The 125,279-nt window shown below is 38.4% G+C and overlaps 1 protein-coding gene across 1 annotated transcript; it reads left to right on the forward strand.

Moving 5' to 3' along the window:
- The first annotated feature begins 3,721 nt into the window (after positions 1 to 3,721).
- On the forward strand, positions 3,722 to 90,994 carry PNLIPRP3 (pancreatic lipase related protein 3). Its single transcript, XM_065919227.1, has 13 exons — positions 3,722 to 3,831; positions 59,582 to 59,758; positions 63,020 to 63,239; positions 68,474 to 68,593; positions 69,230 to 69,361; positions 70,913 to 71,021; positions 76,733 to 76,852; positions 76,936 to 77,058; positions 80,112 to 80,230; positions 84,254 to 84,386; positions 87,387 to 87,498; positions 90,406 to 90,573; positions 90,861 to 90,994. Exons 1-13 carry the CDS (start codon positions 3,722 to 3,724, stop codon positions 90,922 to 90,924), a joined length of 1,707 nt encoding a protein of 568 aa, XP_065775299.1. The 3' UTR covers positions 90,925 to 90,994.
- The last annotated feature ends 34,285 nt before the right edge of the window (positions 90,995 to 125,279 follow it).

Raw genomic sequence — 125,279 nt, forward strand, 5'->3', positions numbered from 1 at the left:
AATTTTCCCTATACTTAGTTATAACTAAAGCCTAACTAACCCAAAGTAACTGCTACAGCGCTGAGGTTCCTGACTTGCCACCATAGTTCTTTCCTGTAATGGAAGTTCTTTTAGAAGCAACTTACTAATTCTCAGCCCTCCACTGGGTATAATACTAGGATGTATAGATAGTTTGCTGCTTGTTTTTCCTGCTGATTAATGGAGCTATTTGGCTAGGGGAAGAACAGCAACAAAATTATAGGATGTAGAGCATAACCACTGGACTAGAATTTCCTTTCTTTATTCCCTGGCCTAATTATTGAAATGGGAGGAAAAAGCAGAGAAAGGGAAAAGCTTTAAGGCCTGTACAATCAGAAAGATTCCTAAACTACTCATTGTTTTATCAATGGTAGCATTTTCTTCTGTAAAAGAAACAAAAATTGAGAATTGTCTGCCTATCCTTTTTCTCTTAAAACTTGATAAATCATGATGAGATTCTTAAAAGTCCAAGGTAAGGGTGAAGTCATTGTATTGTAGTGAATTGGAATCTAGAAATGACTGTAAAACAGAGTCAATTGAGATTTGGGAATTTATTATAGAGTAGATATTATGCTGAGAAAAGTCTGTTGAGTCTTTTACCAGAAGGGCAGTCAGTAACTCAGCTGGCTAACTGCAGATGGACAGACAGCATTCACTGGACAGGCCCTATTCTAATCTCCGATGAGGACAAAGTCCCTTTCTATTTCATACCAATCAATCATACATAACTGTGTCACATTATTATGAATAAGTCATTTATTTGCAGTCCAGAAAACAGTAGCAGTTCAGTGACATGATTAGAAATAAATTTGATATGGTTTTAAATTCTGGCTGTAGAAGGCTAAGGTGTTCTGTCATTCAAATATTTATTTATAGTATAAAATTTGATACTTAAAGTTGTTAAGTATACTAAAAAATATTTTAATGTATCTGAAGCAGATATATTTTAATTCAACTTTTTATGTTTCTTCCTGTCTTCTCTCCTTTGTCATCCTGAAAAACTTAGATGAAGCAAATATACTTGCCTTTCAGAGTCTTGTTCAGAGCATTTTCTGTCAAGGGAATTTTTTCCAAGACATGAACTAAAATTGAAAAATATTTTTTGTCATTAGCCTGAAGCAGGGATTAGGTCTTGGAGTTTTGTGGCCCTTTTATCTTAAGACACCAGATTTTTTTTTTTTTTTAATGAAAGAATGGGAAGAATGAAGTTATCTTTGGAAATGTTGGAGGTAAGAATGTATAATTAGTTGCATTTATGCTTTCTAAACATTGTATTTTCAAATTTAAATAAACTTTTGCTTGGTCTAGTAATGATTAAATCATCCTACCAGAGAAGAACTTTTATTTTATTACTAACTTTGCTGACATTTGACAAAGGAATGATACTGAGACAGCATCAACTAATATATGAATGAAATAATACAGTAACTCTGTCTCTGAGGGAAAATTGGGGTATCATTGGTTCATTATAATGTACTAAGGGTCACATTCATTAAACATGAGGAAAATTTTGCAGGGTAATGCTGGTTGTAAAAGCATATTTACTTTGATTGGAAAGAAAGAAAGTATAAGGAGGAAAGCCATGACTATGGTAAAACACTGTCCTAACTGCTCCTCTGGAAAGTATCAAGAGCAAAGCTGACAGTACCGAATGCTTATTTAAACAGCTGCTTTTGATACATAGCGAATTCATCTTAAAAAGACCTTTGTGAAATTGACAGCAGCAGAATTCAGATGTCTGAGAAAGTAAAGAGTAAGTAGTTGTGGGAAATGAGGCCCATAGAGTGGGAGAAAAATGATTTTCTTTTTTTCTTGCAACCAGAAAAGCTGTACTGTTCTGTTAATTCTAAGTTAATTGTTGTCATACTGGTAATAAATTGTCATTCTAATTAGTTGGTAAATAAAATCTTGTTAAAATAAAATCCTCTTAATCTACGTTTAATAGATGCAAATACAATTACTAATGAATATTTCTGGGTAGGGCTTTGTGATTGCTGAAAGTGTTTGTAAATTCAAACCACCAAAGTACATGATGTTGATGGCTTTTGTAACATTTAGACAAAGAAACTCCTGGTTGGGAATGGGTGACATGAATGCAATCATAGCAATCAGTGTAATGTCAGCTCTAAAATATGGTGCCAATTAATATCTGTAAAATAAAGGTTATATTTATAAAAATATTTTTATCCAGTTAAAGCAAAGCTCTTTATTGAGATTCTAGTTGGAGGTCTAACATATATTGCAGTTTTTGCAGGAAAAGCTAAGATTTTGATTGATGTCTGATTCATGTGAGATTGGAGAAGGCAGTGGATCTCTTTATTTACTATTTAATTTCTTGGACTTCAACAATCTTAAAAATACTTTGTTTTTGAAAATGTGCTTATAATAAAATCTTAACATAACAGGTAAATATTAGAAGATAAGAGAAATTTGAGGATCATTTAAATCACTCTTTTGCTTCCAGAATACATTGACTAATCAGAATCAGTTAATGTGAATCTTTAATTAACCAAGAATATCCTTTAGACTCCGTGAGAAGTACAAAACAGACTCAAATCAAGTATTACTGAAAATTCACCTTCTGGGTATCTCTTGAAATTAATCCCTATTCATTGCACTTTTTTACATTTTCTGCAGATTTTTTCCAGTGCTACCCTGTAGTTATTGATAATTTAAGGTGATAACCTGAGAGATGGCATCTTCTTAAACTCATACATAATGAGTTGTATTCCTTTCTTCAGTACCTGTTAAGGCAGGAATATGGACTAATGGAGAACTTCCAGAAAGATCAGCATGTAAAAGAATCTCTTATTAACCTAAAATCAGCACTCTTCATATTTCTTTCTTTTTCCCTTTCTGTTGTTCCTTCCGTCCATTCTTTCATCCATTCATCCTGGTTCCTAGCTACCTTTTAGGACTCAGGTCATAGCCTCTCCTTGCACATTCTTCTCCAGCCACGCTGCCATTCTTGCTGTTCTTTCTGCTCCGCAAAGAGGCCTGACTTACTCTGGCCTTAGGTTCATTTCGAAGCTGTGTTCCCTCTGCCGAGGATGCTCCTCCTCCTGGTCTTTGTACGGCCATCTGTTCTGTAGTCCAGATGTCAGCTGAAATGTCACCTCCTGGGAGAAACCTTCCTTTAAATAGTCAGTCTAAAGTAGTCACATGATCACATCACACCGTCTAGTTTAATTCTCTTCATACTGTTGTGATTTCTGAAATCGTCCTTGTCTGTTTCTGTTTATAAAACCACAAATTCATGAGCAGGGTGAGGGGTATTATGTGTCTTAGGCACCACTTTTTTCTCAGAGCCTAGAGCAGTGTCAGCATATGAAGTGTTCAATAAAGGTGTATTGAAGTATGGCTTGAATAAACTTGTTCATTAAAACCATATTTATTAATTGAGGATTTCTTGGTTATCCAGTTTTTAAACTGGGTTCATTTATTGTTTATTATCTTTCTTAGTTGAATTACCATATCCAAAATGGCACCCCACTCCAGTACTCTTGCCTAGAAAATTCCATGGATGGAGGAGCCTGGTGGGCTACAGTCCATGTGGTCGCAGAGTCGGACACGACTGAGTGACTTCACTTTCTTTCTTTCTAGTTTTCTTACTCTTTCTGAGCCTCTGTTTACTCAGTTGAAAGCGGTAGTAATAATGTTTCCTAATTTCAGAATCCATCTATGTGGAACAACCAATAAAAGCATGGAAGAGAAAGTGGAAGAAAGTAATGATCCCTATGCCATGGTGAGAAATGTTTGTGAGTCTCTCCGCGGTCACTTACAGCCTTCTATTATCAAGCTGTTGATTGGCAGGTAATGATTATGAATGCTTACTTTCTATCAGCTGCTAGAATAGGAAGTGAAAATTGTAAGTTGCTTGCAAGCTACAAATGTGCGTTAAAGCAGCTTAAAAGCATTATTTCTCCACGATAATAGAAAATTTTCAAATGTCTTTGCTTCCAACTATGATTTATTTGGTCTTTCTGGCCTGAAATGCAAAATTTAAACAATTCTGTTTTTAATTCAGCATCCCATTTAGAAAAATGTATGAGTGCCACCTGCTGGATTTCTCTGGTACAGCCTTGAATAAGATCCTGTCATGAAATTGGAGGAAGTTTGGGAATAACAAATGCTTGCAGAAAAGTGACGCTTCTTCCTTCCCTCCCTCCCTTCTTTCCTTGTCTTCTTTCTTCCTTCTTTCTGTCTCCATTTCTGTAGATATAAATTTTAAATTTCTGTCTATATACATTTTCCAGTTGTTCCATATATAATTTTTAATACAATGTATTTGATACTTATTTTCAAATTAGTTTCACATGTACCCTTGAGAAACTATAAAGTTTAAGGAACATAAAAGTGAAATTTCAGTTTTTACTTTTGCTAAACTGAGCCTTATTGGTTTAATCTCTTAAGGCTCTTTGCTAAGAGCCTTATTGGTTTAATCAGTACATTTTATTTTTGAATTTAAAAATATAAATAAAAGCCTTTCACCCTGAGACCACATGAAAAGTTGATGTTAAGTTGTTGATTATTTAAATAGCTTCCATGTGTGTTAATCTTGATTATTTAGTATTTTTTTTTAGTCTTCAAAGATTCATCATCAATTATTGGTCCATCAATAAAGTGAAGGTATTCTATTTAGGATCTTTGGTAATTGACCTGTCAATCAGCTTTTTCACCAGAGATGTGTTTCCTTTAAAGCTTTACTTTAAAATTCCTATCTCCTTGTTATTTAACATATATGGAATTCATGATCTCAGAATTTTTGTTGTTTCATGAGTTAAGTTCCCGGGGTCTAGGCTCTGCAGGATCCAGGGGGTACCCTCAGGATGAACGGCGTCAGCAAGAGAGAGAGAAGACATGTGAGACCAGCCTTGATAGGGCCAGGTCTGTGAGGGAGAGAGAGAGAACGAGAGAGAGTGAGAGAGAGAGAGAGAGAGAGAGAGTGACCAGACGGGGGGTGCAGCAGAGTCTGGCAGGGTCTGGCAAATCTTTATTTTTTACCGTAGCTTTTATACCCTAAGTTAGTACATTTCTGAGGGGAAGATAGTTTAACATTACATCAGCTTGTCCTTCACGAAACCAGGGTGTTTTCTGCATACTTCTTTGTTTATGAGGGTCTTGTACATTATCTTCTGGCCTTGGGGCCTATTAACATTTTATGCAAGTCAGGTGAATGTAAACCTATTTTCTGTTTCTGTGGTGATCTTAACAGAAAAGTCACAGTCTCACAGGGCAACAGCACAGCATGTCACAACACAGTAGAAGTATAACCTTGTTAACATAAAAGTCAGTTCTTCTGCAGAAGTTGGCAGTTGAGTTTATCTAAGAGGTTTACCCCACACAGACTCTGCGACTTAGCCCCTGCCTAGCACTCCTGGGTGACAATTAACAACCGTCTCATTGGTACCACACTAGGGCTAAGTTCTTATTTTTCTAGATCTATAACTATATTAACAATGGTTTTCATAACACAACCTTAGCACATTAAGAGCAAAAACACAGCAAGCAAACGTCAACCCAATAACCACCTATGGAAGAATTTTTCTTATGTTTTCTAATATTGCTTCTTCACTCCCCAAAGGGCTCTATGTCTATTAGGGCCTTTATATGATCAGGTTCTTTATGTTATTTAATGATTAGGGTATTATAAGCAATCATGAATATTAGTACCAAGGGCATAGACGCATTTGCCAAACAAACTAAAATACCAGCAAAGGAGTTTAAATTAAAACACTCCTTTCACCCTGGATAATCTCATAAAATACCACCACCCGGGAAACTTATTGATTAATGTTCTAAATTGATTCTTATTTGGAAAGAGATCGAGGAAGGCCTTCTGCCTGTGTCACAGAAATTAGGGAGTAGTCTATTGAAGCAAGCATCAGAAAGACAAATATCATCTTTAAGGTGAGCATCGGGGGCAGCTTTTCGGAATCCCTGGAAACCTGATCCGCCTTGCGTGTCAGACTTTCTCCCTCATGACCTTGTCATGGGTGGGATCTCGTGTGCTGGCTCCTGGCATTAAGTGATTGAGTATCTCCTAGTGCAGTGCTGTTAATGAAGGGAAATTGGGCGAAATATCTATTGATTCCAACAATATCTCAATAATTGAATATTTGACAATACTTCATGTGTCAAATCCATCAGCAAATTCTGTTTGTACCTTCAAAATAGAGGCAGAGTCTGGAACGTCTCCTCTCCATAGCAGGACTACTGCCGTGGTGCAGGCTTCCTGGTACTTCCTGTCTTTTCTTTTCTGCGTTGTCTCTCAACACTTATCTGATATATTTTACTTTTTTATGAGCTCTGTCATATTCACTGCCTGTCATTTAGACTAGTATGTAGGCAATTTTTGTTTCTTGTTTGCTGCTGTCTCCCAAGTGCATTAAACAGTGCCTGACACATAGTATGTACTCATATATCTTATTTTGTAAACAAACGGATTTGCTTTATTTTCTTCTTTCTCAAAGTATTTTTAAAAAGTGTATTAGTAAGGATATATTCTTGGTGCTTTTGTCAACTCTAAATTAAGATGTCCAAATAAGTATAACCTTCTTATTATTCACATACACTCAGTACAACCAATTCCCATCTATCATTCATGGTAGCACCTTGATAGTCCCTAGTAGGGGAGCATTTTTAAAGGAATGGAGGAAGCATCTTGAAAGAACATCTGATGACAGACTGATGTAGTTAAAAAAGTAATGTGTACATACAGACCAGTGGAAGTTCTTCTCAGGAAAGGATGTTTTGGTTAACTCCATCCTGCAAGGGAGAAGGCATGGCAACCCACTCCAGTACTCTTGCCTGGAAAATCCCATGGACAGAGGAGCCTGGTAGGCTGCGGTCCATAGGGTGGCAGAGTCGGACATGACTGAGTGACTTCACTTTCACTTTTCACTTTCATGCATTGGAGAAGGAAATGGCAACCCACTCCAGTGTTCTTGCCTGGAGAATCCTGGGGACAAGGAGCCTGGTAGGCGACTTAGCAGCAGCATTCTGCAAGTGTGGAAAGAAGCAGACTTGGCCAAACCGAGTGAGTATTATGCAGTGACAATGTTGTGTTAAACAGGCTACATGTGATTGTTTAATTCAGTTCTATTTTCTGTTTTCATAAAACTTCATTAATTAGGTTTAACTGGAAATATAATTGGGCTTCCCCGAGAGCTCAGTTGGTAAAGAATCTGCCTGCAATGCAAGAGACTTCCTGGGTCAGGAACATCCCCTGGAGAAGGGATAGGTTACCCACTCCAGTATGGAGTATGTAATTATTTAAATGTATTTAAATGTAAATTATTTACATTTAAATGTATGGAAATGTAATTATTTAAAATAGCGAGAAATAGAGTCAGTTTTTGTTAACAAAAAAGTGATGATTTCATTTTTACTTTGCACGCTTAGTTTAATGAGAGTCTGTTAGCTTGCTTCAGAGAGTAAGACTAACAATGAGTTTACATATATTGACTGGTCAATCCTATTAGTTTCCTGTTGACCCTATACGTTACCACAGGTTTAGTGGCTTAAAACAGCAACTGTTGTCTTACAGTTCTACAGATTAGATGTGAGTCTAAATGAACTAAATGAAAAGTGTTGTCAGGGCTGCACTTTGGCAGGAAGCTCAGCTGATCAGCAGACTTAATTCCATTTGCAACCTGAGTTCCTCTTTGCCCTGTAACTGAACACATTCATAGGTTTTGGAGATTAGGGTGTGGACATCTTTGGAGGGGGCATTAATGCACAGACCAATAAAATATTTGTCTTTTCCAGATGGGTTAAGCTGTCTTCTAAATTGGGCAACACATTTTGTGTTAGTTTTCCTAACAAGTCCTTTTAAATTGAGTGAACAACTCAGTATTAGTTAATGACATTTTACTTTGTATGACTCTGTGACATATCTCTTGGCCTGACATAACATAAAAACGTGTAGCTGAGTAGTTTTTTTCCCCTTCCCAGGAAACAGGATCCTGTGGTCCTGTAACAAAGACATTTCTTTCATAGGCAGTTGTAAGCACGTTTTTTCCCTACTTTTCCATCTCTTCCTCCTCCTAATTGTTAACATCTCTGCTTTTCCTTTCAGAGCTTCTGCCAAACAAGCTTTAAAAATATTTTTTCTTTTATTTTTCACCTCTCCTCCTGTTGCCCACACTTTTTTATCTGTCTACTGGATGGCTTCCACTCTAGGGCAGTAAGTGAAGCTGTGTTCCTTTTTTTTTTAGATTTTAAAACTTGATTACTCTCTAGCTGAATCTCCCTTTTCTGATAAATTCTTCATTTAGAAGTCTCCCTAGAGAACATAAAACTTCAGAATGACCTGTATAAACTAAAGCAAAAATATACACCCTGAGAATATCCTTTGGGAAAACCACCTTGTTGGTTCAAATGCTTAGAATCTGTTTTTGTCTTAAAAAAAAACAGAAGATAATGCAAAGTAATGTTAACAAGCTCTGTGCCTCTCTGAAGGCTTTTCTGTCCTGCTGACTCTTTTGGCAGAAACCCATCTCATAACATACCATTTATATTTACAATAATCATAAATGAACTAGTTCTTGTGCATTACTCATGAGCTATTAAATTATAAGCCTTCAATTTAATGATATTTTGCTCTACTGAGTGCTGTATGGGTCGCACACCTACACAGATTAAGATGTGGTTCACATCTGTAAAAAACTTGAATTCAAATGTGCTGTGTTACATTACAAAATCAGCTTGGTTTATTACAAAAACAAAATTTATTTTATGTTCAAAATAAATGTTTTTGTTTGCTTTTAACTCATGTTATATCAAAATGGTTATGTTGGGGCTTTAGAATAAGATAAACCTACAGTTCTATTCTGGCTCGGCCCTTCATGTGTGGCCTGGTTTCTTACCTCTTCTAGATATCAGTTTCCTAATTGGTGTTAAAAGATTAAAATACATAATGCCCATCTTAGCAGATTGTGTAAAGATTTGATGAGACAGAGTATATAAAGGAACCACCATAATTCTGACATTGGATATTTGTTCAATGAATTATAATTTTAATTGTTGTTGGGCAGAAGATAATATGAAAAAGATAAGAATATCTTAGCATGGTATTAATGATTTTACTGTTGCTCTTTATATGCAAAGATAAACTATCTGGTTCATATTTTTTGGTTGCTGGCTTTGAGTCACCAGTATTTCATATATGTAGCTTGTATTACCAGAGAAGGCAATGGCACCCCATTTCAGTACTCTTGCCTGGAAAGTCCCGTGGATGGAGGAGCCTGGCAGGCTTCAGTCCATGGGGTCACTGAGAGTCGGACATGACTGAGCAACTTCACTTTCACTTTTCACTTTCATGCAATGGAGAAGGAAATGGCAACCCACTCCAGTGTTCTTGCCTGGAGAACCCCAGGGACGGGGGAGTCTGGTGGGCTGCCGTCTATGGGGTCGCACAGAGTTGGACACAACTGAAGTGACTTAGCGGCAGCAGCAACAGCAGATTGTATTACAGACCTATGGCACACTGGCTTTGGGAGAGTTACAGTCTAAACCTGTGAAACAGATTTTTCTCTATACAAACATAGTTGATTACTTTTGCCAAGTCTGAAACAAATAAAACTGACCAGCCTAATGTAACTTTTGAGGATGGTTCAATTTGCTTTGACTACATCCTATTTGTTTTATATTCTGAGATATAATCAGAGTCTGGGAACATGGTTCCCATGTTCACTGTGAAGCTAGCAGACTGAACACAACCTTTACCTCTGTTACTCTCCCAAACTCAACTGATATGATAGTAAAATGGTTTTCTTTTTAAGTCCTAATGGATAAAGAGAAAATGATGTAGAGAGTTGATAGCAATATGATTTTGGAAGTTGGGAAACAGATGGATGAATGGGAAATGACTCAGAAAATTTGATCAAGTAGAGCCCAAACTGGCAAAAAGATGAAACCACCTTGACTTGCCCCAAAAGAATCCTCAGAACACTTGGGAATTGGCAGTACTGTGTACTTCTGGAAATGTAAGTGAAAGTGGGATTGAAAAAGGGATTGACTGAATATATGCTTAAGAAACACTGAGAAGTTCAATCCTATTTCCCATCCCAATTAGGGAACATCCCTTCCCAAACTCTGGCAAATATTTAAACCTTATTTTCTGGAGACTGTAAAACAGAGGATCTCTGGACAGAGCACTCTAGGCACTGTTGAGGACACTATAGTTATTGGAAACAGAGGGATTTTTAAACTTTACATTTTGAAGATTGTAATCCCAGTACTTTAACTCAGGTCTTGTTTTGGGCAATCCAGGCCAGCCAGTGTTCTCAAAGTGTGTTCCTAGGACCTGCAGCGTTAGTATTATCTAGCAACTTGTTAGAAATGCAAATTCTAGGTCCCTATCCCAGACCTGTGAATCAGAATCTCTCCAGGCGGGGCCCAGTGATTTGACGAACCCTCACAGCTGATTCTGTGGGCTTCCGAGGCGGCGCAGTGGTAAAGGATGTGCCATGCTATGCTTAGTCACTCGGTCGTGTCCGACTCTATGTGACCCCATGGACTGCAGCCCGCCAGGCTCCTCTGTCCATGGGGATTCTCCAGGCAAGAATACTGGAGTGGGTTGCCATTTCCTCCTCCAGGGGATCTTCCCATCCCAGGGATCGAACCTGCATCTCCTGAATCTCCTGCCTTGGCAGGTGGATTCTTAACCATTGGGCTTCCCTGGTGGCTCAGATGGTAAAGAATCCACCTGCATAGTGGGAGATCTGGGTTCGATTCCCTGGATCTGGGAAGATCCTGGGAAGATCCTCTGGAGGAGGGCAGGGCAACCCACTCCAGTATTCTTGCCTGGAGAATCCCCATGGACAGAGGAGCCTGGCAGGCTGCAGCCCATGGGATCACAGAGAGCTGAGGTGACGAGCACACACAAGCACTAGCTGATTCTGATGCACACTCACATTAGAACCATACTGCTCTAAGCAAAAGATTGGAACATTTTAATCTGAGGAATTTTACAAGCTCAAAAGGAAAGACTTAAGGAAAGAAATTTTTCAATGAAGCAGTTCAGCCAGATAATCCCAGAGTTAAACTCACGGTTGACAAGTACCACCTATGCATCTAGAGCTTCAGTTACCCTTTTACAGTTTCAGTCTTGAATAGAGACAGTCCGTATTCACACAACATGCCTTTCACATAAAGAGGACCTGTCGAAACAATTAGAGAAGAAAGCAGATTGCATTGATACCCTCAGAGAGATGAGAAGATATCTGCCATTATAGGATACAAATAAATGAAATTTAAAATGTGTTAGCAGAAATTTTCAAAAAGTAATGAAAGAGTTAAAAGACCTAAAAAAGTTGAGGAAATCTTTCAGAAAGTACTCCAAAAAGACAAGAAAAATGGGAAATATTAGAGAAGTTCACTTTGCTCAACATCTGAACAACAGAAGTTTAGAAGGGGCAGAATAAAACAGAAGAGAACATTTTCAAGAATTAAAGGATATGAGTTTTTAAATCGAAAGACTCTTAAAGGCCTAGTTGAATCAATGCAAAACCTGGCTCCGAGTGACATCATTACAAAATTTCAGAATATAAAGTGAAAAATGAGTCATCTCTTAGGGATCAGGAGTCAGAATGCTTTGGATCTCTCAACAGCAATACTTGAAGAACAGTCCAACAATTGATTTAACAATTCGCAAGGGAGGTGATGAGAATTTCACAGATGGGGGAAGGTAAATTCCAGAATCATAACTGTGTACCACCCTGGAGAGCAGTCAATCCAGATGACAGCAGCCTCCAGAGTCATGTTTCCCAGAAGAGTAAATTGCTGAAATACCTGATATGTTGGAACTATTCAGAGAAATTTTAGATAATTGAGATAGAATTTTTGGTATAAATCGGTGATAACTACGTAGAAAACAAGGCAAATTAAAAAGGCATAGAAATACCAGTAACCCCAGAGAAAACAAATAGTTGTGCAAGGAAAGAAAAGTAATACTAATCATAATACTAGACAGCTCAGCTGTGAATATTTTCATAACCATATGAGTGTAAACACTGAATATTGATCTAACAAAGTATAACATAATGTTGGAAGCATAGAAGTGGTGTGAAATGTGGTTTTGATGGTGGCAGGTGTTCTGTGGGAAAGAAGACTGAATTCATATTCATCTTCCATAGTGGGAAACAGTCAATAATGTCAAAACTGAAAAAATAAGTAGCAGCATGAGCATGTCATGAGTGACATGAAGGCACATCCAAAATTAAACAGACAAAAGATCTGAATTCATTGTTTGTGAGTAGTGGTAATAGGATTAAAAGGGGAGCAGGGAAGGAGGTATTGATAGTCTCCATTAATACAAATAATCTGTGTAGAACTATATCTTGGAAAGTTTATGACCACAACTCTAGACATGACATGCGATGCAGATCTTTATTTTAATATAAATAAATCATAAATCCAATTGTGTGCTGATAAATTAGCCCTTGGGTGGGAGTTGGTTTGGGGAGATCTGACTTCTAATGTGTTGTAAAGACTTCTGCCATGGGTGATTTCGAGCTAACAATAGTTTTAACAGCTGGCTTGCAAAGTTCTTAAAATTTTAACAATCATCCCTTGCGAGGCAGTGTAAATCAACTTACAAAGACTTCAATAAATCTACATGTGTTTTCTGAGTAAGAAAATCCTCTCTGACCTGCATAAAAAGCTGTGTTGCTATGCAAAACATCATTCTATATTTTTCTTTGCTGTTTTTTTTTCTTTAAATTTTAATCAACTTTTGAAATGTAATTCACATACAATAAAACGCACAGATTTTAGGTGAACAGTTTGATGAATTTTGACAAAGGTTAACCCCTGTGTAACCACCACCAAAACTGAGGGATAAAACAATTTCATCACTCCTGAGAGTTTCCTATGTCTCCTGGCAGTCAGCTCTTACTCCCACCCCTCAGGTAACCACTGCTTTTCGTGTTTTTTAAAATATTTATTTATTTATTTGGCTGCACTGGGTCTTAGCTGTGGTATGTGGATCTAGTTCCCTCACCAGGGATTGAACCCAGACCTCCTGCATTGGGAGTGTGGAGTCGTAGCCACTGGACCACCAAGGAAGTCCCCGTAACCACTGTTTTGATTGCTCTTAATTTTTTTTTACTATAGATTAGTTTTTTCTGTACTTGAACTTTGTGTAATGAATTATACAACGTAATGGCAACCCACTCCAGTATTCTTGCTTGGAAAATCCCATGGACGGAGGAGCCTGGTAGGCTGCAGTCCATGGGGTCGCTGAGAGTCGGACACGACTGAGCGACTTCACTTTCACTTTTTGCTTTCATGCATTGGAGAAGGAAATGGCAACCCACTCCAGTGTTCTTGCCTGGAGAATCCCAGAGACGGGGGAGCCTGGTGGGCTGCTGTCTCTGGGGTCACACAGAGTCGGACACGACTGAAGTGACTTAGCAGCAGCAGTATGCACTTAAATCTGGCTTCATACAGTGTCTATTAGATTCACCTGTGTTGTTGCATATACCAACATTTCAGTCATTCAGTTTACCAAGTATTTCATTATATGTATACACCTCAGTGTTTATGATTTTATGCTGGATACTGTGGGTGATAACACTGTGATGAATTTTAATTATGACATCCTCCTTTAAAGAGTGTTTCACTTTTATCCCAGCATTTATTAGCTTACTCAGAAAGTCTTTTGATCCTGTTAGTCTTGTTTTTATTGTTTGGGCAGCTCTGTTATCATTAGGAACATAGTTTTAGGGTGGGGCCCTTACTCTAGGGTGTGCCTCTATACTGTGTGACTTTCCTGATGTCTTAACCCCACCCCTACTTCTTACCCTGCACCCCCTACTCACTTGGTTGGGTAACAGCCTCCTCTTTAGTACCTTGCCCCCCAAATTAGAGGCCACTTCAGCCGCCTGGAACTTGGGTGGGTCTGTGCCTTCTCCCTCAGGAAGACTGCCTATCTCACCTGTCTTGATAGAGGCTTACCTTTCTGTGCCACAGAAGCAAAATTGCCCCAGGCTTACCACCACTTGTCATTCCTATCCCAAAGACTGTGATTCTGATCTCCCTGTTCCCGGTGCCTAAAAAAGTTGTCTCATATATTTTGTCCCATTTTCTCCTTGTTTTCAGTGGGATTGCAAGTCCAGGGAGAGTCTCTTGGACTGCAAGGAGATCAAACCAGTCAGTCCTAAAGGAAATCAACCCTGAATATTCATTGGAAGGACTGATGCTAAAGCTGAAGCTCCAATAGTTTGGCCACCTGATGCAAAGAGCCGACTCACTAGAAAATACCCTGATGCTGGGAAAGATTGAAGGCAAAAGGAGGAGGGGACGGCAGAGGTTGAGATGGTTAGATAGCATCACTGACTTAATAGATGTAAATTTGAGCAAACTCTGGGAGACAGTGAAGGACAGTGGAGACTGGCACGCTGTAGTCCATAGGGTTCCAAAGAGTTGAACATGAGTTAGCGACTGAACAGTAACAATAATTCTGTCATGACTAGGAGCAGAGATATATAGAGGAATTTGACTTCTTAAGTTATAACTTGGATAAAACTAAAAACTGAGCAAACACAACTGACTTCTTTTCATTCCCTGTTTTGAGAAGAATCTTCTGGAGCTTCTGAGCTCGTAGTGGGAGAGATGGTGCCTCATCCATTGTTTCCACTGTTCATATTCCAAGGCGGAACACAAAACCCGGCACTGTCAACTGTCACTGCCCATTACATAAGTAAATAATGAACAAATCACTCAGTGACTAAGTGAGCTATGCATGCTATGCTAAAAACCTTGAAAAATATTAGAACACAATATATTTGTCCTTTCATCTCCTCTCCCCCACTCCATAGGATAAATGAAGATAAGAGGCTGGTTAGTTTAGCTGGAGGCTAGGTGTAACTGATGATAGGTGGTGAGGGAGCTAGTCTGAGGATCATTTACTTGTTAGAATAGGAATGAAGATGGAAGGTTTTTCTTTTTCTTTTTTTTTAAGTTTTTGTTACTACAACAGTTGCCAACTATGGCCCTGAAATTCTTGTTTGTATTTGGCCTCTGTAGCAACACCTCAGAATTTGTCTCTTATCAAGGAATGATGAGTATGTCAAATGAATCTTCTTGGAGGAGGATGTCACCAGTGTAATTTCATACCTGTGCTCCCGGAGGAAGGTGGATGTGGTTAAGACCTTGTGCTGTGGCAAAACTACAGAGGCACCCCACAGGTAGCCTGGAAAAGTCACGATGTCCCTTTGGAGGTAAAGGCAAACCACAGCTGAGATTCTGTATAAGTAGGCACTGAATAGAACATGTTAGCCAAATCTATAAGAGCAAAATACTTATAACTGTTGATAGGAGTCAGTAATAATATTGAGTATTGATATGGTGTCCTAATGGATAGGACACCAGTGTTAAATGTTATTGGCTCTGAAGTGGTGTTAGTGGTAAAGAACCAGCCTGCCAGTGCAGGAGACAAGAGGCACAGGGTCGACTCTTGGGTTGAGACGATCCCCTGGAGGAAGGCATGGCAGTGCACCCCAGTATTCTTGCCTGGAGAATTCCACAGACAGAGGAGACTGGCAGGCTATAGTCCATAGGGTTGCAAAGAGTCAGACACGACTGAAGTGATTTAACATGCTCACGCACGTCAAGTATTATAGTAATCCACCTTGCAATGCCCTTTTATTTTTTTCAAAGTTTAATACCAAGTGAATTTGGTCTATTAAATGGAGAAGTTGTGAGAATGGTCACCCCTTCATTAATTAGGTTATATGTAATACATTTTTGTCCTTGAAGGCTTTGTTTTAATTTGCATTGGGCCTTATTAACTATTTTAACTAGGAGTCCATAAGGTCTCACTTATCAAGCTACTTTATAAGTGAAAACTTCAGTTTTCATTTGTTATTCACTGTGTTGGAGCATTTATATCCAATATGGGATATTTTAGGGCAGTAGGTACTATGACTATGGGAAATTTAGGCAAGGCTACAGTTGAAGTGAGACATATCTATTTTTTTAATTTTACATTTAGATACCTTTTACAAGCATATTGTTTAAATTTAGTGGGATCTTCAGGTGTAACTAAAATTTAAGTGCTAGTATTGATTAAGCCTGTGAGCCTCTGTCAGTGCATTTTAGCAACTGCTAAAGTTAATAATTTATGAGTTTGAGCAAGCTCCGGGAGTTGGTGATGGACAGGGAAGTCTGGCGTACTTAGTACATGGGGTCACAAAGAGTCGGACACTCCTGAGCAACTGTACTGAAAGTTAATTTAGAACCAGGGTTTGAGTTACAAAAGCCAGTTGATGGCCCTTTTCATATATTGGTTATATAAATTCTGTAGTATATAAATTCTGGAGTTCCAATTTTAAAAAAGAGATGGGTGTGCTATAAATAAGATTGTCAAAGATAGACTGTGTTTGAATTATGTTAAGAAACAGAAATGAAGGTTTTGTGTGTATGGAAAAGTTGCAACATTGAAATTACACAAGATGAGCTCAGAAGATATGATTTCAATACGTGTGTAATTTGATAATGCAGAAGAAATAGTGAAATCATGCCCTCATGAATTGGCAGTGCTCTAGTCATAATGCATGTTGTTTGAATATGACACAGTTATGCAAATCTTTCAGTTATAAATTAGGAATTGTTCCCTGGTGCTTGTCAAGAAGAAGTGACATCATAATGGTTGGTGTAAGGGCTGATCCTAATAGCTTAATATAGATATATTGAATAAGTTCTGTAACCTTGCCTTGAATCTTTCTGTTCAGAGCATGAACAAAATGCATAGCCTTCTTTGAACAAAACTGAACAAATCATTTCTTTGTAGCATACCATGATTCTTATGTATGACAGTTTGAGGGATGAAGAAAGAACCTTAAGACAGATGCTTTAAGAGCATCAAAAATCTTGCATCTGTGGGGTGCTGAGAACAGAAACGTAAGTTGTCCAAAACTTAACTTTCTTTTTTGCTTATGCTGTTTATTTCTTTGACCTACAGTCTTGTCTCAAGTTTTCTGCCCAATAACCTGGTATACTTTTTAATAGGTATTTATTGAGCACTGAATAAGCTGGGACACTTTGCTTACAAAAGATCAGATATTCAACTCAAACTAGCTTAAAAAAACAAAACAGGAGTGTGTTGTCTGAGGAGATGGATAAAATGGCCTGGGGAAAGTCAGCAGACTTAGAAGGCCTATGACAGTCTCTGGAAGAACTATCAAAATTTAAGAGTCAAAGAGAGGAGGAGGAGTCAGCAAAGAACAACAGGAATTGCCCTAAGAGATAGGAGCGAAAAACAGGGGAGTTTGAGAGGCAAACATTGAGGAAGACTTTCAAGAATAGAGCTTTCAGGAAGAAAGAAAGGGGCAACTATTTCAACTTCTGTCAAGAAAAGTAAGGATTAGAACTTGTCCATACCATCCATCGCCTAACTCTTTTCATTCTTTCATTCATCTGTCAAATGTTTATTAAACATCAACAGTTGTGTCAGACTCAGTGCTGGGTACAAAGAACACAAGACTAGTAAAAATTTGTTGTTGTTCAGTCACTCAGTTGTGTCTGACTCTTTGTGACCCCATGGACTGTAACACACCAGGCTTCCCTGTCCTTCACTATCTTCTGGAGTTTGCTCAAACTCCTGTCCCTTGAGTCGATTTTGCCATCTGACCATCTCATCCTCTGCCACTCCCTTCTCCTCCTGCCCTCAATCTTTCCCAGCATCAGGGTCTTCTCCAGGAAGTCAGCTCTTCTCATCAGGTGGCCAAAGAATTGGAGCTTCAACTTCAGCATCAGTCCTTCCAATGAATATTCAGGGTTGATTTCCTTTAGGATTGGTAAAAACTTTTAGGAAGTGGTTAATAGATACTTGTTGAATAAATGAATAATTGAACTGTTTTTGTTAAAAATTCAGATGAGGCTACTTGAAGATAGGATAAAACATGTAAAGATACACATCATTGTATGACTACTATTCACCCAAGTTTCTGCCTCTCCCAGTGGCTGAACAGTTTCAGTGACAGAAAACTGTTTGGGCTTAATTAATCTGGGCCAAAGAAAGGTGTTGTTGGTAGACAGAAGACTTACTAGGAGAGTATACAGGAGCAGTTAGTGTCTCTCTCTTAAAAGATCTGTTTGCAAGTGTAGTCAGCTCTCAGATCTCACACTCTCTTAATTCCTCATGGGAGCCCTACCACTTTTTCATCTAGGTTCACATAGAACCTGTGATTCTTTTAAAAAAATTTCCTATCTTATCTAATAGCACCTGCAGAATTCTTTGTATCATTGAATCAAACCAAGTAAGATAGTTAACCAGCTTCTTTTCCTGTGACAGAAGGTGCACAACGAATACAGTGAATACCATCAACATTCTTCATTTCTTGTCTGGGCTACATTATTTCTCATCCCAGGAGCATGAGACAGCGAATACAAGGCCAACCAACATACATTACACCTGTGTTTCGTTGTCTAAGGACATTTTGTTCTCAAGGATGAGTCTTAAGAATTTAAATTATTTTCTGATGCTTGTCATGAAAGATGATATAAATGTCTTAGTGTGAGTTGGATTGAATTAATTAAAATTCAATTTCCTGGAGATTTAAATTTAGCTGAATTTGTTACTGAATTTAAATTTAGCTGGTTTGTTAGCAGAATATGGCAATAAGAAAGCAGTGTTCTCCATGAGTGGTGGGGGAGAGGAGTCTCACCCAAGTCAGAAGTGTATAGAAAATGAAGCATTAGCTTCCTGAAGGACTTCAGAGTAGTACAGACTCATTGTGTTAGCCATTGCCAGGATAGGATTAATAATAACAGTTCATGCATTGAATGCTTATTGTACACTGGGTATTATGCCAGAATCTTTATAAACATCTATCTAATTCTAGTAGTTTGAAGTATCAATAACAGAAAGAAATGACTGCAAGGAGATATGATAAACTTCCTGAAGTGATGAAATTATTTCATTCCTCCGTTTGGGTGATGGTTACATGGGTGTTTACCTTTATAAGAAGTCATCAGACCGCTCCCTTAAAATCTATGCATTTTGTTGTATGTGAATTATGTCTCAAAAATGACTTAACAAAAAACATCGAACACACAAATACATATGCACACGCAAAACTTGGAAAATATGTTTGCAACAAGTGATAAGTGAAGAGTTAACATGAATAATGTAGAGAGAACTTCAAAAAGTTCCAAAAAGATAGCATTAGAAAAATGGGCAAGGGATATCAATAATAAATAGAAAGAGATACAAAGGTTAATATTTATATGAAAAGTTGTTCATTTATAATTAAAGAAATGCAAATAAAAACAAGATGCAATATTTCCTGTAAACTGGAAAAAAGTTAAACAAAAAGGTTATGCCAGTATTGGTGAAATTAGAGGGAGAGGGCATGAATATTTTTGGAAAATCTTTATCATTCTTTAAATTTTATAATTTAGCAGGTACTACAGGGGACCAATATGAGTTGTGTGAATGCTTGTGAAGAAGAATAAAGCATTATTTATAGTTTTAAAAAATTTGGAATTGTCCTAAATATAGAATCAAAGGAATATTATGCAACTTTAAAAATTGAGGCATATCTGTATTATCTGTTTTGGAAGATATCTGTGATATATTGCTAAGTAAAAAAAAAAGCAGTTTAGAAGATATAGTACAATAACATCTTAAAACTTGTAATGAGGAACTTGCATGTGTGTGTTGATACTATAAATAAGAAAAAACAAAAAAATTCAAAAGTTGATCCTTTGATAGATTAATAAAATTGATATACTTCAACAAGTCTGATAAAGAGAGGAAACACAAATTACCAATGTCTGGAATGGCATTGGTTCAATGAACTATTTGGTACCATGAATGAATGAGCTGCTGTTATATACCACAATACAGGCGAGTTTCACAGGCATTGTATGAAGCCATATTCAAATCAGTACATACTGTATAATTGATTTATATAAAGTTTAAGTCTAGGCAAAACTAATAAAAAAAAATAATGATAATGATGAACACAGTGCTTACCTGAGGCAGAGGCAGGAGTGGGAGTAAGAAACATACAGAAAACTCAGCAGGTGGGATGTTTTGAGAGAACAGCATCGAAACATGTATATTATCTAGGGTGAAACAGATCACCAGCCCAGGTTGGATGCGTGAGACAAGTGCTCGGGGCTGGTGCACTGGGATGACCCAGAGGGATCGGGTGGAGAGGGAGGTGGGAGGGGGGATTGGGATGGGGAATACATGTAAATCCATGGCTGATTCATGTCAATGTATGGCAAAAACCACTACAATATTGTAAAGTAATTAGCCTCCAACTAATAAAAATAAATGGAAAAATAAATAAATAAAAGCATCTGATCTAGTGGGTCCCCACTGGAAAAAAAAAAAAAAAACAAAACACCTCAGCAACATGGAAGCAAACAACCCGATTAAAAATGAACCAAAAATGAACTTGACAGACACCTCACCAAAGAAGATATTCAGATAGCAAGTGGACATAAGAACGATGCTCCACATTGTAGGGGAGTTAATGTTCAGTGGGTACACTTTCAGTCTGGGTTCTGAAGAAGCTCTGGAGATGGATGGCAGTCATGGCTGCACCACAATATGAGTGTACTTAATGCCGTTGGACTGTACTTTAAAATGGTTAAAAGGATAGATTTTATGTTACCTATAATTCACCACAGTTTTGTAAAAAACTCATTGAAATGAGCACTTAAGATACATATATTTTATGGGATACTAACTGTACCTCAATTTAAAATGTTTTTAAAAAGGAGAAAATGCTGAATAAACAAAGCAAATGAAAACCAATGCCAAGGCTTTAATGCTCCCTGAGTAATTCAGCTACACAGAATATTCAGTTAAGTCTGAGAAATGCTTTAATGATTCTGTTATTATTTGGTTCCCTGGGGGAAACATCTTCCAGTGGGCCATTTCAGAGTTGGATTCCTCAGCACCCATGGCAGGAGACAACCCTGGTAATTCCACAGTTTTTTGCAAAGATCTACTTGTTAAGAAAAAAGAAAAAAAGGTGGAGAGCCTTAATGATTGCCTGTGAATTCTCAGTTTGCTTAGAGACAGCTGACACCGAGCAAGACACCATCTTTGTGTTTTCATTGGACAGACTTTGATTTTTAATATAGGACAAGTGATATTGGAGTGATGAGAAACCCAGGGAGTCTTAATGGTAATTTTCTTCAAAGTGACAATCCTTGTTATCTGCATCATCCATAAATTGCTGGAGGCAAACATGAGGACAGTTCAGATAATCCCTTAGTTCACAGACTTCCCAATATCAACATAGACAAACTGACTCACTTATTCTGACTCTGAATCAGAAATGGTCCGACCTAGTGATCTGTCATTTGCGAGTAACAATACAACCATGATTGTGTCACGAAAGTATTTTGTTGCTGGTGGCTAAGAGCCAAAGATAATTATCCTGTTTTTACTACCTTTGAGTTGCACTCCTTTGAAGGGTATTGTAGAAATTGGGGGAGTGTGGATTATACTGATTTATCTGTGTATCTCTGTCTCTCAGTTGTTTTTGTACTGTTGGTGGTGGTTTTATTTCCCCCTGCAAGTCTGCAATGCTTGGTTCTCTTGCCTCTTCTGGCCTCCTTTCTGTTTGGAGAATAAAATCACTGGACGCTTTCCTGGCTATTAGGGGACTTATTCCCGAACCTGGACCTTCTCTTCTGCATACCTCCTCTCTGCCCAGACTCTGACACCCAGCTGTGTGTGAGTAAGACTGGCATTCGCCTTGCTCTTCCTGTCAGGAAGTCCAGGTCCAGTTTATCCAGTCGCCCATTTCCTACTCCCACTCGGCTTAACTATTTACACTAAGACTCTTAGAATGGCTTCTCTCTGTCCACTAGTTCAAAACATATGCTGCCTCCTTGTAGCCCAGAAAGCGACTTGTGATCAACATAAATTATATAGACATAATTAGACATAATTCTAGAACTTCTTAGCTCTGAAGTCGGATCAAGGGCTTCCTTTATATGGTTCCATTTTGAAGATGACATTGTCCTTTAAGAAGAGTATTTGCTCCCTCAGCACCGTCTGATTTCCTAACGTGAAGCAGAGTGATTGCAGCTTGTGTTTGTAATGTTCTGGCACAAATTCAAGACTCAGCACCTGCTTGATATTCCAGAAAGCATCTCTATGCCAGTGAATTTAATATCAGGGAACAGCATTTTTCTAGTGAGCTATAAAACAATTCAGCAATAGTTCACATTTATTGAACAAAAATACAGTAAAAAAATGAGTAGCTTGAAAGCACTAAATATAGGTGCTTAAGTTCTTATTTGATGGATCACTGGTGGTCTGTCAACATGTTCCTGTAGTTCTATGTTTGGGACCTTTCTGAAGGGACTTGGTGTAGTCTACTAGGGTGGTCCCACTAGTCTGAGGCCCTCTCTTTTCATTAACTTAAGTGATGTTCAGCTTTTACGCCTTTAGAACACGAGATACATATTTTAGTTTTCAAATAAACTGGTGTAATATCTGAATCCAGGTGGATTATACAGGTTTCTTTTTATAAGCTCCCAGTTCCCTGGATTATGTTTTAGGAATTTGTGAATCCCTTCTTTCCCAGACACTTTAGTAAGCTGTCCCCCTGCCTGAGTGGCTATTGCCTTTCTTTGCACTCTTTTTAGCTCCACCAGACACTGCGCTTATCTGTGCAACAGACCATGTGGGGAAGTCGTCACTGTTGATTGACTTCCAAGACCTGCAGTCAACATTGCCGAGTCATGGCGATTTCAAGGGCTGTTACTAATATTTCCCTGCCTTGAGGTCTATGCCCTAGTGTAGACGCCCTGAGTAAAAGCTTTTTATAGTTGAGATCATATGAATATTCATATCCAGTCATGAAATTTATTATACTATTGCTAAAGTCTTCATCCTAATGGCAGGTTCATTGAAAGTGGCACTTCCTGAGAAAACATACATACTGTATCCTTAAATTTGTAAGTTAAGTTTTAGATACCACAGAGCCAAAAGCCATACTGGGCTTGTCTCCTGGTATTCTGATGCATGCACTTCTTGTGTTCTGCTGACTCTGTGGTCAGCAGCTTTCTCCTTGTGTAATATGGACAACATTAGTATTAGGATTAGTATTAAGATATTAGTATTAGGACAACATTAGTATTAGGATATGTTTCTTTAGTTATTGTGATGCTTGGTTATGTGGTCTCACCAGCTGGGGAATTTACTCAGGCTGAGTTCAGTCAGAAGGTATTTGAAGTGGATTTTTTTGTTAACTCCATGTTAGATTTTTGTCCTTTGTTATCTAAGAAATGCAAAAAAAAAAAAAAAAAAAACCAAACCCTGAAATGTTGAAAAAGATGTATGGACCTTTAACCTAAGCAACTTAGTTCTTGGTTCCATCTGTAAAGAGGTAACCCTAGTGTCTCAGACAGTAAAGAATCTGCCTGCAATGCGAGAGACCCAGGTTTGATCCCTCGGTCAAGACGATCCCATGGAGAAGGAAGTGGCAATCCACTCTAGTATTCTTGCTTGGGGAAATCCATGGACAGAGGAGCCTGGTGGGCTACAGTCCACGGGGTCATGGAATCAGAGACGACTGAGTAACAGCACAGCTTTTGAGAAATGCCTGATGTTAGGCTCTGATGATCAGTACTACTCCTATAAGAGAAGTGGTAGTGATGGAGAACCTTATTAAAATAAGTGAACAAGTTTCATAAACTGCTCAGAGACATCTGGGGTTTTTTTGTGTGCGAAGGATAGCCATCAAAGAAATCCTGGGACATACGCTGATCAACATCAAACTCATCAGTGTGTCCCAATGTGCTCATTTTAAAACAAAGGATCTACTTGAGTACCAGGTTGGAGACCAGGAATAATGAGAATTGAGTTGATTATACCTGTTTATGTCCAGTTTTCTTTTCAATAGTTTTCTTCTATGTCTCCATAAAATGGAAGATAAACCAGTTCTTCCAAGTAACTTGTTTATTGGGTAGAAAGCAATTCTAATCTTATTTTGTTCTAAAATATTGCCATATGCAACACAGGAATTCAAAAGGAACAAAAATTCTGACAGTTGATCAGAATGGTCCTTGACATGCAAAATGTTTGTTTAGTTTCTAATCTAGTGATATTTCTTTCATCCGTAGCCTGTAGTCAATCAGAAACCAATCCAAACTTTTAGGTCTTAAGAGATGAATGCAAATTTTTGAGTGATTTTCACTAATTATTTTCAATATTTAAAATCAATAATAGTGATTACTCTAATTCTTTGGGGCTCACCCTAAAGTCCTAGTTAATGAGATGTTGTCATTTATCTTCTAAAATGAGTTATGGCCATGACTACAAATAGACTGTCAACCATTGTTCTTTCACCCATTTATTAGTTTCTTCAACATTCGTACTAAACTCTTCCCAATTCTCTTGCACTGTGCAAGAGGCAAAATGATGAATAAAACAGGGCCCTGCCCTTGAAGAACTCACAGTGTAATGTGATAGTTAGACTTAGTTCCTGCCAATTAGGAGGTTACAACTGAGAGGTGACAAGAGTACATTATCTTTTTTTTTTTTGAAAATTGACTGGACATGTTTTAATTTCCTGCATTCCCCTATTGCCTTCTACCCACACCATCCCCTGAATTTAAAAAAAACAAAAACCAAAAAAACGAGAGTGAACTCTTCTTTGCTAAAAGTTCTTCATAATCAGCTATGGAAAATGATACTATGTTCTAGAGTAATAGAGTAGGGGGAAAATATTCCCCTTTAGGTCCACACTTGAATTTGTAGAGCCAGGGAGAGATAACCAGTGAGAGCTATTAATATTATTTAGAATTAAAGTAATCAAGTGTTTTCATCCTGTGTGTCTTAAATGATGGAATCACCTTTGCTTAGCATTAAGTATTTCATACTTGTATATTTCACGTGTGCCAAGTCGCTTCAGTTGTGTCTGACTCTGTGCAACCCCAAGGACTGCAGCCCACCAGGCTCCTCTGTCCATGGGATTCTCCAGGCAAGAATACCAAGTGGGTTGCCATGCCCTCCTCCAGGGGATCTTCCTGACCCAGGGATCCCGCCCATGTCTCTTACGTCTCCTTCATTGGCAGGTGGATTCTTTACCACTAGCGCCACCTGGCACGCTTGTGTATATATGTGAAAATGGACATAAATGTGAAAATGGACAGATTAACTGGATGACATGGTCTATAAATCCAAACTTTTCATTTGTGAGAGTTTACAGTTTGAAACATAATGCAAACATTTAAAACAATTAAAACAAAACATTTAAAACAATTAAATTATAACCACTTTTATGTATGACTCTTTGTTTAAAACAAAGATACACATCTCTGTAGATTTTTAGTTTTATGTAGATATAATAGCAAATGTCAAGACAGAAAAAGAAGAGCCCATAGGTGGTATGACACATTATCCTTTTTCAAAAAAGAAAAAGAAAAAAATCTTAGCAACAGTAGCTAAGCAACACATTTAAGATGATTTTGAGGAAAAGAGACCTGTTCATTGTCGTATGAAAGACTAAAAAATTTTATAATACTATTGCTAAAGATTGCTGTGTTATGTATTGATAATACATTGTATTATTCATTTTTTACTTACTTTAACCTAAAATGTAAGTTTATCCTCCAGGTTAATGAAAGAGAAAAAGATTTCACTAGAATTAGAAAAATATAGTATGAAAATTATCCCAGTCATAGTTGATTTTTTTTTTCAAGAAAGCCTTTGAACTAGTTTATTTTTAAGATGAGAGATTTCATTAAAATGATTACTCTTTTAAAAAATTAAACTTGATCCAAGCAGGCTGGATCACATCCTTTGTACACACTGATCATTGTGAACATGGCTGAAGTTTTTATTAATAATGTATTAAATTTTTGGATGAATTTTAAAAGCTTATGTATATATTCCACTATATATATGTGTATATATATATATGAAGTGAATATATTCTATATATTCAGTAATTAATGTGAAGCTTTAAAGAGAACATATGAGGTTGGTTCAACGGGTCATTCTCTCCGTTTTATATGTGAATAAAATGAGCATTTAAATGTGTTTCCTGAGACCAAGGACCTACTGAGAATGTCACTATTGGAACTGGGAAGGCTGGTCATCTCATATGGGGTAGATCCCTGTGTTCATCTGAATACCTTGACTGATTTTGATATGAAAGTTTGTGGATGAAGCTGTAAAGAGAAAAAATTAATCTGCACAACAGAAGGAAAAACACTTGGAGGTTCCTGGGCCTGATCAGGAACAAATGTTGTAAAGAGATTAGAGAAAAACAAAAAAGAGTCTAGAAAACTAGGTAGAAGCATGGCCTTCCTCAATTTCCTTAAATCTTTGATAGTTTTACTGATTTTCTAAGATACTTGATATGACTGTTTGATTTGGAAAATAAACTTTCTATAATGTTGATTTTCCTTGAGCATTCACCAATCCTTTCAATAATTAGTGATAAACTGCTATTGGCAAGCCCTGCTTCTGGTGCTATGGACACATTGAAAATCAGACTCACTGCTCACCCTTGTGAAAATTATCATCTGCTTCCAAGTCAGCAATCTAAAGCCTGCAGGCCAAATGTGGCTTACACAGTAAAAATGATTCTTAAAGTGGTTGAAAAAGAATCAAAAGAAGAATAATATTTTATGGCACGTGAAAATTATGTGAAATTCAAATTTCAGTGCCTTTATTATAACATGGCCACACTCATTTGTTTATGTATTGTCTGTGACTGATTTCATATTAAAATGCAGAGATGAGTTAGTTGTGACAGTCCATCTGGCCTAAAATGTCTAAAATGTTTACTATCTGGCCCTTAACAAAAGTTTTCCAAACTGGGCTTCCCTCATAGCTTAGTTGGTAAAGAATCTGCCTGTGATGCAGGAGACTCTGGTTTGATTCCCTAGGTCAGGAAGATCCTCTGGAGAAGAGATAGGCTACCTATTCCAGTATTCTTGGGCTTGCCTGGTGGCTCAGCTGGTAAAAATATTCGCTTGTAATGCAGGAGAGCTGGGTTTGATCCCTGGGTTGGGAAGATCCCCTGGAGAAGGGAAAGGCTACCCACTCCAGTATTCTGGCCTGGAGAATTCCTTGGGGTTGCAAAGAGTCAGACACAACTGAGCGACTTTCACTTTCACTTTTCTAAATCTAACATATAGTGGATGCTAAATAAGAGATTATGATTAAACATAGTAAATTACAGTAAGAGAATTCAGGATTATATCACCCATATAGCTTGTCAAACAACTCATACATAATTGGTAATATGAGTTATCTGTACTAGTTAGATAAAAAGTCAGGACTCTGCTTGTCATAGAAACCCATCCTAAACCAGCCTAAGCCAAAAAGAGAATAGATTGGCTTATGTAACCAGAAAGGCCAGAGAAAATCCTGGCTTCAGAAATGGCTGGATTCAGCAATTCAAATGATATTATCCAATTTGTCTCTTTTCTTCCAGTATTTTTTTTTTCTTGGCTTTGACATCTTCCTCCATGTTGGCATGACTTTAAGTAAACTCTTCCAACAAGGTGACAGAAATGACCACAAGCAATTCTACACTTCATTGTACTTTCTGGTAGTGAGCCCTAAGGAAAGAGAGTATCTCAATTGTCCAAATGAAAACCTGGGTTGGATTCTGACTGGGCTGGCTTGGGTCACACAGTTCAGTTCAGTCACTCAATTGTGTCTAACTCTTTGCGACCCCATGGACTGCAGCATGCCAGACTTCCCTGTCCATTACCAACTCTCAGAGCTTGCTCAAATTCATGTCCATCAAGTCAGTGATGCCATACAACCATCTCATACTCTGTCATCCCCTTCTCCTCTGCCTTCAATCTTTCCCAGCATCAGGGTCTTTTCCAATGAGTCAGTTCTTCAAATCAGGTGGCCACAGTATTGGAGTTTCAGCTTCAGCATCAGTCCTTCTAATGTATATTCAGGACTGATTTCCTTTAGGATTGACTGGTTTGATCTCCATGACGTCCAAGGGACTCTCAGGAGTCTTCTCCAACGTCATAGTTTAAAGGCATCAATTCTTCAGCACTCAGCTTTCTTTATATATAGTCCAACTCTCACATCCATACATGACTACTGGAAAAACCATAACTTTGACTAGATGGACCTTTGTTGGTGAAGTTAACGTCTCTGTTTTTTAATATGCTGTCTAAGTTGGTCATAGGTTTCCCTATAAGTGGCAAGTGACTTTTAATATCATGGCTGCAATCCCCATCTGCAGTGATTTTGGAGCCCCCCCAAATTAAATCTGTCATTGTTTCCCCATCTATTTGCCATGATGTTATGGGACCAGATGCCATGATCTTCATTTTTTGAATGTTGAGCTTTAAGCCAACTTTTTCACTCTCCTCTTTCACTTTCATCAAGAGGCTCTTTAGTTCTTCTTCACTTTCTGCCATAAGGGTGGTATCATCTGCATATCTGAGTTTATTGACATTTCTCCCAACAATCTTGATTCCAGCTTGTGTTTTCCCCAGTCCAGCATTTCTCATGATGTACTCTACATATAAGTTAAATAAGCAGGGTGACAATATACAGCCTTGATGTACTCCTTTTCCTATTTGGAACCAGTCTGTTGTTCCATGTCCAGTTCTAACTGTCGCTTCCTGACCTGCATACAGGTTTCTCAAGAGGCAGGTCAGGTGGTCTGGTATTCCCATCTCTTGAAGAATTTTCCACAGTTTATTGTGATCCACACAGTCAAAGGCTTTGGCATAGTCAATAAAGCAGAAATAGAATTCTCTTGCTTTTTTGATGCTCCAGTGGATGTTGGCAATTTGATGTCTGGTTCTTCTGCCTTTTCTGAATCCAGCTTGAACATCTGGAAGTTCACAGTTCACATACTGTTGAAGCCTGGCTTGGAATATTTTGAGCATTACTTTACTAGCATGTGAAATGAGTGCAATTGTGCAGTAATATGAACATTTTTGTTGGTGGTGGTTTAGTTGCTAAGTCATGTCCAGTTCTTTTGACCTCATAGACTGACTGGCTCCTCTGCCCATGGGATTTCCCAGGCAATAATACTGAAGTGGGTTGCCATTTTCTTCTCTAGGGGATATTACTAACCCAGGAATTGAACCTGGATCTCCTGCATTGTAGGCAGTTTCTTTACCAACTGAGCTACACCTCTTCCTAGGTCATTCTTTGGCATTGCCTTTCTTTGGGATTGGAATGAAAACTGACCTTTTCCAGTCCTGTGGCCAGTGCTGAGTTTTCCAAATTTGCTGGCATATTGAGTGCGGCACTTCCGCAGCATCATCTTTTAGGTTTTGAAATAGCTCAACTGGAATTCCATCACCTCCACTGACTTTGTTTGTAGTGATGTTTCCTAATGCCCACTTGACTTCGCATTCCAGGATGTCTGGCTCTAAGTGAGTGATCATGCCATTGTGGTTTTCTGCGTCATAAAGATCTTTTTTGTACAGTTCTTATGTGTATCCTTGCCACTTGGGTCACATGCCCATCCGTAAATCTCAGAACTGTGGCTACCCTGCAGCACATAACATCTTCTCTATGATGGTAAATACAGTACATCCACCTAGTAGGGACATTCCCACCAGTAGAAAGAGCTTGTTGGGATAACAAAAATAAGAGATTAACACTATAAACACATATCTGTAAAATTTTTTGCAAATGTTTGGAGTGTTGGAGAATATACAGCACTCCAATCATGGTAGTCAGTGTAGTCTCAAAAAAGTAAAATTTTATGAAAATATCTAACAGTTTAATAAAAAAGATTGAATACTGGGCTGTTTGAGCTTGCTGAACAATTTTGTCCAGCCTGTTGACTTGTAGTGCTTTGTCGTTGTTTTTCTTGTTGTTTAATTGAGCCAGTCATTTTCAGGTTCTCTTTTCACAAGTTGATTTTGGCAATACTAGACTTGCATTTCTGCTTGAAAATCATCAGTCACATCTTTTTATATAGAGCAGAAGCGGTTATTCCCTTAGATGGAACATTTGCTTTTTCCTTAGCCACAATCACTATGACTCCTTGTTGTATTTCTAACACTGGAGCTGATTTTAGTTGCCACTTGCACTTATTTCTCCTGGAAAAGAAACCTATACCCTATCTCCCAGGAAACAGTGAAGGACAGAGGAGCCTGGCATGCTATAATCCATGGGGTTGCAAAGAGTCTGACGTGACTCAGCAACTGAACAATAACAAAAATATCCTATCTCCACTGAATGTAGGAAAAGGATGCTTGATTCAGGCACAATGGAAGATAACATCTTTTTCTGATGAAGTGGACAATTTTATAAAATAATATATATTATGTGTTCTACATGGAGGCAAGCATTTATAAATTTAACTCTTACTGGAAATAATATTAACCAACAAACTGAAGTCATTTCTTAGCACTTCTAGAAAAGTTTTTTGAAATATGTTAAATATGTTTTTTGAAATATGTTAAATTGGCTATAGCGTATTCTATTCCATAAAAAGAGAATGGGTGATGAGAGCATGGATATAAAAGACATCTCATAGTCAGCTATATGAAATTGGTGATATTGACAAAAAATTTTGTGTCAGAAAATAAGGAGACTGTCTTCTTCAGGTAACTCTGTGAACCTCTCTGGATCTCCCTAACAGGGGAGAATCTTTTCGCCATTAACCTAGAAGTTTTATTGTCAGTGCTGTATAGTTGGAGAAGTCCTGAGAATACTGGAAGAATAAAACTGAAATCCAGAGGCAGGAGACTTAAGCCCAAAACGTAAGAACACCAGAAAGCTTCTGACTACATGGAACTTTAAGTAATAAGAGACCGTCCAAAAGCCTCCATACCTACACTGAAACCAACCACCACCCAAGAGCCAATAAGTTTTAGAGCAAGACATACCACGCAAATTCTTCAGCAACGCAGGAACATAGCCCTGAACGTCAACATACAGGCTGCCCAAGGTCACACCTAACACATAGACCCATCTCAAAACTCATTACTGGGCACTCTATTGCTCTCCAGAGAGAAGAATTCAAGTTCCACGCACCAGAACACCGAAGCAAGCTTCCCTAACCAAGAAACCTTGACAAGTCAATTGTCCAACCCCACCCAATGGGTAAAACCTCCACAATAAAAAGGAACCACAAACCTCCAGAATACAGAAATCTGACTCCAGACACAGCAATCTAAACAAGATGAAAAGGCAGAGAAATACCCAACAGGTAAAGGAACATGAAAAATGCCCACCAAGTCAAACAAAAGAGGAGGAGATAGGGAATCTACCTGAAAAAGAATTTAGAATAGTGATAATAAAAATGATCCAAAATCTTGAAAACAAAATGGAGTTACAGCTAAATAGCCTGGAGACAAAGATTGAAAAGATGCAAGAAATGTTTAATAAAGACCTAGAAGAAATAAAAAAGAGTCAATTAAAAATGAATAATGCAATGAAAGATCAAAAACACTCTGGAGGGAACCAAGAGTAGAATAATGCAGACAGAAGATAGGATAAGTGAGGTAGAAGATAAAATGGTAGAAATAAATGAAGCAGAGAGGAAAAAAGAATCAAAAGAAATGAGGACAACCTCAGGGACCTCTGGGAAAATGTGAAATGCCCCAACATTTGAATCATAGGAGTCCCGGAAGAAGAAGACAAAAAGAAAGGCCATGAGAAAATACTCGAGGAGATAATAGCTGAAAACTTCCCTAAAATGGGGAAGCCAAGAAAGTCACCCAAGTCCACGAAACCCAGAGAGTCCCAAACAGGATAAACCCAAGGCGAAACACCCCAAGACACATATTAATCAAATTAACAAAGATCAAACACAAAGAACAAATATTAAAAGCAGCAAGGGAGAAACAACAAATAACACACAAAGGGATTCCCATAAGGATAACAGCTGATCTATCAATAGAAACCCTCCAGGCCAGAAGGGAATGGCAGGACATACTGAAAGTAATGAAAGAGAATAACCTACAACCTAGATTACTGTACCCAGCAAGGATCTCATTTAGATATGAAGGAGAATTCAAAAGGTTTACAGACAAGCGAAAGCTGAGAGAATTCAGCACCACCAAACCAGCTCTTCAACAAATGCTAAAGGATCTTCTCTAGACAGGAAATGCAGAAAGGTTGTATAAACGTGAACCCCAAACAACAAAGTAAATGGTAACGGGACCACACCTATCAATAATTACCTTAAATGTAAATGGGTTGAATGCCCCAACCAAAAGACAAAGATTGGCTGAATGGATACAAAAACAAGACCCCTACATATGCTGTCTACAAGAGACCCATCTCAAAACAAGAGACACATACAGACTAAAAGTGAAGGGCTGGAAAAAAATATTTCATGCAAACAGAGACCAAAATAAAGCAGGAGTCGCAATACTCATATCAGATAAAATAGACTTTCAAATAAAGGATGTGAAAAGAGACAAAGGACACTACATAATGATCAAAGGATCAATCCAAGAAGAAGATATAACAATTATAAATATATATGCACCCAACATAGGAGCACCACAATATGTAGAGCAAACACTAACAAGTATGAAAGAGGAAATTAATAGTAACACAATAATAGTGGGAGACTTTAATACCCCACTCACAACTATGGATAGATCAACTAAACAGAAAATTAACAAGGAAACAAACCTTAAATGACCCAATGGACTAGCTAGACCTAATTGATATCTATAGGACATTTCACCCCAAAACAATCAACTTCACGTTTTTCTCAAGTGCACACGGAAACTTCTCCAGAATAGATCACATCCTGGGCCATAAATCAGGTCTTGGAAAATTCAAAAAAAATTGAAATCATTCCAGTCATCTTTTCTGACCACAGTGCAGTAAGATTAGATCTCAATTACAGGAAAAAAAATTGTTAAAAATTCAAATATATGGAGGCTAAATAACACGCTTCTGAATAACCAACAAATCATATAAGAAATCAAAAAAGAAATAAAAATATGTATAGAAATGAATGAAAATGAAAACACAACAACCCAAAACCTATGGGACACTGTAAAAGCAGTGCTAAGGGGAAGGTTCATAGCATTACAGGCTTACCTCAAGAAACAAGAAAAAAGCCAAATAAATAACCTAACTCTACACCTAAAGCAATTAGAGAAGGAAGAAATTAAGAATCCCAGGGCTAGCAGAAGGAAAGAAATCTTAAAAATTAGGGCAGAAATAAATGCAAAAGAAACTAAAGAGACCATAGCAAAAATCAACAAAGCTAAAAGCTGGTTTTTTGAAAAAATAAACAAAATTGACAAACCATTAGCAAGACTCATTAAGAAACAAAGAGAGAAGAAGCAAATTAACAAAATTAGAAATGAAAATGGAGAAATCACAACAGACAACACTGAAATACAAAGGATCATAAGAGACTACTACCAGCAGCTCTATGCCAATAAAATGGACAACTTGGATGAAATGGACAAATTCTTAGAAAAGTATGACTTTCCAAAACTGAACCAGGAAGAAATAGAAGATCTTAACAGACCCATCACAAGCAAGGAAATCGAAACTGTAATCAGAAATCTTCCAGCAAACAAAAGCCCAAACCAGATGGCTTCACAGCTGAATTCTACCAAAAATTTAGAGAAGAGCTAACACCTACCTTAATCAAACTCTTCCAGAAAATTGCAGAAGAAGGTAAACTTCCAAACTCATTCTATGAGGCCACCATCACCCTAATTCCAAAGCCAGACAAAGATGCCACAAAAAGAGAAAACTACAGGCCAATATCACTGATGAACATAGATGCAAAAATCCTTAACAAAATTCTAGCAAACAGAATCCAACAACATATTAAAAAAATCATACACCATGATCAACTGGGCTTCATCCCAGGAATGCAAGGATTCTTCAATATCTGCAAATCAATCAATGTAATACATCACATTAACAAATTGAAAGATAAAAACCATATGATTATCTCAATAGTTGCAGAGAAAGCCTTTGACAAAATTCAACACTCATTTATGATTAAAACTCTCCAGAAAGCAGGAATTGAAGGAACATACCTCAACATAATAAAAGCTATATATGACAAACCCACAGCAAGCATCACCCTCAATGGTGAAAAATTGAAAGCATTTCCCCTGAAATCAGGAACAAGACAAGGGTGCCCACTTTCACCACTGCTATTCAACATAGTGTTGGAAGTTTTGGCCACAGCAATCAGAGCAGAAAAAGACGTAAAAGGAATCCAGATAGGAAAAGAAGAAGTGAAACTCTCGCTGTTTGCAGATGACATGATCCTCTACATAGAAAACCCTAAAGACTCTTCCAGAAAATTACTAGAGCTAATCAATGAATATAGTAAAGTTGCAGAATATAAAATTAACACACAGAAATCCCTTGCATTCCTATATACTAACAATGAAAAAACAGAAAGAGAAATTAAGGAAATAATTCCATTCACCATTGCAACAAAAAGAATAAAATACTTAGGAGTATATCTACCTAAAGAAACAAAAGACCTATACATAGAAAACTATAAAACACTGATGAAAGAAATCAAAGAGGACACAAACAGATGGAGAAACATACCGTGTTCATGGATTGGAAGAATCAATATTGTCAAAATGGCTATTCTACCCAAAGCAATCTATAGATTCAATGCAATCCCTATCAAGCTACCAACGATATTTTTCACAGAACTAGAACAAATAATTTCACAATTTGTATGGAAATACAAAAAACCTCGAATAGTCAAAGTAATCTTGAGAAAGAAGAATGGAACTGGAGGAACCAACCTGCCTGACTTCAGACTCTACTACAAAGCCACAGTCATCAAGACAGTATGGTACTGGCACAAAGACAGAAATCTAGACCAATGGAACAGAATAGAAAGCCCAGAGATAAATCCACGAACCTATGGACACCTTATCTTCGACAAAGGAGGCAAGGATATACAATGGAAAAAAGACAACCTCTTTAACAAGTGGTGCTGGGCAAACTGGTCAACCACTTGTAAAAGAATGAAACTAGAACACTTTCTAACACCATACACAAAAATAAACTCAAAATGGATTAAAGATCTAAATGTAAGACCAGAAACTATAAAACTCCTAGAGGAGAACATAGGTAAAACACTCTCCGACATAAATCACAGCAAGATCCTCTATGACCCACCTCCCATAATATTGGAAATAAAAGCAAAAATAAACAAATGGGACCTAATGAAACTTAAAAGCTTTTGCACAACAAAGGAAACTCTAAGTAAGGTGAAAAGACAGCCCTCAGATTGGGAGAAAATAATAGCAAATGAAGCAACAGACAAAGGATTAATCTCAAAAATATACAAGCAACTCCTGAAGCTCAATTCCAGAAAAATAAATGACCCAATCAAAAAATGGGCCAAAGAACTAAACAGACATTTCTCCAAAGAAGACATACAGATGGCTAACAAACACATGTAAAGATGCTCCACATCACTCATTATCAGAGAAATGCAAATCAAAACCACAATGAGGTACCATTACACGCCAGTCAGGATGGCTGCTATCCCAAAGTCTACAAGCAATAAATGCTGGAGAGGGTGTGGAGAAAAGGGAACCCTCTTACACTGTTGGTGGGAATGCAGACTGGTACAGCCACTATGGAGAACAGTGTGGAGATTTCTTAAAAAACTGGAAATAGAACTGCCATATGACCCAGCAATCCCACTTCTGGGCATACACACTGAAGAAACCAGATCTGAAAGAGACACATGCACCCCAATGTTCATCGCAGCACTACTTATTATAGCCAGGACATGGAAGCAACCTAGATGCCCATCAGCAAACGAATGGATAAGGAAACTGTGCTACATATACACCATGGAATATTACTCAGCTGTTAAAAAGAATTCATTTGAGTCAGTTCTAATGAGATGGATGAAACTGGAGCCCATTATACGGAGTGAAGTAAGCCAGAAAAATAAAGAACATTACAGCATACTAACACATATATATGGAATTTAGAAAGATGGTAATGATAACCCTATATGCAAAACAGAAAAAGAGACACAGAAGTACAGAACAGACTTTTGAACTCTGTGGGAGAAGGTGAGGGTGGGATGTTTCGAAAGAACAGCATGTATATTATCTATAGTGAAACAGATCACCAGCCCAGGTGAGATGCATGAGACAAGTGCTCAGGCCTGGTGCACTGGGAAGGCCCAGAGGAATCAGGTGGAGAGGGAGGTGGGAGGGGGTATCGGGATGGGGAATACATGTAACTCCATGGCTGATTCATGTCAGTGTATGACAAAACCCACTGAAATGTTGTGAAGTAATAGCCTCCAACTAGTTAAAAAAAAAAAGAAAAAAGAAAATAAGGAGACTGACTAGAATTTAGCAAATGACTTCTCTTTGTCTGTAAAAAAATTTGAAAAATGTAATTGGTCAAGATGAATAAGTGTGATTAAACTTCTGAAATGTATATGGTTACTGTGAAAACTTAAACTCAAGAAGATAACATTTTCCAAAAGACATAGAATTTAAGTCTCCTGATTTCTATCATTTTTCAGGAATGGCTTTGTGCTAAAAAAGTTTTAATGCAATATACCTGAATGTACAAATAATTTAACAGTGTAAACTGGATAAAATCCCACAGCATGAAATCCAGGTACTCTAGGCCTTTTTTTTTAATGAATCAGATGTATGCTGTGGTGGCCTGTTGTAGCATATGGATTTATGTGACTGAGTGTTGAAAGATATTTTTAGACACTATTATGTGTGATTATACAGTGGAAGTGAGAAATAGATTTAAGGGACTAGATCTGATAGACAGAGTGCCTGATGAACTATGGATGGAGGTTCATGACATTCTACAGGAGACAGGGATCCAGACCATGTCCAAGAAAAAGTAATACAAAAAAGCAAAATGGCTGTCTGAGGAGGCCTTACAAATAGCTGTGAAAAGAAGAGAAGCAAAAAGCAAAGGAGAAAGGAAAGATATACCCATTTGAATGCAGAGTTCCAAAGAATAGCAAGGAGAGATAAGAAAGCCTTCCTCAGCCAACAATACAAAGAAATAGAGGAAAACAAAAGAATGGGAAAGACTAGAGATCTCTTCAAGAAAATTAAAGATACCAAGGGAAAATTTCATGCAAAGATGGATTCAATAAAGAACAGAAATGGTATGGACCTAACAGAAGCAGAAGATATTAAGAGGAGGTGGCAAGAATACACAGAAAAACTGTGCAAAAAAGATCTTGATGACCCAGATAATCATGATGGTGTGATCACTCACCTAGAGCCAGATATCCTGGAATGTGATGTCAAATGGGCCTTAGGAAGCATCACTATGAACAAAGCTAGTGGAGGTGATGGAATTCCAGTTGAGCCATTTCAAATCCTAAAAGATGATGCTGTGAAAGTGCTGCACTCAATATGTCGGCAAATTTGGAAAACTTAGCAGTGGCCACAGGACTGAAAAAGGTCAGTTTTCATTCCAATCCCAAAGAAAGGCAATGCCAAAGAATGCTCAAACTACCACACAATTGCACTCATCTCACACGCTAGTAAAGTAATGCTCAAAATTCTCCAAGCCAGGCTTCAGCAATATGTGAACCATGAACTTCCAGATGTTCAAGCTGCATTTAGAAAAGGCAGAGGAACCAGACATCAAATTGCCAACATCCACTGGAGCATCAAAAAAGCAAGAGAGTTCCAGAAAAAGATCTATTTCTGCTTTACTAAGCCAACATCTTTGATTGTATGGATCACAATAAACTGTGGAAAATTCTTCAAGACCACCTGACCTGCCTCTTGAGAAACCTGTATGCAGGTCAGGAAGCGACAGTTAGAACTGGACATGGAACAACAGACTGGTTCCGAATAGGAAAAGGAGTACATCAAGGCTGTATATTGTCACCCTGCTTATTTAACTTATATGCAGAGTACATCATGAGAAATGCTGGACTGGAGAAAACACAAGCTGGAATCAAGATTGTTGGGAGAAATATCAATAAACTCAGATATGCAGATGATACCACCCTTATGGCAGAAAGTGAAGAAGAACTAAAGAGCCTCTTGATGAAAGCGAAAGAGGAGAGTGAAAAAGTTGGCTTAAAGCTCAGCATTCAAAAAATGAAGATTATGGCATCTGGTCCCATCACTTCATGGCCAATAGAAGGGGAAACAGTGGAAACAGTGTCAGACTTTAATTTTGGGGGGCTCCAAAATCACTGCACATGGTGATTGCAGCCATGAAATTAAAAGATGCTTGCTCCTTGGAAGGAAAGTTATGACCAACCTAGATAGCATATTAAAAAACAGAGACATTACTTTGCCAGCAAAGGTCCATCTAGTCAAGGCTATGCTTTTTCCAGTGGTCATGTATGGATATGAGAGTTGGACTGTGAAGAAAGCTGAGCACCGAAGAAATGATGCTTTTGCACTGTGGTGTTGGAGAAGACTCTTGAGAGTCCCTTGGACTGCAAGGAGATTCAACCAGTCCATCCTAAAAGAGATCAGTCTTGGGTGTTCATTGGAAGGAGTGATGTTGAAGCTGAAACTCCAATACTTTGACCATCTCATGCTAAGAGTTGACTCGTTGGAAAACACCCTGATGCTGGGAGGGATTGGGGGCAGGAGGAGAAGGGAATGACAGAGGATGAGATGACTGGATGGCATCACCGACTTGATGGACATGAGTTTGGGTAAACTCCGGGAGTTGGTGATGGACAGGGAGACCTGGTGTGCTGTGATTCATGGGGTCGCGAAGAGTCGGACACGACTGAGCAACTGAACTGAACTGGATATGAAAAAAGAACTACAAATTGAAGTTGTTCACCTGCAAAACAATAAGTGACTGAAAATTAAATACAGTGATGTTAGAATGTCATAACTGAACACTAGACCAAGAATAACGTACGTATAAAGAGAGTCTGTACATAGTAGCACTGACGTTTGTAAATTCCATTTTGCATGTGAAATTGAGTAAATCATACTACTGCACCCAGTTGAAGGATTTGTGGTTTAGGTTTAGACGGTCTGATGGTGACATACTAGGTTCAATAACAATTGAAGAAACAACAAATAATGCAACAAGATCTAAGTAATGAAATACTTTTATTTTTTCAATGTTCTTTTTTATTTAAAATTTTATATGTTTCTAAAAATCCCATACATACCCATTTATACTGAATTCAGTCAATATAAAGGAAATTTGGTTGTTTCTCTGATACTTGACTTTTCTCACCTTTAATCTGCTTCACTTATTTCTGTGACTGACTGGCCCTTGTAGGCATTTGAATGAGTAAGCCCTGCCTTGACCTAAGCCTCTCTACAGTGTGTAATCATCCTTTAATGAAAGATTATATTAAAAAGAATGACCTGTATGGTGTTTACAAACAGAGATTCGGAAAGCAAGAATTTGTCAGAGTGTCTCCAGCACTGTCTAGGGGAAAAATATACCTGACCAGTGGCCTCAAGGATATTGTTACTGTGGAGATAGATGCACCAGTCTTTTTCTAGGTGGATAACAGTGGCCATAAATATCATCCAACTAGCTATTTGTGATCGGATGCTATGCTCACCAAGCAACAGGAGCATTATTGATCTGGCCTAAGGGAGAGACCATAATTATCAGACACCAGGATATCTTTTCTCCTTAAAGTGATTTTTTTCTCTTCCACATGAATAAATTTTCTTTTCAGTTTACAGAGCAGACTCTTGACAGTTTGGGTGGCTAAATCAGTCTCTAGAGCCTTAATACCCTTAGGTATAAGAATAGAGTAAGTATCTCGACCCACGAACAGTGGACCTGCTACTTATTTATAACTGAGTGTTCTAAAAATGGTTAGACCATGCCCACTACCATTCAACTAAATTTATAATATGTATGACTAGTTAGGAACAACAGTGAAGGCTCCCCTACCACAATAATTTAGAAATAAAAGTACTCTTCAAAAGCCCACGTAAAATAGATGAGCTTAGGCATTGGTGAAGACTTTTGGAGAAGTTTGGGAACTGTTTAAAATGCTTATCAAAGTTGCTAGTGAGAAGTTCCAGGAAAAGATACTTACATTAATGCTTTTTTTTTTCTGCTTTATTTTAATCTAATCAAGTGACTTTACATTTTGAAAAATGTACTTATGGATTTACTGTTACACAGAAGTCACGTTATAGAAGATTGTAGGCTGAGCCTGCAGGGCTCCCAGCCGCAGCCTGCAGCTGCCAGAACGTCACTAGATAAGGCACAGGCCAAGTGGGTAATGGCCCTGGTAGGCTTTTCCTCAACAAATTAATTACTATGGGTTTATGTTCTTCTCAGAGAGAATCGTCGTTCTCTGACATACACCCATTAATATGAGACAAAGTATTTTAATTATATAATCACACCACATAAGACTTTATAACTTGTACCAAGACTGTCAGTACTGGAGTCAGTCAAAGTTGAGTGACTGTGAAAAAAGATTCTGAACAATTAATCTTAAAGCTAAAATAGTATGAAGAGTGAATGGAAATTATAGATGTATGTAAGTGTATTATATTAGTCTCATTTCTCTGGTTTGTATTATATAAAATAATTAAGTTTTCCTTTAAAAAATCCATCATGATTATATTGGAAAGTATGTTGGTACCTGCCTTTTTAGAAATAGTTTTAAATATGCTCTATCGATTTTTTAAAACTGAATTCTCAGACATGTTTTAAGTAAATTAATTAAGAACATTTGTTTTAAGAGCGTGTGTTGGAAAAATGATTTCTTACATTCATGCAAGAAGAAAATAGCTAAATAGCTGTGAATGAGACAGAAATGAGACATCCTTTTTTTTTTTTTAATTTCTTATTGTAGTGATAGTTTTAATAAAACCACAAAGCATTTGTTGAAAGGACCTTGAAGATCATGTAGTTAACTTCCTACCAGATGTATAAATCTCTCTTACATCACCCCAAATAGTCAGGCAGCCTCTCCTTAATAGTGCCATCACCACTGGATTTATTACCTTTCTGCTCCTTTCATAAATTTTACGTTCTGTCTGGTATTAGAGTTCTTTATGTATATGTTGTATGACCTCTACCAGACTGTACTCTCTTTGAGGGCAGATTCAATATTTAAATGCCTAATATCCTGTTTACAGTATGAATTTTCCTTAAAACAACGTTCTCAAATGTATTATTGAAGTAATTAATAGGTTCCAATTTGAGGACATGCAGATGGTGACTGCAGCCATGAAATTGAAAGATGTTTGCTCCTTGGAAGAAAAGCTATGACCAACCTAGACAACATATTAAAAAACAGAGACATTACTTTGCCAACAAAAGTCTGTCTAGTCAAAGCTGTGGTTTTTCCAGTAGTCGTGTATGGATGTGAGAGTTGGACTGTAGAGAAAGCTGAGGATTGAAAATTTGATGCTTTTGGACTGTGGTGTTGGAAAAGATTCTTGAGAGTCCCTTGGACAGTGAGGAGATCCAACCAGTCCATCCTAAAGGAGATCAGTCCTGAATATTCATTGGAAGGACTGATGCTGAAGCTGAAACTCCAATGCTTTGGCCACCTGATGCGAAGAACTGACTCATTGGAAAATACCCTGATGCTGGGAAAGATTAAAGGCGGGAGGAGAAGGGGACGACAAAGGATGAGATGGTTGGATGGCATCAGTGACTCAATGAACATGAGTTTGAGCAAACTCTGGGAGTTGGTGATGGACAGGGAGGCCTGACTTGCTGCAGTCCATGGAGTCTCAAAGAGTAGGACATGACTGAGCAACTGAACTGAACTTACTAGAAAATTACTCCTTAAATTGAACTCTTCAACTTCTGTCCTATCCTTCAACTTCTGATCCTATCCTTTCTGAAGAGCCTCCTAGCCCAAGGGTGGGGCTTCATCTTTAACATAAAGTATCTCCTTATCGTTGCTTCCTTGTTACTCCCTTCTACAGTGGGGGAAAGAAGCTGGTCCCAGTTTATGGGTTTCTTTAAAATAAAAGTGGTACTCATTTTCCTCATTTTCCTTGCCACTGCAAGGTCTCAGATTTTTGTTGTTGCTGTTGTTCAGTTGCTCATTCGTGTCCAACTCTTTGCGACCCCATGAACTTCAGTACTCCAGGCTCCTCTGTCCTCTGCTGTCTCCTGGAGTTTGCTCAAGTTCATGTCTATTGAGTCGATGATGCCTTCTACCCATCTCATCCTCTGTTCCTCCCTTCTCCTTCTGCCTTCAATCTTTCCCAGAATCAGGGTCTTTTCCAATGAGTTGGCTCTTCACATCAGATGATATTAGAGTTTCAGCTTCAGCATTGGTCCTTCCAATGAATATTGAGGGTTGATTTCCTTTAGTATTGATTGGTTTTATCTTCTTGCTGTCCAAGGGATTCTCAAGAGTCTTCTCCAGCACCACAATTCGAAAGCATCAATTCTTCAGCACTCAACCTTCTTTATGGTCCAACTCTCACATCCATACATGACTACTGGAGAAACCATAGCTTTGACTATAGGGACCGTTGTTGGCAAAATGATGTCTTTTCTTTTTGATATGCTTTCTAGGTTTGTCATAGCTTTCCTTTCAAAGAGCAAGCATCCTTTACTATCATGGCTGCAGTCCCCATTTTGCAGTGATTTTTGGAGCCCAAGAAAACAAAATCTGTCTCTCCTTCCACTTTTCCTCCTTCTATTTGCCACAATTTGACTTGGATTTGACTGAACCTAAATCAACCCCTTTACTCACCAAAGCACACTGGTTCTTTGGATTTCTTTTTTTTCCCGGTTGCAATCCTGGTCGTTTCCATTCTTAAAATTACTTCATGATATCCTGCCCAAGGAGAAGAGCTCCTTTCTGGGTGATGCCAAGAGTCACCACCTGGCTATGATAAACATTGAGTCAGTATAGATGATAAGAAATAATGACACTTTAGATGGTTTTATGGTTATAGCACCAGAATTATTGTGAGAGAGTTCCCCTTTCCCCTCAGGAGAAGAGCTTACTCAAATATCTATGAATATGACCCCTAAAATTCAAAGTATAGACTGTTTTAGAATCACAAAGGGCATTATATGACAGAGTTCAACTTCCTCATTTGATAGACCAGGGGGTCACACTCAGAATGTATTTTCCTCAGTTAGCTCGTAGTGGTGGTGTGAGAAGTAGAGACCAGACCCTTTATTTATGTTATCTCTCTGTGTCCAGAATGCTTTTTCATACAGCTTTCGTCAGTTGTCAGGTTTGGTCTTTTCTGTATCATGTACTGTCACATAAATTTAAATATAAAATCTGCCAGAGGGAAATAAGTTCTTTGGCTAAAATGTGTTTTGTGATTTATCAAGTAAGGAGCTTAAGGATATGTATTCAATAAACCTCAAATAGTAGTATGTCATTCTGTCTATAGCAGCCCAAATACTGGCTGTCTTGTGAAAAAAGAAAACCCAATTGTCTTCAAGTTACCCCTAAGTCATCTTTTTCTCAGAAAATTTAAATTCTCTAAGATAGCAACTAGACATTTTGGAAATATGGAAGCACAAATTAATAAAATTGAACTAGTTAATGGGTAATCCAATATTTACCCTGATTAGAAGTAAATGTTCACCAGTAACAAAGTTGAATTCATGGTATTATTTGTCGTAGGAACACACATATTTGTTATATTAGGATACATATATCACTTTTATTATCTCAATGAGAACAATACATAATAGTGATCCTTGGATTTCAGAGACTGGGAACCCGACCTGAAGTTGATTTTTTGAAGTGCCTACCTATACTAGAATATGTGAAGAGTGGAATGAATAAACTTGTAGGATTGCTTCCTTCTCTATAAGTTGTTGAAAATTACAATTATAGGAATATGGGCCATAGACAAGAATTTTACTTTTTGATATATTTAAACCAAATCAATCTGAGTTCATTTAATATTTATTTAGATAGTTTCTTTCCTCTCTTTGTTCAGTTTTTTATTTGCTCATTTATTTATAAAAGGTCTGTTAAGAAGTACTGGGTGTCCCCCAAGTGCCAGGCCCCTCACCTAATTGATTTCCTTAACCTCAAGATGGCAATCAGTTGGCACAGTCCAATGTGTGACTAACTATAATGTAATAATAGCATCAGAGTTGGAGATATCTCTGGATAAGTGTGGAGGATCCTAGAATAAGTGATAATTTCCAATTTTGGGGTTAGGGTGGTTTCACATAGTAGATAATACTTGAGCTGAATCTGGATGAAGGATTAGGAGTTTACTCAGTACAGGTGTGGGAGAGAAAATGGTGTAGAAATAGCAAAGATGAAGGCACAGAGGCATAGACATAGATAGCGTGTTTGCAGGACTCTAAGTGGTTCCGCTTGATGTGTGCTTAGAGTGAGGAACAGTGGGAGAAGCACAAGGGAGAAGTTTCAGGAAAGCCATACATTACATGCTGATGAGTTTGAACTTTATCTCATAGACAAAGCAGGGGAATGGAATGATGATATGTGTTCTAGAAAAAAAACAAAACTGTATTAATCAGGTATCACAAGCAGCATACAGTCCCATAGTCTTGGCTTTCAAGTTTACAGGTTATTAATGGAGATGAAAAAAGTAACATGGATTTTTTTACAGTTGTGGGAAGGATAAAAGGTAATTATATGCATTATTTACAGTAGCAAAGATACAGAAACAACCTGTGTCCATTGATAGATGAATAGATAAAGAAATTGTGGTATTTATATACAGTGGAACATTTTTTAGTCATAAAAAAGAAAGAAACCTTGCCATTTGCAACAACATAGATGGACCTCAAAGGCATTATGCTGAGTTAAATAAGTCAGACAGAGAAAGACAAATATCGTACAATTTCTTTTTTATGTGGAATCTAAAACAAAACAAACTAAAACAAAACCAAACTCATGGATACAAAGAACAGATTAGTGGTTGCCAGAGGAGGGGGGTAGGAGGTGGGAGAAATGGGTGAAGTGGGTCAAAGATAAAGAGGGAAAAAAAGCAAGAAAATTCTTTGGAAATTGTCCAGTATTAAAAATGAAATAATAAAAAATGTAATAAGTAGGATAAAAATAATATAAGATGCAGTGGATATCCATCAACTGCAGAGATCATATGTGACTAAGAGGAATCAGAAAAAGTATTCATGAAAGGTATTGTCATACTTGAACTGGCTCTCAAATTATGAGAATGATTTTGCACATCAAGAAGGGTGAGGAAGAACTGTCAAGGTTGAAGAACCAGCATGAGCAAAACCTCAGCAGATGTAATGGGTGTGAAGGGGTGTGAACTTGAAGGCTCAGTAGCTAGACTGAGGAGAGGACAGGAGGTCCTTTATGCAAGTCAAATAGTTTGTTTCATTCATTAAAAACTTTTGAGGAGAATATGATTAGAGATGTGATTCAAGATGGATGATCTATAAATAATGTCTAGAATATGTGGTTGAAGAGACAGAAGCCTGGGACAGAAGCAGCATTTCAGGCAAGAAATGAAACCCCAAGCAGGGATTCTGCAGTGTGTTTCATAGTAAGAAATGAATGAGGGAGACACCAAAGAGGAAGCATCAACAGAGTTCAACAGGACTCTCTGGAAGCCAGGGACCTTGAGGGTATCAAAGACCCTGTGGATGTTTCCTGCCAATGACTCAACAAATAGGAATGGGAAGGTTGTGAGGAGAAGCTCTTTGATCAGAAAAGAGTTTCTTAAAACTTGAATATGGTAACTTTATGATTCATGTAAGACACCCAGTTAGAAAGGCCCAGTAGACAATTGGTGTTGCTGGGCGAGAAGCTTTGGAAAGAAGAGGGAAGATTCTTACAGAGAGACAAAAGGTGAGTCATAGGAACGGGCTGTCCTGCCACAGGTGGAAATATCTACGCATCTACAAAATATGGAGAAAAAAGATGACTCTTGGGAATAATCGTGTTTGAAAATAAGAAAACTGAAAAGCTGCCAGCCATGGGATAAGAGAAGCTGTAGAAGTAGGTGGGAAAACATGATTTCAGGAATCTTGAAGATAAAGATGTGTGTTTCAGTGCCAGGGACAGTAAGTGCAGCCGAAAGACTGGGGAGAATCAACAATCTGAAAGGCTATTGAGAGACATTGTAGTGTTTAGGGTTTATACTGGGTGCAAATCAGCTTTCATAATTATCTTGGGGATTATTTATTTAATATATGTAACTTCAACTTCCTTATCTGAATAAAAAGTGAAACGTATCAGGGTCATTGTGAGAACAAAATGGGCTAATGTAAATGTAACATCTAATACAGAACCTGATTAATAAAGGTTTATTACTCACATCATGAGTCTTTCTGGGAAGAGCAGGGTAGGCTCCAGGGTAGACCAAGCATGCTGGTCTAAAAATGGCTGGAGAGGGGAGAAAAAGGATAATGACTTGGGACTTTTTGGTGGTGAGGAGGTGAGGCTGGGACAAGGGTTTCCATTCCCATGTGCAGGGGCTTCCATGGTTTGGACTTCCCATTCATGCCAAAAGAGGCTTTCTTAGCCCATTCAGGCTTTCTTAACCTGCCTAGTTGTGGGGCAGAAAGGACAGAGGTAATAGTGACTCTTAAAATTTGTCAGCAGTCAAACATCAAAAAATGGAGTCAGACTCTTACAAAGAAAGAAAATGTTAATTGCTCAGTCATGTCCAACTCTTTATGACCCCATAGACTGTAACCAATCAGGCTCCTCTGTCAAGCAAGAATAGTGGAGCGGGTTGCCATTTCTTTCTCCAGGCTATCTTCCAAATGCAGGGATTGAACCTGGGTTTCCTGTGTTGCAGGTATATTCTTTACCACCTAAGCCACCAGGGAAACCTTTCTTTCTTACAAAGTGTTTCCCAAAATCTCCCTTAGCTGGACCCCAGAGATACCCACTGCCACTATAGCACCACCCTAAAAAGGAGAAGTACGATAGAAGGAAAGCCAGAGTGGAAAGAGACTTAAAAGTCTTAAAACGATTGCAGTCAAAGTATCTTAGCAAGTGAAATATTGCCAAGGCTTGTTCCAGGGCCTTGAAAGCACAGATACTAGAGAAGAGCCTTGAAATCCTTTTATGGACAAGCACTTGAATTATTTTAAAATGTGTTTGGCTGGATTTTCTCTACTCTACTTATGCCCTTGTTGTCCTTGTGATGGGTGGAAGAAAGTGACAGAACTACTAGCGAAGGGTAGAAATGCTGTTGGTCATGGAACAAGAAGTGTGTGGGACAGAAGTTTAATTCACACTGAAACAAATCATCACCCTCTCATTTCTTACCTATAAGTCACCTTCTTGTCCTTGGACCTACTTTTCTTGTTCTTCTTCCTACAATCCCTGCCCATCAACTAACCCTTTGCTCACCCATGCCTACCTCCCTCATCATCCTTCCTTCTGAGTCAGTCTTCATGACTCTCCCTGTGGTTCATTTCTGTTGGGTCCACATTCCCTCATAATTGCAAAAGCCATTTACATCCCGACTTCCCTATTGTTATTTCACTTTCTCAGAACACCCACCCACTGATGATCCTCTCTTTCAGTCCTGCCTTTGTCCTAGACTTGTTTGGACAAGTACCTAGCCTTTCTCAATGACATTCACTGAATATCTCCACACAGGAGATATTAACAGGAGACTGGATTGGACCTAAAAATAATTATTATAGCTCCTAATTATAGAATGTTTACTATTTGCCTTGTGCTAAGCTACGTCCTATTTGAGCATAACCTCATTTTATCTTGACAGGAATACTCTATGGTATATAACTCCATATCACTCAGTCATGGTGATCTTTTCATGATTTATAGGTATATCAAATCATCACACTGTATACTTTAAATATATACAATTTTACTTTTCAGTTATACTGAATATAGCTAAAGGAAAAAGAGAAATGAATAATTGGATTAAGGATAAAAGGCAAACAATAATATTCAAAGTAGAATTAGTGCAGGCAAGATATTGAGACATATACTTACTACTTAACATACAGAGGGAGTCCGAGGCTCAGAAAAATTGACTTAAGTTGTCGAAGATAGTGTTGCTAAAGAAGTCCTGCCTGGCTTGAACCCAGATCCAATTCTAAAGTCCAGGCTCCACATCACCATTTCTTCCCCTAATTCTAGAAGTGAAGCCTTTTCAAACTATATTGAAATCCCACACATGATTTGCCAATTCTTAATGCAGGTATAAATCCTCCCAACCTCTCCTTTCTTTACAACTGCCTCTTCAATGGTGACATTTTTCTTTATTATATTATTCTGACTTTGCTGAATGTGAAAGAATTTAACTTTCCAAAGTATAATTTTAATATGCCACATTGTAGTATAGCAAATTACTATTATGAGAAGTGTGCTACTTGGAAACTTCAAGTAGCCTTCTAGAGTAACTTGTAATTATAATGAATTGTGTTGATGTTATGTGCATTTTTATTGTATATAATTTAACAACTATGTGATGACTATCTAATTATAGTCTATAGTTCACAAAGTAATAGTTTACAACAATATTTCCTCAGTAGAAGTTATACTTCCACATGAGGTTCTTGTTTTATGTCTGCATACAAGTGGTGTATTACTACAAAACGTGCATACAAATAAAGCCTTACCAACAAAAAGAAAAAACTTTAGAGGTATAATCTGTTTTAGAAACATATTTTCCAAAATTTGCAGAGAAAATTACATCCCTTAAACCAATCAAAGTAAACAATTCATTAAAATATTTTTGTCCTGTCAAACATTGTAAGGAATATCCTGGCAATAATTATGAGAGAAAAATACATTATTCAAGAATAAATCGGAGGAAAAAAAAGTAAATTTTTCTACTTCTGCAAGATGCACTGGGTATGCACCTCAATCATTACGTCCCTTAAGCGCTAAATCAAAGAACAGAGACAACAACAAAAGGAAATCTTGTTGATTCTTGTCTTCAAACTACATCCTGAGCCCATCCACTTCTTACCACCTCCATTGGTACCTTCCTGTCCAAACCACCATCATCTTCACCTGATCACTGCAGTAGCTTCCCAGCTGGTCATCTGGCTCCTTCCTTCCGTCTCCTACAGTCTGTTGGCAACAGAGCATCCAGAAAGACCCTGTTATAACCAAAGTCAAATTGGATTCCTTCTCTGTTTAGAGGCTGCCACTGGCTTTCTTTTCTCTGAGAGGAAAAGCTGAAGTTGCTACAATGACCAGCAAGGCCTTGCCCACTCTGGCCTCCAGACCCCTCTCTGACCTTGTCCTCTATTATCCCCTCCTTCTCCCTCTGCCCCCGACACACTGGCCTTTTTGCTTTTCCTCAGAAATATGAGGCAGATTCTTGCCTTTTGACCTCAGCTTACCTGTCTTTTTTCCTGAAGTGTTACTTAGTCACTCTCTTTTGCTCATATGTCACCTTTTCAGTGAAGCTTCCCTGGACCACCAAAATTAATAGCAATCTACTCTGTCAATCAATTCCCAGATGCCCCAATCTCCTTTACTCTGCTTTATTTCTCCATAGTTTAAGCCACCTTTTCACATACTTTAGAATTTACTGGTTTACTGTGTTTATTGGCTGACCCTGGTAGCTCAGTTGGTAAAGAATCCTCCTGCAGTGCGGGACACCTGGGTTCGATTTCTGAGTTAGGAAGATCCCCCATAGGAGGGCATGGCAGCCCACTCCAGTATTCTTGCCTGGAGAATTCCATGGACAGAGGAGCCTGGCAGGCTACAGTCCATGCCGTTGCAGAGTTGGACAACTGAGTGACTTGCACTTTCACTTTCCTCACTATAATATTCAAGAGGGCAGGGTCTTTTTTCATTGGTGTGTCACTGGAAACCAGAAGAGTTCCTGGCACATAGCAGCCACTCAGATATTTGGCGAATGAATGAATGAATGAATGCTAAGATTACTCAGGCACATGTCTTTGTATTTCACTCTTTCTTTGCTTCCCCAAAATAGCCATGATGCCAGCCTCCCTGAAATCTTGGATAATTCAAAGAGCTGTGCATTAAGAAATAGCCTAAAAAGTTATTTAAGAAATTATAGCCATGTTATTCAGGGTTCTGACATTAATACTGAAATATTCATCATTACATACTGAAAGGTTCTCTGCCTTACTAAATTTTCAAAATAATTTATCATGCCAGGGACAGAATTAATTGAATTATTTTCTACTCTTGAGTCAAGAATTCAACCGATATGCTGTTTTTCCTCCATTTTAGCGTGCTGTCATATATAAGCACAGATCTGATTTTGTGATGAGCTTTTAAAAGCTATTGTTAATTCTTCTATGTGACATTTTTCAGGCAGAACTGCCACAATTCCAGTGAGCAAATAGGATTCACCAGTATCTGAACCTCGTTAAACATAATTGTTAAAGTATAATGAGTCTTTAACTCTCAGCATGATAATCTCTCCAGAGGAAGAATTTCCTTGAATGATATGAGATCAATGAAATCTAAGACTACATGTTTTTCTCAACAAAGATTGACCATGTGTCTACTATGATAGAATTATTGCTAGATGCTGGAGCCCAAAGATCAACAAAAACCTGCCCTTGTCCCAGAATGATTTGGTCTGGGGAAGGAGACTAATAGGAAATTGCCTAATAAGTCTGTGATATGCTAAATGCTATAGCAGTTTCATTGAAAAGTTCTGTGAAAACATCGAAGAGAGATTTTTTTTTTTTTTCATTTAACCATCTTTATTAACCACCTCCAGCACTGTGGTGCTGGAGAAGACTCTTGAGAGTCCCTTGGACAGCAAGGAGATCAAACTAGTCAATCCTAAAGGAAATCAACCCTGAATGTTCATTAGAAGGACGGATGCTAAAGCTGAAGCTCGAATACTTTCTTGGCCACCTGATGTGAAGAGCTGACACATTGGAAGAGCCCCTGATGCTGGGAAAGATTGAAGGTAGGAAGAGAAGGAGCTGATTGAGGATGAGATAGTTGGATGGCATCACTGACTCAATGGACATAAGTTTGAGCAAACTCTGGGGGAGATAGCGAAGGACAGGGAGGCCTGATGTGCTGCAGTCCATGGGGTCGCAAAGAGTTGGACACAACTTAGTGAAGAACAACAATATTAATCACCTGTTCATGTAGACGTGAATAAGATACAGTCTTCTGAGAGGTATAGATTATGTTATTCATGCTGATCCCACATGCGTGACTGAAAACGTTGGATCTTGAAATGCCACTTGGGAACAATGTCCAGTTTTAACTGGCGAAACTTTTAGAGCACACCTTTTTTGTGGTGTAGTTACTGGACTCAATGTGCCAGGCACTGAGCTTGGTGCTGCTGGGTGGTTTAGGCTCTGATCACTACATGTCTGCACGCCAGGGTGGACTGGCTACTATGAGTTCCAGGAAATATTGCAACCAAAAAGCACCCGAGACTTGTAACTAGTCTTATTCAAAATCTCTCCTTTGTCTGATTCTTGCACAGTGTTACAAGTTTTATATAAAAAGGCTGAATGCTTCATAAATAATTTAAAATTTTAATGCTATTAGGGTGAGAGTGAAAAATTAAGAAGAACTAAGAAATACTTTCAGCCATCTTCCATGAACATTTAAAAATTGAGAAACTGACCAACGGATATCTGTGAGTTGAATTGCTCATCACTTAATGAAGTAGCCAAAAAGACAAATTTGTGTTACATTCAAGTGTATTATGAATCCTGTGTACAATGATGTATACCAAGTGTACAAGGGTATACTTAGCTATATGTGAACATAAACTTGCTCTTATAACAATTAACATACTTGAAAATGACAATAATAAAATTTACACAATATAGTACTTACTATATATTAGGTACTATTTGTATAGTAAGTAATTCAGTCATCTAAATGACCATATTAGGAACCAGGATTACCCCTGGTTTTTTACAGGCAGAGGAAAGCACAGTGAGCTTACCAGCCCAAGGTCATTGCTAATAAGTGGCACAGCCAGAGTTTGAACCCAGGTGATCAGGCTCCAATCACCAGGTAAATTCTATGCTATATTGCCACACAGATAAGACAGCCAAATAAGCCATGTTCATTGTTTAATTCATAGCATATTCTGGCAGGGCCTTGTATTAAGTGGATGTTTTCACTCAGAAATGTGTTAGATAATATTCCATTGTTCCCTTTCTTTATCATCCATCACTGATGGATGCATCAGTGAACATTTAAGTTGCTTCCATGTCGTGGCTATTGTAAATAGTGCTTCAGTGAACACTGGAGTGCATGTATCTTTTCGAATTATGTTTTTCTCTGGCATAAAAAAGAATGAAATAATGCCATTTACAGCAACATGAATGGACCTGATTGTCATCCTGAGTAAGTCACACAAAGAAAGACAAAAATTATGTGAAATTGCTTATATGTGGAATCTAAAAAAATTGATGCAAATTAACTTATTTATAAAGCAGAAATAGAGTCACAGATGTCGAAAACAAATTTATGGTTGCCAAGGAGGAAAACTGGGGGTGAGGGATAAGGTGCAAGATTGGGACTAACATAAATACACTACTACATATAAAATATGTAACTAATGAGAACCTACTGTGTTACATAGGGACCACTTCTCAATACTCTGTAATGACGTGTGTGGGAAAAGAATCTAAAAAAGAGTGAATGTAAATGTTTGTGTAACCAAGTCACTTTGCTGCACAACAGAAACTAACATAACATTGTAAATTAACAACTGAAATTTAAAAATTAATAAAAACTTAAACAAAAATTAAAATAAAGAAATGTGTTAGGGAAAAATACATTAAATGTATAATCCTAGTTTGGAAAATTTTTGCTTTTTTTAATGTTTCTTAACTATAATACCATCCCAAAGTACTAAAATATCTTTCAAGAATGACTCAGTTTATGCCTAACCAAAATATTGCTAATGATGAAATAGCAACACCTCAGAAGTTTTAATTACCCATCACATAACGCAAGGCACACCCTGCTAATTATCTCTCTTAACGTGAAGTTAGAAGTCCAGACTATGACATATTTACTTTGCAAGGCAGAAGAATTAAAGGTAGTGTGAGTCCCATGCTCTTCTGGACCTAGAACTTAAATACTAATTGATACCATTTTGAAGAAAACTGCTTGATATTTTTATAGTTGAGTGACTTTGCAAGCAAAAAATTTCAAGATTTTACATTATTGAAAAATCAACTCAGATGTTTGGAATTTGGATTGCTGCACTTTTATTCTTTGACAAATCACCAGGTAAGACTCATAATTTATAATTTCTTTGAAACAGAGTATATTGACATCTTAAATATAATTGACATGGACTTTGAAATATTGGCTCTGTTTATATTTTATTCTTCATAAAGTTATCTAAAGGAAAATGTACCAGTTTCATAACAATGAATCTGACAAGCATATGAAAAGCATCAATTTCCAATAAAATAAAAGTCACTGGACAGTTTTGTACTGGGCCTCCAGCTTCATCATTTAGTAGCTTTATGGTCTTGGACAAATAATTTTGCCATTGAAGTTTCAGTTTCTTCACTTCTAAGATGAGTATTTAGCAGTAAATAAAGACATACATATTTCCATTTTCAGTACCTGATTCACAATAGATGCTCAATAAATGTTTGAATGAATGAATGAATGAATGAATGATTAATGCTGATTGGAAACTCCACATTGATTTTTTTCATTTGTGTCATGATCTTACACCTTAGCTCAGTATTTATTGACTTCTGAACTTTATATTATAAACTCCTTATGTATTAACATTACCTATGTAGTAGTTATTGGTTTCTTTTGTTCTTACCACCCTGCTTCAACATTGTGCGTGTAAGCACAATAAAAGTTAGTTAGTGCATTTTAGCCAAAATAGAATCAAAGGATTTCAGTGTGTTTTAGTCCCTGCTGTCCAGCTCTCCTTATGGAATAAAAATAAAGGGATGGAGCCCTTGTTAGTTTTAGTATATGCCAGGAACTGTGCTCTATTTTCCATGATTTTCCTACCCCAGGACAGTTCCAGTTGAATGCTGAAAGCAGATTAATGAGTTCCAGAGCAGAATTAACTGAGTCAGGTATGCCCTGGTCTATTTTCTTGAATTGTCACGTCTCTTCTCAGTGTTACCACCTCCTCCTAGAGTTCAGAGGCCTTCTTACTATCTCTACTCCCAGCCCACCCCTCAAAACCCTCTCTGAACAAGGATATGAATACATTTTTCTTTTAAATCAACAAATACAGACACCTACTATGTGCCAAGTACTGTGTTAAGCTCTGGAGACCCAGTTGTGATTGATAAGTTCCATATCTATCAGAAAGACATGTTTTTCAAATATTTGCTTTTCAATAGGCAGTGACTTCTGTTTAGAATCTCACTGAATTAAGCACAAAGTATAAAATGGCAAGTACCAGAAGACTGAAAACAAATAGACTCTATTAAAAATTGAATAGGTGTGATATAGTTTACAAAACAAATGTGATATGGACTCAGTTTTTAAATTATGGCAGCTAAGATATGTATGTGTAATAGAAATATATATAACCTAAATTTTATATAACTATTTTTTTTTTTCTAAATTTTATATAACTATTTTTAAAAAAAGCATTTGATCTAGCAGCTAACTCTCTCCTGAGTCCCCTCCTTACCCAGTTGAAATGTGATCAGTCATGCTTTTTCCTTGGTGTGCACACTGGACTTCTCTGCTGCTCTTAATTCACTTGGTCAACCATGACCCTGATTAAATCTTACACTTTGCAATATTGTGACTGCACTTGTATAGCTGAATGTGCCTGGAGAAAAACACATACCAGGCTGACTGTCTCACTGTGAAATCACGGTTGTTACACTAAAGTGGAGCATGAATCTGCCAAGCCATCATATTCGGCTTCCCTGGTTGTTTCATTTTCCCAGGCTCCTGGGTTACTTCATTCTTCTCCCTTCTTCTCCCCTCTACTCAAACCTCCAGTGCCTTCCTGTCCACTAACACTCTTGGCCGATGGGCTTGTTTCCTATTTCGAAAAGAAAATAGAAGTAAAAAGAAGAGTCCCTTCATAAATCCCCAGTACCACACTTATCCAGTTACCTGCATGTATTTCTATAGTAAAACTTATATGTTCACATTAAGTGGAATAAAGAAAAAAATATACATGGCTTTAGACCCATTTTTTTCTACCGAGTTTGCTGAAAACTAAAAAAGGAAAAAATAAAAGCCCCACTTTTTTCCTCAAAGACTTTTAGATTTTGAATTTGCAGACTAAAGTGTCATGGACCTGCCTTTCCCCACACCCCCCATCTTATTTCTTCAGTTCCATTCAGGGCAGCCTCCTCGTAATTCTTCATCATACTAGATGTGCTTGTACTTCTTCTTCCCTCTGCCTGGAATGCCTCCCAGAAAATCCATCAAGTTTACTCCTCATCCCCTCCATGTATGGATTCAAATGCCACTTTTCTTTGCTAGGTCTTCCCTGGCCACTCTATTTGAATTGTAACCCCTCCTGACAGAAACACACTCGCACCTTCACCCCTGTCATGTTCTGTGTTTCTCCCAGCACTTGCCACACTTAAACATATACCATATTTTATTTATTCTTATCCATTGCCTGTCTTCTACCCCCAACTAGATTACATACTCCATGGGCGCCTGAACTACTTTTTCCACTGCTGAGTCCTCAGTGCTGAGAACCATCCCTGGCATATAATAGGCACTCAGATAAATACTTCTTGAATAAATTAATGAGTCTATTTTCCAGCTTTTCTATGTCATTGAAAAAGGTTGTACACAGTACCATAAAGAAAAGACTCATTTAGAAAGTGGAAATTAGGGAATCTGGTCTCATCTCTTTATGGCAAATAGATGGGGAAACAATGCAGTGACAGACTTTATTTCTTGAGTTCCAAAATCACTGCAGATGGTGAGTGCAGCCATGAAATTAAAAGACACTTGCTCCTTGGATTGAAAGCTATGACCAACCTAGACAGCATATTAAAAAGCATAGAGATCTTTGCTGACAAAGATCTGTCTAGTCAAAGTTATGGTTTTTTCCAGTAGTCATGTATGCATGTGAGAGTTGGACCATAAAGAAAGCTTAGCACCAAAGAATTGATGCTTTTGAACTATGGTGGTGGAAAAGACTCATGAGTCCTTTGGACTGCAAGGAGATCAAACTAGCCAATCCTAGAGGAAATCATCCCTGAATATTCATTAGAAGGACTGATACTGAAGCTGAAACTCCAATACTTTGGCTACCTGATGCGAAGAACTGACTCATTGGAAAAGACCCTGATGTTGGGAAAGATTGAAGGCAGAAGTAGAAGGGGATGACAGAGGCTGAGATGGTTGGATGTCATCACCGACTCCATGGACGTGAGTTTGAGCATGCTCCAGGAGTTGGTGATGGACAGGGAAGCCTGACGTAGTGCAGTCCATGGGTTCACAAAGAGTCGAACCTGAATGAGCAACCGAACTGACTCAACAGAGGTGGTTCAGCAGGTAAAGAATCTGCATGCAATACAGGAGACAAAGGAGACGTAAGTTCCATCCCTTGGGTGGGGAAGATTCCCTGGAGGAGGAAATGGCAACCCACTCCCGTATTCTTGTCTCAGAAATCCCATGGACAGAGGAGCCTGGTGGGCTGCAATCCATGGGGTTGCAAAGAGTCAGACATGACTTAGAAACTGAATGCACATGCCAATTTATGATTTCTTAGCCAATTAAAGCTAGTTTCATATAATGTGCTATATTTCAGATGCTCCTGTAAAGAACTTTTAGATCAAAGAGGAAACAAAACATTTCAGTTGAAAAATACAGCAGAATATGACTCAATAATAGAAGAAACTATAAAAGAACAATTAACATTGAAAGAAAATTTTAATTAATAAAAATAGAGGTTAATGCATTAGAAAAACAGGAAGAAAACAATATAATTGATAAATTTAAGTGGTGGTTGTCACATAAACGTGAAAAAAAAAAAAGAAGCCATGATGGCAGTTTTAAATAAACAAAGGGAAATAACCATGGATGTGAAAGACATTTAAATGATTACATTTTGTATAAATTTATGCTAAGAGAACTGAAACTCTGTATCAAAGTAAATCCCAGATAAATGAACATTTAAAAGTAAAAGAGTAAAACAAAAATATTATGAAAACAGACTGAAATTGTTAATGATCTTAGAGTGCAGATGGTTTTTCTAAACAAGAAAAAACTCCAAAGCCATAAAGGAAAAGATGGATTATGTTGTTGAATAAAATGCAAACTTCTATATGACAAAAAGTAAAATCTATTAAACAAAAATGTTTAACTAGAATGTCTTTGCTAAATATCTGAGAAAGGGTGGAAATATTTTTAACTGTTCAAAGAGTTTTTAAACATAAATAAAGAAAAATAACCTTTTAGGAAAATGTGCATACAGCATGAAAATCTCACCCATTAGACAATGTGCAAATGCCAGAAATGCACAAAAAGATGTTCAAGTGTATAGGTAGTTAAAGAAATGCAAACTAAAATGGCAAAAGTTGGTGCATATGGGAATTTAATGTGCATACCCTTCTGCGGTAGATTTTATTGTTCCCCCTTATTTACCCTGCTGCCGCCCCCGAAGGGTTCCTTCCACAGAGCCGCCTTTGTCCACAGGACACGTACAGCAGAGAATAGTGCCAAGTCTGAAGACCTGCTTGAAATCTGCCTGGTTCGGCTGTTACATCCATTTCCTTGGCCCCAAGAGTGCTGAACAGGGTCTGTTCCTTAAACTTGGATCCTGGAATAAAGAAGACTGATAGCTCAGAGCCACATCCAACCTAAAACCATTGCAGTCAAAATACAACATGAATAAGAAATGAACTTAATTTTTATAAGCCAGTGAGACTTGGAAATCATTTGTTACCACAGTGCAACCTAGAAAAAACTAATTGACGACATACCTCCCAGTTCTGTTTAGTGATAGATTGACCTGCATTATGGTTCATTTTTGCTTATGAAACATTGAACAAGGTGATCACCTTTTCTAAGTCTTCCTTTCATCACACATGACACATAGGGCTTAATCTGTTTTTGTTATTTTAATTATCATTAATATAAGACAAAGAAACCAATGTGGGCATAATTTGGTGGAAAAATACTTTTTAGTTTTGCGGCTTTTTTCTTACTACAAAGGTAATTTATATTCATTATTGAAAATTTGAGGCCATAAATGAATAATATGTTGGAAAAAAACAAAAACAATGCTAACACCATTGTTAATATTTTGGTGAAGTTCGTTTGAATTTTATCTTTTCCCTCATACATTTTAAATGAAACTATATATTCCAAGTAGTTTGCTTATCTGTCTTTTCCCACCAACACTATATCATTCTCACTTTCTTTAAATGTTTCATTACAAATTCTCTGTAAACATTTAAATGGCTAGATAATATCTTTAATTCTATAATTTTAGAACTATATCCTTTGATATTTAGGCTATTTAAATTACTGGCCCAATTTCAAGTTACTAATTTTATATGTGTATTTAAATGTGTATTTTTAAACAGCTATTAATCTTTCCATTTTTTTCCTAAATAGTTTTAATAGCTTATGATGTTGATAAGCTATTGTGTATTAGTTAGTTGCTCAGTCATATCTGACTCTTTGCGACCCCATGGACTGTAGCCCGCCAGGCTCCTCTGTCCATGAAATTCTCCAGGCAAGAATACTGGAGTGGTTGCCAGTTAAATCACATCTAATTTCTTAACCACATCTAATTTCTTCTACTTTAATGCCCTTTCTGTTGCCCTATGGGAAAAGGGCTTGTTGGCCAATACCCCTGATAAGTTACAAACATAGAAAACATGCAGTATTTACAATCTTCATTTTTAAACCCAAACTCTCTTTCCTTGACTGAATAATGTAGTTGAGAACTTAGAGTGTTGCAGTGTTGGGTGTGGGGGCGTGGGGCATGGAATGGAAAAACTAAGGCAGCTGGACTTTCTATGAAAAATAGATGGTTGTATTAGAAAGCTATTATCCAATATGAAATCATTGGTTCAAATTGGAACTGAATGTATATGTGCATCAAGAGGAAAAACAGAATGGATTCCAGGCGGGAGAAATACTGATTGAGACGCGGCACTGTTTTAGGGATATATTGAAGAAGGCACATGTTCACACTTCCAACAAGAGGAAACGAAGTCAGCCAGAGAATTCTGGAAAACAGAAATGGCACACAAAAAGCATGATCTGAATGTGGAGCCAGATAAAGTGACACTCACCTGGAGGAATTTGTGTATTGTGGAAAATAAGAGTTCATTTGAATATTCTCCTTTGAAGGGAAGGGCTATGTGAACAATGGAAGTGCCGAGAAGGAAATAGCATGCTGGCTGGCTCTGATGGGAAGAAATATTTATCTGGTCATAGTAATATAAATTTGGTTTATTGATTTTCAATTTTTTTAGAGTCAGTGTACAGATAAGACAGGGGCGATTTAATTATCATCATAGAACAAGGACTGAATATTATCAGTCTTGACAGTATGAATGTAAAATTGCAGTGGACAGATATCAGAGATGGAAGGCAGGCAGAGATGCAGTATCTCTTCAAACTTTGTCTTGCAAAGGCATGGAGACCTGGGTTCGATCCCAGGGTTGGGAAGATCCCCTGGAGAAGGGAAAGGCTTCCCACTCCAGTATTTTGGCCTGGAGAATTCCATGGACTGTACAGTTCATGGGATTGCAAAGAGTTGGACATGACTCTCGGACATTCACTTCGCACAAACAACCATCCAGGAGCAGCAGCAGTAGTTTACATTTTCCTAATACTCCCAGAACCAGATGCAGGCTGCCGCTCAAAGATGCCAGCCCCAGCCGGCTAGCACCCCTTTCTCAGAGGCCTGAATACCAGTACCAACGCCGCCACCTCTTCTGCTTCTCTCACCAGCCCTTCTGCTCGGAGCTGCTCCCTGTAGTTAGTTCCTCCTTTCCTCTTCAGGTCTCCAAAACCCGGTTAGTAACAATGTATTGTATTGAACTCTTACAGTTAAAGTAACTAGAGTGGTTTCTGTTTCTTGCCCTGGATGATCCAGGAAATAGGTAGATTAATGAAATCCTCATTTATTATTGCAGGAAGTTAATAGATCATGTGTGACTGACGTTGATAAATCAAAACCTAGTAGTGTAAGCACATTATTTATAGAGATATGGAGGTAACCATAAAAACTGCAGACATGTGTTTTAAGTTATTGCCTCTGGGGAGAGGGTTGGGTGTATGGGTGGGCAGGTGAAAGAGCATATTTTTAGCATACACACACTTCTTTGATTAAAAATATGTTTTAATTTCCTCTCATCTATATTTATATTTAATATAAATGTATTTAATTATATTTATATTAAATATAAATTAATAAATATACAATAAATATTATAATATATTTAATAATGTATAATAAACTATATTAATTAATAAATATATCTCATATATATTTACTATGGAATCTTATTCTTAGGGAATGAAGCAAGGCAACATTTCCTAAGACTATGAAGTTAAAAAATAGTGGACTTGAAAATCGAGATTTATTTAATATATTTTGGTAAGGGATGAAAGAAAATCCTCAAATTCAAGTCTTCAAATGGCTCTAACCAATATTAATAGATAATCATAAATTGAATAAATTATCAATTTTTTGAATTGAATAACAGTAATTGAATAAATCATAATTATAAATTAAGATCATAATTGAATAAGTTAAACTATCACTCTGAAAAACACTATGAAATAAAGTTTTTAAAGCATTTATTTATACAAAACAAAAAAAACAGTTGACCTGTTTATCCCAGGCCCACAACCTCCTGCCTCTGGCAACCCCCGGTCTGTTCTCTGTATTTATGCGCTTGATATATCATCGTTATCTGATTTGTTTCATTTAGCACAATACCCTCGAGGTCCATTCATGTTGTTGCAAATTGCAAGATTTCATTTTTTAATGGCTGAATAATGTTCAAATGTATAAATGTATGTTCTACAGTTTCTATTCACCAGCTGATGGAAACTTAGATGACTTCTCTCCTTTTGCTATTATAAATAATACTAAAATGAACATGGGTGTGCATGTGTCTTCTGAGGTTCGTGTTCTTATTTTCTTCAGATAAATACCCGGAAAGGAACTTGCTGGATCATATGATAGTTTTGTTTATTTATTTGAGGAGTCTCCATACTACTCTCTATAATGGCTGTGGTGGTGATTTAGTCGCTTTGTTGTGTCTGATTCTTGCTACACCAAGGACTATAGCCCACCAGGCTTCTCTGTCCATGGCATTTCCCAGGCAAGAATATTGGAGTGGGTTACCATTTCCTTTTCCAGGGGATCTTCCCGACCCAGGGATCAAACCTGTGTCTCCTGAATTGCAGGCAGATTCTTTACCACTGAGCCACCAGTGAAACCTATAATGGCTTTACTCATATATATAGTATAAATATATCTTATATATAATATCAATATATAATATTATATAATATATAATATACTCATATATATATCATATATATAGTATCAATATAAATGGCTATACTCATTTATATTCCCACCAACGGTGCATAAAGTTTGCCTTTTCTCCACATGATGCCAACACTGGTTATTTTGTTTATAACAGCCATTCTAACAGGTCTGAGGTGATACTTCATTGAGGTTTTGATTTGTATTTCCCTGATGATTAAGCTGTGGGCCTGACATATATGGCCTTTATTGTGTTGAGGTATGGGCTCCCAGGGGGCACCAGTGGTAAAGAACCTACCTATCAAAGCAGGAGATGTAAGAGACACAGGACATGTATGATCTTTTTCATGTATTATTGAATTCTGTTTGCTAAAATTTTGTTGAGAATTTTTGCATTGATGTCAATCAGAAATAATAGCCCTTAAGTTTCTTTTCTTGTGGCATTCTTGTCTAATTTTGATATTCAGGGTATTACTGGCCTCGTATAATGAATTGGAAGAGTTCTCTTCTCTGCTATTTTTTGGATGAGTTTGAGAAGGACTGCTGTTACTTCTTCTTTGAATGTGTGATAGAATTCACCAGTGGAGTCATCTTGTCCTTTTGTTTACTGGGAGCTTTTTGACCACTGATTCAATCTCCTTAGTAATTGATCTGTCCAGATATTCTATTTTATCATGACTCAGTCTTTATAGGTTTGTGTTCCTAGAAATTTATCCATTTCTTCTAGGTTGTCCAATTTGTTAGCATATAATTGTTTATAGTAGTTTCTTATGATCCTCTGTATTTCAACAGTGTCAGTACTGGCTTCTCTTTCCATTCTGATTTATGTTTTTGTGTCCTCTCTTTCTTTCTTGGTGAGTCTGGCTGAAGGCTGGTCAATTTTACCTTTTCAAAGAACCAGCTTTTAGTTTTTGTGTTCATCTATAAATGAAAGTGTAAGGTCATAGTAAAAAATGAACTAAAGTCAATGAATGAAAGAAATGATCAAGACCTAGTTTTCCCCAAACCTCTCATTTTAAAGATGAGTAAAGTGAGCTCCAGAAAGAAGAAACAGTTAAAATTGAATGAAACTTTGCTCTCATTTATACTCTCTGAAGGGATTCTTAAGTGGTGCTAGTGGTAAATAATCCACCTGCCAATGCAGATAAGAGCCACAGGTTTGATTCCTGGTGGGGAAGATCCCCTGGAGGAGGGCATGGTATCCCACTCCAGTATTCTTGTCTGGAGAATCCCATGGACAGAGAAGCCTGACTAACTACAGTCTATATGATCTCAAACAATCAGACACAACTGAAGCAACTTAGCACGTAGGCATACACTCTGAAACATTTTTCAGACTCCTGCTGTGTGCCAGGCATGGTACTAGGCTCTGGAGACACAAAGATACCTTTCATCAAGAGTTATATGTCTTATAAGAAAAAGAAGACCCTCAGGGAAGACACAGTATCCAATCTTATGTCTCTGGCCCATTTTAACGAGGACTATCCTGTGTAATGGTTCATTTAATCTTCATAACCAGGCTGTAAGGTAAGTGGAATTATCTCCATTTTACAGAGAAGGAAACCGAGACTAAAAAAGGTAACATAATTATCCAAAGTCAGGGATGTATCATATCAGATCTCCTACACTCTCATCTGCGGTGCTTTAGTCTGTATGGTCATGGCCGTGAGATGGAGAAGGGATGGGAGGGGAAGCGGAAGGGAGAGCATTTTTTTTGAAAAGACTCTCCCTGAGTCACACTTGTTTAAAGACTAATTTCAATAAACCCTCTTAGTGTGAAACACAGCCGTTCTCTGGGCCTGGTTCCTATAATACTAACACTCTATCTTTTAGCTGCAGGGGAAGAAGTTTGCTATGAAAGGGTAGGATGCTTTAAAGATGGTCTGCCATGGACTGGGACCTTCTCAAGACAGTTTGCAGGGTTACCCTGGTCTCCAGAAAAGATAAACACTCGCTTTCTGCTCTACACTAGACAGAATCCCAAAGTCCATCAGGTAAGTTAACCCGCTGCCTTCACACACGTATTATTCTAAAATAGATGTTACTCCAAGCACAGAAACCATAGATAACCTATTCTGGTAGAAACTCTTGAGTTAAAGGGAAACATTTTTTTTTAGTGTTGTGAGCCAGATATTTCTCTCATTATTTGCCCTGTTATTTAAAAACAAAGATTGCTCTGAATATGTGTTTCATATGGGATAAATTTGATATTTCGTTCAGTTAATATATTAATTGAGAACCTTCCACATTGTAAGACTGAAGAAGCAACAATACCTATTATGTACTAAATTGAATAAACAAGACAGTGTCTTAAATTTACTACACTAGGAGAAATGAGATATGTAACCTAATAGCTTTGTTGCAGCATGATTTTGGTCTGTGATGTAAGGTAACAGATCAAAGACTTTGGGAACAGAGAGAGGAAGGGATTACGTGGGGATGGGAACCAGGAAAGACTTTTAGGAGGGTTTGAGGTGTGTCCTGAAGGAAAGGCAGGGTTTTCAAATGCAAAGACAGGGAAATGGTGTGAATGCGCGCGCACACACACACACACACACACACACACACACACACACACACAGTGATGTAAGGTAACAGATCAAAGACTTTGGGAACAGAGAGAGGAAGGGATTAGGTGGGGATGGGAACCAGGAAAGACTTTTAGGAGGGTTTGAGGTGTGTCCTGAAGGAAGGGCAGGGTTTTCAAATGCAGACAGGGAAATGGTGTGAACGCACGCACGCACACACACACGAGAGACAAGAGGGAGTGTTTGATAAATGACACAATGTTGGGTTAGACAAGGCAGAGAGGAAGTCTTCAAATGTGGAGTGGGTTAGAAACACAGTTTTAGAAACAATTTGTATAATTCCTTCCTGGGGAGATGGGCTATTACCCTGGGAGCCATGAGGACCCACTGTGAGTTTTTAGGAGGCTCTAGGACCTTTATTCTAGCTGCAGTGTACTTTCTGGCTTGGAGCTGAGAGAGCAGGGATTGGGGGCTGGGGAGAAGGAGGCACTGCCAGCCGGTTTAGTCCCGTGCTATCTAGTCACCAGCCACATGTGGCTCTTGAAATAAAGCTAAAAATTCAGTTCTTCAGCTACGCCAACCACATTTCAAGTGCTCAAGAGCCACACATGACCAGTGGCTACTGTGTTGAACGGCACAAATATAGGACATTTCCATCATCACAGAGAGTTCTGTTTGACAGCACTGAATAAAGCTCTCGTGCGATTTGGATCAGACACGGGAACTAACCAGAGCCAGAGTAATGAGAGTGAGTACTTTAACAAAAAACTGACATGTTAAACATCATCAGCTGTCCTGAGATTTCACATATGCATGATAGGAAGAAAAATGACCCTCTTGTCTGAAAAATTTAGGGCAAAAGAAAGAGTTCAATTTTTGACAAATGAAGTTGGTTTAGACTATTGGAGATGTTAGTCGTACAACTTGGCAGGTTGTCTGGAGCTGCAGAAATACATTCAAAATCTTTTACGCAGAGGTGAGAGTTGAAACTCAAGAGTGCATGAGATCTCAGGGGAGAGAACAAAGCATGATACGAGACCCAGGTGGAGCGTCTATATTTAGGGGGCAGGTGGGAAAGGAGCCAGGGAAGGAGCAAAAATCATCTCCAGTCTTTACCTGCATCTATAACCTTGGGGCTTGCTTTCCACCAGACCCGTTACATGCAGGGCAGGTCTCACCAGCCAAGACAGCCGCCTTCTAGGCCTTCACACCCTGCAAACATGGCTATCTTCTTACCAGACTTACACATACATATGTACACATAACTCTTTACTGAAATATACCATCTGCTCTATAGATTACGGCTCTAGTGAGAACAAAGAAGAAAAGACAAGACTTTAATTTGAGTACAGAGAAACTTATAAAGAAAATGTCTTCAAAAGTTTGATTTCTATAACTGTCAAAAAGGAGAGGGAAAAGTATTACCCAGCTGTAGAAAGGAAATGAAATTCTAATAGATGGTACAATATCTTGCAAGCGTTTTGCTAAATTGAATATGCCAGACACAAAAGGACAAATATATGATTCCAGTTACATAACATACCAAGAATAGTCAAATTCAGAGAGACAGAAAGTAGAATATCAATAGTTACCAGGGGCTGGGGGAGGCGGTGATGGGAGTTACTGTTTAATGGGTACAGAGTTTCAGTCCGAGATGATGAAAATGTTCTGGAATGGTGGTATTGCTTGCACAGTAATGTGAATGACAGTGCAAGTGAATTTTGCTCTTAATGATGGATGAAACAGTAATTTTATGTTATGTGTATGTTACCACGTTTTTAAAAAATGTAATACAAATGTTTGGAGGCACCTCTATCCATTTGGGACTTTCAGGGTGAATTTTTCTGCTCAGGACTAACTGTATCCCCTGATGTTGACCCTCAGCCCTCATAGGACTTGCTGATCCGTTATCCTTCTGGACAGAGACATGCACTAGAACTTTGTAGAGCACAGGCAGTAAAACAGAAGGTGATGAAGACCAGTCTTCAGGCAAGGCTGAGCCCAATGGGCAGTGGAGAGAACATCAGAAAACCGAATATTTTCCTAAGAAAAGGGCCATAAAAACAGTGCTTTCCACATCTTTCCCACTCCCTTCCATTTGGAAAGAATCATGTGTGACAACACAGATCTGTACCCGAATTTTGCAATAGATAGACACCTGAGGGTTTGTTGTTAATGTGGTTTTTAATAACAGCTAGGTTGTAGACTGAGTCATGGTGTGATGCTAAAAGCAAGGATCATCACAGGTTTGATTCATATGCTATACTGTATAAATTTGATTACCTTTGTTTATGAGAAAGAAGTAAATCATGCAGTAGCTTAGCAATTGAGACTTAGCAATTGGGGAATTACCAAATAAGGAACTAGTAATCAAGGCTTAGCAATTGGTGAATTGTCAAGAATCAATTTGTTGATGTAAATGGTCTTCTGAGGCATAGGTCTCAGCTACCTTCCTGGAAGAATAAAACCAACTTTTTTCCCCATCAATCTGTGACTTCTTTTTTTCTTTCTTTCTTTCTTTTTTTATTTTTTAAATCATGAGAGTATAGTATCCGTGACTTCTTAACCTTAAGTGACTCATTGCCATTGCTAGTCGTGATGCATGGTTGCGTAATTACAATGGTTCCTGTGCCTGCAGCTTTTGTCAAGGCTAGAACATGCCTAACTGGTGACTATTTTTGCCTCACTTATAGGATGGGTTAATTCTATGTCAGTTAGGCTCCATGACCACTCAAAAATAAGAATGTTAAGAGAAAACACCCCAGCACCCAGCTAGACATCAATACTCTACTCTTACCTCTAGATAACCTGTTCTGTCCTGACACCCTTTTTAGTTTCTGTCCCTTGTGGGATCCAAGTTTCTGTCCTTGTGGAATTCTGTCCTTTTGATTCCATGATGTTGTTTGGGAGTTTCCCATTTCCTAAGTTAGTGTATCATTTTAGAGTGGTGTGCTAGATTGAATGCACAGTGAACAAAGTTGTTTTGTTGCCTTTTCCTACCTTAATAAATCCTTAATGACTTTTGTGACAACAGAGAATGCTTGGATACCATAATACTTGTCAGATTGCCATTCTGAGGCTTGTTCGAGGTCCCACTTCTTCAAACTATTCTCATGACAGTGGAAAACTATACGTACTTTTTCTACTAAATGACGTTTCCTAAATAGTTTTTTTTTTTTTTTTTTTTGGTGTAGAAACAGGAATACAGTAGGTGTTTAAGGGGCTCCAGCCAGAGTTGGAATGGGCGTTGAGTTCTTTTAAATACATAGATATACAAACGTCTTTGCACTTGGATTTGATTATTTAACAGAGAAGTGCTTGCTGAAAAGCCCCAATACAATAGATTTTATTATCTACATCACAAATTCTTCAGCTGGTATGCATCCCATCAGGAGAAAGCACTATGATCAGATCACAACTTGAAAGCCCGGTGGTGAAGTGCATGGCTTTAGAGAGAGGCCATGTGGGTTTGAATCCTTCTCCAGGATTCATCAGCTGCAGTACTTTTGGACAAGTGACTTCCTTTCTCATTACACCCCTTCCTAACCTGTAAAGTTCGTACCTACGTCACAGCATTGAGAAGGCCAAATGAGCTACTCTACAGAGAACCCACAGGGCTTCCCTGGTGGCTCAGAGGGTAAAAAATCTGCCTGCAATGCAAGAGACCTGGGTTCAATCTCTGGGTCAGGAAGATCCCCTGAAGAAGGGAATGGCTCTCCACTCCAGTATTCTTGCCTGGAGGATCCCATGGACAGAGGAGCCTGGTGAGCTTCAGTCCATGGGGTTGCATAGAGTCGGAAACGACTGAGTAACCAACACTTTCACTCTTTCACAGAGTACCTATAATCTAGATAGATAGGAGTTTTACCTGTATTATAATTATTGCCATTTGTAAGCCAGCTTGGGATTCTCTTAATTGTTTGTTCACAGTCTTGGAGAAACTTTAGTAGGTCGTATGATTAATCGTATATACCGTTAAACACAGGTAGCTAGTAATCAGCCATTCATTTCAGTTTCATGAGTATCTAAATTTGTTGCTTTTTAGTTTAAGATTACCATTGTCAAACTTGCTATTTGCTGATTTGACCTTTTATTTTTTCTCTACTTAACTGCTTATACTTTTGACTTATAATTTTTCTCTTAATAACAAAATTACTTAAATTAATAGTATTCTAAAGCCTCAAGAATTTTGTCATAAAAACCATCTAATAAAGTACAAGAAATACAAAACAATACTTAACACCATCACGTAAAATATCTTAAATATGCTGTTGTATTTCATGTGATAAGGATCTAACCTCTACTCCTCGTTCATAAAGTGTGGTGGACAATCTTATCTTGTCACCTTTGGAATATGCATCTAAGCCTTGGATAAGGTAATTCTCACGAGTTACGTTGACAACTGAAAAATTCTGTACAAAAGTAAGGCTTACTGAAATTCTGACAAGCATTACCTTGAAACCAAACATTTTGATTTCTTTTCCATGTGATAAAATTTGTATGTTGCATTTTGTAATGCATTAATAATTCCTTGGTACTTTTGCAATATGTAGCAGTAACTATTTCTTTGATAAAAATGTATTAAAGATGGTTGTTAAAGTCAAAGTTAGAGGAAAACTTCTTAGCAAATTTAGAATATTTCTACTAAATGTTAAATAATTTTCAATTATTTTACCTTAATTTCTTTTCACCTGAAATAGGAAGTCAGTGCAGTTAATTATTTAACTATCCAAGCCTCACACTTCTCAACAGACAAGATCACACGTATCAACATACCTGGATGGAAATCAGACGGCAAATGGCAGCAAGACATGTGCAATGTATGATGTGAATAATCTCTTCTTTATAGTGTATTAAAGCTTTATGTTTAATGTGAATGTACTTTGCAAGGTACTAACGTGTATTCATGGAAATTCTCCATTCAGTTATTCACATTAACCATATTCCAAGACCCAAATGAATTACCCATTTCCCATTTATTTTCACTGGTTATGAATTGCACAGATTATGATAGTAGATTTTTATAATTATTCTTAGTAAATTCTCATCTTTGACAAAAGATTGAATGGTATGATAAATTTCTCATTTAATTTAAGGAAAACATTTCCAAGTTCACTCCAGGAAATTAATTTTCCTCTCTTCTACTCAAGATTAATAGACTGCTAACGTAGTAAGCAATTAATTATTTACAAGCCATATAGTGTGGTAGAGTCAGGCTGTCTGGAATATTATGGTTCTATTGACTAGCTCTGTGGTCATGGGCAAGTTAATTAACCTATATTTGCCTAGGTTTGCTTATCTTTAAGTGAATATCAAATAAGTTAATATATGTACAAGTGTTATGACAGGGCCAAGCACAATACTTGCAGATGTTATTTCTTGTTGTAGAACCAGTTGTTTGGGCACTCTGGTTTCCTTTAATTCTTATTTTTAATACTTACAATAAATCTTTTTAGGTATTGCTAAAAGTCGAAGATGTGAACTGCATTAATTTAGACTGGATTAACGGTTCACTGCAATATATCCACGCTGTAAACAATCTCCGGGTTGTTGGTGCCGAGGTGGCTTATTTTATTGATGTTCTTGTGGTAAGAACAGTTGATTGCTTTAACATTACATTGAGCCAGCTTTGTATCATAACACCAAGAATTTGGGGGCAATTCTATGTACTTTTTTATTAGTTTACACAAGTACCGAACATGCGAAATAATAAGCGTTGGGGTATGGTAGCCAAAAAGGGAATGTTAGGTTCCTTCTGGTGAAAGAAGTGCCTGTAGTTCTACAAATCGCCACTTGGGGGCAGTGTGTCTTCACCGGCTCCTCACCAAACCCATCCCCGCCCCTCAGGGGCGCCGCCTGCGTCGGCCTGGAGGACCATCGCGGTTCCTTTTAGCACAAGGTAAACCCGTCCTTAACGATAGAGAAGAAACCGTTTCTGCGTTATGGGCGCTATCTGGGCAGAATGTGAAGTGCGTTTTCCCCACAGAAACTGGGTTCTATGGCAGTGAAATAGGTCCCTCGGCCAGTCCAGGCACAACTCTTGAACCTACACCTTTTCAAGGAGAATAAAATAGGCTTTGCTATTTATGAGGGCTATAATCTGAGACATTTATAAATCTCCAAATGCGCCACCACGATAGAAAGTAGTTTCCCACCATGCAATGCGGGGAAGTAAAGAAATCTGAAGGTTTATGACCCTTTCAGATTCTTAAGATTTCACTCCTTACAGTCAACAAACACTTCACTCCGCACTTGCTGTGGGCCGGGCTCGTTCTCGGCGCTGGAGGGACACGGTGAGCGAGCGAGGCAGCGTTTCCGCCCTGACGGAGTGGGGGACAGGACTGGGGGAGAACACCAGGCGGCGGGAGGGGACTGGCGGGCGCTGCGGCTCACTCGGAGGGCCGGTCAGGAGAGCGGGCCCAGCCCTGAGCCCAGTCAGGACTCGGGCCGGAGCAGAGTCCGGGAGCCGATACTCAGGCTGCCCTCCCTCTTCTCCATCCACTCTTCCGGCTCCTGAGGGGAGGCCAGACTACAAGGGGGAACTCGAGTGTGTCTGTCCGCAAAGGATGGAAACGGATTCGTCTCCCCTTCAGAGAAAACCCAGGTCCAACTAAGCTTTCGCGAATTTCTTCCTTGATCTTGGGGCCTCAGCTATGGGCTCGTAAAGGCGCATAAAAAAAGTCGGAGGAGATTTTGCTGAACTGAAGGGGAACGTGTTGGCTGACTTAAATGTTCAGTGAATCGTTTACCCCTCCTGGGCGTGAGCTGCCTTTAGCCCGTGTGGGGGTGTGCGGGATGGTTTGGGCCTCAGGAAGGATGAACATGGACTGGAAGCTACAGAAGGGTCACTGGGCTGGTCTCCTTCCTGTTCCCAAGAACTGCGAGGCCCTCTAGCACAGGGAGAAAGCGCCGACAGAAGGTATTCCTCCGGCCCACCTGATGTTCTCTCCCTCAGCTGGATAAGGATGGAGGTGGACATGGGGTTGCTTTGTCGTTTTACCAGTCTCCCCATCCTGGGGGGGAGAGGGAGAAACATGTCAGCTCCTTTTTCATTTTAAGCCAGTTTCAGCCATTCCACCTGCTTTAAAAAAAAAAAATAATAATGCTTGTTCTGTTTTCCTTTTAAAATATCCTCTCAGAAAAAATTTGGATATTCCGCTTCTAAAGTACACTTGATTGGCCACAGCTTGGGAGCTCATCTGGCTGGGGAAGCTGGGTCAAGGACGCCAGGCCTGGGAAGGATAACTGGTAAGCCTGCCCTGCGGATGGTCCTTGGGTTTGTTTACTTACGTCTTTGTTTGTGTACAAAGTATCAAATATCTGAACACCAAGGAGGTCACAGAAGCAAATGGAAGACAAGAGAAAATGTGACCTTCCCTGAACTAAAACATGAAATGCTTCCAAAGGGTGAGTGTGTGAATCCATTTTCAAGAGTGTTCACCGTAGCATTATCTGTGGTGACAGAGGAATGGGACCTGTGATCATCCACCTGTCGGGGATGGTCGACTGAAGGATGACACATTCCATGCTTTGCGATTCCATAATGGCTTCTACAGACACTGAGACAGAAACTCCTCGATGGCCCTGCTCACCCAGTGTAGCTGTAATGCTGGACTGTTTTGTTTAAGGCCCATGCTCTTCCAGTTGCTAAACTTTTGAATGTTGTTCCTGAGTGTGCCTGCTTCAGCAGCACATAAAGTTGAATATTGTCCCTGAGTATAATGTTAAACCTGAAAACAAGTTGCAAAGTGAGTCCTATGAACAAGTTGTTGGGAATGATATTTAATTGCATCCCTTCCCTGTACTCTTGACTTCCAAACATACTTGAGTCCATTGACTAGAAATCAAAATATCAGCTCCATTACTGGTAAGTTGGGCTGGCCCTTCCCTTCTCTGTATCCCCCACCAACAGTCAGTCATCAAACCCCTTATCTCCTCCATCCTTCAATCTTCTCCTACATCTGTGTTGTGCCTCTTTGTGGCCCAGTCACTGTCCCAGCTCAGGCCCTCTCCATCTCCTGAGTGTTTGCCATTCATGGCTGGTGCCCTGCCTGGTTCTGCCTGCCAATAAAAAATATACAATGTGGGTTCGATTCCTGGTTCAGGAGGATCCCCTGGAGTAGGAAATGGCAACCCACTCCAGTATTCTTGCTGGGAGAATCCCATGGACAGAGGAGCCTGATGGATTACAGTCCATGAGGTTGCAAAGAGTTGGACACTCCTCAGAACAGGCTGGTACTCCAGTCTTACACAGGTATTGCCAGTGTCATTATCTTTCTAAACACGGGCTGTGCCACTCCACTGCTTGAGACTTTTCATTGTCTAAAGCATCTGAACTTGTTGTATGAATGTTTAATGTTTCTTCACACATTTTCATGATTCTGTGCCTTTGCAAGTCCTGTTCCCCCTCACCCTAAACACCCACTGGTCATCCTTTGAGAATTTTCTCAGATATTTCTTCCTCAGACAAAGTTAATTTTCTGCTTTCCACACTCTTTGAAATATGCCTTTATTATATATGAAGATACAAATGTTGTATCACAAAGTCTAATTAATTATTCATGTACCTGTTATGTTCAGTAGACTCTGAACTACTTAGAAAGACTTCCTTACTGCACTCCCATCCCAGTTCTGGCACATAGTAGGTATACACTTTGTGTTCATTGAAACAATACATTGCAGCTCTGGTGTACACACACACACACACACACACAAACACACACATACACATACACACACACACGTGCTTTAATTTCAGATTTAAATTTAAAATATTTTTTCCAAATCCTAAATTGGGTTTAAAGTTTTAATATATTGCCTCTGCAGTCTCATAGTATAACAGGCTTTTCCTGCTGAAAGTCTCCTCTTTTTCCCAGATCTCTGATTCCAACTCCAGCCCTGGCCCACCACTACCATTTCTACATAGAATATTAAAATTTGTATATTTACCCTGAAGTTGTTGTTCTTTATTCAGTCACTAAGTTGTGTCCGACTGTTTGCAACCCCATGGACTGCAACACACCACTCTTCCCTGTCCTTCACCATCTCCCAGAGTTTGCTCAGACTTATGTCCATTAAGTCGGTGATGCCATCCAACCATCTCATCTTCTGCCACCCCTTCTCCTCCTCCTGCCCTCACAATAATAATCTTTCCCAGCATCAGGGTCTTTCCCAATGAGTCGGCTCCAAAGTTGTTGTGTAGCAAAAATCTTTGCCAGAGAATGGAAGAAATGGGTCCAACATGTACGAATGGAATCTCATGGGGCCTAACAGCCTAGGGGAGCATTTCAGCTGTAAATTAAAAGGAAGAACATTGCCATAAATGTGTCAGAAATTCACACTAGGTTGCAATAAATTTATGGAGATTTTGTTTCCCTGAATTCTTATTTCACAACTCGGATAATTTTTAACTTCAGGGTTTCCTGCCAAGTGAATTATCCTATTGAATAAATAGACAATAATAGGTTTTTAAAGGCTCTCTAAACATCTGAAGGATCTACATAATTTGGATGTTGCAGTCTATATTCCTTCTAGGTGGTTAGTCTTTGAATAATCACGTTCCTTGGATAACAAAAGAACCGAGATTTCAAAAAAAAAATGTTGGCTTTATAATAAAACCAGTTAAAAACAAAATATGGTAGATTTTAGGACATGCATAAGTTTCTGTGTCTCTGGTAATTCTCTATAACTGGTAGGCAGTTATCATAGATGACTATAGCATGGGGGTTACTCAGTCAAGGTTTTGTTTTCCTTTTATCTATAAATAACATCAGTGTTTTCCTATTGGAGAAGAGGTTATTCTCTATGCTGATACACTCATGCATCCAAATACATACATATTAACAAACTCAGCTTCCAAAGGGTGAAGTTTTCATTCATGCAATAGGGGTCATGCCTCCCCAGCTCAGATCAATTAAGAGGTTGAACCTTCTAGTTCTCCCCTCTGTTGATCTTCCTCCTGAGATCTTTTAGAACCACAGATCCAAGATTCTCTCTTCCCTGCATCTTGAAAACACTAGTTGTCTTTTTTAGAAAAACATATCTGGTTGCCTTGTCCTCACATCAACATCATCTGAGGTGTACCTGCTATATTTGGATACATCTCTACTGAGCTCCCGACATCATCAGAAGATTGTATCTAATTAGCAATTGTACATTAGCATAAACAATTCTCCCTAGAGTTGAAGATTAATTGTGAGACAAATACTTGGGCAGCTTTCTTTTAAGCTTGGATATTTTGCACAAATGCCTGTTGGTTTACGTCATTGGCCCTCTGTCTAATTTTATTTTTCACCTGTGCTCTGCGTCTCTTGCCAGCTTTGGGGACCTGACTGTCATTTGTCTGCTTTTCCTCCCATCTTGTCAAGCTCTTTTCCCTAATTCTATTAGAACTGACATGTCAAAAAAAAAAAAAACTGATGTGTCCCGGTTCCTGCTTAGGCCACAGCCTCTTCTCACCAATACCCTTGCTTGCGTCACTCAGGTTCCAACTCCTCTAAAAGGAAGTGGCCTTGTTTCCTTGAGGGCTGTGCTCTCCTCAACCCACTGCAGTCTGGTTTCTTCCCCAGTCCTGCTCGCAAAACCACTATGACCACCAATGGCTTCTTAGTGGGACTCTTCCAGGCCTTTCCCATCTTTACTTTCCTTGGCCCCTCTGCAGAATTTGACATGCTAACCCCTCCTCGCTGTTGGAACACCCTCTTTTGGCTCCTGTGGTTCCCCATCTTGCATCTCCTTGGTTGTCTTTGTTCTTGTCTATAGTTTCTTTCCAGGCTCCCTCGCAGGTTCCTTTTCTTTCACCTTTCCTTACATGTTGGTGTTCTTCAAGTTCTATCTAGGCCCCCTCTTCTCTCCTCTCCTTGCCTCCTCTCATTCTATCATTTCTTTCTCACGATTATATGATTCAGAAAAATAAAAACAAAAATGGAATCATTTAACAGTCTATCATGCCGAGGTAATAAACACCCCACAGCTGTGGCACATTCATCGGTCACTCCTGCTGCATTTCCCAAGGGGTCAGATACAGCTCAGCTCTGAGTCCCCTCCGCTCTGAGCCCCAGATTCCACTTCACAGCAAAGAGGCTTTGCTAAAATACAAATCTAACTGTAAACCTCCCTTTTGGCAAACTTGTAAGAGCTGCCCATAGACAACCAGATCATGTCCAAACTCATCGTGGCTCAGCTAATTACATCTGGTTCCTGACTACAATGCTGTCTTCATCTCTCACCAAATTCTAAAATCCTATGCACCGGCCCTTGAAAGCTAGTTGCAGTTTCCCAAATGTGATTAACCCTCTCGCCTGATGGCCACCTATACTCTCTGTCCTCTTCCCAGGATGCTACTGACCTCATCTTCACCCTGGCTGACTCTTCCACTCCCTCAGATCTCTGCTTGCATTTCTCATCTCTAGCAGAAGCACGTCCCGGTTTCCCAAGACTGGGTTGCCTGTTGTTTCTCTGTATTGCATAACACCTGCGCTCACCTGTCTCAGCACTGAGCACATTGAATTGCGGTACCTTCCCCTCCAAACAGAAAGGTCCTTGAGGACCTTATTCCTTGTATCCAGTTGCAAAACCCTGTTGCTGGCACATAATAAGTGCTTGATAAATAATCGTCAAATATGTAAATGAAGAGTTATGTGAACAATCATAACATTTTAGAGACCTTAGATATCTTTTTTTTTTTTTTTTAAATTTTATTTTATTAGTTGGAGGCCAATTGCTTCACAACATTTCAGTGGGTTTTGTCATACGTTGACACGAATCAGCCATTGAGTTACACGTATTCCCCATCCCGATCCCCCCTCCCACCTCCCTCTCCACCCGACTCCTCTGGGTCCTCCCAGTGCACCAGGCCCGAGCACTCGTCTCTTGCATCCCACCTGGGCTAGTGATCTGATTCACCATAGATAATATACATGCTGTTCTTTTGAAACATCCCACCCTCACCTTCTCCCACGGAGTTCAAAAGTCTGTTCTGTACTTCTGTGTTTCTTTTTCTGTTTTGCATATAGGGTTATCGTTACCATCTTTCTAAATTCCGTATATATGTGTTAGTATGCTGTAATGTTCTTTATCTTTCTGGCTTACTTCACTCTGTATAATGGGCTCCAGTTTCGTCCATCTTATTAGAACTGATTCAAATGAATTCTTTTTAACGGCTGAGTAATATTCCATGGTGTATATGTACCACAGCTTCCTTATCCATTCATCTGCGGATGGGCATCTAGGCTGCTTCCATGTCCTGGCTATTATAAACAGTGCTGCGATGAACATTGGGGTGCACGTGTCTCTTTCAGATCTGAGACCTTAGATATCTTAACCTTTGCTTTAGTAGACATTTGAATGGGAGACAATGGACTGAAGTCTGACCACCATTTTGCATCTAATATATGATGGTTCATTTTGCATCTAACGTATGATGGCCTTGTCAAGCCCCTTCACTTTTTTGGACTTCAGGCTTTTGTTTGTAATACAATGAATGGAACTAAGTGAGCCTTAACTGAGGACTATGATTCTATTATTTTAACTGTGTTGCTTTGTGATTCATCTTTACATTTTAAAGGGTTCTTGGCTTTTATTTTTTATTTTTTTACATATAAATGTTGCTTTTAAGGTGGTCTGCAATCCATAACCTTAGTTGTCTGTATGATATTCCATGTACAGACCCTAGAGTAGCTGCTTTGACTTTTCTGACTTTGTTAACTGGTTTGGTATTGTCCAGACACAGCCTTGCTTGTGTGTAGGAATCCGACATTGCAGTATATACAGATCCTGCATTTATAAATATAAACACATCCTACAGTTTATGTATCTGTCCTTCAGGCTGAGTGGTGTTTGACCTACATAAATCATATAGGAAAGAATACTTTGCCTTCACCATCTATCCTTCCAAAATAGCAACACTGTCAGTGTACTTTTATATGTCTTAGTTTAATACACATTATGCTTTTTCCTAGGGTTGGACCCAGCAGGGCCGTGTTTCCATGACACTCCAAATGAAGTCAGGCTGGATCCCTCAGACGCCAACTTTGTTGACGTTATCCATACAAATGCAGTTCGCCTCTTCTTTGAGCTTGGTAAGTTTTTAACACAAATCGAAAGTGCACTGAAAGATGGAGGAGAGTTTTAGAAGCATGCATCTTGCTTTTTTAAATTTCAGGTGCTGGAACTATTAATGCTTGTGGTCACCTTGACTTTTACCCAAATGGAGGGAAGCACATGCCAGGATGTGAAGATTTAATTACACCTTTATTTAAATTTGATCTCAATATTTACAAGGAAGGTAAATACTTTCTAAACTGCAGTTATAAACTCATTGAGCACCCTTCTTGGATAGAATATGCTTTTGAATATAATATAATGTAAAAATATATTTTAGTCCAAAACACAATAGCATGTATGAAGTTCCTAGCAGTTGTGAGGTCTGCAAGGCCAGGGTCCATGTTTTAGTTAAGTCTGTAACCCCAGGGTCTAACAGAATGTCTCACTCAGTATGAACAGGGAGGATGTAGTCATCCAATAGGTTTGTTTTGAGTGCTTACTATGTGCCAGGCATTATTCTAGGAATAGCAGATGTAGGAATGCATACAAAAGACAAAAATTAGTAGGAGCTAATACCCTACTTTGCTAGAAAAACAGTAATAGAATAAGTGCTAAGGAGACAAAACAAAGCATGTAATGGGAATATGATGTGTTGGTGACAGTGTGGGTGACCTAGGGGAAGGAGATTTTTGATAGGGTGGACAGGAAGTCCTTACTGAAAAGATGACCTGAAGGAGTTAGCCATGCAGGTACCTGGGCGAAAGGCATTCCAGGCTGTGGGGTGGGAATGACAAGTACAAAGGGCCTGGGGCAGGAGCCTGTGAGTTTCATGGCAGCGAGGAGCCTATTGTGGCCAGAGTGAAATAAAAGAGAGGAGAGTAGCAGGGCATGAGGTTAGAGAAGGAACAGGGCAGGGGGAGATAATGTAGGGTCTTATGGACTGTTGCAAAGACTTCAGCTTTTGCTTAAGGGGGATGGGAGCCATGGGAGGATTTTGAGCAGACGAAGTACATGATTTGATTTGCTTTTTGACAGACTCACCCTGGATCACAAGTTAATTTAATCACAAATTAAACAAATAGAATTTAGCCCTTTATAGCAGTTTCCAATAATAATAATAAGGCAGTTTATACGACACCAGAAAGTTATTATTTGGGAGTTCCATTCCTCCCTATCTCTATATCATTATCATGTAAATAATGATTTGTATCATCCATAATATATGATAAAGCCCAGTAATATAATGTATGATGACATGATAGTAAATTTTTGGATGATTCTAAATATCCCACTGCCTGATCCCATGTGGTCAGAATATCTAGATGATGTAATTATTCTATTTTCCATCTGGCAGTTGTAGAGGAAAAAAAGCACAGATCACTGCATTGAGAGTAGCTTGAATTTCCTCTTCACTAGCACTAAGTTACAAAGTTTTACTATCTGTTTTGAAAGTAAATGTAACTAGAAATATCCACTTGCAATGACTGCTTAAAACTGGTAAAACTATAGATACTCAAAATGAGAATTAAAGCCAGTTCTATCTAGTGCTGGTAAGCAAAATTCTTTCAAAAAAGACCTATTATAAAACTTCTTTCTCATTATTTGTTTTATTATGGTTTGAAATCATTTCTATTAGGATAAAACATAGATCATAAGACTCCTTGACATAACTGTATTAATTGTTATATACTGAGTACTTGAAATTCTGTAAAATAATAAATTAAAATAAGCCTACATTTATCATAAGCTATCATTTTGAGATACTATAATTCCTACAACTTTATTAGATTAAAAGCATATTTATCATTCATATCTTTAGATGACTTTTCAGCTTCAAAATATTTTATTTTACATTATATTTATTACTAAGAAGTCATTTACTTTTAAAATTCATAGTTCCCTATGTCTTAAAGAACCATCTTGTCTAAACCACAATTAGCTATGAATACAAATTTGTATGTAAAGACACCTGATATAAGAGAAGTCCTCCTTAAAAAAAATGATGACAATTCTTTATCACTGCTGTGTTGCATTTCTGAAATGATTTCAGTTATCTATTGTATAACAAACCATAGTGGCTTAAGAGAACAATGGTTTATTGCCCATGATTATGAGGCTCAAGTTTCAGGCAGAGCTCTGCTTTGCTCTGTGTCCATTGGGTGAATGCACGTGATTGCATCCAACTGGGAGCTGGGCTGGGCTGGGCCAAGCTGGGTGGGAAGGTCCAAGATGGCCTTCCACGTGTAGTGTCTTGGTACTAGCTCTCCTCTCTAAGTGGTCTGTTTTCCTTGGAGCCTCTCTCCCCAGCCAGTTCACCTGAATTTCTTAACATGGAGACTGGGTTCTAATAGAGCAAGAATAGATACTGGAAGGTCACTGAAGACCAAGGCCTTGATACTTGCCCACTGTCAGTTCCTCCACATTCTATTAGTCAAAGCAGTCACAAGGCTAGCCTGTAATCCAGAAAGGTTTTTCAAAAAGTCAGTTCCATCTCTTGATGGAAAGAGTAGTAACATTATATTGCAAAGAGGTGAGGATCTAGGAAGGAGTGACTCTTTGGAGTCCACATTTATAGATAAGTGATTTGCCACATACACCAAAACCAAAATCTAGTGACTCAAAGGTGAGCCAAGTCATGTAGGTCATGACAAGAATAGCCCATGCCATGTAGTAAAAATGTTGTTATGTAAGGAAAAGAGAGCATAAATGACTGGAGTGTATTTCAGAATACACAAATGTACTTAGAATTTTTGTGAATTGTTGCAGTAATCCTAACTACTAGTGGCAGTAATGCTGTGCCTGACAATGACAAAACCAATTTGTCTATAGCATTCTTTACAATACATTTCCACCTGTCACATCTTGAAACTCAGCTGAAGGTGTGTACTGGTTAACCTTGCTGGCTGTTTTATGACTGAATAGGAGGGAGCTCAGTCATTCCTGCAGAAGCAGGGAGACAAGAGAATTAATTGGTCTAAGGCCAAGATACTGTGTACACAGTGATACTTAAAACTCTTAAGTGCTATGTCAGATATCTGGGAAGTGTTGGGGATATTAGTATCAGAACACAGTCATCTACATTAAATGTCCCTTTAGACTCACACAAAGAATTTTTTGGTACAAGAAAATTATATGTAATATTAATAAATGTGCAATATCTAAGACTACACACAAGGTCTGGTGACCCAGATCCAAGTCAAGAAACTATCATTTAACATTACTCTTTCTAGGAAATGTTTCATACTATCAGTTATCAGTTCATTGCTACCAGTTAATTGGAAATTGTTTTCACAGAAGTGTTTTCCTTCTTTGATTGCAACCATGCCCGAAGTCATCGCTTTTATGCTGAAAGCATTCTCAATCCTGATGCATTTATTGCTTATCCTTGTGGATCCTACAAATCTTTTAAAGCAGTAAGTAAAGCATTTTGCCGTGTAATTCAATTAGCAAGTCATTTTTTGAAGCATGATCAGTCAACTAAAAATTAGAACATTGAGTATGTAGCAAAAAAAATGCATCTGCCATTTTGGTAAATAATAGATTCTTTCTGTGCTGAGTACTGAACAGTAGCTGGGTTGCTGAAGGGCTTAAATAACTAAACCAACTATTTGTATTCTGGTTGTTTCAGTTCTTTTGAATTATATCCAGTTTTGCTTTTTTGGTCATTTGTTATGCAGTTATTAGATGTTGTGTACCAGGCATAAGTCCAGTGCAAAAATTTTTGTGTGTATATATTTTAAATGTCATCCTCTAAGATGCCCTGAGAAGGCTGAACCAATTAATAGCTACTGTCAAACATATTGCTGTTTACCTGGAACATGAAAATTATTTTATTAAAATTTGATTATTCATACAGAGCAGAACTGAAGCATAGATAGCTCACAGGAATTCCATGCAGATCAATATACATTACAAAATACCAAATCTGATTTTACTTGAGTCATGAAGCACGTGGTGCCAGATCTGAGCTGACCATATTTTTCATTTGCTTATCACCATGAAAAGGTAAAGAGAAAATCTGTTTTGTAGTGGAAAGTAGAAAGATTTTTCTGCTTGTGCTTTAGAGACCTATCCCCTGTTTTATCAGGGTAGAAAAATGTGGGGTTTCAAACCAAAGTGTTTTATAAGCAATAGCATTTTGTGAATAAGAACAGTGTTGAGACAGGAGTAAGTGTTTCCCTCCTGTTACAGATCAAGGTGAGTGAGCCCTCAGGCTGTCTTCTCAGTTCCTGAGCATGTCTTCTTTGTTCATAATGTGGCTGGTGAACTGCTATTCTCAGAAACCTTGCCAGACAAGCACTGACATTTCCCCTAAACCGCCTTCTCCCCAAACTCATCCTTCTTCAAGCCCCAGATGCTGCTCTGAATGGCTAAAGGCATCCTGACATTCACTACATCAAAGGCAGGTGAAAGCAGGTTCTCAGAGTCACAGTATATTCACCGTTAGTGGGATTCAATCGGCTAAAAGCTGGAGAACCATAGGCTCCTATGCCACATAGATGCTAATTATGGCAGCAAACTAGAGAATGTTAAGTCAATTTCCTTGGCTTGTTTTATTGTGCTTTTACCCAACAGTCATAAAAAATGAGATGGAATTTTAAAAAATAAGTAAATAAAATAATAGGGGTTTTAGTGCTAGACCATCTGATTCACATTCTTGCGCCTTCACTTAATAGACAAACAAACTCAGACAAATTGCTTACTTCTCTGGGCTTTAGTTTCCTCATCTGCTAAATAAGGAGAATAAAAGCATTATAATAATAAGCTATTTTGTGAGGATTAATTGACCTAAATGCATATAAAGTGCACCAAACAGTGCCTTGCACATGGTAAGCACTCAGTCAGTATGAGGCCTCATTATTTTGTTAGTATTTTTCCTCATTAAAAATGGAATTTTAAATGGGGTGTTTTACTATAATCCTAGGCTTCCCCAGTGGCTCAGCAGTAAAGAATCTGCCTGCAGTGCAGGAGAGGCAGATTTGATTCTTGGGTTGGGAAGATTCTCTGGAGGAGGAAATGGCAACCCACTCCAATATTCTTGGTTGGAGAATCCCACGGACAGAGGAGCCTGGACGGCTGTGGTCCATTGGATCACAAAGAGTCGGACACGACTGTAGTGACTGAGCATGCACGCATGCACTAGAGTCCTAGCCTAAATATCCGTAGTTTATAAGTCTGAAAGTTCAAAAACCTAAAATAGCAAATACTCCAACATTAAATTAGTAATTTTTAAGTTTTGCTTTAGATTTTAAAATTAAAAGCTTCTGCACTACAAAGGAAACTATAAGTAAGGTGAAAAGACAGCCCTCAGATTGGGAGAAAATAATAACAAATGAGGAAACAGACAAAGGATTAATCTCAAAAATATACAAGCAACTCCTGAAGCTCAATTCCAGAAAAATAAACGACCCAATCAAAAAATGGGCCAAAGAACTAAACAGACATTTCTCCAAAGAAGACATACAGATGGCTAACAAACACATGAAAAAATGCTCAACATCACTCATCATCAGAGAAATGCAAATCAAAACCACAATGAGGTACCATTACACGCCAGTCAGGATGGCTGCTATCCAAAAGTCTACAAGCAATAAATGCTGGAGAGGGTGTGGAGAAAAGGGAACCCTCTTACACTGTTGGTGGGAATGCAAACTAGTACAGCCACTATGGAAAACAGTGTGGAGATTTCTTAAAAAACTGGAAATAGAACTGCCATATGACCCAGCAATACCACTTCTAGGCATACACACTGAGGAATCCAGATCTGAAAGAGACACGTGCACCCCAATGTTCATCGCAGCACTGTTTATAATAGCCAGGACATGGAAGCAACCCAGATGCCCATCAACAGATGAATGGATAAGGAAGCTGTGGTACATATACACCATGGAATATTACTCAGCCATTAAAAAGAATTCATTTGAATCAGTTCTAATGAGATGGATGAAACTGGAGCCCATTATACAGAGTGAAGTAAGCCAGAAAGATAAAGAACATTACAGTATACTAACACATATATACGGAATTTGGATAGATGGTGGCGATAACCCTATATGCAAAACAGAAAAAGAGACACAGAAGTACAGAACAGACTTTTGAACTCTGGGGGAGAACGTGAGGGTGGGATGTTTTGAAAGAACAGCATGTATACTATCTATGGTGAAACGGACCACCAGCCCAGGTGGGATGCATGAGTCAGGTGCTCTTGCCTGGTGCACTGGGAGGACCCTGAGGAGTCAGGTGGGGAGGGAGGTGGGAGGGGGGATCGGGATGGGGAATACGTGTAACTATATGGCTGATTCATGTCAATGTATGACAAAACCCACTGAAATGTTGTAGAGTGATTGGCCTCCAACTAATAAAATAATATTTAAAAAAAAAAATAAATAAAATAAAATAAAATACACAGATAAAATTTAAGTACCTTATATTTGCTTCATGCCTTTCCCCAAGGCAAACTTTGAGGGAATTTTATATACATATATACATGGCAACCCACTCCAGTACTCTTGCCTGGAAAATCTCATGGACGGAGGAGCCTGGTAGGCTACAGTCCATGGGGTTGCAAAGAGTCGGACACGACTGAACAACTTTACTTTATTTCATTTATTTATATATATATATATATATATATAGAGAGAGAGAGAGAGAGAGAGAGAGTATCTTACTATAAGTGTCTTTCTGAATTTGCTTTTAAATTAAAATTTATAAGATCTACATTGACATATATAGACCTATTGTATTTAGTAGGAATTCTGTAGGAATCGGCCGCATTTTATTTATTCATTCCCCTACTAACGTGCATTTTGGTTGTTTGCAGTTTTCGTTATTAAAAGCAATTCTGCAATAAACACCTTTGCGTATCTTCTTATGTACTAGTGTAGAAGTTGCTTTATGACATACAATAGAAGTGAAATTGTCAAAGCATATGTGCATTTCCATCTTTATTAGACATTACCAAATGTCTGTCTGCAACGTCTGTTAATTTATATTCCCATAAGAAGCAAATGAGAATTCCCCACTCCATATCTTACCAATACTTGGTATTTCCAATTGCCTTAATTTTTGCAAATCTGCTGAGTATGAAATTGTATGTTGTTTTAATTTGCACTCCTGGCAGCTAGTAAGATTGAGCATCTTTTTACATAGCTATTGACTATTGACTTTCCTCTTCTATGGACTCTCTGTCTATTCATGTTATTTACTCATTTTTCTGACAGCCAGCCCCTTTCCCTTATCCCTCAGTTGTTTTTGTTTTATTATGTTTTGTTTTTGAAAACAGGCAGGATGGTCTATTAGGCAACTTAGTCATTCTTAAATGCATATACTTTATTTAGACTCAAAAGATTTATTATAGTTTAATAGTACATTCTGAGTTTATTGAAAGTCAGCATTTCTAATTACATTTCTAATTACCTCTTATTTTCTGTCACCAGGGAAATTGCTTCCATTGTCCCAAGGAAGGTTGCCCTACAATGGGTCATTTTGCTGATAGATTTCACCTAAAAAAATTGAAGCCTAATAGATTATATTATTTTTTAAACACAGGGACTCTTGCGCCATTTGCCCGTAAGTATCATAGCAGAATTTTATTGTAATGCCTTAAGGCACTTACCTTTAAATATTCAACAGTTTTTACTGAATGTCTACTAAATCACTGGGCATCGGGCCAGACTCTGAGGATGCAGTGAAGAACAACACAGTGAGTTTAGGCTGGGGGAAAGAAAAGGAAAATTCTCAGTTTCAACCCTGAGTAATAAACTTTCTGTTGGGAGATGCAAAGAAGGAATTTCTGCACTCAGATCAGGGAGGCTTCCAAGGAAAGATGTCTTTGACGCTGATTCCTGAAAGGTGAGTAACAGAGGGAAGGAAATAGAGTGTTACAAGCAAAAGGAACTGCATATGAAAATGCCTGGAGATAAGGGAGAGCTGGAATCTAAAAAAGATCCCCCTGCTGAGATTGTAGAGACCAGGAGGAAGGTAATATGAGGCAGGTAAGATGAGAGAGGTAAATCGGGTCAAATAATGAAATTGTGCTCCATATGGGAAGTTTGGGTTTTATCTTTGGGCAGGAAGAAGCAAAAAGGACCTGCGTGAGGGGTTTCCCTGGTGGTCTTGTGGCTAAGACTTCATGCTCCCAATACAGGGAACGTGGCTTCAATCCCTGGTCAGGGAACTAGAGCCCACATGCTGTAACTAAAGATGGAAGATCCTGAGTGCCACCACTAAGACCTGGCATAGCCAAATAAATAAAAACAAATAAAAGAGTTTTAATTTAAAAAAAAAAGGAACTGGGTGAATGGGTTTGTCAGTTCAGTCACTCAATCGTGTCCGACTATGTGTGACCCCATGGACTACAGCGCACCAGGCTTCCCTGTCCATCACCAACTCCTGGAGTTTACTCAAACTCATATCCATCGAGTTGGTGATGCCATCCAACCATCTCATCCTCTGTCATCCCCTTCTCCTCCCGCCTTCAATCTTTCCCAGCATCAGGGTCTTTTCCAATGAGACAGTTCTTCACATCAGGTGGCCAAAGTATTGGAGTTTCAGCTTCAGCATCAGTCCTTCCAATGAATATTCAGGAAAGATTTCCTTTAGGATGGACTGGTTGGATCTCCTTGCATTCCAAGGGACTCTTAAGAGTCTTCTTCAACATTACACTTTAAAATCATCAATTCTTTGGTGCTCAGTTTTCTTTATAGTCCAACTCTCACATCCATACATGACTACTGGAAAAACCATACTTTTGACTAGACAGTCCATCTAGTTTTTCCAGTAGTCTTATATGGATGTGAGAGTCAGCCTTGTCTAACTCAATGAATGGGTTTGAGGGATGCAGAAAGTGGAGAAGTCAAGGATGATTCTAACTGGGTGAATGACATACCATATGCTGAACTTGGTAACCAGGCAGAGAGGCTGGTTTGAAGTAAGTTGATGGGCTCTGTTTGTTACATATTAGGTCTGAGATGTTGTTAGGATTTGGGCATGTGCAGTTAGATTGGGTGTCAGCCTCTGGAGATCACTGTGGTCCACAGTCAAAGATTCGAATGTTTAGACAGTAACCTAAGCTATGAAGTGGATGATGTAATTACCCAAGAAGAATGTATCAAATGAGAAGAAAGAGAGCAGAGAAAGTGGTCCCTGTGAAGGACACTGAGGAATGAATAAAGAGAGAAAAGATAAAACCATGTGGGAGTCAAGAAAAGAAAGATGATGAGGAAGGGAGAATGCATTCACTGCCCCCAAAGATAGGTCCAATGAGACAGGGCCCAAAGGAGTTCATGGGATAAGTCCTGTCACTGGTGAGTTTAGCTCTCAGTGGAGAGGTGACGGTGGCAGCCATAGTGCAGTGGAATGGTCAAGGAGAGAAACGGAGCTTTCTGACGATGATTAATTTGTGAACTGAAAATTCTCTCTAGTAAATTTTTTCCTCTTTCAGAGGCTTTTCAAACAACTTTATGAAGAATTGCATTTTTTTCTGTGTTATTAAGCATACAACAATTTTAGAATTCAGAATGAAAGATCTGTTTATTTCTAGAGTTCTTTAAAAGTTACACTGGACTGTTTGCAAGGGATTTATCCTACTGGCAGGCTTTGTGTTGACTCAGACCTGTACTGACTGGGAACTCCTAGCACAAAGCCTGGAGGGAGAGGAAGGGACAATTCATTCTGCCTCTGAGTCATTAAAAAAAACCAGACTTTCTTGCTCAATAGGTTTTCTAGATATTTTTCTGGATTAATTGTCAAACTATAGCAAATTAGAATTTGGCTATGGAAAGCAAGGAGTCCCTTGGACTGCAAGGAGATCCATTCAGTCCATCCTAAAAGAGATCAGTCCTGGGTGTTCACTGGAAGGACTGATGTTGAAGCTGAAACTCCAGTACTTTGGCCACCTGATGCGAAGAGCTGACTCATTTGAAAAGACCCTGATGCTGGGAAAGATTGAGGGCAGGAGGAGAAGGGGATGACAGAGGATGAGATGGTTGGGTGGCATCACTGACTCATTGGACATGAGCTTGGGTGGACTCCGGGAGCTGGTGATCGATAGGGAGGTGCTGTGGTTCATGGGGTTGCAAAGAGTTGGACACGACTGAGCGACTGAACTGAACTGAACTGATGGAGAGCATACACACCACAGAATACAAATGTAATGAATGGAAGAAGACACACACATTTTTCTAAAGTCCAAAAAATGTATGGAAAAGTAAATAATTTTCTCTAAAAAATATCATTAAACTATTTACTCTGCAAAATCAACATGTGATAGTTTATATGTCTTTAAAAATATAATCTCACCAAATTCACTCAAGCTATATAAAGTTGTATTATTATTTTCTCATGAACATGAACAGCCCTCTTCCACTTTAACCCTGAAAGTTACTTTTACATTAAAGTAGCCAGGAGATAGTGAAGGACAGGGAAGCCTACTGTGCTACAGTCCACGGAGTCTCAAAGGGTCGGACACGACTTAGCGACTGAACAACAATAACAAAGATGTCATGCTTTCCACGTGTTTTAAACCCTCTCTCTCTCTCTCTCTGTCTTTCCTATTTTCTCTGTTTCCAGGTTGGAGGCACAAACTGTCTGTCAAACTTGGTGGAAACAGTGTCACTCAAGGAAGTATATTTCTCCGTGTAGGTGGAATGACTGGGAAGACCGGGGAATTTGAGCTTGTCAGGTAGGCAAGGATGATAACCTGGCAGGTAACAATGCTGTCCTCAGTTCGTCACGCTCAGTAAGGCTCAGTCTTTTCTTTTCCTACAGTGCCATTGGCTATCATCTGATAATAACTTTTCTTTTTTCCCAAATACAAAATACAAATCATAGTAGCTATTTCATCCACAGTTCCAGCTACAAATAGAAAATGTTAGGAAGTGTTAAGATGGAAGTACAGATCTAGATAATAAAGCAAGTGGAAAAAAAAACAGGAAACAAGATATGCTTTTAATTCAGTCTATTATTGTTATACAAATTTGGGCATATCACTTTACTTTTAGGGCTTCCCTAGTAGCTCAGTTGGTAAAGAATCTGCCTGCAATGCAGGAGACCCTGGTTCGATTCCTGGAGAAGGAATAGGCTACTCACTCCAGTATTCTTGGGCTTGCCTGGTGACTCAGCTGGTAAAGAATCTACCTGCATTGCAGGAGACCTGGATTCGATCCCTCAGTTGGGAAGATCCCTTGGAGAAGGGAAAGGCTACCTACTCCAGTATTCTGGCCTGCAGAATTCCATGGACTCTACAGTCTATGGGGTCGCAAAAACAATATATGTTTTTAATTCAGTCCATTATTGTTATACAAATTTGGGCATATCACTTTATTTTTATAGATTCCATATAAAATAAAGTATTTATATGAATGGCCAAATTTCCAATAAGCTCCCTAAGTAGTACTCACAGGTATAGGATGTGTGGTAAGACAGTCAAAGGTAGGAATAATTCAGTAGAGACATTCACCCTGCACTCTCATAAAAGGCTACAGTCTCCTTTTATCTTGAGTTTTCCTTCATTTTTTCTTTGATCAACCTTAAAATTTTTGAATTACGTCTTCCACTTCCTTCACTTAATTCTGCAACTCATTTCAGAATTAACATTGTACACACTAATTAGATGTTACTATTTTGTGAACTGATTAATTAATTAGATGTTTTGGCTCTGTGATTTACATCATCTTCAAGTACAAGCAGAGGCACGAAAAGCAGAGGCTTTGTGGTTGTCGGTTGAGGGATATGTTGGATTAATCATTCTGGCAGCCTTTGTGCTTGTTATCTTGCCTTGGTGCAGCTGCCTGTAAAGATGAGTTCAGTCAGTGATTGTCTGGATCCCAGTTCACACACAGGCTCCAACCCACGATTTCTAGCTGTGCCTCCCACCATTTGGCTTTGTTCATCTTTGGCTTAGCCACATTACCCTGATTGCACTACCCAGCATTAAAATACATCTCATCCTTTCCTCCCTTCCTGACTTTTATCCATGCTGTTCCATGTTCCAAATACCCTTCCCTATTTTAGCAAATCTCATGTCCACTTGTTCTTCACATCTGCATTAAGCTATGCCTCTGAGGACAGTTCAACACGATCTTGTGTCTGTGGCTCTAAGGCCCACAGTGCACTCATTGCCTGAGGCTGTGGGATTTGTGTTCTGCACAAAGGCAGCTGACCTGGGTCAGGTGGGGAGAAATGCGTGGTTCCCGCCCCTTCTAAAATTTGTGAGAATGTTTTGTCATCTCTCTACTTCTTTTGCTAATGTCTAAAGAAAGCTATTTGTCATGTCCTTGCATAATTATCCAATCCTCTTTTTTAAGAATAATTAAGCATTTCAGGTCCACAGTAAATGTCTCATCTTAAAATGAAGTCTGCTAAATGAATTTGTGTGCTGGTCTAGTCCCACTCTTCAGTCAAGCTTTGAGTCTGGCTTCACCATAGATTGCATGCTTGCATACTAATGCACTCAGTCGTGTCTGACTCTTCTGTGAACCCATGGACTGTAGTCTGCCAGGCTCCTCTGTCCGTGGGATTTCCCAGGAAAACATACTGGAGTGGGTTGCCATTTCCTTCTCCAGGGGATCTTCCCAACCCAGGGATCGAACCCATATCTCCTGAATTGGCAGTCTGATTCTTTACCTCTGAGGCACCAGGGAAGCCCTCACTATACATTATATTTTAGTTATTTGGGTTTCCAATGACACCATCATGACGAACTGTACTGTGTGTGTGCTGAGTGAAGGCAGTTGATGGAGCAACAGGGAAATGACCCCTTATAACCTGAAAAAAAGGTGTCCTCTGGTAATGAAATCAATTAATTCTACATGTAATGGAACAAGACAGGCCCTAGGAATAGCAGCATCCATTCATGCATTCAGCGAACATTTAAATGCCTATTGTATACCAAGAATTGTTATAACTGCTGGGGAAACAGACTCGGGTCCTGCTCTCATGGAACTTTTCCTCCAGTTAGAGGAGACAAGCAATACATTAACAAAGTAAGGAAATAGCAGGACTAAAGATATCTCATCTAGAGTAATTTTGGCTTGCATAAAACATGTCTTATGTCTCAAGTCTCTTATGACTTATTCTCTCTAATCTATTCCCACACTCACCAAAACACCTTTCTTTATCATTAGTTTGGTTACCCAATTCTTTTTATACAGATGAAGAAGGTAGCAAGGGAAGGCTAGGACTACATTTTGGTTAATGAAAAGGAAGCATTGCACCACTGTGAGCTGATAAACAGGCTTCTAGTTTTTCTTTAATTTTTGTGTGAATTTAGTCTATCATTGATAGCCCAATGATTTTTGGGGTGTCAATAAACTCTAGTTTCTGATACCGTAAAGCCAAGACCAGAGCTTCACTGGAGAACTAGCCCCTAAAAATCAACTAGTCGGGCTTCTCATTTACCTCACTGTTTTTTTAAGCTTTAGAATTGTGCTGTTCTGAGATGCTGACCAAGGTGAACGGCAAGAATAAATCTATAATCAAATGCAGGGAAATGAAACTTTCTCTTCCATGATACACACAGATGTTGTCTTCAACTTCAATATTATGAATACCCAGTGCAAGCTTATGAGTTTTATTTTTCTATTGACAGTGGAACACTGAAGCCAGGCATGACTTATACAGATTTAATTGATGCAGACATTAATGTTGGAAACATTACAAGCATTGAGTTCATTTGGAAGGAGTATTCATTTGAACGTTCTCAGAGTAAGCTGGGAGCAGAAATGGTGATAGATATATCTGGAAAATATGGATATAAGTAAGTCTTACTTTTTCCTTTGCATTTTCAAACACAGTTTATACTTTGTAAATGACATTTAAAATCCATATATAATTTTAAATTTGCAAATAGGATAAAAATGTGTGCCCCTCAAAAGTTTGCAGTTAAAGAGAAGAAAAATTATCTAAGAAACCAATACTGTATTTGTGAAAGTGTTTATAAAAGAATAACTACTCATTAAATTAGAAGACCTACCTACATTTTCTACATCACCTACACTGGAATCATATTAATATTGTCTTTTTCCCCCCCTTTAAAATTTTCAGGTCTGCTTTCTGTAGCCAAAACATCGTAGGACCTAATATTGCCCAGATCCTGAAACCATGCTAATCACAGATATAATCTTGATGGATTTATTTAATGGGAGCAATGGGAAAATTAATCTTCTAGCTGGCATCCAGACCAAACTTGGCCTTATAAATAAGATAGAAAGGTACAGTTGCCTTTTTTCTAAATAGGATGTTTTTCTTATTGAAAAGCTTTTATCTGAACCTTAAAACCAGACTGAGCCCTGGGACAAAGTATAGTACCGTGACCTATTGGATTCTGGTTTTCAGTGACCAAATAGAGTTGTGTTGCAATTTTTCTGAATTAAGAAGAGGTGCTCCAAGAATGGTGGTACAGACTTGTCAGTGAAAATGAACCTCTGTCTGATTGAGTGTTTGAAGTACACTTAGAGCATTTCCAGGTGGAATAACCATTGTTCAAAACTATTTGAAGAATATTTACTATGTTGTTAAATCTTGCTAAGACAAATTATGTCTATAGCTCATGATGTATAGTAGATGGTAACCCCATGGGTTGGTACATCTATTGATTAATAATGAAAACTAATGAGAGCACATTAGTATTTTCAAAGTGTTCCTTGGTCTTCAGAGTGAAAGTGAGGTAGAAGAGATTTTGGAGCTTATCTGTGATGTTTGCATCAGTAAGTAATAGGTCTTTAGGATCTTCAGCATCTTCTTCTAGAAGCCTCTTATCACAGAATTACTTATCCCTCTGGGCCTTGAAGGTCCCATTACAAATTTGTATTTATTCTAAGGCAGCATTTCATTTCCAAAGCACTTGATGAATACTTTGCATTTATAATAACAATATTGTAATTTCTAAATGTGTTTTCTCTTTTATTTTGCTTCAATTTCATCTAATTCAGTTGTCCTCACCCAGTGAAAATAAAAGACAAGCGTTTTTATTTGTTCTGTTTTCTGTCACTGGGCTCAGTGTTTAGTACTAAGCTATAAATATTATTGGAAAGAAATAATGACAGATACTCTGCAGGGTATTTCTTGATTCTCCTTGGTGCCTGGCTGCCAACTGAATCTTAAGAAGAGATCCATGGCTGTACATGAGCTTGAGTTGTGGTAGAAAGCAGAGAACAGAGTGGGGTTACTTTCCCATTGAACAAGGAGGAGGTAGAAGGTTGTTTGGAGAGCAAGGCGTAGTGGAAGGAGGAAAGGATATGAGGATGTCTTGAGCATGGTTGGGCTGAGCGTCCTACCTCCCTGGTGCCGTATCAGCCCGAGGCCCAGGCCAGCCCAGGAACAGGGTGGCCGGGAGCAGCCCCCGCAGGAGGGCCTGACCCCTACTCACTGTGTCACAGCCCCAGTACTCCTGAGCACCCTGGCAGCAGAGTCAGCTGCATGGCTTTAGGGGCCAGAAACCTCCTGTGAGAGCAGCTGCCCTAAGCCTGCACCACTCTCTGCTCAGCCTTTCTTCCTTTCAGGACGGTCTCCCCAGCTGGAAGGAAGAATTATGAGCCAGAATGCTGCATTAAACTCTGTGAGTCCTGGCTTGCTTCCTTGTTTAAGAGATCTCTGGGCTGGCTCGTTCTTAGCTTGAAAAGACAAATTGGAGTCAATTAACTTCTGGGATCCCTACTTTAATTAACTATAGAATTTCTGTCCTATTGTTCTTATATCTGTCCCCTTTTTTGCTTTATAAGAATGTTGTGAGTATGAAAAATAGTGCAGGAGCCAGCCAGGCAGATCTGAGAGTTCAGGGTGACAACACTGAAGTACATTTAGAGCATTTCCAGGTGGAATAACCATTGTTCAAAACGATTTGAAGAATATTTACTATGTTGTTAAACCTTGCTAAGACAAATTATGTCTATAGCTCATGATGTATAGTGCATGGTAACCCCGTGGGTTGGTACATCTATTGATTAATAATGAAAACTACTGAGAGCACATTAGTATTTTCAAGGTGTTCCTTGGTCTTCAGAGTGAGTGAGAGATAGAAGAGATTTTGGAGCTTTTCTCTGTATATTGCCACCTAGGAAAGCTCCTTCTAAAAAATTCTTTTTCTCTCTGAGTGCCCTGCGTTACTATAGAAGGGTATTTGTGGTGAAGACCGTTAGGAAACTCTTCTGCTTCTTGAGCGAACTGCCCTTAGTGTTGAAAAGTGACTTCCCATCCCATTAGCCTCTTCCTTCACTGCCCATCGCCATCGATTTACACTCCAAACTTGTCATCACATCACCACAAACACCGCCTCTAAACTTGCATGTGGGAGCATCTTGCTCTTGGACCATATCTGCTTCCTCTTTAGGTCAACGTAGTGAACTTCAGATCTTACATGTAATACCATCTCTCCCACCTACACATCAGTATGAATCTGTAAACAATAGATTTGTTGAACATAACCATAATGTCTATCTTATAAAAATTGACAGTAATTTTAAAATGGATTTAAGATTAATTAAAAGAATTAGCAATAATTCCTTAATATTATCTTACATTCCAGTTGTTTTTACTTTTCCCAGACTGTCTGAAAAAGGTCTTTGGGCCATTGACTGGTTTAAATTTATATCCAAACAAGATCCAAAAATTGTGTATGATTAGTATGTCCCTGTCTCTAGCAATTTCCCCTCCCCCTTCTTCCACACCAATTTTTAAATAACCCAAATTACTTGTCCTCACATTCAACTGATGGGATCCCCTTGATATCTTTTAGTACATTCCTCTCTCCTGTGTATTTCCTGTAAACTAGTTACTTAGGTCAGGATACTTGTTGGGATTCAGGTGGGCATTGACCCCTTCCATGCTCGTCTGCAGGATAGACACTTTCTGCACCTTACTTAACAGCATTTAAGTTAACTGGTGATCTTTCTTTTTTAAAAAAGTCTTTGTTGAATTTGTTATAGGGTTGCTTCTGTTTTATGTTTTAGTTTTTTGGCTGCAAGGCATGTGGAATCTTAACTCCCCTACCAGAGATTAAACCCACACCACCTGCATTGAAAGGCGAAGTCTTAACCTCTGGACCACCAGGGAAGTCCCTGCTGGTCATCTTTTATTCATTCAAAGGATTATGTCTGTACTAGCACTTCATAGATTTGAAAGGGCTATACCAGCTAGAGTTGTAGGTAAAATAAAACAGTGAATGTCTTTGATTTTAGTTGCTAAATGGCAGGGTAAGAGGAGAAAGGTGACTTGAAGAAGGTTTACAAGGGTTTGTGCTCTGGGAGGACTGGAAGAAAAGGGCACATTGTGTAAAGATCCAGTTACGGAGGAGGCATTGACCTCTGCACTATGCCTAGGGCTAGAGGAGGTGCATCATAAATGTTTCTGCAGAAGTTAAGGAAAATTCACATAGCTGCTTAAGTTGTGTGTCTGTTTCCCCAGGCTCCTCAGATCAAAGTGAATAATAGAAATCACCCTGTGTAAAAGAGCCCTCAAGTTTTGTTGACTCTGCAAGTCTTCAGAACAAGCAGAGCATTTCAGGAACAGAAGTATAATTTATGCCAAGTTACTGTTTGCCAGCCTTTTAAAATCTAAGCTCATGTTAGATAAACATAAAAATCTCATGTCCCTTCTGGGATCTTTATTCTTCTACTTGGGAAAATCAATTTTTTTTTCTTACACCCTCTGGCTAAAAAGATTTGGTAAATCTTTGCTTTCTGCAGATTGTGTAATAAAAATAATAGGTGTGTTTTGTGTTATGTTGTGTGATTTTTTTCCCCCCAAATACATACTTATATTATAATACCAGATGGGCTTCTTGATTTTACACGTGATTCTCTAGAGTTCTGCTCCAAGTGATTTAAGTCTTATATTCAGGAGAGTGGAATGTTTCTAACTAGATTTCACTCCAATATGAGGGAATGTCTGAATGCCTATATAGACGGGGCCAAAGATCTTTGGTAAATGTTTTGTCACTTATACAGTCTATTTTTAAATTTTATTTTTATTTATTTTTGGCTATGCCGGGTCTTCACTGCTGCATGTGGTCTTTCTTTAGTTGCGATGAGTGGGAGCTATTCTCCAGTTGTGCTGAGCATGCTTCTCATTGTGGTGGCCTCTCTTATTGTGGAACATGGGTTCTAGGACTGTGGGCTTCAGGAGTTGTGGCACACGGGTTTAATTGCTCAGAGGCGCATGGAATCTCCCCAGACCAGGGATCAAACGCTTTTCCCCTTGTACTGGCAGGCAGATTCTTAACCACTGGACCACCAAGGGAATCCCAGTCTATTTTCAAAGTTTGAGTTTTGCAAACATTTCACCTTTACATAGTCATATATCTTTCTTTTATTTTCATAGGCTTTTAAAAATTCATTCATTTGGAAAACATTTAACGAGTTACCTTTTATGTGCCAAGCATTGTGGCTAAGTCATGGGGTTATTTGAAATATACAAGAGAGCATTGCAGAGGACATAGGAAAATAAATCTTTGATCATAATACATCATGATAAGAACTATACAGATGCAGACACAGAGGTGACAGTGACATAGAAAAAACCAGCTTATTCAACTAATCTCACACCTTCACCCTTCACTCATTGATCTCCTATAAAAGCAATAATGATAAAGATAGAGCAGTAGGTTTTCATTTCTGAATTCTGTGGTTGTCATAAGTATTTTTATAAGTGATTCTATTTTGGAAATCAGTGTACTTTATTTTTCCAGTGTACTTTGGTCCTGGAGAAACAGAACTGATATTTCACTCAAACATTCACACATAAATCTATCCATCACAGATCCACTGACTGTCAGCTGTGGCCAGAAGAGCAATAATTTCCTTGAAGATCCCAGGATGAGAGAGCAAATGTCATGCACAGTAGATTTAGGATGATGCCAACCAGAGCATGACTAGTCTGCTCATCTCAGGCTCCTCTAAGACACAGTCCAGTGGTCTTAGTGGAATCAACTGCGGAACAATGCCCATGAGACATGAACACAGATACAGTTATCAAACTTCAATGCATCATTTAGGTATAACCACAGCAAACCTAGGCTTCTCAGATGGCGCTAGTGGTAAAGAACCTGCTTGCCAATGCAGGAGACATAAGAGATGCAGGTTCGATCCTTGGGTCAGAAAGACCTCCTAGAGAAAGAAATGACAACCTATTCCAGTATTCTTGCCTGAAGAATTCATGGACAGAGGAGCCTGGCAGGCTAAGGTCCATAGAGATACAAGGAGGCAGACATGACTGAAGTGACTTCACATGCACAGCAAGCCTAGCATTTAAAATAACTGAAGACTAGAGATGTATGAGTGTATAGAGATGGGTATTTGTGTTAGTCGCTCAGTCGTGCCCAACTCTTTGCAACCCCTTAGACTGTAGCCTGCCAGGTTCCTCTGTCCATGGAATTCTTCAGGCAAGAATACTGGAGTAGGTAGCCATTCCCTTCTCCAGGGGATCTTCCTGACCCAGGGGTTGAACTCGGGTCTCCTGCATTGAAGGCAGATACTTTACCATCTGAGTCACCAGAGAAATGCGAATGCTGCTTTAAAGTAACTGAAACACCATTTTTTTTTTTCTGGACTTTTACCTCAAAGAGCATGTGGGCAGCAGGTATGCTTTTGAACCTTGTTCATTTAATTGAGACAAGACCCTCAAGCTCTTTGTTTAAATAAGAATTCTATTCCAATCATAACACAACATGCAAGAGTGAGAAAAAAGGAAGTTTTAGTGATTCCCTTCTGGCTTAAAATGAAAAGATATGCACACATAGAGCTTCTGGAAAGCAGATCAGAATTTAAATTTTATCTCCACAGCCAAATGTTTTTAAGTCAACCAATCAGATTTAGACCTTTTATAGGGCGAGGGTTATTTTCACAGGATATAACATCACCATCTAAATTCCTGGTATTTTACTAACATTTTCATTATACACAACGTGATTTGCTTTTTCTCTGAAGCTGCAGGAGACAATACAACATTTTTCCTGTATTATTTGCAGAAGTTTCTTTTACCAGTACTTTCAAAGGCTCATGGATTTTCAAGGGTAAAAACTGTAATTCTGTTGGTTGTCACAAAAAGAGAGACCAGGCCCAAGGAGTCCAAAACACACAATTTGGAGAAAGAAAACTACAGAAAACAAATGGAATACAAGACACATACTGTTTTGTACCAACGATGCGGATGATGTTTTCTGAAATCTCAGAAACAGAAGGCTACTTCTTTTTGTACTTCCAAAATATCTTAAGATTTAATGTAGTGAATACAGAGCATGGAATTGTGAATTCAAGGTCTGGTCCTGATTTCAGAATCAATTAACAAAGTGAATTCAGGCAAACAATTTCATTTTGAGCCCCCGTGTGTGTCCGCCTTTAAAATGAAGATCATATTTATGACTTCTGGGATTGCTTTTTCATTCTGAAATCCTTTGGCTAATTAGGGGAGGCTTTGCAAACACAAAGGCTTCACTGTGGTTCAGATGGTAAAGAATCTGCCTGCCAGGCAGGCGACCCAGGTTCCATCCCTGGGTGGGGAAGATCCCCTGGAGAAGGGAATGGCACCCCACTCTAGGATTCTTGCCTGGAGAATCCCATGGACAGAGGAGTCTGGTTGGCTATAGTGCATGAGGCCGCAAAGAGTTGGACATGATTGAGTGACTAACACACACATGTATACATGAATGAGTGGATAGGTGGGTGAGTCAGTCATTTAAAAATAAAATTTAGATTTTCTTCAGTGTTCATAATTTTCCCCAACCATATAATGCTCTCATTATATGGTTTCATAATGTACACTAATTGTCCCTAATAAATTCATGTTTTCTTAAAGTTTGATTTATCTTTCTATTGCAGAAAACCTTGCTTACTTAATATATTATTTATTAAGCTGCCCTCTAGTGGAAGAATGAGTGTTTTATGTCATCCAGTGATAGCTTAATGTCAACAAGCCACTGAACTACACAATACATTTTTAATGAATCAAACTTCTGTGCTATATGCAGTGAAATTTTTAGTTCTCAAGATCTCAATATCGATTAAAGACCTAAATGTTAGACCAGACACTATAATACTCTTAGAGGAAAACATAGGCAGAATACTTTTTCACATAAATCACAGCAAGTTCTTTTTTGACCCATCTTCTAGAGTAATGAAAATAAAAGCCAAAATAAACAAATGGGACCTAATCAAATTTAAAAGCTTTTGCACAGCAAAGGAAACCATAAACAAGATGAATAGACAACCCTCAGAATGGCAGAAAATATTTGCAACTGACGAGGGACTGATCTCCAAAATAATACAAACAGTTCATGCAGCTCAATATCAAAGAAGCAACCCAATCAAAGAACGGGTGGAAGACCTAAATAGACATTTCTCCAAAGAAGACATAAGATGGCCAATAAACACATGAAAAGATGTGTTTTATTATTAGAGAAATGCCAATCCAAACTACAATCAGGTATCACTTCACACCAGTCAGAATGGCCATCATCAAAAAATAATGTGCAAACAATAAATTCTGGGGAGGGTGTGGAGAAAAGGGAACATTTACATTGTTGATGGGAATGTAAATTGATACAGCCACTATGGAGAACAGTATGGAGGTTCCTTAAAAGCTAAAAATAGAATTACCATATGCCCCAACAATCCCACTCCTGGGCATATACCCAGACAAAACCATAATTCAAAAAGATATATTCACCCCAATGTTCATTGCAGCACTATTTACAATAGCCAGGACATGGAAGCAACCTAAATGTCCATCAACAGCAGAATAGATAAAGAAGAGGTGATACATATATACAATGGAATATTACTCAGCCATAAAGAGGAATGGAGTTGTGCAATTTGCAGAGACATCAATGGACCTGGAATACAGAGTAAAGTAGTCAGAAAGAGAAAAACAAATATATAACATTGCTTATATGTGGAATCTAGAAAAATGATGCAGATAAACTTATTTGCAAAGCAGAAATAGAGACATAGACATAGAGAATGGACATGTGGATACTGGCCGGGGTGTGGGGGGATGAATTGGAGATTGTGATTGACATATATATAGTGCTATGTATAAAATAGAGCTCTACCCAGTGCTCTGCGGTGACCTAGATAGGAAGAAAATCCAAAAGGGGGATACATATATACATATAGCTGATTCACTTTGCTATATAGCAGCAACTAACCCAACATTGTAAAGTACTATACTCTAATAAAAATTAATTAAATATATATATGTCTATCACTCTGATTAAGTTCACTCCAAGTTCTGACTTTGAACCTGAAATTTAAGAATAACAACATATATTAAAAGTAGAATATAATTTTTAACCCCCACCCTGATCATTGAATTGTTGCTCTTGGAGGAACAGTGTGCACTGGATTATATAAAACATGGAGGACATTTTGTTTACCAAATGCATGAGTTATGTCAGTAAAGAAGGAGAAGCTTGTGGTCCTGGACTCTTTGCTGGTTTGTTTGTTTTCCCAGCATACATATCATGTCAGACAAGGAGTGTACCCATGGAACTGAGAAGCTGAGCACTAACTGTAATAATGATGGTCCAACCTGGTGGCTCAGACAGTGAAGAATCTGCGAGATTCTTTGGGTTCGAGGGACCTGGGTTCAATCCCTGGGTCAGGAGGATCCCTTGGAGAAGGGAATGGGAACCCAACCCACTCCAGCATTCTTGCCTGGAGAATCCCACGGACAGAGGAGCCTGGTGGGTTACAGTCCACAGGGTTGCAGATAATCGGACACAGCTGAGCAACTAACACTTCCATTTTCACATTCAGCTTCTCAGAATGTCTAGTATACAGGAGGAGAAACAGCAGACCTTGTGGGCGTTCTTCAGGTGTCTGTCCTCAGGTCGTATAAGAACTGAGAGATCTTAGTCACTAGCCTCTGTTTCAGTGTAATTGTTCTTGGTGTAGTAATCAATAAAGATATTTCTTTCCAGAGACTGAACTTTCCCCTTGGTTGAACAGCACCCAGCAGTGTTGTAAACACAACATTTAAGCTCTGTCCACAAGTCAATTTAGCACAATTAACCAGTTTTATTTTTGAAAACTAACAAAAGCATTTTAGTCAAGCAGCAAGTTAGTTTTTTAAACAGAATTTCACCAGCTATTGATTTAATTTGATTAATAATATATCAATTCACTAGTTCATCCAAAAAGATAGCATTTGTTGTACATATAGAGTGTTATGGAGAAAATAGAAAGCTGTAAAGAGATATGGTAACTTGAATGTCACAGGATTACATAGCCACCTTGAGTAGTATTTTATGGGGTGACATTTGACATAGTAAGTTTATGTAACAACTCTTCATATTAAATTTAGATTATTCCTCACAGCAAAGGACAGAAAATAAGTAGCTCTATGACAACTGATTTAACGTAAGATACATTTCTATTTTATGGAAAGATTTTATGATTAATGAATCTGAGGCTCTGATTTTTTTTTCTTTGCATTGAACAGGGCAAAACCTTACCATCTCTTTGTAGCTTTTGTCATTAGATTGACTTACATTTGCAGGGATCCTCTGCATCTTTAATCCTCACCCTTTATATCCTATCCTTCTGTTGTTCACCCCATTGATGATAGACTGGGCTGAGTGGGTAGCCTTTCCCTTCTCCAGGGGATCTTCCCAACCCAGGGATTGAACTCAGGTCTCCTGCATTGCAGGTGGATTCTTTACCGACTGAGCTACAAGGGAAGCCCAAGAATACTGGAGTGGATAGCCTATCCCTTCTCCAGCAGATCTTCCCAACCCAGAAATCGAACTGGAGTCTCCTGCATTGAAGGATGACTCTTTACCAACTGAGCTATCAGGGAAGCCCAGTGGGGTGCTAGAAGGAGGATAAATGGGGCCTTGGTGGGTGAATCACATGTTGGTAAAGTGAGTATAACCCAGGCCACTATATAACACGGACACCACCAGGAGAAGGACTTACGTGATTTGTTTCCATTTTCCTCACTTCACTACTTCATTTCATTTCACTTCATTTTTATTGAAGTACAACAAACATATGAGAAAGTGCACAAACCATAAATGTGCAGTTCTGTGTATTTTTAAAAGGTAAACACAACTTTGTACATTAAAAAGAAACACACTAATAATATTACAGTAATCTCTGTGCATATCTCAATCATTACTCACCCAAAGGTAACCCCTCTTCTGATTTCTATTACCATAGGTTAGTTTTCTTGATTTTCTTAATTTGACATAAATGCAGTCATAAACATCTATTCATTCTTATTGTGGCCTGTTGGTGGACACTTAGATTGTCTCTAATTTGAAGTTATTACAAATAATGCTGCTGTAACTATTTTTGTATGTGTGAGTATTTATATTTTGGGTGCATTATTTTGAGTATAAACCTAGGGATAGACTTGGAAGATTCATGAAATGTGCACATACTCAGCTTTACTAGGAACTGCCAGGAAGCTCTCCAGGTGAGTGTAGCAATTCATACTCCTATCAGCACTGTTGAGAGTTTTCTGTTTTTATTTTTTGGGGTTTTTTGCCCTCACATCTTCACCACCTTGGTATTGTCACTTCTTTTAATTTAGCCATTCTGGTGAGTGTGTAGTGATATCTCACACCACTCTGTGGTTTTCATCAGTTCTAAAAGATTCTCAGCTAGTATTTTTTAAAACAAGCAAAGCACCATACCTTCCAGCTTGAGGTTTATTAATAGGGGATGAGATCAAGAACCCAAAGATATCTTTTGAGCTCACATTCCTTGTAGTAAAAACAGGCTCAAGTCACAGTATTACAGAAAAGCTTATGAATCCAGGGTCAAGGTCAGAGACAGACATTTTTGAGAGAGCACAGAATGAGCTATTGGTGAAATTCCTTTATCAGATGAAATTGTTGGACTTGCATAGCATTGTAGGGGAGGAAAATGATGCCTTTTTCCTCTACTCTTTGCATTGTTGACTGGGACCCCTGTAATAAAAAACATTAACAAGAGAAAAGCATATAATATAAGATTAATATGACACAGGAACCTTCCTAAGGAATTGAAGACTTGAACAAACAGTTACACTTGAGCACTTTTATGCTGTTTGGTGAGGTTTGATGAGAGTGGAAAGTCATGGAAAGATGTGATAAGGCAAAGAGTAAGAGCTAAGTGTAGTAAACTGGGGGAAATTGTCAAGGCTTGTACATTCACATTCCTCTCTGTGTCCCTTCTTCTGAGTACAGAAAATCACCTCTCACATGGGGGTTTAATGACCTGCTTCAAGGGAAGGGCAGAAAACCCTTCCTGTACATGCCCTTTCTCAAATTCCTTCAATTTAAAATATTCAGTATGCCGAAGGGTCATATTTTGGTGTAGTATGTCCTAAACCCCATTGCTACCCACAGCACACAACTCATGGAATTGCTATCATTTATGTTGGAGAAAACTCTTGAGAGTCTCTTGGACTTCAAGGAGATCCAACCAGTCCATCCTAAAGGAGATCAGTCCTGAGTGTTCATTGGAAGGACTGATGCTGAAGCTGAAACTCCAATACTTTTGGCCACCTGATACGAAGAACTGACTCATTGGAAAAAACCTTGATGCTGGGAAAGATTGAAGGCGGGAGGAGAAGGGGAAGAGAGGATGAGATGGTTGGATGGCATCACTGACTCAATGGACACGAGTTTGAGTAAACTCCGGGAGTTGGTGATTGACAGGGAGGTCTGGTGTGCTGCAGTCCACGGGGTCGCAAAGAGTCGGACACGACTGAGCAACTGACCTGATGTGAACTGTAGGCAAACAGGTGTAGAAAACCAGACATGTAAAGCTGTGCGAGGGAAGATGTCTCATGACTTCTCCTCCCACTAAAAGTCCATGCTGCAGGCAGAAGCACTGTAAACGACCAGTTTGTGAGCCGTAAGATAAACTGGAAAAAGTATACTGGGGACAGTATGAACAGCATCAGCTGTGTTGGCAGCAAAAACACTGTGACTACACAACTGAGAGTCACTAGAAGGCCAGCTGATGCGTGGCTGGATTCATGAGGAACAGTTGGTTGACAAAACGCCTTCTGATCCTGACTTGGTGTTGAAAAAAGTGGTGGCATTTTGAATTTGATCGTGTTGTGGCCGTGGAAGCTGTGTTTGGCGTGCTGTGTGCAGAGAACTATGCTTAAATTCCAAGGGGAAGTGTGTTCACATGAAGGAGACTAAAACACTTTCAACACCTGTTTTCAATGCCCCAGTGATACCTGATCCTGGATTTTAAGTGAGGTACCTCGGCATTGTGTTCCTTTTCCTGAATAGCCTGAACTTCTCACTTCTTCGGTAACTTAACACATAAGCTTTAATGTTGATGATAAAATTTTAAATTTTCTAAAAGCAAATTCTGGTAGAAGACTGCTTAATCTCCAAGATTTCAATATTTCCCAACACTTGTTAATTTTCCCCTCCATCCCCAGAATCCCTATTCCTGCCGCCCAAATAGACATATTTTTAAGAATAAAGAAGAAACCTCCTAAACACCCTCTGTTAGGATGTTTAGAATGCTGGATTCTCAGATATTCTTTATTCTTTCTGTAATACACACCAACTGGTATCTATAGCACAGTGACTCAGCTATGTGCCTATACTCATGCATTATCTCAAGGATATTTGCCCATTGTAACTTGTTGGTTTAGGGACCCTGTTTAAATAAACATCGTGCCATCATCCTTATAAATGATTATATCATCTCACTTTAACTATAAAAGTACACCCCCAAAATCTCATGGGGAGCTTTAAAAATCCCAACATCTAGATCAGTCTCTAGCCCAGTTGATACCATCATCTCTGGAGGTGAGTCCCAGGCATCAGCATTTTTTAAAAGATCTTCAGATGATTTCAATGTGCAGAAACAAAGATTGATCACAAGGCTAATTTAAGTAGGAAACAAAAGAAAAATTTCTGCACAAGTTATTAGCTTGGTTTTATTTCTCCTTTTTTTTTTTAAATCACAGCTCTCAATGACCAGACTATCTTCACTGGTTCTGAGGAGTTCTACCTCTTTCTTTTTGGGATCCCTTTTACTGAGTGTGGCACTTGACAAGTCTTCTCATTACCATTTTGGGGACTCTAGGATATAACCTAGCTTTATATAATTGCTGATGAAGTTTGAGATGGTGTGAAAGAAAGCCATTTTCCTCCACCTACCCTGTGTCCCCCAGAAGTCCTATATGCATAGACATAGTGTCCTTTTATGTTGTTGTTTCATCACTGTCTGTCCAACTCTGATTCTTCGTGACCCCATGGACTGCAGCACACCAGGCTTCCCTGTCCTTCAGTATCTTCCCAGAGTTTGCTCACACTCATGTCCATTGAGTCGATGATGCCATCTAACCATCTCATCCTCTGTCTCCCCCTTCTCCTGCCTTCAGTCTTTCCCAGCATCAGGAAATGAGTGAACTTTCCAGTGAGTCAGCTCTTCACGTCAGGTGGCCAAAGTATTGGAGCTTCAGTTTCAACATCAGTTCTTTCAATGAATATTCAGAGTTGATTTCCTTTAGGATTGACTGGTTTGATCTCCTTATCATCTCCTTAATGACAGATGGCATGCTAAATAGACATAGAATACTTAAAAGAGGTTGAGAAAAAAGAAAATCACAGTGGGGCTGGGCTGGAACACAACACCAAAGGGCAAAATTTCATGGCCAGGAGGGAATTACTGTACAGATACTCTCGTAATGCCAGCATAGCTGCCTGAATCATTGATGAGGGAGGCTCCCCAGTGTTACCAGGTATGGTGGAGGCAAGAGGCAATGCTTCTGCTTGAGCAGAATGAAGGAGAGAAAAGAGAGGGGAGAGGTGATACAAGTGTCAGCCCTGTATCCCCTGGCCTTTGGGGAATGCCACTCCTCTGCTGAGCCTCATTCTCGGAATCCAGTCTCTGCCACCTCTCTAGAATCCATGTGGGAAGACACAAGAACAACTGTTGGTCTTTCTGCAAGTCTTTGTTTCTTATGCTTTCAAACTCATGCTCACTTACTTATTCAGCAAATATTTGCCTCAAGTAAGAACTTGCTTTTTGTGTTTGAAGAACAGTGCAGGGTTCAGGGTGGTCAGAGCCCAGAGCACAAGGAAGAAAGTGAGAGGACATGACATCGGGGAGCAGAGTGACCAGCCTTACAAGACGTGGTGAGAAATTTGGAATTCATTCGAAGAAAGTTGGGGGACCAGTGGAAGATTTTGTGCTTTCTAAAAGTTCACTCCCTAATAAAATAACTTTGCCATTAACTTTTGCAGAGCTGTTGGCTAAAGATGTGTCCAATTTTTGTGAAGAGGTTTCCTATTAACAGACTATATCAATCTGGGAAATTTGGTAATCTTTTGTGCTTTTTTAATTCTTAACTTCTTATTGCGTGTTTTATTTAATAAATTGATTCTTTTGAAGAATGACTTCCTTGCAACTTCTCTGCAAGTAAACATCTTTTCTTTTTTAAATGCTTCTGTTTCCAAGTCATTCTTTCATCCAACCCACAAGCCTTAGTGACTTTGCTGTGCTCAGAAAGGAGAGCAAATTCATGAGAACTGTCTTCCCTCCTCCAGCAGCTATAATGGGTATGGACCTGAGCTGGGCAAGGGTGATTGCTCATGGCTGGGCTATCTCAAGATGTGATGTATGTTTGGAGGACAGGTTTTGGTGGCAAGTCCACAGAGCCCACCTTTGGTATCTGAGTGCTGTCTGTGTTACCGATCCACTGGGCAATTCAGCCTCACAGAAATGGTGTCTGAAGACCCAGACAGACACTGGGTGTCCCTTGATCTCAGACTGCCTGGGAATCACAGTTTCCACAGGCATGATAAGTAACAAGCGTTGTAACAAATGCTCTACAAGTCATGGATTTTAATTTAGTGACAGCAAATGGAAAGGGATTTTTTTTCTTGTATGATCCTTTTAAGATATAAGGGTTATAAGCAAATACCATTTCTTCAGAAATACTGATAAGAATGGCCCAAACCATTAATGATGTTTGCAGCTTGTAGGAGATTTTTTTTTTCACTTGAACTTTTAATGGACTTTAGTGGGAAATCATTGGAAAATGAAATACTGAAATATTCTAAACTACTTTTCTACTGGGAAATAAATGACACTCTAGAGGCCTGAATAAATCATTACAGCTAATAAAATTTCCTGATATTGCCTCCTGTAAATTTGCACCAGGAAGATTGAATTTCCACAGATTTATAAAACCAAATAAGGTCAGTCTATATAAAAGACTGCTGTTTATCCAGCATGGGGGCAACATAAATTTAGACTATTCATTATGTAACCACACCTTCAGTGGGAGCCCTTTGTAGTTTTTCTGAGACTGGAGTCTAGAAGGCTTACATTGCTACTAGTACTTATTACTGCCAGTAAGAGAGGGCTCTATAGGATTTGTTCCAGGAGATTTGACTCAAATGTCTGTGTCTTTAGTCATGATGGGTTTGTTTTTTACCTCATCAAACTGATATCTCATTTTAATTTGCATCTCTCATTACTATACTTCATTTTTACATTTTATACATTTTGTTTTTACATATAATTTCCACTTTTCATTATTACATTTACACAGATTTTTAATTTCTGAATATCCTTTTTGTGTGCTTTGCCTATTTTATCTGAATGGTTTGTATTTTCCTTATTGGTTTATAAAAACTCCTTGTATATAAGAGGTTCAATTTTTTGTCTGACCTACATATTGCACTTATTTTCCCCACGTTGTGATCTGTATTTTGTTTTTATACTGTGGAGATGTTTCTAACTCTTATGAACTGTCAGGTTTGGTGTAAGAAATGAGGTTAGGATTGACTTTAATTTTTTTTTCAAATGGTCCCATTAATTATCTAAAATTCATGATGTTCCACTGATTTAATGACACCTTTTATTAGATTATACTTTGATAGGTAGTTAGATCTAATGCTCCTTTCTCTACTCTCTTCTATTCACTTTTGTCTGTTTTAGTTTCTCTGCCTTCCACTATTGCCATTTGTGGGCCAGATTATTCTTTATTTGGGACCAAATGATTATCAGGGGTGGGAGTGATGTTTGTCCTGTTAGATTTTTAGCAGCATCCCTGACTTTTGTACACCAATCCAGTCCCCATTCCTGAGTTGTATGATATGCCTCCAGATACTGCCAACTCTTTAAGGGGCAAAGCTGCACTAGTTTGAGAACCCTGGTCTGTATCTACCCCAGTACCTCATTTTTCTAATAACTACAGCTTTATAGTATAGGTGGTGCAGTGGTAAAGAATTCACCTGCCAATGTGGGATATGCAAGAGACACGGGTTCAATCCCTGGGTCGGGAAGATCCCTTGGAGTAGGAAATGGCAACCTACTCCAGTATTCTTGCCTGGAAAATTCCACGGACAGAGGAGCTTGGTGGACTGTAGTCCAGGGGTTTTGCATAGAGCCGGACACAACTGTGTGACTGCGCACACAAGGCAAGTTACCTTTATTTTTTCTCAGAATTTCCATGTTTAGGTTTCCAGAATTTAGAATCATTTGGCAAATTAAGAAAAAAATCCTGATATGAATGATTATAAATCAATGCAATTTAACATTAAAAATTCTGTCAGAATTTTTATGGGTTTAAATTAATTCAAATATAATCTGTTAAGAATTGACATCTTTCATGACATTCAGCCATCCTCTTCACATGTGTTAGCATTGGTTGGTCGGTCATGTGCAGCTCTAGAACCCCATGTACTGTAGCCCACCAGGCTCCTCTGTCTATGGAATTCTCCAGGCAAGAATACTGGAGTTGATAGCCATTCCCTTCTCCTGGTATTCCTGACCCAGGGATTGAACCCTGGTCTCCTGCACTGCAGGAAGATTCTTTACTACTGTCTGAGTCACTAGGTAAGCTCTTCTTTGCAACATATCTTCCCTGAATTGGGTGTTTTTATGATGTGTTAGTAGAGTCCTTTGGTTTTCTTTGTAAATAGTAGGGGTTGGGGGGGGAACCTATGAAAGAAAAAAAATAACCCAATAAAAATGGTCAAGACTTGCCTAGCGGTTAAGATCGTGAACGCTGGTTCAAATCTTTACTGTGTTCGATGGATGACCTTGGCAAGCTATTGAACTCTTCTGCAGCTCAGTCTTTCATTTACAAAATGAATATAGTAATTGTGCATAATCATGGTTTGCTTTGAGAATTAAGTGATAAATCCCTCACCCTCAATAAGGGCGTTAGTGGCAAAGAACCCGCCTGCCATTGCAGGAGATGTAAGAGTCTCAGGTTCAATTGCTGGGTTGGGAAGATCCCCTGGAGGAGGGCATGGCAACCCACTCCAGTGTTCCCGCCTGGAGAATCCCATGGACAGAGGAGCCTGGCGGGCTACAGTCCATAGGGTCGCAAAGAGTCAGACATGACTGGAGTGACTTAGCACACATTAGTTACTCTTGGAATCCCTAGGTATTTAGTGTCATTGTTTCAGTGAGCAGTATCTCTTCTTTTGTGATGTGAATTATTTCCATAGAAATGAATCTGTTGAATTTTGCATTTAACTTTTACAACTGACCATGTTACAGAATTCTCTTATTGTTTTTGGTGATTTTTTTCATAAATATAACGATAGCTTCTGGAAATAAGAGAATATCACCTCCTCCTTCCCAGATGGTATATTACTTGTTATTGAAATGTTGCATTATTTAGCACCTTCACAACAACTTAAATTATGGTAAATAACGAACATCTGGTGTAAATGAAAATACTTCTAGTCTCTCATCATTAAACATTGGTTCCTGAGAGGTATTATTGTTATGTTAAGGAAGTAGCTTTCTATTCTTACTCTCTAAATTGTTTTTTTAAATGAGATGTTGTTAGTCAACAGGTGTAAAGTTTCAGTTATTTTCGTTGCTGTTTAGTCACTCAGTCACGTCCAACTCTTTGCAACCCCATAGACTGCAGCACACCAGGCTCCCCTGTCCTTCACTGTCTCCCAGTTTGTTCAAACTCATATCCATTGAGTCAGTGATGCCATCCAGCCATCTCATCCACTGTCACCCACTTCTCCTGCCCTCGATCTTTCCCAGCATCAGGGTCTTGCCATGTAGGGCCGCCTAAGACAGATGAGTCATGGTGGGGAGTTCTGACAAAACGTGGTCCAATGGAGAAGGGAATGGCAAACCACTTCAGCATGCTTGCCTTAAGAACCCCATGAACGTGTGAAAAGGCAAAAAGTTTCAGTTATACAAGATGAATAAGTTTGAGAGATCTGTTGTATGATATTCAACCTATAGATAGCTATCTGTACTGTACACTTAAAATATGTTAAGAGGGTAGGTGTTCTTATCATATAAAGAGTTCTTATCACAATAAAATAAAAATTAAAATAATAAATGTTGAGTAAAAAAGCAGACAAAGAGATCTATGGAACAAAAGATAAAGGCCCACAAAAATATAGAAATGGTACAATTTTGAACTGGAATCTGCAGAACAGCAGGAATAGATTGGATTTTTTAACAAATAGTGCTTGAACAATTGGTTATACATATGTGGTTGGAACCTCTACATCATACTGTGTAGTTAAAAAAAAAATCTATTCCAGGTGGATTAAGACTTACATAATAAAGGAATAACTACAGAACAATTAGATATTATAAATCAAACTTCTCTGCAACTTTTTCTTTAAGAAGGATAACTGACAAAGGAAATACATATTTAATTACACTAAAATTATATGACATAAAAAAAACCAGAATGATACTAAGAGTAGACAGTACAGAAGAGCATTTCTGAAAGCAGAGTAATAGGAACTACCAAAAATGATACATAGAGAGAAAAGAGAAGAAGAACTTTTGAAATGAACAGAATACCAGTGAGCTATGGAACAACTTTAAGCAGCTTAATATACACATAATTGGAGTCCCGAAAGTAAAGAGAAAGAAACAGAAAACATATTTGAAGATATAAAGGTCATTTTTTTTCTAAATGTGATGAATTTCAACACATCCAACACACAAGAAATATGAAGAAAATCAGACCAATGTACATCATTATCAAATTGCTTAAATTTAGTGATAAGAGAAAGTCTTAAAAGCAAGGGATATAGTTACAGTACCTACAGAGGAATAAAGACAGGATGATGACAGATTACTCATTGGAAACAGTACAAGTGAGAGGACAGTGGATCAACTTCTTTAAAGTACTGAAAGAATAAAAGTGTCAACACAAGATTCTACACCCAGCAAAAAGAGTTTTAAAAAATTAAGACTTTTTCAAACATACAAAACCTGAAAGAATTCATTACCTGAACTATAAGAAATGTTGAAGAAAGCCATTTAGGCAAGATAAAAATGAAACCAGATTGAAATAAGAATCCATGCAAGAGACTGAAGTACATAGTAAATAGTAACTAAATACAAGAGTTGTTATGTGATTTATTTTCTTATTATCTAAATATGTTCAAAAGATAATTGACCAATAAAATAACAACAGTGTAAAAAAAAAAAAAGAACTTCTGTTCATGAAAAGAAAACATAAAGTAAAAAGTCCACTATCCCATAGTCAGAAGAATATAGTGACATGTGTAACTGATAAGTTGTTTATATCCAGAATATGTAAGGAATACTTACAAATGTGAAAGAAAAAAATAACCCAATAAAAATGGTGAAGAGGCACATTACAGAGGAAGAAACCTAAATAGCCAAAGAAAAGATGCTGAATGTCATTGATAATCCAGGGAACACTGACTGAAACCATGAGGTGGTTTTGTTGCCAACAGACTGGCTAAACTGTCAAAGTCTGATAATATCAAGTTAGTGTAAGGATGTGGAGCAACCAGAGTAGATGTACAGTCCTGATGGAAATGTAGATTGGAACAGCCTCTTTAGAAATATCAGGAATTTGACACAACCACTAAAGAGCAAGAACAAAAGACCCAACAGCCTATCAAGTCCAGTCCTAGACATGTAATCTGAAAACACACAATCACACAGGTAGTGTGTAAGAGTGTTCACAGTGACAGTTTTTGCAATACCAAAACCAGATATAATCCAAATGTCAATAAACAGAAAGAAGTGGATAAGTTAGTGGTGGTATAATCACAAAATTTTATAGGCCAAAGCTACTCATAATATGGATGAACTTCAAAAATGCAATGTTAATGGAAAAGCCAAATCGCAGAAGAATGCATACATACAGTATGATTGCATTTATAGAAAGTCAAAGATATGAAAAACTAAACCATATGTTTTTAGGCATACAAACACATATTGTATTTCAAACACACAAAGTTGTTTTTAAAAATGCAGGGTGATGATAAACAAGGTTACATTCATGGCCACCGCTGATTGAGGAGGAAAGGATGGAGTGGAGGAGGGTCACGGAGAGGATTTGTCCTGTTCCTTCAGTTGGGTGCTAGATACAGGGGTGTCTTCTCATATACACAGGCAACAAATATTTACCCAGAGCCGTCTGTGTATGAGGGGAGACGACCATGAACAAGACAGACATTGTGCTCTTTGGAGCTGACTTCTGGCGCTAAAGTGATAAAGAACCCGTCTGCCAAAGCAAGAGATGCAGGAGACGTGGGTTGAATTTCTGAATCAGGAAGATCCCCTGGAGAAGGAAATGTCAACCCACTCCAATATTCTTGCCTGGAGAATCCCATGGACAGAGGAGCCTGTTAGGCTACAGTCCGTGGGATCGCAAAGAGTTGGACACGACTGAGCATGCACATAATTGGAGCTTAGAAATAGACAAAAAAATATGATTAATAAATAATATATGTTATTTAGTGATAGTAACTAAATATTTTTTAAATGGAGCACAGAAGGAGATGAGGAAGGAAGTGTTGACTAGGATGAGTTGAAATTTTATGTAGGGTGAGCAGGGAAGGCTTGCTGTGGAGGTGGCATTTTTCTAGTAGTCATGTATGGATGTGAGAGTTAGACTATAAGGAAAGTTGAGCACCGAAGAATTGATGCTTTTGAACTATGGTGTTAGGGAAGATTCTTGAGAGCCCCTTGGACTGCAAGGAGATCCTACCAGTGAATCCTAAAGGAAATCAGTCCTGAATATTCATTGGAAGGACTGATGTTGAAGCTGAAACTCCAATACTTTAGCTACCTGATGCAAAGAACTGACTCATTGGAAAAGACCCTGATGCTGGGAAAGATTGAAGGTGGGAGGAGAAGGCGACAACAGAGGATGAGACGGTTGGATGGCATCACTGAGTCTATGGACATGAGTTTGAGTAAACCCCGGAAGTAAGTTGGTGATGGACAGGGAGGCCTGGCGTGCTGTAGTCCATGGGGTTGCAAAGAGTCAGACACAACTGAGCGACTGAACTGAACTGAACTCCAGGGAAGGCTTGCTGTAGAGTTGGCATTTGGATGAAGTCCTGAAGGCAGTGTGACTCAAGCCCTGTGGCTGTGTGGGGAAGAGAGCTGCATGTAGAGAAAGCCCAGAGGCCTGCTGTGGGAACAATCAGCCCTCCAGGAGTTGGGAGAAGTCAGGTGGCTGGAGCCCAGCTGAGGGATGGAGGGTGGGGAGGTTAGGGGTGGGGGGTGGAGGGTGAGTAGGAGACACATTGGAAGGTGCCAGGTAGAAGTGCATCACAAGGAAGATTTTGGTTTTATTCTGAGGGAAACATGATGCTATTGTGGTTTTGAGCAACGAATTAACTGTCCTTTATCATGATTCTTTATGCTACACACATATTTTACAAGTATTCTTTTGTGACAATTCAATATGAATATTTAAGCATATTTAAGAACTAAAGTAAGTCCTTCTCCCTCTCCTCCTCTCCTTCTCTCTGCTTTATTCCCATGGATTTACAAAACAGGAGACAGGTGAACATGCAACTCAAGTGTTTAATTAGTAAATAAGCTTCGAACACAACTATAAATAGCAATAGTCATCAGGGACTCAAAGGTGTGCTTTCTAAACAGCAGCCGGAAGAAGCTATGGAGAACTCACTTTTGTAACAAGCCTGTGACTGAAAGGTGAGCTTGATATTCACATGACCAAATGCCTTGAAGAATTAGGACTGTGATTCTTAGAAGTTTCTGTTCTCTGATGTTTTAACCCAGTTCTGAGATAACGAGAGCTCATTAAAATCCCCATGCAAGATTTTACAGACAGCTGGTGTGATGATGCCTATTGAACACGATAATTCACTCTTCCTCTATCCATAACTAATCTGACTTTATCAGAACTGGTTCTTTTCTCTGTGTGTGTCACTACAAGCAGGTCACTCACCAAACTTCTCGATCATTCATTATACACAAAAGCCTCTGCCCTTTTATTCCTCTTGCTTTCTTTCTTTCTGCACCTACTCTCTTATCTGGGTATGGAGTCATCTTTTTTAGGGACACACATTCAGGACTCAAAGGCACCGGCTCTTTGTCATGAGGCTTGGCTCCTGGCCTCACAGAGCACATCTGAGCAGGTAGACTAGAGGGATGCTGTACACATAAACCTCCAACTCTCCCCAAGAGAATATCTTTTCTGACTTTTTTTCCTGGACAGAATTTTCCAAGTTGAATCTCAGCTTATTCTTTCCCTCATAATTTCATCCAATGGTCTATAACTTGTTCTTCCATTATGCGTTAACCACAGCTCCTTCACTTAGCTCACTTTTTCTTCTGCATTATTGTTGAGAGGTAAATTGGTCGGGCATCCTTTATTCTAACTTAAAATACACTCATTTTTCTAGAATGACTGAATGACTTGGTTGAGTTTGCAGTGAAGAATTATCTTCAATATCCTGTTTCTGAATTTACTGTGGTTTAGTCAAGCTGTTTATAGAAAAAAATAATGGGCAGGTACTTTTTAGGGTTTATTTGGCAGCCTTCCCTAACAGGCTCCGTGGTAACAAAGTCTTTTTCAACCACAAGCATATTCCAGAATTATGGAATTAAAAAGAACCACAGTGAAATAGTGACTCATTTAAGCATTGCTTACTCAGATGTAAGAAGGGCATGGCAACCCACTCCAGTATTCTTGCCTGGAGAATCCCCGTGGACAGAGGAGCCTGGCGGGCTGCAGTCCATGGGGTCGCAAAGAGCAGACATGACTGAGCAGCTAAGTACACACACACTCAGATGTAAAGATAAATTTAATGGATACACATGACTTTCCCTCAATGTTTAATGATAAAAGTTTTTCAACGGGTAACATTGGAAACATTTTGTGTTCTCTTTCTTTGGAATTACAAGCAAAGGGAAACATTTACCCATTAAAGGACATTTCTATTCTAGCACAGTATAGGGAACCTCCTGAAACTGCCTGGTGAATGGGGAAAATTTGTCCTACTTAGTCAGATATTGCAAATGCTTTTCTTAAAAGAATAAAGCGTACTTCATACCTATCTACCTTTAAGTTAAATTTAAATATATCATGGCTTTGAGTATTCTGTGTCATATACACTTAAAAAGTGTCACTGTTAAATATCCTTGAGAGTTTTTAGGTATAATTTACGTAAAGCAAAGTGTATGATATGCCTTAAGTGTAGGGCTTGATGCACTCTTATGTATACTGTGTAACCTCTACTCAGATCAATATGTAAAATATTTCCATCACCCTAGAGAGTTCCCTTCTGGCCCTGCTCTCTGCCTCCCCCACTCAGAGGTAGCCACTTCTCTGACTTTGTCACCAGATGATAGTTTTCTGTTTGTGACCTTCATGTAATAGGAATCATACAATATTACCACACATGTTTTAAAGTTTTTAAAACTAAAATTATTAAGTAGAATAACCATTTGATCCAAGGATTCCATTTCTAAATATAGGCCCAAAGAAATTGAAAGCAAGGCTTCAAACAGATATTTGTACACCCATATTCATAGCAGCAGTATTCACAATAGTCAAAAGGCAGAAGCAATGAAGTGACCATTTGTGGATGAATGGATAAGCAAGATGTGGTACATACAAATATTACTCAGCACTAAAAAGGCAAGAAAGAATACACAAGTTACATCATGGATGATACTTGAGGATATTACTCAAAGTGAAATATATCAGTTACCAAAGGAAAAATACTATGAGTCCAGTTACATGAGGTGCCTAGAGTACTCAAGTTCATAGCACAGAAAATAGAAACGCTGGTTGCCAGGAACCATGGGGAGAAGAGAACTGTAGAGTTATTCTTTAATGGCACAGAAAATCAGTTTAAGTGAAATAAAACTGAAAGAGATGGATGGTGGTGACGATAGCACAGCAATGTGAATATGTTTAATGCCACTGAACTATATACATCAGAATGGTTGAGATGGTAGGCTTTGTTATTAGTGTTTTACCACAATTTTAAAATAAAATTATTTCAGTCATTTTTCCAGACTTTGAAAGCTAAATTCAACAGTTTTTTGCACTTGTTTGTAGATGCTGCTGTTGGGGGCAATGGCAGAGAAAAACAAATACTGTCTTTCAGGAGTTATCTAATGAAAGCCTTTGTAAAGTGCTAAAACCCTATACTTTCAAATTACTCAACAGATAAAAGTTTGGTTATGCTGCATATTTTTTAAATTTAAAGTCTGTATTCAGAAAATAGCCTTAGAATCTTGAAAGAAAGCCATACACTGTTTTATTTATAAGTGCATTTGGATCCAGGATATCTCCAGATCAAGCCAGAGATGGAAAAGTTGACGCATGAAAAGGGAAGTCTTCTGACCAGGATAGGACTCTTATGCTTGAGTTTAAAGCCTAAACCAAGAAAAATCAAAATCCAGTATTTCTCCTGCCTCTGAATTAATGGCCACCAGCATTCAGTGTGAAATAAGATTTGAAAGTATGACTGACCTGAAAAATGTCAGGGATAAGATACTTCTCTGCTTAGAAGAGAGCATTTTTGCTGATGATATTGCAGATAATTGTTGACACATTTGTTTGGATGTTTGGATATGAGTTGCTCTGACAGAGGAGAGAGGGGAAAGACATACCTGCTACAATGTGTGTGTGTGTGTGTGTGTGTGTGTGTGTGTGTGTGTGCGCGCGCGCGCGTGCCCACACATGTAGGAACATAATATGAGATCTACCCTGATAACAAGTCCTTCAGTGTACAATACAATATTGTTGACTATACGTACAGCACTATACAGCAGATCTCTAGAGCTTATTCATTTTGCTTAACCGAAATTTTACGCCTTTTGATTATTAACTCCCCATTTCCCTTTCCCAGCAACTGGTGACCACCATTTCACTCTGTTTCTATGAGCTTAACTATTTTCAGTACCTCATATAACTGGAATAATGCAGTATTTTTCCTTCTGCAACCTTATTTCATTTAGTTCATGTCCTCAAGGTTCATCCATGTTGTCACATGTTACAGGATTTCCTTCCTTTTAGAGGCTGAATAACATGTCATTGTGCACATGCTCCATGTCTTTATCCAATCATCTGACAATGGACACAACTCAATATCATAAAAACTAATAACCCAATTTTAAAATGAGTGAAAGATTTGAGTATCCCTTTCTCCAAAGAAAACATTAAAATGGCCAACACCTGTGGCTGATTCATGTTGCTGTTTGACAGAAAACAACAAAATTCTGTAAAGCAATTATCCTTCAACTGGAAAATAAATAAAATTTTAAAAAATTATGAAAAAGTGCTCAGTGTCTCTAATCATCAAGGAAATGCAAATCAAAATGGCAATGAGGTATAGCCTCACCTGTCAGATTGGCTATTACCAAAAGAACAAAAGACAACAAGCTTTAGTGAGGTTGAGGAGAATTTGGAACCCTTGTACAATGTAGATGGGAATACAAAATGGTACAGCTTCTGTGGAAATCTATATGGGGGTTTCTCAAAAAGTTAAAAATAGGACTACCATGCAATCCAGCAATTCCATTTCTAGTTAATTATCCAAAAGAATTAAAGTCAGAAGCTCAAATAGGTATTAGCATCCTCATGTCCACTGCAGAATTATTCACAATAGCTGAAATGTGTAAACAAATTTTATTTTGACTCTCCATGTACCATTTGGCAGAGGAAGGTCCTTAAATTATGTTCTGGATAAACTTAAAGCTCATTTTGGAATGCTTTCCACATAATTTTCCATGAGCAGCCATTTGGAATCCTCCTTGGGGAAAGATTTGAATATCTGCTCCTCTAAGGATAACAGAAGCAAACTTTTAGGACTACTTTTTTTTTTTTAATGCCTATGTATTTTATCTAATCAAAATGAAGTTAAACTTATAAACTTTTTTTACTTATGATGCTGTAATTCTACTTTTGATATATGTTCACCTGAAATTGCAGTTTATTTTTGCCAAAGAGATGTGTTCCCAAATACTCGTAGTATACTGCAGTAGCCAAAAACCAGAGACATCTCATTGTCTGCCAATAACAAGGTGGCTAAATAGTGGTATATTCATGCAATGAAGTAACACACAGTTTTTAGAAAGAAAGGACTACTGATACATTCAGTATATCAGTATACTGGGCTTCCCTGGTGGCTCAGACCGTAAAGCGTCTGCCCGCAATGTGGGAGACGGGGTTCTATCCCTGGGTCAGGAAGATCCCTGGAGAAGGAAATGGCAACCCACTCCAGTATCCTTGCCTGGAGAATCCCATGGACGGAGGAGCCTGGTAGGCTACAGTCCACAGGGTCGCAAAGAGTCGGACACGACTGAGCGAGTTCACTTCACTTCACGTCACTGATATATTCAACAAAACGAATTATTCTCATAAACATAATACTTAATGAAAACTGTCAGGCACAAAATAATACATACCATATGAGTCCACTTATATGAAGCATAAAAACAGACAAAACTAATAAACAAAGGTGATATAGGTCAGAATAGGATTCTTAGGAGTAATTTCTGACTCAAAGGGGTCTTAAGGAAGTCTTCTGGGTGCTGAAATATCTTAATTTGAGTAATGGTTACATGGATGTATACATGCATAAAAATTCATCAGGTGGTGTGATTTTTTCTATATAAGCCCTTAATTTTTAAAATGCTAAATTTTAAAGTCTAGAAAACTTCAAATAGTGAAATTGTATGTTTGGGGATCTTTACAGTCAGTAAGCCCAAGTCATTTATGTAATTTAATGTTAATTAATATATTACATTGGTATTATTTTTGTTCTTCCATATAATAAATATATTCTATTATTAATTGCTTTTTTCCCATGAAATGAGGCTTTTGGTAACATTTCCTCATAGGTCTATTTTTAGGTCTACTTTGTCATAAATTTTGTTGTATAAACTGCATTCAATTAAAGTAGATGATTTGATGAGTTCTGACAGTTGTATAAGCTGTTAAAACCTTCACCATAATGAAGATATACCCTCAAAAATTTCCTTCTTTCCCCTTTACAGTCCATTCTTCCCTCCACCCTGGCTCTAAGCAACCATTATGTTTTTGTATATGCAAAAAAGATTCACTTGTATTTTCTAGAACTTTAAATAAATGGCTTCAGACAATATATATTCTTTTGTTTCTGGCTTCTGTCACTCAACGTGATGACTTTGAGATTCATCCACATTCTTGTGTGTGTCAGCAAGTCACTCCTTTATATTGATGAGCATTATTTCATTGTATAGACATGCCACATTTGTTAACCCAGTTATCTGTTGATGGATACTGTGTATTTCCAGGTTTGGCTATTGGAAAGAAAGATGCTATGAACTTTCATGTAGAAGTCTTCCTGTGTACATATTTTAATTTTTCTTGTGTAAATACCTGGGAATCAAATGGCTGCATCATTTGGTAAGTGTATATTTAGCTTTAAGAAACAAAGAAGTATTTTTCCTAAGTGGTTATATATTATTGCATACCTACTAGCTTAGTATTTTTCAGTTTCTCCATATTCTTGTCAACACTTGGTATTGTTAGTCTTTTAAATTTTAGCCAATCTAATAGGTATAGTGGTATCTTATTATGATCTTAATTTGCATTTCCCTGATTATGCTAATATGTTCAATGGTATAAAGGAAATTATGTCATAAGAAATGAACACAGAGAAAATCTTAGAAGATAAGTGAAAAACTATACAAAAGAATCAATTAGAAATTCCAGCATGAAACCATAAAATATATTAAAAATTCCACAAATGGCTTAATAGGTTGATGATGACAGAAGAACTTGACTATAGATCAGTAGAAATTATCCAATTTTAAGAACAGAGAAAGTATTGAAAAATAATAAAGAACAGAACCTTAACAACCTGGTGAACCATATAAAAAAGTCTAACATACTTATTACAGTTTGAGTACTGGAAGAAAAGGGACAGATGGTACATTACAAATATTTGAAGAAAAATTCCCAAATTTGCTGAAAGATATAAATTTACAGATTCAGTAAGCTTAGCAAACTCCAGGGAGGATAAATGCAAAGAAACCACACCTGGGCACAGTATAATCAAAATGCTGAAACTGAAGGTAAACTCTTGAGAGCAACTGGGGAAAGCAACATATGACACATGATTTAAATAACTGCTCATTTCTCACTGGAAATCTAAAATCCAGAAGAAAACAGCATGTCTTTAAAATGCAGAAGGGAAAAAGCATCAGCCGTGTATCTATATCCAACAAAATACCCTTCAAGACTGACATGAGAAGAAAACAAAAATACTGACTCAAAAAGATACATGCATTCCCATGTTTAGAGCAGCATTATTTGCAATAACCAAGATATGGAAGCAACCTAAGTATCCATCAACAGATGAATGGATAAAGAAGATGTGATACAGCACATAGACACACAAAAATTGAACAATGGAAGACTCATGCTCAGTCACTCAGTCATGTTCAACTCTTTGCAATCCCGTGGACTATAGCCCACCAGGCTCCACTGTCCATGGAATTTTCCAGGCAAAGATACTGGAGTGGGTTGCCATTTCCTTCTTCAGGGAACCTTCCCTACCTATGGATCAAACCCAAGTTTCCTGCATCTCCTGCATCACACGTGGATTCTTTACCACTGAACCATCACGGAAGCCCAGTCATTAAAAAGAATGAAATATTTTCATCTGCAATAATATGGATGGACCTTGAGAGAATTATGCTAAGTGAAATAAATTAGACAGAAAGACAAATACTATATGTTCTCACAAGTGGAATCTATAATCAAACTAAGCAACAGCAAAGAAAACCCCAAGCTCATGGGTAGAGACCAGATCAGTGGTTGCCAGGGATGGGGGTAGGGAATGGGGCAAATGATATGGGTTAAGGAGATCTAAAAATACACACTTCCAGTTATAAAATAAATAATTCATGGGATGTAATATACAGCCTGGTGACTATGTATTCATATTTAAAAGTTGATTAGAGATTAGATTTTAAAAGTTTTCATCATAGGAAAAATAATTGTACCTATGTATGGAAATGGATGTTAACTGGACTTACTGTAGTAATCATTTCTCAGTATATGCAAATATTGAATCATTATCTTGTATACCTGAAACTAATGAGATGTTATAAGTCAGCTATATATGGTGTGCTAAGTCACTTCAGTCGTATTTGACTTTTTGTGATCCCACCAAGCTCTTCTGTCCATGGGATTCTCCAGGCAGGAATACTACAGTGGGTTGCCATTTCCTCCTGCAAGCGATCTTCCTCACACAGGGGTCGAACCCATGTCTTTTATGTCTCCTGCATTGGCAGGCGTGTTCTTTACCACTAGTGCCACCAGGGAAGCTCCTCCCCACTAAAAAATAAGTGATGTGCCAAGTCGTTAAGGTGACAGAGAATGAGATAGTTGAATGACATCACTGAGTCAATGGACATGAGTTTGAGCGAACTCCAGGAGATAGTGAAGGACAGGGAAGCCTGGCATGCTACAGTTCATGGGGTATCAAAGAATCAGACATGACTTAGTGACTGAACATGTCAACTGTACCTTGATTTTTTAAAAAAAGATTTTAAAAACAGTTCAGAGAATTAGGGAGCCTTTTCTAAGAAGAGTAATGCAAAATTATGAGTGTAAAATTAGGCATAGAACCTGGAAAAGACTCATGCACCTGAAAGGAGCTCTAAAATCCAAGCTCCATTGGTAGATCTGGCTTGAGATGGTTCCTGCTGGCATTCTGCTTGCAGAAAAGTTTCTCCTTTTTCAAAGACATAATACCAGTTCTTAAACTATAAGCCTTCTGTCTTGTCTGTCTTGACTAGGGCTTAATAACTATACTTCTATTCCTCATTCTATTTCTATTTCTCTGTTCCTAATTGCTATTTCTCAATTTGAGTTAACTTGAGAGCTGTCAGAAATGGAAGTTTCCTGGTAAAGTCCTTTACAATGCAAAATTCCTCTGCTCTCAACAACCTTTCTTTTCTGGCCTGAATCTTATTGTGTCCCATGATTTTAGGCAAGAACAGTATCTTTATATTGAATTTCTTTTAACTTAGAGGACACTTGCATTTGTATCGAGCACTTTCCTCGGTAATCTGAAGTCTCTCTTGTTAAGAGGTTTTTCTTCCTTTTCTTGTCATCTCTAATTCATGCATTAGTTACTTTTCTGAGTTACTGCAATTTCATTGGTTCTCAGGTAGCACTAGTGGTTAAAAAAAAACAAAACAAAACCCTGCCTGCCAATGCAGGAGACATAAGAGACACGGGTTCAATCCCTGGGTGGAGAAGATTTCCTGGAGGAGGAAATGGCAACCTACTCCAGTAATCATGCCTGGAGAATCCCATGACAGGAGTCTGGCGGGCTACAGTCCATGGGGTAACAAAAGAGTCAGAAACAATTGAAGTGACTCAGCACACCTGCATAAGCATGAATGCATATTCTTGCTTATAAATAACTAGCTTAGTAGAAAGAGTGTGGAATTTCAAGTCAGAGGATCTGGATTTAAGTGCTGACTTACTCTACGTACAATCTGTGTTGTCTTGAGTAAGTCACTTAATACCTGTTCTCAGTAATTTGTCATGAAATGGGGATAAGGTTACTGCGAGAGAAAATCATATGGGGAAGCAGTTGTAAAAGAAAAGAATGTGTTTTAAAAACAAGAGTGAAGTAAAATGAAGCCAGTTTTAGATCAAAGAAAACAAAGCGAATGTAGGCCTGCTAGACTACAAGAAATTCCAAAGATGGAAACTTGCAATGAAACACATCAGAAATGGTAAATATGTGGGCAAATAAAACAGATTATCTTCCCACCCATAAAATTTTTTAAATCTGTGACTTGATTGTAACATTCCTGTGAGGTATGTCTTATTATATACATGTAATAGATATGACAACTATAGCATAAAAAGACAGTGAATGGTATGAAATGAACCTACATAGTTGCAAAGTTGTTAACATTTATGTGAAGTGGTACAATGTTAACTCTAAGCAGACTGAAAAGTTAAAGAAACATGTCTTCCTAGAGCAACTACTAAAAGCCAATAGAGAGGTTAAAATAACACAGTAGAAATTAAAGTCGATGTATTTGTATAATCAGAAATAAATACCTGAAGGGACACCTGGGGCATAACTTAAGGCCAGAGGTGTGTGGCAGGAGGAACACAGTTCCACCTCGATGAAAACAGCAGTGTTAGTGCTCAGCCCCAAAGTCAGAGGTTTCAAGGACTTTTCCTAGGTAGTTAGATGGACTGACAGGTATTGACAGAGGTGATATCAGTAGAGGTGGAGAATAAAGCTACAGTACAGATAGTTGGGGAAAGCCTGGCAGTGGGGCTTGGAGTCTGGTCTGGACTCTGCAGTAGTTGATGCTCTCTCCCTGTGCAAATTACTTTCCCTCTTTGAGCCTTGACTTCTCCAATTTTGGTGAAATTGAGAATGTTAAAGATTATTTCACAAAATACTTTGGCCACCTGATGTGAAGAACTGACTCATTTGAAAAGACCCTGATGCTGGGAAAGATTGAAGGTGGGAGGAGAAGCGGACAACAGAGGATGAGATGATTGGATGGCATCACCGACTCAATGGACATGAGTTTGAGTGAGCTCCGGGAGTTGGTGATGGACAGGGAGACCTGGCGTACTGCAGTCCATGGGGTTGCAAAGAGTCGGACACAACTGAGCGACTGAACTGACTGACTGACTGAAAGATTATTTCTAAGATTGCTTCATTTAAATGAAAAGGATTTGGAATGAGGTTAGGATATTTCTAAATTAATTACTTTTAAGTTTTGTTGTTGGTGGTTTTAGCTTTCCCTCCAGCTCTAACATAGTACGATTTCATTTTTTATTTTGCTTATGACATTCTCCTCTATCATAGACTCGCCATACTATAAAGCTCTGGTGAATATCTGTATTTTCATTTGAAATAACTTTCCATTGATATGTATTAATGGTAGAGATGTAAAAGTCATTTGATGCTTTTTAATGATCTTTTAATCATGGGAGAAAAAAATTTTTTCACTTCCCTTCAATATATTTAGTTAAGGGGCCCTCTAGTGGAAGAATCTTGCATATAGCACTACAGTAGTTAAAGATGCTTACAGATTGATGGCTCAGATGGTAAAGAATCTGTCTGCAATGCAGCCGACCTGGGTTCTATCCCTGGGTTGGGAAAATCCCTTGGAGAAGGGAATGACTATCCACTCCAGTGTTCTTGCCTGGAGAATTCCCAAGATAGATGAGCCTGGCGTACTGCAGTCCATGGGGTCGCAGAGTCAGACACAACTGAGCGACTGAACTAAACTAAACTGATACATTACAAAATAAAATATCTATGCTTATATTACAATAAAATTCCCCAAATTCAGGCCCTCATTTAAATTAAACTTCTAGTGAATTCCATGTCAAAATATAAGACTGCATAGATAAGATTATAAGTTAAATTCTTTCTGTCCCAATTATTGTTTGATTACGAATTATCTAATTTGCCCATTAGATTATGCATGAGAATGTATAAAATAGAAGTGATATTATGTTATTCCCCAAAAATGTGTCCAAAGAAAAGACACTTGAGTCCCATATCATTCACCTCTTTCCTAGAGAGTGTCTGCATTTTTCAGGTGAAATAAAGACTGTGTTGACCGGAGAGAAAGTACACTTAGGACCCGAACTTGGGTCTCACAGAGTGATGGTGGGAACCGACACGCATCTTTTGTGGGTGTCAGCCAAGTAACTGCAGAGTGGGGTAACACTATAAAGTGGTTTCACGAGGCATTTCCCCTTTTGCTTACATGGTCAAAGGAGAATCACAAACACTTCTAACTACAAAATATGCCTTATGAAAAACAGACAAAATCTGACCTGTTACCAGGTTCCACAGGTTTCACCCTTAGGGGTTTGTTCTAAATCAATTGCATTAAGTGTGATAATCTATACACATTCTCCCCTTAATTCAGCAGAAAAGTCCTGTGAAAGGCAATGATTTTTAAGCTTCATTCAGAAGCCAGTTTGACCTTATTTGCAGTCAGTGATGCTTAGCAGCAGCAGCAGCATGCTTAAAAGATATAAATATATCTAAAGCAATTTAATTAATTAATCTGGTGTTTATACTGAATTTCAATCCATTATTAGTTTTAGATTTAACAAATTGATATAATCCATCTAAAATATCAAATTGGTTGTATTAAAAGTAATCTCAAACAGCAAATGAAAAACTGAACCTAGCAGAAAGAGATATGAAAATCATCTTAGACTTGAATTTCATGGGGATAAGTAACTATTTTAGGGCTTCCCTGGTAGTGCAGTTGGTAAAGAATCTGTCTGCAGTGTAGGAGACCTGGCTTCAATCCCCAGGTCAGGAAGGTCCCCTGGAAAAGGAAATGCAGCCCACTATAATATTCTTGCACGGAAAATCCTATGGACGAAGGAGCCTGATAGGCTATAGTCCATGGGGTCACGAGAGAAGGACATGACTTAGTGACTGAACCACCACCAAGTAACTATTTCATTATTAGTTTTAAAACAGTTTCCTAAATTGGTTTCTGATGAGAAGAACCTTAAATGACTCATCAATAAATTTAGCTTTCTTTTCACAGTAGAGGGGCAAGATAATGACTCATGGCAACTACCTTAAGAGTTAGATGTACTCTTATTTTCTTTATAAAAACAAAGGAAAAAAAAAAACATGGCTAAAAATATTTGGAATGCTTTTATATCTTCCCTTGAGTGGATCTAAATCCCACTGCTCCTCTTAGATATTACTGTCAGATTATCTTGTCAAGTCAAAGTGCCAGAGGTTTCCACTGCATATGCTATTTTAATATTGACTCATTTGGGCACGTTCTGAAGCAGTTTACTGTCTGAAAATGGGCACTTGTCTTCTGAGGTTCACGTCACTGGAGACTCCTGGCTGCCAGTCTCCTGGGAGGGCTGAAAGGAGGACAGATGGGGCCACCAGGCAAATCACAGCCTGTCCTTCCTGCAGCTCCGAGTAGGAAAGGCAATGCATTTAAGTCCCCTGATTATAATCCAACTGATAGTAATCTATCCCACTGGTGTATCCTGACCAGGATAATAATTAGGAAAAAAGAAAACTATCTTTAATGTATAATCAAGTCTGATTTCACTAGAGAATTTAGGATGTATAAACATTTAAGAAGTAGTTATTCTAGTAGAATTCTCAGCTCAGAGAGTTTTGCAGGATATCCTTGCCCTTCCTGTAATGTTTAATTGAGAAAAGTATTTATCATGACGTGGAGGTGACTAGGGAATGGATAT

The sequence above is a fragment of the Muntiacus reevesi genome, chromosome 2 (assembly GCF_963930625.1).
Source record: "Muntiacus reevesi chromosome 2, mMunRee1.1, whole genome shotgun sequence".
In the NCBI taxonomy this organism is placed as follows: domain Eukaryota; kingdom Metazoa; phylum Chordata; class Mammalia; order Artiodactyla; family Cervidae; genus Muntiacus; species Muntiacus reevesi.

Bases quoted from the DNA above. Each gene is read 5' to 3' on its own strand.
- PNLIPRP3 (XM_065919227.1), top strand. From the start codon at position 3,722: ATGGAAGAGAAAGTGGAAGAAAGTAATGATCCCTATGCCATGGTGAGA. The intron at 68,594-69,229 runs GTATGATGTGAA...AAATCTTTTTAG, and splicing joins GGCAGCAAGACATGTGCAAT to GTATTGCTAAAAGTCGAAGA. The intron at 77,059-80,111 runs GTAAATACTTTC...TTGTTTTCACAG, and splicing joins TCTCAATATTTACAAGGAAG to AAGTGTTTTCCTTCTTTGAT.